Genomic DNA, 137,219 nt, shown 5'->3' with positions numbered 1-137,219 from the left:
TGATAAAATGAATAAGGGGTGGGTGTTTATGGAGAAATGGGTAGAATTAGTAAGATTGGTCGTCGGTCGAAAAATGGGTAAAATTAGTAGTATTGGGTGTCAGCCGAAAAATGGGTAAAACGAGTAAGGGCCAGGGGGTTACCCAAAAAATGGCCGAAAAAGGGTAAAAATAAAAACAGCATTGGATCTTCCAAAAAACGTAATAAAATGAATACGGGGTGGGTTTTCATAGAGAAATGGGTAGAATTAGTAAGATTGGTCGTCGGCCGAAAAATGGGTAAAACAAGTAAGGGCCGGGGGGTCACCCGAAAAATGGGTAAAACGAGTAAGGGCCGGGGGTTACCCGAGAAATGGCCGAAAAAGGGTAAAAATAAAAACAGCACTGGATCTTCCAAAAAACGTGATAAAATGAATACGGGGTGGGTTTTCATAGAGAAATGGGTAGAATTAGTAAGATTGGTTGTCGGCCGAAAAATGAGTAAAACGAGCAAGGGCCGGGGGTTACCGAAAAATGGCAGAAAAATGATTAAAATTAATATGGCGTTGCATCTTCCAAAAAACGTGATAGAATGAATACAGGATGGGTGTTTATGGAGAAATGGGTAGAATTACTAAAATTGGTCGTCGGCCGAAAAATGAGTAAAAAGAGTAAGGGCCTGGGGGTCACTTGAAAAATGGCCGAAAAAGGGTGAAAATAAATACATCATCGGATCTTCCAAAAAACGTGATAAAATGAATAAGGGGTGGGTGTTTATGGAGAAATGGGTAGAATTAGTAAGATTGGTCGTCGGTCGAAAAATGGGTAAAATTAGTTATATTGTGTGTCGGCCGAAGAATGGGTAAAACGAGCAAGGGCCGGGGGTTACCCGAAAAATGGCAAAAAAAAGTGTTTAAAATTAAAATGGCGTCGGATCTTCCCGAAAACGTGATAAAATGAATACAGGGTGGGTTTTCATAGAGAAATGGGTAGAATTAGTAAGATTGGTGGTCGACCGAAAAATGTTTAAAACGAGTAAGGGCCGGGGGTTAACCGAAAAATGGCAGAAAAACGATAAAAATGAAAATGGCGTCGCACATTCCCGAAAACAAGATAGAATGAATACGGGATGGGTGTTTATGGAGAAATGTGTAGAAGTAGTCAGTTTGGTCGTTGGCCGAAAAATGGGTAAAACGAGTAAGGGCCGGGGGTTACCGGAAAAATGGCAGAAAAACAATGAAAACGAAAATGGTATCGGATCTTCAAGTAAACATGATAAAATGAATACGGGGTGGGTATTTATAGAGAAATGGGTAGAATTAGTAAGATTGGTCGTCGGCCGAAAAATGGGTAAAATGAGTAAGGGCCGGGGGGTCACCTGAAAAATGGGTAAAACGAGTAAGGGCCGGGGGTTACCAGAAAAATGGCACAAAAATGTTTAAATTAAAATGGCGTCGGATCTTCCTGAAAATATGATAGAATGAATACAAGATGGGTGTTTATGGAGAAATAGGTAGAATTAATAAGATTGGTCGTCGGTCGAAAAATGGATAAAACGAGTAAGGGCCGGGGGTTACCGGAGAAACGGCAGAAAAATGGTAAAAATTAAAATGGCGTCAGATCTTCCCGAAAACGTGATAGAATGAATATGGGGTGGGTTTTAATAGAGAAATGGGTTGAATTAGCAAGATTGGTCGTCCGCCGAAAAATGGGTAAAATTAGTAATATTGAGTGTTGGCCGAAAAATGGGTAAAACGAGTAAGGGCCGGGGGTTACCCGACAAATGGCCGAAAAAGGGTGAAAATAAAAACAGCATTGGATCGTCCAAAAAACATTATAAAATGAATACGGGGTGTGTTTTCATAGGGAAATGGGTAGAATTAGTAAGATTGGTTGTCGGCTGAAAAATTAGTAAAACGAGTAAGGGCCGGGGGTTACCGAGAAATGGCAGAAAAATGGTTATAATTAAAATAGCGTCGGATCTTCCCGAAAACTTGATAGAATGAATATGGGATGGGTGTTTATGGAGAAATGGGTAGAACTAGTCAGATTGGTTGTCGGCCGAAAAATGAGTAAAACGAGTAAGGGCCAGGGGTTACCCGAAAAATGGCAGAAAAATGTTGAAAATGACAATGGCGTTGGATCTTTCCGAAGACATGATAGAATGAATACGGGATGGGTGCTTACGGAGAAATGGTAGAATTAGTAAGATTGGTTGTCGGCCGAAAAATGGGTAAAACGAGTAAGGGCCAGGGGGGTCACCAGAAAAATGGCCGAAAAAGGGTGAAAATAAAAACATCATCGGATCTTCCACAGAACATGATAAAATGAATAAGGGGTGGGTGTTTATGGAGAAATATGTAGAATTAGTAAGATTGGTCGTGGGCCGAAAAATGGGTAGAACGAATAAGGGCCGGGGGGTCACCCGAAAAAGGGTGAAAATAAAAACAGCATCGGATCTTCCACAGAACATGATAAAATGAATAAGGGGTGGGTGTTTATGGAGAAATATGTAGAATTAGTAAGATTGGTCGTCGGTCGAAAAATGGGTAAAATTAGTAGTATTGGGTGTCGGCCGAAAAATGGGTAAAACGAGTAAGGGCCAGGGGGTTACCTGAAAAATGGCCGAAAAAGGGTGAAAATAAAATCAGCATCGGATGGTCCAAAAAACATGATAAAATGAATACGGGTTGGGTTTTCATAGAGAAATGGGTAGAATTAGTAAGATTGGTGGTCGACCGAAAAATGTTTAAAACGAGTAAGGGCCGGGGGTTACCGGAAAAATGGCAGAAAAATGGTAAAAATTAAAATGGCGTCGGATCTTCCCGAAAACATGATAGAATGAATATGGGATGGGTGTTTATAGAGAAATGGGTAGAATTAGTAAAATTGGTCGTCGGCCGAAAAATGAGTAAAAAGAGTAAGGGCCGGGGGTTACCGGAAAAATGGCAGAAAACAATGAAAACGAAAATGGTATCGGATCTTCAAGTAAACATGATAAAATGAATACGGGGTGGGTATTTATAGAGAAATGGGTAGAATTAGTAAGATTGGTCGTCGGCCGAAAAATGGGTAAAATGAGTAAGGGCCGGGGTGTCACCTGAAAAATGGGTAAAACGAGTAAGGGCCGGGGGTTACCAGAAAAATGGCACAAAAATGTTTAAAATTAAAATGGCGTCGGATCTTCCTGAAAATATGATAGAATGAATACAAGATGGGTGTTTATGGAGAAATAGGTAGAATTAATAAGATTGGTCGTCGGTCGAAAAATGGATAAAACGAGTAAGGGCCGGGGGTTACCGGAGAAACGGCAGAAAAATGGTAAAAATTAAAATGGCGTCAGATCTTCCCGAAAACGTGATAGAATGAATATGGGGTGGGTTTTAATAGAGAAATGGGTTGAATTAGCAAGATTGGTCGTCCGCCGAAAAATGGGTAAAATTAGTAATATTGAGTGTCGGCCGAAAAATGGGTAAAACGAGTAAGGGCCGGGGGTTACCCGACAAATGGCCGAAAAAGGGTGAAAATGAAAATGGCGTCGGATCTTCACGAAAACATGACAGAATGAATACGGGATGGGTGTTTATGGAGAAATGGGTAGAATTAGTAAGATTGGTCGTCGGTCGAAAAATGGGCAAAATTAGTAATATTGGGTGTCGGCCGAAAAATGGGTAAAACGAGTAAGGGCCGGGGGTTACCAGAAAAATGGCAGAAAAACGGTGAAAATGAAAATGGCGTCGGATCTTCACGAAAACATGACAGAATGAATACGGGATGGGTGTTTATGGAGAAACGGGTAGAATTAGTAAGATTGGTCGTCGGCCGAAAAATGGGTAAAACGAGTAAGGGCCAAGGGGTAACCTGAAAAATGGCCGAAAAAGGGTGAAAATAAAAACAGCATCGGATCTTCCAAAAAACGTGATAAAATGAATAAGGGGTGGGTGTTTATGGAGAAATGGGTAGAATTAGTAAGATTGGTCGTGAACGAAAAATGAGTAAAACGCGTAAGGGCCAGGGGTTACCCGAAAAATGGCAGAAAAACGATAAAAATGAAAATGGCGTCGCACCGTCCTGAAAACATGATATAATGAATACAGGATGGGTGTTTACGGAGAAATGGGTAGAATTAGAAAGATTGGTCATCAGCCGCAAAATGGGTAAAATTAGTAGCATTGTGTGTTGGCCGAAAAATGGGTAAAACGAGTAAGGGCCAGGGGGTCACCTGAAAAATGGCAGAAAAATGGTAAAAATTAAAATGGCGTCTGATCTTCTCGAAAACTTGATAGAATGAATACGGGGTGGGTTTTCATAGAGAAATTGGTAGAATTAGTAAAATTGGTCGTCGGCCGAAAAATGGGTAAAATTAGTAATATTGGTCGTCGGCCGAAAACTGTTTAAAACGAGTAAGGGCAGGGGGTTACCCGAAAAATGGCAGAAAAACGATAAAAATGAAAATGGTGTCGTACATTCCTGAAAACCTGATATAATTAATACGGGATGGGTGTTTAAGGAAAAATGGGTAGAATTAGTAAGATTGGTGGTCGGTCGAAAAATGGGCAAAATTAGTAATATTGGGTGTCGGCCGAAAAATGGGTAAAACGAGTAAGGGCCAAGGGGTAACCTGAAAAATGGCCGAAAAAGGGTGAAAATAAAAACAGCATCGGATCTTCCAAAAAACGTGATAAAATGAATAAGGGGTGGGTGTTTATGGAGAAATGGGTAGAATTAGTAAGATTGGTCGTGGGCCGAAAAATGGGTAAAACGAGTAAGGGCCGGGGGGTCATCCGAAAAATGGCCGAAAAAGGGTGAAAATAAAAACAGCATCGGATCTTCCACAGAACATGATAAAATGAATAAGGGGTGGGTGTTTATGGAGAAATATGTAGAATTAGTAAGATTGGTCGTCGGTCGAAAAATGGGTAAAATTAGTTATATTGGCTGTCGGCCAAAAAATGGATAAAGCAAGTAAGGGCCGGGGGTTACCCGAAAAATGGCCGAAAAAGGGTAAAAATAACAACATCATCGGATCTTCCAAAAAACGTGATAAAATGAATACGGGGTGGGTTTTCATAGAGAAATGGGTAGAATTAGTAAGATTGGTTGTCGGCCGAAAAATGAGTAAAACGAGCAAGGGCCGGCGGTTACCGAAAAATGGCAGAAAAACGATAAAAATGAAAATGGCGTCACACCGTCCTGAAAACATGATATAATGAATACAGGATGGGTGTTTACGGAGAAATGGGTAGAATTAGAAAGATTGGTCATCAGCCGCAAAATGGGTAAAATTAGTAGCATTGTGTGTTGGCCGAAAAATGGGTAAAACGAGTAAGGGCCAGGGGGTCACCTGAAAAATGGCAGAAAAATGGTAAAAATTAAAATGGCGTCTGATCTTCTCGAAAACTTGATAGAATGAATACGGGGTGGGTTTTCATAGAGAAATGGATAGAATTAGTAAGATTGGTCGTCGGCCGAAAAATGGGTAAAATTAGTAATATAGGGTGTCGGCCGAAAAATGGGTAAAACGAGTAAGGGCCGGGGGTCACCCGAAAAATGGCCGAAAAGGGTGAAAATAAAACAGCATCGGATCGTCTAAAAAACGTGATAAAATGAATACGGGGTGGGTTTTCATAGAGAAATGGGTAAAATTAGTTATATTGTGTGTCGGCCGAAGAATGGGTAAAACGAGTAAGGGCCGGGGGTTACCCGAAAAATGGCCGAAAAAGGGTAAAAATAAAAACAGCATTGGATCTTCCACAGAACATGACAGAATGAATACGGGATGGGTGTTTATGGAGAAATAGGTAGAATTAGTAAGACTGGTCTTCGGTCGAAAAATGGGTAAAATTAGTAATATTGGGTGTCGGCCGAAAAATGGGTAAAACGAGTAAGGGCCGGGGGTTACCCGAAAAATGGCCGAAAAAGGGTAAAAATAAAAACAGCATTGGATCTTCCACAGAACATGATAGAATGAATACAGGATGGGTGTTTATAGAAAAATGGGTAGAATTAGTAAATTGTTCGTCGGCCGAAAAATGACTAAAAAGAGTGAGGGCCTGGGGTTACCCAAAAAATGGGTAAAACGAAAAAGGGCCGGGGGGTTACCTGAAAAATGGCCGAAAAAGGGTGAAAATAAAAACAGCATGGGATCGTCCAAAAAACGTGATAAAATAAATTTGGGGTGGGTTTTCATAGAGAAATGGGTAGAATTAGTAAGATTGGTTGTCGGCCGAAAAATGAGTAAAACGAGCAAGGGCCGGGGGTTACCGAAAAATGGCAGAAAAATGGTTAAAATTAAAATAGCGTCGGATCTTCCCGAAAACATGATTGAATGAATACTGGATGGGTGTTTATAGAAAAATGGGTAGAATTAGTAAATTGTTCGTCGGCCGAAAAATGATTAAAATGAGTAAGGGCCGGGGGTTACCCGAAAAATGGGTAAAACGAGTAAGGGCCGGGGGTTACCCGAAAAATGGCAGAAAAACGGTGAAAATGAAAATGGCGTCCGATCTTCACGAAAACATGATAGAATGAATACGGGATGGGTGATTATGGAGAAATGGGTAGAACTAGTCAGATTGGTCGTCGGTCGAAAAATGTATAAAACGAGTAATGGCCGGGGGTTACCGGAAAAATGGCAGAAAAATGGTAAAAATTAAAATGGCGTCGGATCTTCACGAAAACATGATAGAATGAATACGGGATGGGTGATTATGGAGAAATGGGTAGAATTAGTAAGACTGGTCGTCGGCCGAAAAATGGGTAGAACGAATAAGGGCCGGGGGGTCACCCGAAATAGGGTGAAAATAAAAACAGCATCGGATCTTCCACAGAACATGATAAAATGAATAAGGGATGGGTGTTTATGGAGAAATATGTAGAATTAGTAAGATTGGTCTTCGGTCGAAAAATGGGTAAAATTAGTTATATTGAGTGTCGGCCGAAAAATGGGTAAAACCAGTAAGGGACGGGGGTTGTCAAAAAAAACGGTGAAAATGAAAATGGCGTCGGATCTTCACGAAAACATGATAGAATGAATACAGGATGGGTGTTTATAGAAAAATGGGTAGAATTAGTAAAATTGTTCGTCGGCCGAAAAATGACTGAAATGAGTAAGGGCCGGGGGATACCCGAAAAATGGGTAAAACGAGTAAGGGCCAGGGGTTACCCGAAAAATGGCAGAAAAACAATGAAAACGAAAATGGCATCAGATCTTCAAGTAAACATGATAAAATGAATACGGGGTGGGTATTTATAGAGAAATGGGTAAAACTAGTAGTATTGGTTGTCGGCCGAAAAATGGGTAAAACTAGTAAGGGCCAGGGGGTCACCCGAAAAATGGGTAAAACGAGTAAGGGCCGGGGGTTACCCGAAAAATGGCAGAAAAATGGTTAAAATTAAAATGGCGTCGGATCTTCCTGAAAACATGATAGAATGAATACGGGATGGGTGTTTATGGAGAAATAGGTAGAATTAGTAAGATTGGTCGTCGGTCGAAAAATGGATAAAACGAGTAAGGGCCGGGGGTTACCGGAAAAATGGCAGAAAAATGGTAAAAATTAAAATGGCGTCTGATCTTCCCGAAAACTTGATAGAATGAATACGGGATGGGTGTTTATGGAGAAATGGGTAGAAATAGTCAGATTGGTTGTCGGTCGAAAAATGGGTAAAATTAGTAATATTGGGTGTCGGCCGAAAAATGGGCAAAACGAGTAAGGGCCAGGGGGTCACCCGAAAAAGGGTGAAAATAAAAACATTATCGGATCTTCCAAAAAACGTGATAAAATGAATAAGGGGTGGGTGTTTATGGAGAAATATGTAGAATTAGTAAGATTGGTCGTCGGTCGAAAAATGGGTAAAATTAGTAATATTGGGTGTCGGCCGAAAAATGGGTAAAATGAGTAAGGGCCGGGAGTTACCCGAAAAATGGCAGAAAAACGATAAAAATGAAAATGGCGTCGCACATTCCTGAAAACCTGATATAATGAATACGGGATGGGTGTTTAAGGAAAAATGGGTAGAATTAGTAAGATTGGTGGTCGGTCGAAAAATGGGTAAAATGAGTAAGGGCCGGGGGATACCGGAAAAATGGCAGAAAAACGATAAAAATGAAAATGGCGTCGCACATTCCTGAAAACCTGATATAATGAATACGGGATGGGTGTTTATGGAGAAATATGTAGAATTAGTAAGATTGGTCGTTGGTCGAAAAATGGGTAAAATTAGTAATATTGGGTGTCGGCCGAAAAATGGGTAAAATGAGTAAGGGCCGGGGGTTACCCGAAAAATGAAAATTTCACGGCGAAGGATCGAAATTCGCCGCCCGACCACACCCCCTCGGCAATGTCGAAAACTCACCGTTTTGATAACTTTTCATCTCCCAGGTCTGTAGATGATACTGACCGAATTTCAAGTTGCTGAGGTCAAATCCCTAGGAGGAGTTCGTTAAAGTACGCGGGCTAAAAACGGCAAAATTGGCCTGAAAATGGCAACTTTGAACCAAAATGGCCGACTTCCTGTTGGATTTAGGGTATGGCTCCAAGAGAGTTTTTGGTGCGTCTGGTCATGATATATAAGCACACCAAATTTCATTGTTCTATGACGATCTGTATCGTGGGGCTTGCTTTTCTTAATTTTCTAGGTGGCGCTGTCGAGCCATTTTTCCCCGCATTTTTTGCCAGACCCATAAAATCTGCGATTTTCACCAGAACTGACGCGCACGCCAATTTTGGTTAGTTTTGGTACACGTTTGTAGAAGTTATTTGAGGTCAAAGAGTTGTAATAATAATTAAAGCTGCAAGCAGCGATGATCGGGCCCTCGCGTCCTTGCGTATGTCGGGGCTCGGCGCTGGTGAAGGGCTTCTGTCACGGGCATATAGATGTCCCCAGACCTGGGGTCCGTTTCACAAAGCAGGTTTAGTGAAAACTCAGGGTCTGTTAACCCTGAAATGAGGGAAACTCTGAGTTTTCCGTTTCAAAAAGGGAGGTAACTCAAACCAGAGAAAGAGGGATAACTCTAGCCTGTTTCACAGAGAGGGGTAACTTAAGCTCTCGGTCAGTTACCGTAGCAACAGACTCTATGAATCTAACCTGGTCGGGACCAGGTTTTTCTCAATGAACCTCGAGTTTCTCTCAGTCTCCGCCCTCTTTCAGAGCCACACACTCCATTTGATTTCCTCATTCATTCAGGCAGCAGGCGAGTTTTGGCGTAGCCTAGTTCTGCCGTCTGTCATTTCAAAAAATCATTAAAAAAAATAAATAAATTTAAAAAAAAAATCAGAGTCAGTATATTAGAAGTCCATTAGGCACAGTAAGTGGCGACTTTTTTTCACTAACATGGCATGTCCTTTTGATAACGATCCCGTGGATGAAGGTGCAGCATTACTGCGCAGAGAATTAAATATTCGTCGAGAGATGGTTATCAGACCACGCATAGATGTTCTAGCATTTCCAGCCATTATCTTTTTGAGCGGTACCATTTCACGTCACAGTCCATCATCTACATACACAACCTAAGCCGTCTTTACATTTGCAACATTACCAATCGTAGTCATGCTCTCACATCCCAGCAGATATTGTGTGTTGCGCTGCGTTTCTTTGCAAACCGAAGTTTTTTGTACAATGTCTGAGCCAGCCACTGGCTTTCCTATGTTCTGGCTTATGGCCAGCTCCTCTGTCCGTTAGAGGTGGCGGTGCTGGACCACCACCCGTTTTACAGGCATCTGCCTTCTTTCTGTTGGCTGAGTAGAAGTCTGTGTTAGTTTAAATAGGATTAATTATTTAACAGAACATGATGTAGATGAGAAGACATTTATGTGTGTGAAACCAGCATTATGTTGGGGATAAAACAACTGCTCAGTCAAACAGCCACTTAATATTTACTTTACAATGTAAAACATGATCAAAATGAGGTTCCCCCATGAGATTATGCCGAGGTCTCACCTGTTTGAACAATGTTTTTATATTTTATCCTAAACTGCTGCCAAGTGCGCTTCTCCCTCGCGGGATTGGACCTAAATGAAATAAATTAATAGGAGACCATTCATGCAGTTTTCCTCTGTAATACTATTGTGATTACAAAGGACTACATTTAAACTTACGCATTAACCGAGCAGCAGCCGTCTCTCTCTCTTTTGCAGCTGCAGCGGTGTTGCACTTCTTTCTGAAAACATGTTCAAACTCGTCGTATGAGCGAATTGAGATGTCTAGTTCTAGGGGGGTGAAAAACGCAGCCCTCCTCTTCCCCGTTGCCATGGTGACTCGTTGAATCGGGGCTCCATTGATGCTGGCTTTTTATAGTTGTGGTGCACGCGCTTAACTCCAGGTGAAACTACTCCGAGTTGATTAAACTGACTCAAATCAGCTGTTCTGGAACCGGAAACTCAGAGTTTTCTATCTCAGAGTAGATCAACTCAGAGTTCAGGATTAGACTCAGAGTTTGTTAAACCTGCTTTGTGAAACGGACCCCTGAGCTGTTTTCAGACAGTGCAAGGGGAAATTAACGTCACATCCTCAATCACCTACTCTGCCTGCTGCAGGGGCTGCTGCATTGAAATGTGGTAGGGGGCGCTATGGAGCCAGTTTTCATCACTGACTGAATATTGGTATTTAGACGTGTTCAGGCTGGGAGTCTTATCAAACATGTAAAGTTTGGTGTAGACTCCAGCATTTACACTAAACTTATAGCAATTTCGCCTGTCATGGCGAAACATCAAAACTCAACGCCACGCCACGGCCACACGCTTCAATGCTAAGTAAATGTTTTGATAACTTTTGATCACACACTAGTGTAGATGACACACACTGATTTTGAAGTCGTTACCATGAATTCTGTAGGAGGAGTTCGTTAAAATACAAGGTATGCGAAATGGTCAAAAAAACGCGAAAAATGACCACTTTTATCAAGATGGCCGACTTCCTGTAGGACTTACAATATGGCTCCAAGAGGCTTTTTTGTGCGTCTTGACATGATACATAAGCCTCCCGAATTTCATTTTCCTACGTTCATCTGGAAGGCGGGGCTACAATTTTGAAATTTTCAAGGGGACGCTGTTGAGCCATATTGTCACGTCTATGCAAATGACCTATCCAGGATTTTAGCTGGTGTCGCTCCAGACATGTGTGCCAAGTTTCGTGACTGTAGACCCATCCCTTATCCCTAAAATACACCATCGTATTTCATGGCGAAGGATGTGTCGCCATGACAACGGCGTTTGGTCATGGGTCATGACCTACCCAATGTAGCATCACCAAGGTCTTACATCTTAGCTGAGTCAATTTCAGATGCATCGGCCAAATTTCCTAGGAGTAATACAACAAAGAACGACGCATGATACTTCCTGTTGCCAGTAGGTGGCGCTATGACTCTCACTAAATATGGGCCTGAAAATGTGTTCAGACCGGGACTCTTAACAAGCATATGAAATTTGGAAAAGATCAGACCATGTGGAGTCAAGTTATAAGGCTTTGAAATTTCATGGCGAGACATCGAAATTCGCCGCGTCGTCATGGCAACACCTTTCCACGAAAAGTCACCAACTTCATAATATACCATCTCCAAGGTCTTTAGGCTATTCTGAGTAAATTTGAGGTGGATCCCATCACCGTGCCACCCACAGAGCGTCAAAGTGTAAAACATGTAACTTCCTGTTGCCAGTAGGTGGCGCTATGACTTACATCCAATATTGACACATGGATGTGTTCAGGACGGGACTCTTTCCAAGCACAAAAGGTTTGGGTCTCTTAGGATCGTGCATGCCGGAGTTATGGCTGTTTGAATTTTCATGACGAAGGATCGAAATTCGCCGCCCGACCACACCCCCTCAACAATGTCGAAAACTCACCGTTTTGATAACTTTTCATCTCCCAGGTCTGTAGATGATACTGACCGAATTTCAAGTTGCTCAGGTCAAATCCCTAGGAGGAGTTCGTTAAAGTACGCGGGCTAAAAACGGCAAAATTGGCCTGAAAATGGCAACTTTGAACCAAAATGGCCGACTTCCTGTTGGATTTAGGGTATGGCTCCAAGAGACTTTTTGGTGCGTCTGGTCATGATATATAAGCACACCAAATTTCATTGTTCTACGACGATCTGTATCGTGGGGCTCGCTTTTCTTAATTTTCTAGGTGGCGCTGTCGAGCCATTTTTCCCCGCATTTTTTGCGAGACGCATAAAATCTGCGATTTTCACCAGAACTGACGCGCACGCCAATTTCGGTGAGTTTTGGTACACGTTTGTAGAAGTTATTTGAGGTCAAAGAGTCGCAATAATAATAATAATAATAAGAATAATAATAATAAGAATAATAATAAGAATAATAATAATAATAATAATAATAATTCCTTTGGAAACAAGAGGGCTTCGCGCTGGTCAGCGCTCGGGCCCTAATAATAATAATAATAATAATAATAATTCCTTTGGAAACAAGAGGGCTTCGCGCTGGTCAGCGCTCGGGCCCTAATAATAATAATAATAATAATAATAATAATAATAATAATAATAATAATAATAATAATAATAATTCCTTTGGAAACAAGAGGGCTTCGCGCTGGTCAGCGCTCGGGCCCTAATAATAGAGAAGAATTCCTTGAATTACAATAGGGCTTCGTACCGGTAGGTGCTCGGGCCCTAATAATAGAGAAGAATTCCTTGAATTACAATAGGGCTTCGCACCGGTAGGTGCTCGGGCCCTAATTAAAGCTGCAAGCAGCAATGATCGGGCCCTCGCGCCCTGTCGTACGTGGGGCAGGGCGCAGTCGAAATGCTCGAGTCACAGTCATGAAGATTTCTCCAGATCCAGGCTATTTTCAGACAGTTTAAGGAGGAGATAAACTTCATTCCTTGTCCACTATTTTACTTGCTGCTGAGGTTCCTTTCCTGAAATATGTCATAGGGGGCGCTATGGAGCCAGTTTGCATCACTGATTGAATATCGTAATGTAGACGTGCTCAGGCCTGGACTATTATCAAACCTGCAAAGTTTCAGGCAGATACGACCATGTACACTAAAGTTACAGCAATTTCCTCTGAAATGGCGAAACATCAAAACTCAACGCCACGCTACGCCCATACGCTTCAATATAAACTAAATCTTTTGATAACTTTTGATCATACACTAGTCTAGATGACACACACTGATTTTGAAGTCCTTACGATGAATTCTGTAGGAGGAGTTCGTTGAAATACAAGGTATGCGAAATGGCCAAAAAAAGGCGAAAATTGACCAGTTTTTCCAAGATGGCCGACTTCCTGTTGGACTTACGATATGGCTCCAAGAGGCTTTTTTGTGCGTCTTGACATGTTTCATATGGCTTGTGAATTTCATTTGGTGGGCGGGGCTTCAATTTTGAAATTTTCAAGGGGGCGCTGTTGAGCCATTTTGCCACACCCATTCAAATGAACTACATAGAATTTTAACTAATGTCACTCCAGACAGGTGTGTCAAGTTTCGTGACTGTAGAAGCATCCCTTGTCCCTGAAAAACAGTATCGTATTTCATGGCGAAGGATTTGTCGCCATGGTAACAGCATTTGGTTTTGGGTCATGACCTGCCACATGTAGCATCACCAAGGTCTTATTTATTAGCTGACTTAATTTAAGGTGCATCAGCCAAATTTCCTATGACTAATTAGACAAAGTACGATGCATATTACTTCCTGATGCCAGTAGGTGGCGATACGACTTTCGCAAAATATGAGACTGCACATATGTTCAGACCCGGACTCCTAACAAGCATATGAAATTTGAAAAAGATCAGAGCACGTGGAGTCAAGTTATAAGGCTTTGAAATTTCATGGCGAGACATCGAAATTCGCCGCGTCGCCACGGCAACACCTTTCTCTGAAAACTCACCAACTTCAGGATATACAAAGTCCAATGTCTTGAGGCTATTCTGAGTAAATTTGAGGTGGATCCGATCACCGTGCTCCCTACAGGGCATCAAAGTGTAAAACATGTTACTTCCTGTTGCCAGTAGGTGGCGCTATGACTCAGATCCAGTATTGACACATGGATGTGTTCAGGGCGTGACTCATATCAAGCACAAAAGGTTTGGCTCTTTTAGGACCATTTATGCCGGAGTTATGGCCGTTTCAATTTTCATGGCGAAGGATCGAAATTCACCCCCCAGCCACGCCCCCTTGGCAATGACGAAAACTCACCGTTTTGATAACTTTTAATCTCTTATGTCTGTAGATTATAAAGACCGAATTTCAAGCAGCTGAGGTCAAATCTCTAGGAGGAGTTCGTTAAAGTATGCGGGCTGGAAATGACCAAATTGGTGTCAAAATCACAACTTTGACACAAAATGGCCGACTTCCTGTTGGCGTTAGGGTATGTGTCCAAGAGACTTTTTGGTGCGTCTGGTCATGATACATATGCGTACCGAATTTCGTTCTCCTACGACAATCTGTATCGAGGGGCTCAATTTTCCTAATTTTCTAGGGGGCGCTATCGAGCCATTTTGCCCCGCCTTTTTGCGAGACGCATAAAATATCAAATTTTTCACCACTTCTGATGTATGTGCAAAGTTTAACAACTTTTCGTGCACGTTTAGGCCCTCAAAAATGCGTTTGTTTCGGAAGAATAATAATAGAGAAGAATTCCTTGAATTACAATAGGGCTTCGCACCGGTAGGTGCTCGGGCCCTAATAATAGAGAAGAATTCCTTGAATTACAATAGGGCTTCGCACCGGTAGGTGCTCGGGCCCTAATAATAGAGAAGAATTCCTTGAATTACAATAGGGCTTCGCACCGGTAGGTGCTCGGGCCCTAATAATTCCTTTGGAAACAAGAGGGCTTCGCGCTGGTCAGCGCCTGGGCCCTAATAACCCCTTTGGATACAAGAGGGCTTCGCGCTGGTCAGCGCTTGGGCCCTAATAATAATAATTAAAGCTGCAAGCAGCGATGATCGGGCCCTCGCGTCCTTGCGTATGTTGGGGCACGACGATGGTTAAGTGTTATGTCATGGGCATGTAGATGTCCCCAGACCTGGGCTGTTTTCAGACATTGCAAGGGGAGATTAACGTCACTTCCTCAATCACCTATTCTGCCTGCTGTTGGGGCTGCTGCATTGAAATGTTGTAGGGGGCGCTATGGAGCCAATTTCCATCACTGACTGAATATCATCATGTAGACGTGTTCAGGCCTGGACCGTTACCAAATGTCAAGTTTCAGGGAGATCTGACCATGTACACTAAAGTTATAGCAATTTCCTCTGTCATGGCGAAACATCAAAACTCAATGCCACACCACGGCCACACCCTTCAACGCTAGCTAAATCTTTTGATAGCTTTTGATCATACACTACTGTAGATGACACACACTGATTTTGAAGTTGTTATGATGGATTCTGTAGGAGGAGTTCGTTAAAATATAAACACATGCGAAATCGCCAAAATTGACAACTAAATTCAAAATGGCCAACTTCCTGTTGGGTTTCAGCAATGGGTCCAAGAGACTTTTTTTGTGTGCCCTGTACCGATTTTCATACATGTAGGTTTAACGTGGCGCAAGGGCTGCTTCATTGAAGTATTATAAGGGGCGCTGTAGAGCCATTCTGCCACACTCATGCCAGCCACCCATACAATATTACAGACGTTAAGACCTGTCATGTGTGTGCAAAGTTTTGTGGCTTTTCAAGCATGTCTAGCCCCTTAAAAACAGCTTTGTACTTTGTGGCAAACAATATGTTGCTATGGCAACAGCTTTTGATGAAAACTCGGAAGCTTTAGGAGTTATCATCAAGGTCTTACACCATGGCTGACCAAATTTTATGTGTTTCTAACCAACTTGCTAGGAGTAGTTAGCAAAAGAGTGGCGCTTAAAACTTCCTGTTGCCAGTAGGTGGCGCTATGACTGTCACTAAATATGGGCCTTTACATGTGTTCAGACCGGGACTCTTAACAAGCATATGAAATTTGGAAAAGACCTTTCAACAAAAAGTCACCAACTTCAGACTATACAAACTCCAAGGTCTTGAGGATATATGAGTAAATTTGAGGTGGATCGAATTCGATCAAATTATGACATGCGGCTATACATGTCATCACTGGTCAGATTAGGCAGCGGTCCACAGAAAATTACGGAGTTTTTACACACCGACTCAACATTAATTTTGGTGACCTCTGATTGGTGTAATCGGGAGTCGTTGCCGCCGACATGGATGAAAAACGTATATTTACGTTTATTCTTAGCCAGCAGTTTTAAATTTGACTCAATGTCGCCCGCTCTGGCCCCAGGAATACATTTAACTATGGCTGCTGGTGTCGCTAACTTCACATTTCTGACTATGGAGCTGCCAATCCGAGTTTGTTTCTCAGCAGGTGTGTCACTGAGTGGGGAGAACCTGTTTGAAACGTGAACTGGCTGGTAGTGAATCGTGGGCTTCTGCTTAGGGCTATGCTTCCTTCGGACAGTCACCCAGCCACCCTGGCTTACCGGCTGCTTGGGAGCTACCGGGGGAGGGGGAGCTACGCTAGGTCGGCCCACATCGGATACTGGGGGCTGGCTAACTACATTAGCTGCTGATTGTTTTTCCATGGTGCGGGGCCGCACTTCCAATTCACTAAGCCTTGCCTCCAGTACTGCAAATAAACTACACTTATTACATGTACCACTATCACTAAAGGAGGCAGAGGAATAACTAAACATTTGACACACCGAGCAAGAGAGAGCAGGAGAATGAGAAGGAGAGAGAGAAGCCATCGCTAAATGCTTAGTTTAAGTTAGCTACTAATGCTAGCTGCAGAGCTAAAGTAACTAACAACTTGTGCGATTGGCGAGAAAAGTCGCTAAAAGAAAAGCGCTGAGTGCTTGTGTAGAACTAGCGAAAGTTTAAATATACAGCAGGTATTAATCCACAGTAATGTGATATATATATGAAAATCAACTGAGTTGAGAGCAGCAACAACGCTATCAGTAGACACAGTCGGCAACTGGAAATGATACAATACGCTTACCGAAGCGTGTCAGCACGTTGCACACCTTTTCTATCTACTACTTAAAGTACTGTACACACTTCAGTTGCTTCAAAATATTTGCATAGACATTTTTTCTTTAAATATCTTTGTGGGGATGAGCATGGTTGGTGTTCAGCTGCAGGAGAGAGAGGTGTGGAGATGGCTCATGAGAGCAGTGCCAGGTGAGTTGATTGGCACACGCTGGTGCTTGTTGGCTAATTATACTCTCCCTTTAAATGCAGTAACATGCAGGACCTAAAATGACTGCTGCACACCACAGACAGACAGCATGTTGGCTGCCAGATATTGTTTGGCAGAAGCCTGTAAGCTTACATTTGCTGACTCATTGCAACATTCATTGGCACATAACCACCACCAACTGTCAATCAGTCAAATGGCATGCATCCTCATATGCATGCACAATACAAACAAAACCAGGACCCACTTGTAAAAACATTGCTCCACAGCACAAGGGTACCTTTTAATTGCTGACAAGAGTCATGTTAAAAAAAAAGAAGCAATATTTGTTAGTGATGCTATACAAATCCAACAGACAAAGAAAACATTTGTTAGCATAAAAGGCAGTACAACTACCACAAGACATAATTAGTCACTCTTTTGTTACTGTGTACACTTTTTACACATTATAAGTGATTCATATTAAAGGCTACATGTACAAGAATAATCGTGTAGATGTCTGTTATGCATTTGTCCCCCCCCACCCAATTGCTGTCTGTTACTGTGAGAAGATGAGTAGATTTTACTGTCACACCACAAATATTTCTGTGCTTGGACAGCCTTATTTCTTGGATAGTTTTGAACAGTTGAACAGTGGCAGGCTGCATGTGCTGCATGGAGGAGACACCTGCCAATAACTCACCATCATGTAGGGATCCTCCACCAGAGGGTAGAAGAAGTCTGTGGTCTGGACCAGTGGGAGCCCTCCATGCCTTAGAGGAATCACACAGCAGTCCATCCCTACACCTGGAAACACACACAAAAGCATCACCAATATAACTTATACAATGTTATGCAATACAATGAAATACAATAGCCTTACAATTATTATAAACTTGAAAGTTATTGTTGAGTGAAAATACTACTTTAGTCTTATGTGCATACTCTGTGGTGGTGGTGTTTATAAATGCAGTGGGCCTACTTTTGCATCACAATGACTGCACAGAACAGGGGTTTCTATTTGTGTGGCCACTCAGTGTAGACAGATTCCTTTGACAATATTTGACAATAAAAGTACACGCAAGACAGCAGTCAATCAGTCTTGACATACAATTAAATTAGAGGATAAAAACACAATAAATCTAACTAGCTAGCTTATTTTCATTGTGGTCCTCTATGAGCAAAAAGGGGTAGGATGGCAGATATACAAGTCAGGCAAGACCGGTTAAAACACATGCAATACAAAACCCACAATCAACAATTAAAACAGGCTTACGACATACAATGCTTTCCACATAGTGCAAGTCAGCTTGATACGCCTCTGAAAGCAGCAAACTAAGAAACGTTAACGTTACAGTGTTTCCACACAAAATTACGAAACGCCTTCACTAGAACAAATGTTGCATGAGCATGAACTCTACACTCAAATATTTTGCTGAATCATACCCTCCGCATAGTAAAGTGACAGTTCACTCAACTTTTGTCTTCTTTATTACAACCTCTTAGCTATTGTTTACAATGTGGTGATAACTTACGACTGTATGATATTGTTAACAAATTAGACAGCCGAGGGCTTGTGAAAATATTTTTATTCGCACATAGCTGTTCATCTGTCAAATGAGCTGCCATACGAATTAAAGCTAGCTAGCATGTGTAGCTCGGCTGCTAAAAACTGTTCTTACCGAGCCGAGGTCCGGGCAACCGCTGGCCAAAGTTTGATGCTTGGTCTCCGACCTTACCTGTCCCGTCGGCCCCGTCCTGCCCCAGCCCCACCAGGAGTTTGAGCAGAGCCTCCTGTGGGACCTTGCAGCCTCATCCCTTCAGGTCCGAGAAGGCTGTGAGACGGATTCCGTGCTCCTCGGGTTTGAAAGACTTGTATCCGGGAGAAAAACAGCCCTCGGTTCCCACAGCCTTTGCTGGGGGAGGCAGGGAGGTTGAGCCTGACATGTTTGTCTGCCTGGAGAGAACTTCAAACACAAACGCCTTTACACCAGTAAATAACAAAACACGGGATGTATGGAGTTGTAAGCCCAGAGAGCGCTCACACTTTAGTGTACATGGTCGGATCTGCCTGAAACTTCAAATGTTTGATAACAGTCCAGGCCTGACCACATCTACATGCCAATATTCAAGCCCTTCGATTGCGCTGCAGCCCAACATGCGCTTGCAGCTTTAATTGTTAACATTATGGCCCGTGCAGCTAGCGGTGCAAAGGCCCTATTATAATTCAAGGAATTATTATCAGGGCCCGAGCGCTGACCAGCGTGAAGCCCCCTTGTATCCAAAGGAATTATCATCATCATCAGGACCTGAGCCCAAAGGGCTCATTCACTAATCACACATCATCAACAGGTGACTGAACAACTACTTAATTAAAAACGGGATCAATTCCACATGAATGAGTGAGTCCAGACATCTCACTGTAACTTCAACAGGCAAACTACCCACAACACATTATATGTATATCCCTGCTGCATTCTTGTTAAGGAGATAAATTCACACAACAGCCACACAGAGAGACATTTAACCATCAGAGATGAAATTAGCAACCAAAGAGAGAGAGAAGCTGTATCTGACTCACGTTATCTGATGTCTTCTTTCTATCATGGAGATGAAGTATTCATGTCATAACATCCATTTGTGGCTGTTGGTCATCTTGTTTGTTAGTTAACACAGCTTTATGGCTGCTGCTTAACCAGTCTGATATCATTAGCAACAATGACAAACAAGCCAACTCTCCTGGTTGTTTCTCCGGTTACTTCTCTCGCCAGCCTCCCTGGCGGTGTGCTGCTGCGCTGCACAGTCCAGATCATTTCTCCCATTAGCTTAACAACAGTCCTTAATAGTCCTTCCATGGATGTATAAAAAGTCGTTCAGGCTGCTACAATAAGACAGCTGTTGCATTGGCTAACGCAAGGAGCCATCTACTGCTGCTACTCTGCTTTACAGTAGAGAGAATTGAAGATGAATTCTGGAAATTATCATTGGACCAACTGAATGTCAATATTGCATTCTGGTTGTTGATTGGTTAGGGAGGCCGTCCTCCCTTGGAACATCATTTTACGTGTCTTTTCCAAAGAAAACACCAAACACCAGCCCCCCCTTCTTCCCTCCTCTCTCTCTCCCTCTCAGTTGGAGAGGAGAATGTTTAAGTACTCTTCTTGTGAAATCTCCTCATAAATCCCATTACTTTGGCCAAATCTTACATTAAAAAAAAAAAAAAAAAAAATTTTCTGGTAGGAAATTTCATTGTGAATCCATTTATACAGGTTTGAAAGTGGTCAGACGTATAGTTTAGATGTCAGAAACCTCTGACACAAGTCATATCTCCCCATTGCTTTACATTGTAAGGGTGATGTGGCAATGCAACTTTTGAGGCTTATAAAATCAGAACCGTTTGAGTTATTACAAAGTTTTTAAGTCGATACCATTAACGCTCTTGGAGGAGATAGCGTTTGTTCCGGGGCCAAAATTGAGGCAAAGTCTTATATTGACAGGCTAATTGCAGACTTCCTGTTGGATTTAGGTCATGGGTGTCAGCATATGATCTGTAGGTCTTGATGAGGCGAATAAGTCGGTTTTGGTTTGATCTCTCTGCCACAATCCTACGTGCCATGGCAGCCATTTTAGTTACATAGGTGGCACTAGAGAGCACATTTTGGCACTTTGGGAGTTAATTTTTCAATTTTTTCAATTTTTTTTTTTTTTTTTTTTAAACCAGACCTGATGTGCATGCCAAATTTGGTGAGTTTTTGAGCTTGTTTAGGGGGTCAAATTTAGGGTTGAAGTGGAGTAATAATAAAAGAATTAAAACTGCAAGCAGCGTTGAACGGGCCCTCGCGCCTTTGCGCACGTCGGGCCACGGCGCAGTCGAAGGGCTTCTGTCACAGGCATGTAGATGTCTTCAGACCCGGGCTGTTTTCAGACAGTGCAAGAAGGAGATAAACATCACTTCCTTTGTCCACTATCTTGCATGCTGCTGGGGCTGCTTTGCTGCAATTTCGTAGGGGGCGCTATTCAGCCAGTTTGATTGCACTTCTATGTGGTGTACATTTAAATGTACATTGTTACGAGTACTTGCTGGACAAAGACGTGTAACTTAGTTTTTCACTGTTATCTAACATTGCATGAAGGAGTTAAATATCATTTCCTGAGTCCACTATATGGTGCTAGAAAACACCCATTAAGTGAACATCGTGTCACTGTATATCAACTGTAGAGCACACCTGAAATTTCGTGTGAATCAGATGATGTTTGTCATATAAGGCTGAGTTGCTCACACCTGTGTCATCAAAACTGCAAGTTTTGAGCCCGGTCACTTGAATTTCAATCAGTAAATTGAAAAGTCTTGATGAGTTTGTGTGTAAAACAAATTCATTGCCTATATTTCATCGTCTATTTTTTAGAAAAGTACACACTTTTAACCCACAATTTCATAGATAATTATGAAATCAAGATATTGTTAACCTTAATCAATAATTCAGGCACCAACTGTTGGATCTGTGAGGAACTCAGTTGATTATTTGCAATAATTATCAAAGATAATTCTAACAATTAATAGAATTATTAATATGAATTAACCAATACGGGGCACCACCCGGACACCAGGACCAATAACCAAACAAGGTAGTCTCATAAATGGGAGTTCACCTAGAACGTTATTATATAACATGCAAGGGTGAACAAAGAAGGGTTGAATTCGAGCCCTGACTCCTTCAATCAGCCACTTTTCACAATATGTTACACACAATAATGACAAAAGAACTTCTCTTTAAAGATATAATAGTGTTTATTAAATTTAGCAAATTTAACAAAGTTAAAAAAATGCTCCATTCAATAAACAACTATTCTAAAATCTAATTCTACCAAACAAAACACAACAGCTTTGTACAGGGTTGGACACATGCGGGGGAATGCGTGTGTGTGTGGGCGACAAGATGGCGACTGGGCCTGACATGATGACATCGTTGGTCTGCAACCCGAAATGGCGGAAGTACAGCAGTGTCTTGGCTAGACAAAAGCAAGATTGCGCCGCCTGGTGGTCGACGTCTTGCGCTCACCCAATTCCGTGAAAAACACACGTGTCTGATGGCGGATAAGGAAAGACAAAGCAAAGCTTTGTCCAATGTTATCTGACCATCAGATGTGCAAAAAGATGTCGGTGTGTGTATCTGCGCACGTGTGCGTGTGTGTGAGAAAGGGAGAAGGAGAAAAAGCGATCGTGAGAGGGAGAGAAGTGGTTCCTTTGTCCACATGTACGGATGGCAGTCTGTGACGCAGATTGTCTGGTTTCTGATTGACAAAGCAATTTACTTTCTCACTCACAGTAGCACAAATACAGCAGTAGTCCTGAGCGGGACAAACCCAAAATAGTCTAGTGTGGTGAACACAACTAACAGGCAGCAAACTTAAAATACTCCTAAGAGTAAACAGAGAAAAATGGACTCAGCGGTCCGTCAACTCACACAAGAACAATAGCAATAAAGCTAAAAAGCTAAATGCTAAACGCTAAACAACAGTGCCTGATGCTGAAAAGAACACACAACTAACACTGCCTCTGCCCAGACTCATGCCTCTTACTTGGTCGCTTCAGAAAGCAGAGAGCAGGGTCACGGCAGCTGGCTCTCAGTGGCGTGGCGGAGAGAACAGCAGAGTCGACTCAGTGAAGACGAGCAGGGCAGAGAAGTTCCACGTCTTCCTGAAGAAACTATATTGCTTCCTTCTCGAGGGAATTTGAGGACGCTAGTTGCGGCAGCGGTCTCTCTCGGATCCAGGAATGTGTTCGGGTGAACACGGGTGAAGTCTCTTCTCGTCCGGCCAGGGGAGTCCTCGATGAGAGGAAAACATGTGCGTGGGGTACCCCCTTTAGTCAAGCTGACTCACAGAGGAACAGAAGTTACCCCTAGCTCAGTGACATGGGAAAGGCGTGTGTTTCAGGGCGGGCGTGCTCACGTTTTAAGGGGGCGGCGATGTCATGGCTGCATCATCAGGACGCTTCGCTGTGCAGGAGCGTCTCCGCCAATGAGGGACTACATGTTGACTGTTCCCTGCTGAGGTGTGAAAATCACAAAGCATCCTTGGAAAACTAAACTAAAAAAAAACAAAAAAAAAAAAAACCTGCTGCTCCACCCTCATTTCTTGATCATTAGTACAATATATGATTACATGTGTAATAGTCTCCTCAGCCAAGTGGGAAAAAATATGTGCATATATGAACATCAGCAATTGGCAAAAATGACAGTCAAAAAGTAATCATGTTAATAATCGTGATCTCAATATTGAACAAAAATAATCGTGATTATGATTTTTGCCATAAGCAAGCACCCCTAAAAACAACATAAATTGTGATTTACATATACACACACACACAAAGAGTTTAAATGTGTATCTGATAAATTGTAAATATGTATGTAATGAATTGTTTTCTTTAAGAAACTGTTACTTGAACATTTTTTAGTGTGCTCCTAAAGTTATGTGTGCTCCTAATTTTTTTCATTTAGGAGCACATGCACTCCTTGGGAAAAAAAAGTAAGGATTAAACACTGCTGTCAGATGTGTAGAAACACTAAGTAACTGGAGTGTGGTGCAGTCCAAGGGCTTCTGTCACCGGCATATAGATGTCTTCAGACCTGGGCTGACAGGTCTTACTTTATGGCGAAGACCTTATTGTATTTCGTGTGTTTGTTTCTTTCTTCCTATTATTCATTCTTTATTATTACGCCACTTCGACCCTAAATTTGACCCCCTAAACATGCTCAAAAACTCACAAATTTGGCACACACATCAGGTCTGGGAAAAAATTTGATAAAATGTAAAAATTATCCCCCAAAGTGCCAAAATGTGCTCGAGAGTGCCACCTATGTATCTAATATGGCCGCCATGGCCCGTAGGAATGTCATAAAGAGATCAAACCAAAACTCATTTATTCGTCTCATCAAGACCTACAAATCATACGCTGACACCCCTGACCTAAATCCAACAGGAAGTCCGCAGTTCACCCATGAAAGTATGACTTTGTGCCAATTTTGGACCTTGAATAAACGTTATCTCCTCCTAGGGCGTTAATGGTATCGGCTTCAAACTTTAATACATGACTTATCACACTGTGCTGAACAAAAGTTATTAAAAACTTTGTAATAACTCGAACGGTTTAGATTTTGTAAGCCCCGAAAATTGGAGTGCCACATTGCACCTTACAATGTAAACCGATGGGGAGGCAATCTCTGGGCATGGACTTTGTGCCAAAGTGGGGTGTCTGACGTCTAAACTATAAGTCAGACCACTTTCAAACCTGTATCAATGGATTTGCAATGAAAATTCCTACAAAAATATGATTTTTAATGTAAGATTTGGCCAAAGTCATGGGATTTATGAGGATATTTCACAAGAAGAGTACTCTGAAATCCTTCTCTCCAGCTGAGAGGGAGCGAGAGAGAGAACGGGAGGTGGGGGATGGGTAAAGTAAGACCTGTCAGCCCAGGTCTGAAGACATCTTTATGCCGGTGACAGAAGCCCTTGGACTATGCCACACTCCAGTTACTTAGTGTTTCTACACATCTGACAGCAGTGTTCAATCCTTACTTTTTTTTTTTCCAAGGAGTACATGCGCTCCTAAATGAAAAAAAATTAGCAGCACACATAACTGAAAAATGTTCAAGTAAACAAACAAGTCAACAATTCATTACATACATATTTACAATTTATCACATACATATTTAAACTCTTTGTGTGTGTGTGTGTGTATGTTGATATTGATTCTGACATGAAATACGCAAAACTACAGTTACTATGAACCATTTTGGCGGAACAGAAAAATACATATGGATTTTTATCCCAAAACCCCTCTTGATACAAGTCATCATGGGAAGGTTGGGGACGCTCCATCACAGTAGCATCTTCAACCAGGAAATTCATTTCAGACAAAAACAAACACTGGAGTTTCATTACGAAAGGTAACCAAACTACTTTGTCAACTTAAGTGATTCTACAGACAGATTTACTATGCAAACAAGGGGTCAGATCTAGTCCCCTGCTGCAACCTTACTTGAAACTGTAGAGGTTTAAAAGGATAGAGAGAGAAAACATAAGATAGTGGGGACACAAAGGGGAGATGAGAGCATGGAGAAATAAACAAAAACAGTAACAACAATGACATTAATGTGTGTTTTTCAATTTTTTTTTAACTGTCCTGTTTGGCAGCTCAGGCATGCAGAATGAATAGTCTGTGCCTTGGGGTGCCAGAACAGATTTGCTAGTAGTTCCTACACAAACAGGAAGAATTCATATTTAAACTACTGAAGTTGAAGTTCATGTAGTACATGCTAATGACAAAAATACAAATGTCTCAAATGCATTAGAGCTCAGTTGTTAAATAAAAATAATTTCCTTTCCTGTTATGTTTATAGCAACATGTAGTTATTGGATTGCTGTATCTTGTCTAAGATACTGATGAGGATGTGAAACACAGAAGGGATACAGACAACATGCAACATGAAGCCTGCCCATTTCCTTTTAAGATACATTTGTTCAATTGACATTGACCTTTTCATATTAAAAATCACTGAAGATTAAAACTGTTGCATATTAAACACATCAGGAATAAAGGTTACATGAATTGAAACATGCAGGGGTATACATTAAAAGTTGTAAAAGAGACCAACACCTATCATGTGGCAAACAGAGACTAACACATCTTCACAAACACCAGTTACAAAGTGCTTCACAGTCAAAGAAATAAGTTAGTAATAAATAAATCTAAAATCTCCATTTCACGACGATTTTCACATAATACACACAATACATAATCCCAAATCTCTCCACAATAATACAAAATCTAAAATTTATACACACAATTGACCAGTTGGAGTGGGACAGACTCCACACTAAATAAGACAACATTCATAATGAAAGCCAGCCTACACACCATGAACAACACACAAGTTAGTGTGTTTCTAAAACCCAACAGATAAGCACAACTACGACATGAACACGATAACACTTGCACTGGGACACTGCGATGTAGCTGATTGACTCAAATTAAACTTAATCCTGCTCCAAATTGAAATCCATATCAAAAATTGCCTCCACATCCTCAAAGTCAAACACAAACAAACTTTCCATGTCCTCTAACTTTCCCTGATCATCTTTAACACCAAAACTACACAGAATACCTTCATGATCACTGAAGTACGTGGGCATCACTGCACATTCATCATACTGTGTTGTTTTAACATTAACATGATCAATCAATGTCCCCTTCTCTGTAGTTTCGTGTGTTACATGCTGCTTAAATCCTTCTTGGCCCATGAATTTACAAATTGATGATTCTTTTAAAATGTTTTCATTAAAATCTCCCATTAGTACAATTGTGTTACTGATTGGATTTAACCAGTCAAGTAACTTCCCCACATTATGTTTAAATAAAGAATTTGGATAAGATGGTGGAGGATAATCTACTGCCATCAATATGTTTAATGTGTTACACAGGCACACCAAACACTTCAGATTTAAGTCGAGTACCTCCAGAATCTGACAGTCCAAATCGTCTAAACAGTACAAACCAACTCCACCATATTGTAGATTTTGTAGTTCTGACAATTTGGGGTTACTGCTGGTGTAACACAAACCTCGAGGACGACTGTGGAAAGTGTAACCACTGATTTGCACACTGTTTAATGAGGTTTGTGCAGTGAGCCACGTTTCTGTGACAGCAATACAGTTAGGCTGCAAATGCTGTGTGCAAGACACCAAATCTGACAGGTGGCGACTTAAACTCTGAACGTTCATTAAATACACGGAGTAACTTTGTGCATTTATTGAAGGCTTTGGCTGTTCAATTAAAAATGGAGGCAGGCTATCCATGGCCTTCTTTATGGTGTCTTTGCAGTAAATGGCCTTCTCTTGAAAATCGATGATGATCGGTCCAGACAAAGCCCTAACACGACTCAGAGCTACATATGCCTGCCCAGGTGCAAACACCTTCTTCAAAGATACAACAGCCTCATCTACAGTTAAGCCTTGAACTTTGTGAACAGTACACACCCACGCTAACCTCAGAGGAAACTGTAAATGCACACAACCACGTTTAGTGGCCTTCTCCTTTTCTGGATCAATAGCAGTAGAATCCCTGCATTCTACTGCTGCGTGTACATATGTCTTCCTCCTCTGTAAGCCAATTTTATCATCATTAAATTTAACATAAATTTTTAGAGGAAATGTTTTATCTTTACCAAAATCCATGTCAGGTTTTGGGAAATTAAAACGACATGTTTTCTTTTTCCTGCATGATTTAGAATCTCGTTTAGAGTGTGTTTGAACTGATGACACAATGTCCAATAATGTATCATCATCTGAGGGTAACTCGCAGGTAAAGTATTTATCAATGAACTCAACCACCTCATCTGTGTTCTTATCAATTTGGGGAGCACCCTCAATCCAAAACAGACAGTGAACATGAGAACCGCGCTGCTGAAATTCTACCCTATAAAAAAAGTGATCAATAATTTTGCCAATTGGTTGGGAAGGAGACAGAACTTCTTTCAAGATACAATGCCATCTATAGTCAAACATCCTCGCAGCTGTGACCGGGTTACGACGCAACAACTCACACCCGTCTGCCCACTCCAAATCCTCTACTGTCTGTGTTCTGCCTTCCTGTTTCAGAAAAGTGGTCAGGAGATTCTGCCAACGCAGATGTGCAGATGAAAATGAATAAAACCACGCTGGGATCTCCAACTGATGTACGCAGGCTAAGATGTCCTTCTGAACCGACTGCCAAAAAGCTTGAGTTCCTCTAATTGGCTTAAGAAACCTAAACCCCTCATCGAACTTTAACAACTGCTTCAAAGACTCCTCAATCAATCAACATTTTTGGACTAATCCTTTGAGACTTCTGTCCTCCTTTGCCCTTACGCAATGCCACAGAAACACTCGACGACACTCGATCCATCTCTGACATGTACTGGGAAAAGAAAATGTATTCTACATTACGCGCAAAACGACCATCAGCATGCATAATCCTGTTAAAGTAATGAGACAATTTTAAGCAATATGAACGGCTGTCATGGAAAGTCTTACTACCAAGAGGAAACAACACAGGGAAACATTTAGCCTCATTGGTGTGGTCAGAAAGCACCCCAACTGGACTATTCCCCTCTGCAGGTGCAATGTTTACAATATCATGAAAATACTGGTCTAATGCTTCCTGACCAATATCAACAGGCATAAGACAAGTGTCCTGAAACATGCAGTGCTGCTGTCTGTCATGTAACAGTTCATCTTGTATTATCTCTGATGTTTCCTCCACACCATCAACTACAGCCTGTTCTGTAACCTCACCACCTGCCTGAGCCGTCATCTCACTGTCTCTAACAACCTATTCATCCTCACATTCTACCTTTTTTACAACAGCTTCATCCTCACTGGCTGACTGATCCTCCTCATTCTACCCATCTTTCTGCCTACAAAACTCATTTACCCACTCTTCATTGAAGTCAATATCCTTGTAATACACATTAGTCCTCTTTAAATACTCTAGCGCCTGTCTTACACATGAAGTATCCACAAACGATACTCGTAATGCCCTTCATACGTCAATTTACGCTTTAACTTCACCTGCAGCAAAGACCCTTCCATGCTAGAACGTGGCAACACATTAGTCGTCTGCACTACGTTGGCATAACACAATTGAAATCTTTTGACCTCTGTCTTCTGCTTCCTACTAAACCCAACACTGGCAATAACTTGCTGCTTAAACTCATGCTCAAACATGAAGTATCATGATACTTTCTTGTCCTCACTTCTCTACTCCTTTCTTTAACCCTCTCTCTATGCTTGAGGCTGTCTCTATATTTCACCATACTCTTTACTTTACTCTTGGCTTTAACACTCTCTATGTGGTATATTTTCATGATAGTTTGCTACACTCCATAATTTCGCCCTTTCCCTAAAACAGCACATTTTCATAATACATCTTTTTAATCTTTAACTGACATTTCTCCCTTATCAACATGTCAAATTTCTCCTGTCTTTTTCTTCTGCCTCAAAAACTTTGACCTCAAAGACTTACTACTTGATTTTACCTCAGTAGCATTCTCCACAACCTCATCACTATCAACACCTTTATCATAATCTACAAATTCTAAGTTACATCCTACTGCTGCCTTGTCACCGTCTACAATATCCTTCATTCTAGACCTAATGCTGTAACCTGTCACTTCACTAACTTTACAGTAACCGTAACAAGTCTGTAGTCCAGGCAACATTCTCAAAATGCTTGTTCATGATGTTCTCTAAATAAATGCACTCTGCTGACAAATGCTCATTGTCACTGCTGTACTTCAAACGTCCACCATAAAAAGTACACACACTAACTCCTAACCAATCTGCTGTGACCTGTATTTCCACCTCTGTGGCCCAAGTGTTAACAGTTCTCATCCTGGATTGCTGAATGTGCTGGGTACAGAGGAATATTCACTCCTCAAAATACTCTGGTATTTACCCTCATTCCTCTCCAACTCTTTACATACTGCCAGTCTAATCTTCCGATGGTGCTTCTGTGAACCACTCACAGCCTGAGAGATGGCTCTGAAGAAGCAGTTACCATCAGCCACGATCTTCTCATTCCTACATGGGACACCTGTCAACCCAACTTCTTTGGACACTGGACCAGTGACCTTCACAAAGTCAACATTTAATTTTGTGCACAAAACCTGACAAACATCTACACCAAGAGGACAGAAGACCAGCTCCTCATTCCTCACAGCACTAATAAATTCTACATCTGAGTTAATTTCACTAACATCAAACCTCTTTGATTTCTTTGACAAAAATGTGAGAAGAAATCTTGCGCTTTCTGCCATAAGTACTTGTTGGTTCTTCTTCTGAACCGCTGCTAACCTCAATGGCTAGTGTCTGAACAGAAATATTAACCACTGATAGACTCGCAGCTACACTAACGACACACTCAGACACTCCTGCAGAAACCTAATTTCTCCTGCGCTCAGTAACACTAGACTCTGGTGCTGGCACTGTACTCATCTCAATGATACAACTCTCCGCAGAACAACCAACGCACGATCCAGATCATGTGTCTTCCATGAGAACACACTGCTCACCATGTGTTTGGCTAAGCTGACCAAAGCTATAGCCATACACTGCAATCCTCCATATATAAACCACTCGTCTCGCTGGTGAAATGACCCCCTAACAACCTTTATACTATCTTAAATCCTCTGCTATTCTTAGCCACCACTGCCACATCAGTGCTGTTGGAATCTAACTGAGCTGCTTTAACATTAGAAACAGAAAAAACAAGAAGAAAAACTAGACTTAGCTTTGCTGATCTTCTTTGGCATTCGTGCATTCTTCGACAATGGACTCCATCAGCATGGCAGGGCAAGCTGCAGCAACCTCCTCCTCCACCAACTCTGGCACCACACCAGCAGACAGTGGCACCACAGACCCCCCCACGGACTCCCGGGCTGCCGCCAACACCTGAGAAATGTAAAGATGAGGTTTTAATAAGAAACAAAATAGGAGTGGAAATGTCGATGGTGTCTTATCAATGACAAGTCACATATTTAAACAAAGACAAACCTGCTACACTGCTGGACTGGGCATGGAGGCAGACTCAGTCACACGAGCAGGTGAAGGTGTTGCCAGCACCTATAAAGAAAAGGAAAGGACAAAAAAGTAAAAAAAAAAACAATACACTCATTAAATTTGCATACGTTACCAAGATATACCAAAAACATCATTATCATTAAAAAAAAAACAAACAAAATACCCAACCTGCCGCTTTCCTCCTCTGTGCCTTGTGGCAACACCTCTCAGCTGACTTCATGTTTAGCTCTTAGCAGTATATACATATAATTTGTGGGAAAGTTACCTGGCCAGCTGCTGGAGCAGCAGTGCAGTCAGAGCCAGAAGGCGGCAAAACCTTCACCATGGCATCCAACATGGCACCCCTGAACCACACAGGGTTGGACTGGATGACAGACTGTCGCACCATAGATGTTCCAGCCTTTAAAATACAAAGAGAAAAAGGAGAATTGATTAGATTTTTCTCAACCAAAAACGGTGAACAAATGTCCAGCCACACAGTGAGTTAGCACAACACATTGCCTTGCACTCCCGTCCAACAATGGTCCATTCCCAGGGGTCACTGTGACGAGGCACGGGGACGTGCCCCGTCACAACCAGCCTGGGGGAAACCTTGGCACGTGGTGATGTCTGGGGAGACACCGGGGGCTCAGGTGGAGGGGGTACCAGCTGGCGGACCGCAGCATCCCACAGCAGCTCCACCATGGCCGGCATGCCATCAGTGTTGCTAAGGTGCACCTGAAAAACAGTCAAACAGCTATCTGTTATTATCTGACATATGAGAATACAAAACTCTTCCATGTTACATGTCACAACAACAAAGTATGCTGTACTTACACCGTCGTGGCACCACAGCTCCAACCGATGCAGAGGGAGGTGCTCTGCCACAGACACATAAGGGAGACCTGACACAGATGTGAAACATGATCACTTCTTCTAATCTTTAAACCTGTATTAACCATTTGTGTTAAATTTTAAAGTACATTGATTACAACTGCAGATGACCAAAACTTTAACACACCCATGCGTGCTGCGACACGGTGGTACTCCTGACGCAGCAGGTCCTGCAGGCCCAGATCAGTGTTGATGCGTGGAGGGAAGTCCAGCAACACCTAAAGAGAAAAAAAAGTAAATTACAACCATGTCTTTAAAATAAGCATGTGCTTAATAGATATGCCACTTTAGGACCAAGCAAATACTGACAGTAACTTTTCACAAAAATAAACACACCTTGGGCAAGAGGCTGCAGACTGTGGTCAGGAGAGCACCGAAGTCCAACGCTGCCTCACCAATGGTCCTGCTGGCGGTGAGGTTGTTGCTCGGGGCACACACACAGACCGTATCCGGGGTCCACGGAAGGGAAGCATGCATCACCTCCGTCCTCAGGTCAGCTGCTGCTCCACCTGGAACAGAAAGAAAAGAAAAAGACAGAGATCCCTGTGTCATACTCACAAATCCATCCACGATGGCCCGCAGGTGAGAGTCTCCAACGACGAACACCGGCTGCAACAGAGACAGTGCGTTAGAACAGAGACACCAACCTCGAGTCCATACACCCATCACTGTCTTCTGAATAAAAAAGACAAATACCTGATGGTCCGGACGCTGTGCTGGAGTGACGAACTTGATGGGACGGTGGGTCAGCTCAGAAGTTCGCCATCTCCGCACATGATGGCGGTAACCAGTACTGCGCCCTGTTAGGATGAAGATCATAGTAAAGAATGTCAACCCATGCCTGACAAATTGATACATTTTTATTGAAACTGCACCATTGAAACATTCAAAAACTATTTAATACATTCGAGCAACAAACTCAGGGACGGGCAACCCAGGGGTCCAGGGCTGCTGCTCCGCAATCCTCCGCTTGGCCGCCTGAGCACATCGGTGGGACTTCACTCGGGGCATCTGCAATGAAAAATTAGTTTTTAATCAAACCTTTACACAGAAAGCATCGCAGCCTGTGCCAATCTTACTCACAAACCAGGCAGAGGTCACCAAACAGAGTTTTACTTCAGAATTCAAACACAAAATTGATTCAACTTACATTGGCATTAGGAGATGGGCAACTTTTATAAAAAACTGTGTGTGTGTGCGCTCGTGTGTCTAAAATCAGTAAGTGTGTGTCGATTGTCAATAGGTTATGTGTGTCTTTATAAATTAAATAACTATATATTTAATTTATATATTTAGTATAGTCGTTGTAGATCAGAGAATCACAGATATAGTGCAGCTGACAAACCAGCAGAGCACCAGATCACACAGGCAAGAGTTAGATATCTGTAAATTAAAGAATACACATTGTTTTATTTGCTGTGATGTAGAAAATTCTTATATTATACAATAATGTGTTAGAAAAAAGAATAAAATATTTAAACATACACAATACACTGATCCACATCTGTGTCTATATAAAATGTTTTGTTTCTCATACCAATAACTACTCTCAAAAACATCAACAAAGTAGTATCCTGATAACACATTTGATCAATCAATACATAGAAATTAGCCAACTCACCATCTCACAACTTATACATGATGGTCAAGACAAAAACACACAACTGAATCTACATCTCTAATTACGATTTACACACACAGAAAATCCTACAGACATGCAATTATATGCAATGCAGTCTGTCAGTCACAACCTAGCACAAAAGCTAGTTCGTAGCAGGCTAACAAAGCAAACCTTTAGCCTTTATAATTCTAGCATAAGATTTATATAACATGCTAATGCCATTTCAATGTGTTCAGTTCACTAATAGTAACTGCAACATTGTGGTCGCCTACAAACACTCTTGATAAGCAATGAGTTGTAAGTAAATATCCATCAATCAGTCTGATTATCAACTTTTTTGGTAAGTACATTTTGTTTAATAGTTTTAGACCTGTTTTTTGCTAGTGAACATTACCATTATCGCTGTTAACCATAGGTTGTAAATGCTCGGATGCAGACAGCGGCCGTTCTCGCACGGTCGGCGAAAATCACGGCAGCTGGCTCTCAGTGGCGTCGCGGAGAGAACATCAGAGTCGACTCGGTGAAGACGAGCAGGGCAGAGAAGTTCCACGTTTTCCTGAAGAGACTTTGTTTCTTCCTTCTCGAGGGAATTTGAGGACGCTGGTTGCAGCAGCGATCTCTCCCGGATCCAGGAATGTGTTCGGGTGAACACGGGCGAAGTCTCGTCTCGTCCGGCCAGGGGAGTCTTCGATGAGGGGAAAACATGTGCGTGGAGTACCCCCTTTAGTCAAGCTGACTCACAGAAGTTAACCCTAGCTTCGGGACATGGGAGAGGCGTGTGTTTCACTGCGTACTCGGTTTTTAAAGGGGCGGTGATGTCATGGCTGCGTCATCAGGACGCTTCGCTGTGCAGGAGCGTCTCCGCCAATGAGGGACTATATGTTGACTGTTCCCTGCTGAGGTGTGAAAATCGCAAAGCATCCTTGGAAATGGAGTTTGCAATGGACTCCCAAACAGTACCAGCATATTAGGTGCATTACTGCCACCCTCCGCTTTGGACTATGAACCATTGATTAAATCCAACACATTAATCCTGTCTGTCTAGTAAACTAAAAAAAAAACTGCTGTTCCACCCTCATGGCAGGTCCCTTAAAGTTTTAATGCTGTGCTCCGGAACTCCAGTCTTCCCGAGTTCTTCCCTCATATAGCCTACAGTCTTTCTTGATCATTAGTACAATATATGATTACATGTGTAATAGTCTCCTCAGCCAAGTGGGAAAAAATATGTGCATATATCAACATCGGCAACTGGCAAAAAGTGATCGTGTTAAATAATCATGATCCAATATTGAACAAGATAATCATGATTCTGATTTTTCACATAATCGAGCACCCCTAAAAACAACATAAATTGTGATTTATACACACACACACACACAAAGAGTTTAAATGCGTATCCGATAAATTGTAAATATGTATGTAATGAATTGTTTTCTTTAAGAAACTGTTACTTAAAGTACTTAAAGTTATGTGTGCTCTTAATTTTTTTCATTTAGGAGCGCATGTACTCCTTGGGAAAAAAAAAGTAAGGATTAAACACTGCTGTCAGATGTGTAGAAACACTAAGTAACTGGAGTGTGGTGCAGTCCAAGGGCTTCTGTCACCGGCATATAGATGTCTTCAGACCTGGGCTGACAGGTCTTACTTTATGGCGAAGACCTTATTGTATTTTGTGTGTTTGTTTCTTTCTTCTTATTATTCTTTCTTTATTATTACGCCACTTCAACCCTAAATTTGACCCCCTAAACATGCTCAAAAACTCACACATTTGGCACACACATCAGGTCTGGGAAAAAATTTGAAAAAAAAAAATTGGACCTTGAATAAACGTTATCTCCTCCTAGGGCGTTAATGGTATCGGCTTCAAACTTTAATACATGACTTATCACACTGTGCTGAACTTCCTGTTGGATTTAGTTCAGGGGTGTCAGCATATGATTTGTAGGTCTTGATGAGACGAATAAATGAGTTTTGGTTTGATCTCTTTATGACATTCCTACGGGCCGTGGCAGCCATTTTAGATACATAGGTGGCGCTCTCGAGCACATTTTGGCACTTTGGGGGTTAATTTTTACATTTTATCAAATTTTTCACCAGACCTGATGTGCGTGCCAAATTTGGTGAGTTTTTGAGCATGTTTAGGGGGTCAAATTTAGGGTTGAAGTGGCGTATTAATAAAGAAAGAAAGAAACACACGAAATACAATTGGGTCTTCGCCCTTTGAGCTCAGGCCCTAATAAAGAAAGAAAGAAACAGAACAGCTACAAGAGGGTCTGAGCCCCAAAGGGTCTTTGCCCCTATGGGGCACCGCTGGGTGCTCGGGTCCTAACAATTCCTTGAGTTCCAATAGGGCCTTCGCACTGTCAGTGCTCCGACCCTAATAAGAATAAGCTTCATAGCTCTCAGACAATTTAGATTTGAAGAACTAATGCTAGTAGTAGCCAAAAACTCCGAAAGGTACTGTTAAGAAAGCTCATTTAGAGCCACAGAAGAGTCTAGTACTCCCCATGATCGGTGAACCAACCTTCATGTGTCTGTGGACTGCCATTTTTGGAAACTTGGACGTAAATTCTACTCTTTGACCCAAGTTACTCTGGAAAGAAGTGAAATTATTGAGCTGCAAACATCCTTTTTTCTAGACTCTGTAGGGAGATTACACCAATGATTTTCCTGGTGTGAAAAAAGGTCTGCCTGGGTAATGACAGTGGTCAGATAAAATTAAATGTATTCTTTAATCATGAACATAACACACCAAACATCATTTCACTTTGAGTTGATGATGGTTTTTATTAATTGTGAAAAGCAGGAAATCTACAAACACAGACAGCTATACACCTCCAGCAAGCAAAGTCCAACCCTGATCCAAAGAGAAACATCCACTCCACCCGCCCCATTGGCTGGGGTTTAAAAGGCAGAGCTTCATAAAATGGGAAGGGGGGAAGGACTCGGTGCTGGGCGGCCAATCAGCTGACAGAGACGGAAACTCTGGACACTGCCCAGTTGGTCCAGAGAAAGCTGCTCAAGCCTTCCTCTGGACTGTGTGGGCAGAGCCCGGTGCCAGGACAGATGAACAATTTAATTTCCACATTATACATTCACCAACATGAGACATCAACATCATCCACTTCTCAGAAAGAGGCCAACAAAACCCTCTGTTCCCCACAGCAAAGCACCCCAAGTCAAATCATTAAAAACACACACCCACTAACACACTTTCATTATTTGCTGAATTTGGCAAGAATGATTTGGAATGTTTTCTCTTCACAAGTGAAACTCATTTTTTCCTCAGAAACCTTTTCTGCATTAAGATAAAATATACAAAGTCAGTTGTCTCTATGGATTAGGAAAGGGAAGAATTAAAGGCAAGGAGTGCAGATCTAAATAAAATAAAAAGATGGGGTGGGGTAGTACAGCTGACTATCCTGAATTTACATTTCATTCTAAAGTGGTGAAAGGCCTTGCTTTAGGTAATTAACTGTATGCAGCAATTCCCTCTCCCACTGGAAAAAGACGACAGTGAATTTGGTCTGTGTGCTCTCAGCCATTTGACTGAAAAGGGAGATGACATGGACATGGACAGCAACATCAACACACACACACACACACACACACACACACACACACACACAGAGCGTCAAAGGGGCGGCAGTGTCTATGACAAATTTGGGCCTGGAGTAGGGCTGGTGGAACTGTTGTCTTGGTTTGCTGCTTGGCTTCCTCGTGGTGGAACCTCGATAATGCGGGGCTTGTCGATGATGCGAGCGCGGCGGTCCCCTTTCTCTACGATGCCAATTATCCACGCCCCACCTGCCGCCCCCTGACCTCCAGCCCCTGAGCTCTGGCTCTTCATCTCAGAGCAAAACTTGGCTGCCTGTTCCCTGGGCAGACAAACTAGCAGCCCACCTGGAGAGACAAGAGCCAGAGGGACATTAGTGTCAACACTAGGGTTATAATGATACTCATTTGCTCATACAGTTCATCGGCATCATCCTTTTCTTAACATACTCCTACTGTGGAGGCAGTGATAGCAGTTTTATCATCACACCAGCCAACCAAATCACAAAAATATCGTACGGTATGGTCAGCATATTCCAACTAATCATTTCACCAAATTATGGCCGTTTTGCACATTGCTTTATCACCCTCCTTGAAGCTCCAAAGTGCCACCAGTTTGAATAACACTTTTAATCCAAAAATTATGACATTACCTTCAATTCAAATCTAACCTCAAATCAACTTCCATGGTTGAAAACCCCCATTACAGCGTGTTTACATATTGTGTTAATTCAAAGATATACGGACAAAGACAAAATGTACTGTGTTAATACCAGATGTTTCAGCTGACATGCCCTGAACCAGGTTGAACACGTTTCCACAGGCTTTACTGATGGCAGTCATCTTGGCAATGATTGGTAGGTTGTGGATGACGAAGGCCACCTCGTTTCGTTGCTGTGCTGCTAGATTGTTGGCGTGCCCCAACAATCCGAAACCTGTCACGTCTGTCGCTGCGTGGGCCTGGAACTTGTGCATTAGGCCTGCCGCTGGAGACAAAAACATCAATGTGACTACTGGAAATTCTCATATAAAAGCTGATAATCAAATAATGGCAGAATCGCAATAATAGCTTTATTAGCACAAACTAATAAAGGCTGGGTAAAAAAAAACATTGAGGGGCATGGAATTACCTGTAGCCTAACTACAACCACTCACATGGTAAATTGAATATAATGTCCATTTCCACAGCATTAATTCCATCAATACAACAGTCATGTTATACTCACCACTCTGCTGCTCAGACACTTTTTGAACAGAAATGTTTTCAGTTAATTAAGTCCAATCCTTTCCACTTTCCTGCACTCCTGCTCGATGAACTCAAGACTTCCTCATATTTTTTAACATTAAAAGATACCTACAAAGGGAAGGCTAGATTTTTTTTAATGTTTCCCTCTAGGTGACTTTAACATCAATCTGTTTAACAGTGAGTTTCATTCACTCACTGCAGACTTTCTGAATACACTGTATGCAAATTACCTATACCCCTTAATCACTAAACCTCCTAGGTTAACTTCTTCATCTGCAACCCTTATTGATAGTATATTTACCAACTTTCTTTAGTAACTCAACTCTGATATACAGTTATGTTCATAATAATAGCAGTATGTTTAAAAAGGTGAGTAAACCTCAAAATGCTTCAAATAAATTGTATTTTAATGAACACAAATGCATTGGGGACATTGCACATTCTATTTCAAAGCGAGAACATTGGAAAAAGTAATTGAATTTGATAATATTTTACAGAAAGTCAAGAAATATAATGTTCAAAAAAATAGTGTTGACATCTTTCTTTACAAACTAAGAAATGCTTGAAGATTCAACTTTCCTGAGAATCATAAACTAATATTTAGTTGCATAACCACGGTTTCTGATAACTGCTTCACATCTGTGGTACATGGAGTCGACCAACTTCTAGCACCGGTCAACCGGTATTGCAGCCCAGGACAATTGTACTACGTTCCACAATTCCTCTGCATTTCTTGGTTTTGCCTCATGAACAGCATTTTTTATGTCAGCCCACAAGTTTTCTATGGGATTAAGGTCTGGGGATTGTGCTGGCCACTCCATTACTTGAATTCTGTTTGTCTGAAACCATGATTTTGCTCACTTGCTGGTGTGTTCGGGGTCATTGTCTTGTTGAAACACCCATTTCAAGGGCATTTCCTCTTCAGCATATGGCAACATGACTTCTTGCAGTATTCTGATGTACTCAAACTGATCCATGATCCCTGGTATGCGATAAATAGGACCAACACCATAGTGCGAGAAACATCCCCATGTCATGATGCTTGCACCACCATGTTTCACCGTCTTCACTGTGTACTGTGGCTTGAGTTCAGTGTTTGCAGGACGTCTGACAAACTGTCTGTGGCCCTTAGACCCAAAAAGAACAATCTTACTCTTGTCACTCCACAAAATATTACGCCATTTCTTTTTAGGCCAGTCAATGTGTTCTTTGGCAAATTGCAACCGCTTCAGCACATGTATTTTTTTTAACAATGGGACTTTGCGGGGGCTTCTTGCTGGTAGCTTGGCTTCACTTAGACGTTGCTATTTTGGTTATTCTCCAATCCATTCGAATAGTCGTTTTTCTTTTTCTTCCTCGCCTGTCTGGTTTTGGCTGCCATTTTAAAGCGTTTGATATCATTTTAGCTGAACAGCCTATCATTTTCTGCACTTCTTTATAGGTTTTCCCCTCTTTTATTAATTTCTTAGTCAAGGAATGCTCTTCTTCTGAACAGTGTCTTGAATGACCCATTTTACTCTGTTTTTCAAGGACAAATGCACAGCCAGCATATGCAGCGTCAGTTGCCTTGATCCTTAAATAAGGGCCACCTGTTTAACACCTGTTTTTTTCACATAATCAATGACCTCACTAATTGAACTCGGCACTGCTATTTTTTTGAACATGCCCCTTTCAGTAAATGATTCAGTTTCACAGAATCAGCAGCATGCACGTCATGCCTGTTGGGTCTGTTGGTTTTCTATACCTTTACTAAACCTTCTAGAAACTTACTTGCAGTGTAGAAGTTGAAATTCTAACAAAAATAGTGATTTATTTTGCTAGTGATGTGGGACTGCTATTATTTTGAACACAACTGTATCTGATCATTCTCCAATATTTCATTTCACTTCAACCACCTCAGTTAAACATCAGGAAATAGAGAAATCTTTAAGGTTTACAGTGTTTAGAGTATTCAGCTGATTGGTGATGTTCCATGGGATAATGTAAATACTCATGATGATGTCATTTGTAGTTTCTTTTAACAGGTGTTTTCCCTTGGTCAATATGCATACAAATAAAGTCAGTACATGCAGAAAACCCTGGTCTACTCCATTATGCTTCACCAACAAGTTTGATGAGGCCTCAAATAACATCAAAACTACATGGGGAGCCATCAATCAGCTCCCAAATAGGATAAAAGGCTTCAGCCACTCTTCTGTCCCAGTTTATTGATGAAAATAGAGTATACACAGACCTGTGTATACTCTGATATTGCATGTGCTTCCAATAATTATTTTGTCAATAATGGTACAGTGCTGTCACAGAGGATAAGTCTTATTGCTGGGTCTCCATCTGAGTTCCTGAAAGGTTGCTATTCTTCTCTCCAGAGCTTTAATCCTCCCACTGAGAAGGAAATCATGGACATCACTGCCAGTATGAGAGCTGGTCATGATGATGTCAGGTCATGTTTGATCATCAAAATTAGTTCCTAAATTATCAAGCCTATATTTACAAAATCTTAAGAAACTGGAATAATACTTAATGACCTTAAAATTGCTAAAATAGTTTCTGTGTTTAAATCTGGAGACTGAAGTTCATTTAACAATTATCTCCCTATTTCTGTCCTTCCATGTTTCTCAAAGATTTTGGAGAAGTTGGTTTACAATAGAATGATGAAACATCTGCAAGAGTGGAATGTCCTGTGTGAACACCAATATGGATTTAGGAAAAATTAAAGCTGCAAGCAGCGTTGAACGGGCCTTCGCACGCTTGCACAAGTCGGGGCGCGGTGCAGTCCAAGGGCTTCTGTCACGGGCATGTAGATGTCTCCAGACCTGGGCTGACAGGTCTGACTTTACAAACATGTGAAGTTTGGTGCAGACTGGAGCATGTACAATAAAGTTATAGTAATGTCCTCTGTCATGGCAAAACATCAAATCTCAACATTGTGAGGATGACAATTTTCTGCAGGGTGAGACATGTCTGTCTTGCTCACCACTGTGTCATCAAAATTTTACCCACTAATTTTCATCAAGTCTATTTTTAGAAAAGGAAAGACTTTTAACCCACATGAACTGGTCAAAGTTTGATTGAAATGTGTACTGTCAGGTGTGGAGAGACAATAAGTAACTGCAGCTGGACACATAAAAATACTCATATATTTGAATGGAGAGTGTGAGCGAACCCACACCTTTTTGAACATTTACTTCTTCCACATAGTTTTAGATACAAACTTCATTTGAACTTTAAATGAGTCACGAGATTTTGAATCTTGAATTTACATGTGTTTTCTATCCTTTACAGGGTGTGGCACAGTCCAAGGGCTTCTATCACAAGCATGTAGATGTCTTCAGACCCAGGCTGTTTTCAGACAGTGCAAGAAGGAGATAAATATCACTTCCTTTGTCCACTATCTTGCCTGCTGCTGGGGTTGCTTTGCTGCAATTTCATAGGGGGCGCTATTCAGCCAGTTTGATTGCACTTCTATGTGGCGTACGTTTAAATGTACATTGTTACGAGTACTTGCTGGACAAAGACGTGTAACTTTAGTTTTTCACTGTTATCTAACATTGCATGAAGGAGTTAAATATTATTTCCTGAGTCCACTATATGGTGCTAAAAAACACCCATTAAGTGAACATCATGTCGCTGTATATCAACTGTAGAGCACACCTTGAAAATTTCACGTGAATCAGATGATGTTTGTCATATAAGGCTTAGTTGCTCACACCTGTGTCATCAAAACTGCAAGTTTTGAGCCCCGTCACTTGAATTTCAATCAGTAAATTGAAAGTCTTGATGAGTTTGCGTGTAAAACAAATTAATTTCCTATATTTCATCGTTTAGAAAAGTAAACACTTTTAACCCACATGATCTGGTCAAAGTTTGACTGAAATGTGTACTGTCACAGTGGGCTCTACAGTGTGAGTATTTCACTCGCATTTGCCCCTTAAAATAGATATGTATGAAGTGTAGAAATAATTTACTCACACACTGTGCGACTACAAATTACAACCATAACACTATATGAAACGCTAGAGGGATTTAAAGTTGAAACAATGGATACAGAAAGTGGTGACGCTCCTAAGGCTAGCGGAGCGTAAGTTGCAGCATGACCGGAAAGAAGCACAACCAGTTAGCCTCCACTAGCCTCTCAGCTAGCCCCGGCTCTCTGTTTGGATCCAACCGGACCACCGAGCCCCGGCTTGTTATTCAGGTTAAAGTGGGAAGAACCAGTGGGTCTGTCGGCCAGCTGAATGAAGTGAAACCTGTAGAAGAAACAGTCCGTAGAGGAGCTGCTGTGTTCAGCTGCACCGGGGCTCAGTGGTCTGGTTGGATCCAAACAGAGAACTGGGTCTAGCTGCGAGGCTAGCGGAAGCTAACTGGTCGTGCTTCTTTCCGGTCATGCTGCGGCCAATGCTCCGCTAGCCTCCCAGCTAAGGTTAGCCCCGGCTCTCCAGGTGGATCCAACCGGAGCACCGAGCCCCGGTTAGTTATTCAGGTTAAAGTGGGAAGAAGCAGCGGGTCTGTCGGGCAGCTGAGTGAAGTGGAGCCTGCGAAGGAAACACCAGGACCGTCGGCATTAAACAGTCCGCAGACAAGCTGCTGTGTTCAGCTGCACAGATAAGGAACAGTTCGCTGCCAGGATATACCACTCTGTTTGGAAAAAAACCCTCTTCTTTTTGGTTTATGCCAGCGGTTGACAACCAGCGTATTAGGTGCATTACCGCCACCCTCTACTCCGGAGTGTAGACCAGAGATTAAATCCTACACATTTATCCTGTCTGTCTCATAAACTCAAAGAAAACTCTACTGCTCCACTCACTTGGCAGGTTCATTAAAGTTTTAATGCTGAGCTACTGAACTCCAGTCTTCCTAAGTTCTTTCTTCATATATTGTCTTTCTTGAACATAGTATAATCTATGCTTGCATGCATAATAGCTTCCCCAGTCAGCTGGTAAAAATATGTGCATATATCGGTATCGACATCGGCAATTGGCCACAATGAGTTGGAAATATCAGCATATTGGATATTGGCAAAAATCCAATGTTGTGCATCCCTAGCTAAAAGTCTTTACTTTCCTAAAAATAGACTTGATGAAAATTAGGAAATGAATTTGTTTTACACACAAACTCATCAAGGGTTTTCAATTTACTAATTGAAATTCAATGGACGCAAAACTTGCATGATTTTGATGACACAGGTGTGAGCAAGGCAGCCATGTCTCACCCTGCAGAAAATTCTCATCCTCACACCGTTGAGATTTAATGTTTCGCCATGACAGAGGAAGTTGCTAGAACTTTATTGTAAATGCTCCAGTCTGCACCAAACCTCACATGTTTGATAAGACTCCCAGCCTGAACACATGTACATGACAATATCCCATCAGTGATGCAAACTGGCTAAATAGCACCCCCTACGAAATTTCAGTAAAGCAGCCCCAACAGCGGGCAAAATAGTGGGCAAAGGAAGTGATGTTTATCTCCTTCTTGAACTGTCTGAAAACAGCCCGGATCTGAAGACATCTACATGGCCGTCACAGAAGCCCTTCGATTGCGCTGCGGCCCGACGTAAGCAGAGGCGCGAGGGCCCGTTCAACGCTGCTTGGAGCTTAAATTATTCTAAAGAAATGGCTGTGCTTCAACTGGTTGACAAAATTCATACTGCTTTGAATAACAATGAATATGCTTTAGAAATATCTCTTGATCTAAAGCTTTTGACACTGTTAATCATGACATCTTACTCCAAAAACTAATACACTATGGTTTTACTGGAATCACTTATAAATGGTTTTACAATTATATTCATAATCGACAGTGATAACAGTTTGTTATCATTAATAGATGGTCATCAGATAGTGCCATTTTAACATGTGGGGTCCCACAGAGATCTTTTCCAGGACCACTCCTATTCCTTGTTTATATTAATGACCTGACTGCAGCATTTTCCTCCTTGTTCCCAGTACTTTTGGCCGACGATACCAATTTATTTCTCTCACATACTAATTTCTCTGTACTCATAGCCAAAGCTAATTCTGATTTAGGAAATATTTCCAAATGGATCAAATTAAATTAATTATTTTGCAATGTCAAAAAATCCAATTTTATCATATTTACATCAAAAAATAAAAAATACTGTAAATCTAACTCTAGTCTCTCCACTGGAAATAACCCAATTACCCAGGTCTCATCCACAAGTTTCCTTGGTGTCCTGATTGATGAAACTCTAAGCTGGAAGAGTCATATTCATTTTGTTTGCAATAAAATTTCCAAATCTATTGGCAATGGCAAGTTTGGTTTATCAGAAGTGTTTATTAACTCTTTTATTATAGCATAATTTATCCGTACCTCATATATTGCAATATCATTTGGGGAGCTACTTATCCTACCCACCTTTGTAAGCTTTTTATTTTGCAAAAAAAGTTTTGCGGAATTGCCACATGTAGCAGTAGGGCTGACCACTCAGCCCCTTTCTCCAATCAGTTCAAGAACCTATTAGTTTTTAACATAAATAAATAAATTAATACCTGTTATGGATATTCCATAACTGACCAGGACAACAGAATGTCAAGCTGTACTCTTCTGTTCTCTCAAACAGAAGATAACACATGTTGTTTAATAAACCAGGAGCCTCACAGGCGAACCAAGGCCAGAATGCAGGTCATCATCAGACGCAACAAGACAAACCAAAGATACAGATTTAGGTCATAGGTTTATGATTCGGAACTGACGAACTAGTTTCTATGATTGGCTTAAAGGCTGGTTTTGGACTGTGAGGGTCAGACGAGTTTGGGGACACCGTACGAACAGGAGGTGTCCCTTGAGTCGCTCTCCCTTGCAAGGTTCTTCATTAAAGTTTTCCCAGAATCATCATACGAAGTTTGGTTTGGTCTTCTCTTCTTCAAACTGACAACTGCCAGTGCATCAGCTCCGAAAATCCACAACAATTTGGCGTCACGAACAGGATTTCAACACAACAAAGACGTGGTAAGTGCATAATTTTATTTTATTGTTGTGCCTTACCATGTCTGCGTTTGACGAAATCACAAAGAAACTGTGCATCACTTTCACTTTAAAGGTGGTCACAAAGTGAACAAAAAAAAAAAAAGCAAAAAGCTGATGGTTAAAGAATCTAAACACATGAAAATGTGTTGAAACTGTGCAGTGATAAGCAGGTGCAAAGCATGTGGTTGTGAAGAGGTAAAAAAAGACAGAGTTGAGTGAGTCTTAACTCCTGCAGTGCCACAAAAGTGGCTGGGATTTCTGGGCTAGCTTCGGGCTACGTCCGGCACAGGGGGACCCACCTGAGGTTTAAACTATAGAAAAGACGTTTTCGGGGTAGGATTTGGCCTATTTCGTTTAAGCCAAGATCGGGGATCATCCACTCTGTGTCCTGTGAGAAATGTTTTCAGACTTGGGATTCTAAGTCCTAGAGTCGGGCGCCGGTAAAAATTTTTTCAAACAATAAACAGTGTACACAAGACGAAGAGTTGCTTCGTCGGTTTGGCTTCAGATCACTGCTATTGCACCAGGAAGAGAGGTGTAAAAAAAAGAACTTCGGTGATGCTGGGAAAGTTTTGATGTGTCTGTTTTGTGTTTGATGTGTTTGTTTGTGTGATGTTTTTAATGTAAATGTGTTAAAATGGGCAACAACACGTCTAAAGCAGTGAGTAGAACACAATCTACTACAAAATTAATTCATTCACCAAAACACAAGAGAAAGAACAAATCTGTTTCAGTAGGAAACAAACGCACCAATTCAGAAGTAAAAGGTCAATCTGCCATTGATAAGCTTCCCGAAGCAAACCCCCACACACTCACAGATGCACAATATAGAGCGATGTTTTCTCCACAATCTCCGGCGGGAGTTGTTGGTAGATTGAAAGGATGGACTTTTGTGTTTCCATTTTCTTCCCTTATGAATCAGTGGACAGATGGCGAATGGCCATACGAAGGAGCGTTTGATAGAGATAAGCTTCAGATTGCTGAGTACAATGTTAACCCAGATTTTGGAAATCCATCTTGGGATAGTGCGTATATGAAAGATTGTGTAAATGTGTGGTTAACTGTTGCTCGTCAGAGGTGTGGAGTGAGTCTGGATGAAAAAAGAGTTGATCGTTTTTCTGATGAGTTCAGAGCAGCAGTGGAGAACTGTGTTAAATGTGTGACAGCATGTCACTTGCCTATGTTGGAAGCAGAGTTGCAAACCAGAGCTACAGAAATGATGAAAATTAAACAGAGGCATGGTGAGAATGTGAAGGCCATTTCCAAAGCTATCATATACGGTTGGGCAAAACGGCAAACTGATGCTCCCTCTCCACAAACTTTGTTGACCATTGTATCCAAAGCTGGAGTGCCTTTGCAAGAGTCACACACAAACAAAACAATGATTTCAATTTTTCCACAACTTTCACCTTCAAACCCCTTTTCAGCTGCTAACATGACTGATCAAACCATTTCACAACAAGCAAAGACTGACGATGAATTTCTCTTACTAGCCGCAGCTGTTGAGGGACAAAGACTACAGACTGAAGTAGAAAATAGAGAAGAGCAGATAGCAGCTAGAGAAAGGGAAAGAGACAGTCAGGCTGCTAGAGAAAGGGAAAGAGTTAAACAGGAAAAGAAAGATAGAGCCGACGAAGAAAAAGCTAGGAAAGCTGCAGAAAAAGAAAAGAAAGCTAATTTGTCATTCAAACAGGTAAAAAGCCAGAAAAGAAAGGAAAAGAAAAGACATTTAGCTGCCGTTGCTGAAGAAACAGAGATAGACACTCAGGACAGCTCAGGAGAAAGTGAGGTAGAACTTGAGTTACAAGGAGCCAGAGGTAAGGGGGAGGAGTCTGACACAGACCATAGTGACGACACAGAACCTGCAGTCAGGCCAAAGATGACACAGAGACGACCCCACACTGCAAGTAGCAAAACTCAGAGACGAGGTACAACTAGAATGACACATTCACATCTGGAAAGACATACAAGATCGAAAACTAACATTTTAGAGCCCCCTCTAAACATTACATCCACCTCAATAAATGCTCCAAAAATCATGGTTGGCAACACAGCTGTCTGCAAACCATGGACTCCTGCTGAGATAGTTGGAATGACACAAAATGCCCCCAATCCGACCACAAACCCAGATGAATACTGGGGATGGTTAAGATATGTATGCTCTGTGTATAACTGTCTGATACCTGATGTTGAACAATTACTTGCTGGCTCATACAGAACGGAGTGGGATTTGTGCAAAGGTGAATTTCTTTTCCCTGCTCGGACAGAGGATGGCCAGTGGCCTCCTCATAGAACCATGATTGACTGGTTAAATGAAGAAGCAAAAACAGCAATAAGAAAATGTGCACGACAGCGCACTGACTTTAATAAAGTAATTCACTGTGTCCAAGATGCATATGAAACTGTACCTGAGTTTGTTAACAGATTTACACGTACTTGGGATAGCAATGCAGGAATAGGACGAGAAGGAAATGAATATTTTGTTGTTACAACCTTTGTGCAAAATCTAAAACCAAATGTTGCAGCTGCATACAAATTGTCTGTCACCGATTGGCAAACCAAAGACTGGAAAGCAACGGTAAACAAAATGATGGCGCTAGATAGGTGTGAAGTTTTTGCTGAAGACAAATCTGCCTCCTTCCCAAAACAAATGTTACAGCATGCGCGACAGGGGGGTGGACAACAGCATTTCAAAAACAATAACAAGCGAAAACCGGGAAATTGTCACAAATGTGGGAAAGCGGGACATTGGGCTAATGAGTGTAGAAGTGGTCGTCGTCAGAACAAGCAAAATTACCCATTCCAGGATCACCAAACAAGGAATTTCCAACAAACAGCCCCCCTTGCTTTACCACAACAACAACAACAACCACTACCACCTCCTCCACATGTTGATAATGTGAATCATGGACAATATTACAATCAAGCATAGGGAGGCCATAGAGGGGCAGGATCAGAAAAAACATTTCCCATTCAAGCAGCTGTAATGCGACTTTCAAAAGATCCTTCAGAAGATCCAATAATGCCTGTTGAAGTAAATGGTAGTAGAGTTGACATTATGGTAGATAGTGGGGCCACAATTTCCACTGTTAAAGCTGATGAGCATGTATGTACACCAACACCTAATTTTGTCACCACCGTGGGTGTTTCCGGCGTTCCTGTTGTTGAGCCACTATCACAGAGAGCTAAAATAACTGTTGAAGGTTCAGATGTGCAACATTCTTTCCTGATTTCTGAGAAAAGTCCAATTAATCTCATGGGACGAGATTTACTTTGCAAGCTACATGCCACCATTCAATGCACACCTGATGGATTGTTTTTAAGCCTACCTGATGTGAAGGCTGCTCATGCATTTCAGTTTTTGAAAACTATTGCTGATTGTTTGTATTGTTGGTCATTGACTGATTTTAACATGGCTTCCAGTTTCACAGTATCTAGCATTCAAAAAATTGCTCAAATTTCACCAGCATGTGCAACACAGATGTCTGCCATGAGGCCTGTACTACAGTGTCACTGTACAGCAGCATTTAACCCCCCAGAGGTGTACAAACAATTAGCTGATGTGTTTTTGAATACACAAGAGGGGTTGGAGTGTGAACAATGTTTGTTTGTTGGTCCACAGGGATGTGCAATTCCAATTCGGTTATCTGACGCACAGCGCAAATTGGTTAATGATAAAGATTCATTTCCATACATCACTGTAGCTGTCTCTCCTGGCTGTGACCCACAACAGCTTGAAAGCATGGTGGCACAGTGCCAGGCATTGAGAGGAGCTGCGCAGACTCCTCAAACTCAAACAATAACACACTTGGGCCTTGAGCTGTACATGTTATCTTTAACTGAGCACATCCAGCTACCTCAGAGTAGGTTTGTTTTGCAACAACCACCCCTCCCCACACAGTATGGGCCTCCATCAGAGCTTTCAGAGGTTCCATCTATTTTATGGGCTAAACATAAAAACCATGTGGGTTTTGTGAATTCGGCTCCACCTCACGAAGTCACACTCAAACCTGGTGCTAAACTACCAATGGTCAGGCAATACAATTTGCCACACAAGTCAATTGCTGGTATTGAAGGTGTAATTCAGTCTTTACTGGATCAAGGTGTGTTGGTTCAAACAACAAGCCCATGTAACACACCCATTTTACCCATTCCAAAAGCAAACCGCCCAGATGAATGGCGTTTTGTACAAGATTTGCAAGCTATTAATAGCATTGTAGTGCCAACAGCTCCAATTGTGCCAGACACAAATTCGATTTTAGCTTCACTACCATCCAACTCAACACACTACACAGTCATTGATTTGAGTTCAGCTTTTTTCTCAATCCCGTTGCATCCAGATAGCCAGTATCTGTTTGCATTCACATTCAAAGGAAAACAGTACACCTGGCAGCGTTTGCCTCAGGGTTTTGTCGAGAGTGCTACAGTTTACGCAGCAGCAGTGAAACGGGACTTGGATGACCTCCACTTTCCAGGGGGCTCCACTCTCCTACAGTATGCAGATGACCTCCTGATAGCTTCACCATCACAGGAAGCTTGTCGAACGGACTCCATCTTGCTCCTACAGAGACTAGCTGAGTGTGGTCATAGAGCATCACTTGCCAAACTGCAATTTTGTCGGTCTGAGGTGACATACTTGGGTCATGTTTTGAAAAATGGACAGCGCCTGTTGTCACCGGAGAGGTTGAAACTGCTGGTTAACATGCCTCCTCCCACAACCAAGAAACAAATGCTCTCGTTCTTGGGGATGGCGAATTATTGCAGACATTGGATCTTTGAGTATGCTGCTATGGACTCTGTTTTGCGAAACGCCACACTGCAATCAGCTCCTCCCAAGGTGCAGTGGACTGAGGACATGAACAAAGCTTTTCAGGACCTGAAACATGCTCTCACCTTGGCTCCGGCATTGGGGCTGCCGGACTATCATCAGCCGTTCCATCTGCATGTACATGAACGAGATGGCTTTGCTACAGGCATTCTCGTGCAAAAACATGGGTCTCATTACCGTCCAGTTGCGTACTACTCCTCTCGACTAACCCCTGTGGTTCTTGGCATGCCAGGTTGCTTAAGAGCGGTGGCCGCCGTTGCCATCATGATTGAGAAATCTTCTCCAATTGTACTGGCTCATGACTGTGTTGTGCACGTTCCACATGCAGTACTTCACATCTTGAACACATCTGCTACCCAACACATGACAGCTGCACGTCGTTCAGGCTATGAAGCAATCATTCTTCATAGTCCACACATCACTTTAAAACGCTCACCTCCATTGAATCCAGCTACTCTCCTTCCATTGATTGACACAGATGATGAGCATGATTGCATCACAACTATTGACCTGTGTACATCCCCAAGGCCAGACTTGTTGCAGACACCAATACCCAATTCTGATTTGATTTTTTACACTGATGGTTCAGCTAGCAGACCATCTGATAGCACACATCTAGCTGGCTATGCAGTAGTTAACGATTGGGGGGTAGTAGAGGCAAAAGCACTGCCTCCAGGTACCTCTGCTCAAGCAGCAGAACTGTATGCTCTAACTAGAGCGTGTATTCTTGCTTCTGGTAAGGTGGCTACTATTTACACTGACTCAAGATATGCATTTGGCGCTGCTCATGATTTTGGCCAGTTATGGAAGATGAGAGGTTTTGTGTCATCTTCTGGAAAACCACTACAGCATCACACTTTGGTTAATGACCTGTTAGATGCTATTTTGCGCCCATCTCAGCTTGCAATCATCAAATGTGCTGCTCACACGAATGGAACTGATCCTGTTTCACGAGGAAATGCAATGGCTGACACTGCAGCCAAACAAGCGGCACTTTCCTCTCCCTCTTTGGTACTTCAATGTGCCTCCACACAACCTACCAATCCAATTCCAGTTCTTTCCGCTAATGATGTCGTGACAATGCAAAATCACGCTGATGACAGGGAGCGAAGTCTTTGGTTGCGTAAAGGTTGTAAAGTTGACGCGGAGTCTGGCTTGTGGCTCCACCCTGATGGTCGACCGGTTTGCCCTCGAGCTCTCCTTCATGTACTGGCACGTGTGACGCATGGTCCAGCGCATGTTGGAAGAGGGGTGATGAATGATGTTATTCGCTCACAGTGGTTTGCTCCAGGCATTACTCAAGTTTCACAAACACTTGTGGATAGTTGTATGATATGTCAACAGACCAGAAAAAAGAATAGCACAGTGAAACATGACCACTTAGAACCCCCATCAGGTCCTTTTGTAAATATGCAAATAGATTTTGTACATATGCCAAGCTCACAAGGCTTCAAATACTTGCTAGTCATAACCGACAGGTTCTCGAAGTGGGTAGAAGCTTTTGCAACGAAAAAAGAAGATGCAAGAACAGTTGTAAAGTGTCTGCTAAAAGAGGTAATCCCTAGGTACGGAGTGCCGCAGGGAATAGATAGCGACAGAGGTCCAGCTTTTGTGTCAAAAATCACTCAGGGACTGTCAGAAATCTTAGGATTTAAGTGGCAGTTACATGTTCCTTATCATCCACAGAGTTCAGGTCAAGTTGAGAGAATGAATGCAACTATCAAAGACAGATTGACCAAAACAGTCCTAGCCACAGGCCTGAAATGGCCTGATGCACTGCCGATTGTGCTGTACTCCATTCGGAGTGCACCAAGTGCAACTACAGGACTGAGTCCTCACGAGGTGCTGATGGGAAGACCAATGTCCACAGGGACAAGTCCCCCACTGACACCACACAAAGCTACTCTGCTTTGGACGGATGAGTTCATGACTGAGTATGTGAAAAGACTAACAGAGATTTTGAGAAAGTATCATTTACAGGTGGCTGACAGACTCCCCAAACCATCGGAAGAACCAATTCATTCCTTTCGAGAAGGTGACCTGGTATTAATCAAATCTCTGGAAAAAGTGTCTTTGTCTCCTAGGTGGAAAGGTCCATACCAGGTGCTGCTGACTACTAGGACGGCCCTGAAGGTCGAAGGCAGAGCAGAATGGATCCACGCCACAAGTAGGTTCGGGCAGGGGACAGGTCAAGTCGGTCCAAATGAGAGAGAGACAGGAGTCTCTCTGATTCCAGGCGAAGGAGAGCGGAAAGGCTTTCCTTCTCATGACACAGTCGGTGCCATGAACCCAGTGCCCCATGGACAGGGGCGCCCTTTGCAGAATGATCCAGAAAATGCAGACCAAGAGCCAGATCTTGGACATACGGACAAATCAATGAGCCCATTGGGACTCTACAACACTTTACTTTTTCTCGAGGTAGATGGCGGTGGTCTACATATGATAAAACACTGTTTGAGACGAAGCAGAGTTCATCCACGTCGACGAAGAGGATCACTCCAGGAGGATGGATTCCACATCACCATGCATCGTATGTGCTAGTAACCTCTCCATGGTGATGGCCCTCTACTGTACGCAAAGTGCATGGGTTGAAGACTTCACTTTGTGATTAATTTGTTTTATTGTTATGATGTAATCAAATGTTTGTATGACTCCCCTTTAAGTTGCTAGGATTTCATCTAGTAAGAGGCAGGAAGTGTCTTGTCTTAGGTTGTTTGCGCATGTGACTGGTGACCTCTGTCAATGACCTCCTTTAACGCTTTGGTGTTCTAGGAGATCTTCTTTGAGGATTTGCCTCACTACTGCCCCTGGTGGTTGGAAGACAGAACTCATGGGTCACATGACAGTTGTTTTAAAGGGGTACATAAGAGGGGTTTTTTATCTAATTTACTGATTGTTTGCTTTTATTGTTATTGCATTATGTGTTTAAATGATTATGTGTTTTGATGATTTTACTTTTGATTTTGTTCAATGCAATTGTTGATTCTTGTATTACTTTTGTGTGAGAATTGTTATCTGTTGTGCGGATGTTGTTTCTACTCTGTTTGTGCCCTTACAGTCCACCAGTCCAGTCATAAATTGGTAATTTGTATTGATCTTTTGATCAATAAGAGGGGATTGTTATGGATATTCCATAACTGACCAGGACAACAGAATGTCAAGCTGTACTCTTCTGTTCTCTCAAACAGAAGATAACACATGTTGTTTAATAAACCAGGAGCCTCACAGGCGAACCAAGGCCAGAATGCAGGTCATCATCAGACGCAACAAGACAAACCAAAGATACAGATTTAGGTCATAGGTTTATGATTCGGAACTGAGGAACTAGTTTCTATGATTGGCTTAAAGGCTGGTTTTGGACTGTGAGGGTCAGACGAGTTTGGGGACACCGTACGAACAGGAGGTGTCCCTTGAGTCGCTCTCCCTTGCAAGGTTCTTCATTAAAGTTTTCCCAGAATCATCATACGAAGTTTGGTTTGGTCTTCTCTTCTTCAAACTGACAACTGCCAGTGCATCAGCTCCGAAAATCCACAACAATACCAAACTTATGTTTTTATTTTCAAAATTTAGCATCAGCCTTCTTCGCTTCCCTTGCTTTGTAAAGCATTTTCAAAGCACCGTTAGGTGTGTACGTCACTGTTAGGTGACGTACACAACTACAATACGAGACATGCCAAATGGTTTCACCTCCCAATGTTCCATACTAAAAGACAACGTCACCTTGGGCTATGAGAAGTAGTTTGTCAACATTTTTCACCATTTTATGAACCAAACAATCAATTAATCAACAGATTAATCAATAATGAAAATAATCGTTAGTTGCAGCCCTATTTAAGTGTGGGTTAACTTGGGAATAGGGGAATTTAGAAATAAAGGCCTGGTTCTCTGCCACTGATTAATAAAAGCCTGGCTACTAGAATTTACGGCAAGTCAGACGGACTATCTTAAAGTCTGTAAGGCTGAGAGTAAATTCACATCAAGTTTGTGGAACCACATAGAACAAGCTACTGTAGAATTTATCTGCTATAAATGGACAGTCAATGAATTTCCTTGACCAGTGATGTCATCAGAGCCTCAGGGCACAATTACCAAAGTGTAGTGTACCTGTGCGATTTAGCGTTGCCATGGAGAACATGGCTTCCTGATAGGCCTCTTTAACTTCCTCTTTGGTGACAACAAGCTTGATCTTGTTCCACCTTTCAGGCTGGTGAGACAGAGACATAAAAACAGGGACAGGAAGGTGAACAGAACAGGGGAGGGTGAGCAAACATAAATAGATCAATATATAGCATAACACTCCAAATAACGTTGATGTGAGTGGAGTTCCAGTGGCTAACCTGATCAAGCCATTGGTGAGCGTTGACAGCCACCTGTGTCCCCAGAGGTTTAGTTAGAACCAAGACGTCACCTGGAACAGCACCGTCTGGCCTGGAAAACACACACACACACACCATTGCTGTCTAATGAAAACCATGTACCTCCAAATTTGGTGATTTTGAATCCTTTACAGCAGAGGCAGTTACTGGTTTGTCTACTAAGAGTAGCCACAGTAGACCTTCCTCTCAACAGACATTTTGACTGAGGGACCATTCTCTATTTCTCTTTTTAGCCTCTTCATGTTAGGCTAACCCATTGTTGCTAAATTTGGAGCTAACCCCCTTTACCTTTCCAGCACTTGGGGAAATAAAAGACGTGACTTTTCTTGGTCATGAGAAGCTGCAGCATTTATTAATTGTTACACTGTAGCCTGTACTGTACATTTACTGCCAGACTTACTGCTATCCTTTTCCTCTGCTCTGCTCGCATTCACTATCACTTTTCTGCTGCTCGCTCTCGCATAACCACTCAGTCATCTGCTGCGAACAAATATTACGCAATGGGTTCTCGTTGTTATAAGTATAGGAGAAATACTGATTCAGTAAACATTCAGCACAATTAGATCTAGCAGTCTCCATTAGATTGGGCAAGTTCAAAGTTGTGAAAACAACGGGGGTGTTTTGAATACATTTGCATAAAATTCTCCTTATGAAAGTAACAGCGATTATTCAACCAATGAGAATTTGGTCAGACGAGAGCATATCGACAAACTAATTCACCAGTCGACCAGGAGACTACAGCCCTAAGAATCACCCATATTTATTTATAGATCAATGCAGACCGATTTACAGACATTCCTGCTTTGACCGCATTAAATCATCTTTTGATGCCAATTTAAAAGCATCTACTGGTTGGAAAGTGTTTAATTAAAATAGTTTATTTTCATTTTAAGCTTTATTCTGTTGCAATTGGTTAAAAGCATTTAGTTTGTTCATGTTGATAGAAGTGGAGTGACTTTCTGCTGGTTGTTGCGCTGCCATGAAAATAGCTTGTTAGCAGGCTGACATTAACAAATCAGGCTTGTTAATGTGGCTGGTTGGCTGACATTAACATGGTCAAGTTCATTAATGAAATGTCAGAAATCTCTCACTGAAGCTGAACTACGTGAGGCAAGATGAGGTAAAGTGGGTACAAGAAAAATATTAACATCTTATCACAAATCAAAGATTTATGATACATAATCCTGTATCTAAGGAAAGAAGTTCTTTTTTAATAATATTGTTTAATCCAAATTGAAAAATAGAAATGAACGAAGATGCAGAATCATAGCAACCATTTGAAATGACTTACATAATGAACTCATTAGGCTGGCAGACAACTGACGCTACTCCTCCTACGATTATCCAGGGGTTGATTACCGTCTGGCCACCTGTCACAGAAGTCCCTCCCTCCTCTGCTGCATCACGAAATCCTTGAATAATCAGTGGCATCACACGCTCACGGTCCTGTGTCATACATACACATATAGACAATACTGAACCATGGCAGGATTAAAGAAATCAATATACACATGTAAAAACCCACAAGTCAAAACTCTGGTGCTCAAAAGATACACTGCACTCATTGCAATGCACACACACATGTCTTAACACATTACCCAGCCACATTCACACACAATGTTACCTTGTCATTCATCTTCTGGCTGATGCTCAGCAGCATCAGCATGTTGTCGCACTCTGTGATGCCCATGGCGTAAAGATCACTGAGGACATTAGCACACGCTATCCTGCCCTGAGAGACACACAGATAGAGAGAGAGAGAGAGCGAACTTAAAATTTATGGCACTGTTTTCATGTCTTGAAAATGTTTTTTTAACATACTGTAGAAGATACAGGTTGTAACTAAGTTTTTATCTTCTTAAGAGTCTCTAAATAACTTTCAGCTTCAAAATGGCTGTTGATCCCCTCTCAACTGTCGTTTTTAAAAAATTTAATATGTTTATAACTTTTTAAATCTAACATACAAAGAACCCCCCCCCCACACACACACACACACACACATACACATATAAGGAGGTGTATGTTCCACTGTCAGTCCTCAGTTGGATATAGCCACATACACAGGTGCAGTTCACAAGAATTTAGGGATAGCAAACAAAATAAAGAAAAATATTACATAGAGCTTCTTTGGTTTAATGATAATCATATTTCCTACAGTATTTTACACCTTTATATTTCTGTAGTTGGAGAGTAGGTTTTGTTTTTTCCATTAAGAGTCGATCATTACTATAGCTTATGAAAATGTTACAATATTGAGGGTTAACAAATCATAAAATATACACGCCTTAAAGTAAAGTACTGTACACACTTCAGTTGCTTCAAAATATTTGCATAGACATTTTTTCTTTAAATATATTTGTGGGGATGAGCATGGTTGGTGTTCAGCTGCAGAGAGAGGTGTGGAGATGGCTCATGAGAGCAGTGCCAGGTGGGTTGATTGGCACACGCTGGTGCTTGTTGGCTAATTATACTCTCCCTTTAAATGCAGTAACGTGCCGGACCTAAGATGACTGCTGCACACCACAGACAGACAGTACGTTGGCTGCCAGATATTGTTTGGCAGAAGCCTGTAAGCTTACATTTGCTGACTCATTGCTACATTCATTGGCACATAACCACTACCAACTGTCAATCGGTCAAATAGCATGCATCCTCATATGCATGCACAATACAAACAAAACCAGGACCCACTTGTAAAAACATTGCTCCACAGCACAAGGGTACCTTTTAATTGCTCTGACAAGAGTCATGTAAAAAAAAAAAAAAAAAGCAATATTTGTTAGTGATGCTATACATATCCAACAGACAAAGAAACATTTGTTAGCATAAAAGGCAGTACAACTACCACAAGACATAATTAGTCACTCTTTTGTTACTGTGTACACTTTTTACACATTATAAGTGATTCATATTAAAGGCTACATGTACAAGTATAATCGTGTGGATGTCTGTTATGCATTTGTCCCCCCCCCCCCCCCCGTCCCCCCCAACAGTGGCAGGCTGCATGGAGGAGACACCTGCCAATAACTCACCATCATGTAGGGATCCTCCACCAGAGGGTAGAAGAAGTCTGTGGTCTGGACCAGTGAGAGACCTCCATGCCTTAGAGGAATCACACAGCAGTCCATCCCTACACCTGGAAACACACACAAAAGCATCACCAATATAACTTATACAATGTTATGCAATATAATGAAATACAATAGCCTTACAATTATTATGAACTTGAAAGTTATTGTTGAGTGAAAATACTACTTTAGTCTTATGTGCGTACTCTGTGGTGGTGGTGGTGGTGGTGTTTATAAATGCAGTGGGGCTACTTTTGCATCACAATGACTGTACAGAACAGGGGTTTCTATGTGTGTGGCCACTCAGTGTAGACAGGTTCCTTTGACAATATTTAACAATAAAAGTACACGCAAGACAGCAGACAATCAGTCATGTTATACAATTTAATTATCGAGGATAAAAACACAATAAATCTAACTAGCTAGCTTATTTTCACTGTGGTCCTCTATGAGCAAAAAGGGGTAGGATGGCAGATATACAAGTCAGGCAAGACCGGTTAAAACACATGCAATAACAAAACCCACAATCAACAATTAAAACAGAGCAAAACAAACTTATGATTGGCTTACGACATACAATGCTTTCCACATAGTGCAAGTCAGCTTGATACGCCTCTGAAAACAGCAAACTAAGAAACGTTAACGTTACAGTGTTTCCACACAAAATTACGAAACGCCTTCACTAGAACAAATGTTGCATGAGCATGAACTCTACACTCAAATATTTTGCTGAATCATACCCTCCGCATAGTAAAGTGACAGTTCACTCAACTTTTGTCTTCTTTATTACAACCTCTTAGCTATTGTTTACAATGTGGTGATAACTTACGACTGTATGATATTGTTAACAAATTAGACAGCCGAGGGCTTGTGAAAATATTTTTATTCGCACATAGCTGTTCATCTGTCAAATGAGCTGCCATACGAATTAAAGCTAGCTAGCATGTGTAGCTCGGCTGCTAAAAACTGTCCTTACCGAGCCGAGGTCCGGGCAACTGCTGGCCAAAGTTTGATGCTTGGTCTCCGGCCTTGCCTGTCCCGTCGGCCCGGTCCTGCCCCAGTCCCGCCAGGAGTTTGAGCAGAGCCTCCTGCGGGACCTTGCAGCCTCATCCCTTCAGGTCCGAGAAGGCTGTGAGACGGAATCCACGCTCCAGGCCGTGCTCCTCGGGTTTGAAAGGCTTGTATCCGGGGGGAAAACAGCCCTCGGTTCCCACAGCCTCTGCCGGGGGAGGCGGGGAGGTTGAGCCCGACATGCCTGTCTGCCTGGAGAGTATTTCAAACACAGAAACGCGTTTACACCGGTAAATAACTGACACTGGGATGTATGGAGTTGTAAGCCCAGTGAGCGCTGGCTTCAGACTGCAAGGGACTTATGTGAAGTTCACCACAAGACAATGAACACGACTTCCTGTTTAAAACTTTCACTATAAATTCATAGCAAGTTTCACGGATCTTACAGAAAACACTCAACCGCCCCCCCCCTCCCCCAGACACCTGAAACACTGGATATAAAATACCCTACTTTGAATAATAATTTGGGTATGATATGGTATTTACACAAAAAAGTTCAATTATATTGTTAAAATGGCATTTCATCTTCCTTCATTAAAAATCCCAGAATCTATAAATATGCAAATATTTCATTTCAGAAGTTTCACTGCTGGACACAAGATTTCTCCCACTTCACTGTAAAGTCCATTCTCAGTGTAGGAAGAAGTGTAGGAACAAGAAGAAAAGCACATTTTTGAGTGGAGGGGCCTTTAAACCAAACTATTTGTACATGTTGCTACTACGCTGGAAACAGTTAATTTTAGTGCATAGCTGTAGCACAGTCTTGGTGTCATAGATGTATGAGCAAACATTTTATTTTGAAGGCTATATTGATGATTTCCGGTCCCTCTTAGTGTTCAACGACGATTGTAAAGCGTCACCATCTGCTCTCAATGTCAGGTGTACCATATATGTATTTTAAGTGGATCCATCTATCTCTTCTTGGATTATTACTTGAAAAATTAAAGCATACTATAATAATTACACTGTAACTACATTAAATATTGCCAGCCTTATAAAGGAAATCAAAGGGAAATAATTATTAATTATTCCACCTGAATCGTCATAAATAGTTTCTTTCCAGTTGTACACATGGCTGTACTTATTCACTCCAGGTACATACATAAAGCACACACACACACACACACACACAACATTTTAGAGTTAATGAATAACTATTTATTTATTTTGTAAATTGTTGACAGTGTGAAACAATATTCTTTGCTCCAAATTATCTATAATTACAGACAATATTCACACAAACTGTGACAGAATCTCAATGTGCTTACATTCAGATAGATAAATAGCTAGGAGCTACAGGTAAAGATAAAACAGTAAAAGGAGCACACAAAGTGTGTTGGGTTAAGGGTCAGGTCTATCATCAGAGATAAAGCAGTGGTGCAGTCAAAGGTGTACACAGGCACAGGACACAGAGAATGGCTACTTTTTTCAATAAGAGTAAACCCATCTCTAATACATAATAACACATGTTTTGAGGTAATGTAGACTAGCAACATTTATGACCAAAACATATTTGAATATACTTTGTTATTTAAAGCTCACTAGGTTATTCACACTCATGTGTTGTCTCCTTTGTGGGAAAGGTACCCCTCTGAATTGTCACTTTTTTTGACATGTCATCACCTTAGGCCCAATGATTACTAGTGTATGTAACAATGGATGATGCAGTCAAAGTATACACACTTACTCCACAGTGAGTACAGTAGTTATCTACCTCAGTTGCTACTACGCTGTGGAGTCAAGAGGGACAAGAAATGAGACTGAGGAAAGGGACAGGGATCATGTACAAATAATGATGAACATGTGTATCAGTGTGCCATCTCAGAGGCAAGGAAGGGGGAGAGGGGAAATAAAATAAAACAGGTGCTGGGAGAAAAAAGGATGGAAAAGCTACAGCAGAAACTGAATCCATGGAGCAGTTCTAGAGAAATACCATGCTGATTAAATTGCTGTTCTTTTATTTCACTGGTTCATACTGTCATCTGATTGCCGCTTGTCTTGATTCCACCGCATTCAATATAATTCATGTAGGATCCACAGTGTGTATATATGATTGTGTAAGTGTGTTTGCATGGCAGAGGGTGCAGAAGGTGCAACTAACACCTTGACCCCCTGTATGTATGTGTGTGTTGTGATGTCATGATGTCCTTAACTATGCTGGTGTTACTGTATACAGTCCATGACATGTATCTGCAGCGTGTCCATATCTGGAGCCTGGTACTGGCACTTAGGACAACATAAATCTGGCAGCTCTTCAGCTCCAGCTGCGCCTTGATCCCCACCTGATACCAAACCCTGATTGCGGAACAAGGAGGGAGGGGGCGCCGTGTTGAAAGCTCCACCGGGGAACACACCTAAAGCAGGAGCAGAGACATGGAGGAAAAGAAAATGGTAACAGTCATCGTGGTCACTATAGTTGACCTCTACTCAGCCATTTCTTGTATATGCCTGGGTTTTCATTAGTAAAGCTGCACAACAGCCACTACAGTGAACACTACTTCACAACAACATTGGTTGCAACTTTAGGAGCCATTAAAACCATGATAATCAAAAGGGCCAATAAGGGATAAAATTATTATTCCACTAGTATCACAGTCATTTGTCAAAATGCCATTATGCCATCAAATTAAGCAATAAGACACAAGAGGCCGTGGTTTACAGTGATTTTGGGGTGGCTGTGGCTCAAGAGGTAGAGCGGGACGTCCACTAATCGGAAGATTGGCAGTTCGATTCCCGGCTCCTCCAGTCCGCATGTCGATGTATCCTTGGGCAAGATACTTAACCCCAAATTGCTCCTGATGGCTGTGCCATCAATGTGTGAATGTGTGTGAATGATTAGATTTCCTCTGATGGGTAGGTTGCACGGTAGCCCCTGTACCCATTCAGCGTATGAATGTGTGTGGATGGGTGAATGGGATTCGTAGTGTAAAAGAGCTTTGATGGTCGGAAGACTAAAAAGGCGCAATACAAGTACAGTCCATTTACCATTTACCATTTTAGAACAGCTAAGGGGCACTGTTAGGCTGAATGACGAGCAGAGTGCCTAGAACCCCTTTAGCTGTTCTAAAAATCACTGTAAACCACACCCTCGTGGCTTATTACTTTTATAAAACACCTGGCAAGGTTTCAAAAAATTAACACACAGCAACAAGAAATGCAATAATTTATTGATAACAAATAATGACTCTTCTGCCAAGCAATGTAGTTCTTCAGCAACATTTTGCTGAATGGTTGCCAGCAAAGCAACACACAGATGAAAAAGCTAATCAGGCTAGTCAAGCATGCTTAAGGATAGTGGTGATTATTAACATTTATTTATTTTTATTTAATGGCGATATTAACATTTATCACCATTAATTGTGCAATGTTGAAGTAGTGTTCAATTATGTTAGCTCTCATCTTTGCTGGTACAGGAGTGTTTGACTATGGACATCAGGCCTGAAAACAGCAAACGGACCACATAGTCTACTTAACGGTCCCTGCTTTGTTTCTTGACTTTTCCCGCTCTTCAATTTCTCCCATTAATTTCAGCGCATCTCCTTTCTTTTTAATCTTCCTCCTCTATCCTGTCCATCTCTTTCCACCACTCATCCACGCTTGACACACCCAGTAAATCAAAATTCACAACAAAATCTGACATTTTATAACAATTTTGTGTAGGCAACTAATTGGTGCAGTAATTTGTAATGCGGTCACAGGTGTGTGTTTATAGAGTATTTTACAATGACTTCAAACACGGCTCAGCCAATCATTATCAAGGACTGGCACTATCCATTTTATACCTAAAAATATAATGCATTTATATACTTACATAACAAAATGTTAATCTTGCTATTCTGTCAATATTCATTTTTTTCAGTTTTCACATAACTGACTGTTCTATTTATCAGTCTATTAGTGAAAATGCATGCTGTCAATAACAGGAAAAACGTATCATAATTCATGGATGAAAGTTGTTAGACAATTAGTCTAACAACATATCTTCATATCTGTGTGCATTTGTGTGTGTGTGTGTCGTTGTGATGTACCTTGTGGAGGAGGAATGTGTGAGGGCCGTGTTGAAAAGTCCTCCAGGTGTCTGAGCTTCATTTGCTCCATACGTGCACTGAAAGAGAGGTGAACATGGACAACTTTCATGGCCCGGCTTTAAGAAATGTCTAGAAATATCAGTGTTAACTGTAAAAATATGCAAAGAACAAATGTAGATGCAGCTCTGACTCCAAACATGAGGTGGCAGTGTTGACGACAGTTTTGCTTCTGATGACATCTGCAGTAAAGCTAATCTAAAAATGCTGATGCAGCATCTGAGAGAGAAATTCAGCACGCAAGGATAAAGTCCTTGCGTGCTGAATTTCTCTGTCTGCCTTCAATTTCAATACCTCTAATAACTCTGAATGAGGACAGATCTGAACTCAAAGTTCAAATAACTCATTCAAGCACACTGCTATCAACTTTCTTCCACAAGTCCACATTCAGGGCACAAATTGGCACTCCATTGTGCCAATTGTTATTGGCATCCTTTATGTAAATTTTCCTTTTCAGGGATAATGTTTCTTTGATATAGATAGTGCACTGTGGACAGGACTTACCGTGATGTGGCTTCCTGTTTGAGCCTGTCAATCTCAGCCAGGGCCTGAGTCAGCTGATCCTGCAGCTCCTCCTTCTTCTGGTTCAGCTTTTCTCTCGCTTCTCGCTCTGCTAGGAAATCTGCCTTGTAGATCTCAGCCTGAGCAAACATGACGACAGTGGGAAGGGGAGAGAGATATAACTTGATTCCCCTACAGCTGTTTTGTTTCATAATGTACTTGTATTGTAGGAGCCATGAATGGATTAATTGTCAAGTTTGAATGACTTGAAAAATAGTAATTTTGCTTGCTTTATATTTTGGATTATTTTGGTTTATTTATTATTGCACGGTATCACAGTGATTGATAATCAGGTCACTTGGATATGGGCGGTGATATCCTATAGTTAATATAAGCACCTGTTCACCTGCATGCCGGCTGGTAAGAAAGAGAGAGAGGGTGAGTGGGTCACCATATTTTTTGTTGACCGCTATTTTACACCTGATCGCTGTGATTATTTTGAGTATATTTTGTGCATGTTATAATAAGTTGATCTTTTTCATTAATAAAAGTTATTAAACTTATTTTTTATCTCAGCGAATCTTTTTTGGTAGTGCGTCAGACAAACAGCAAACAAGGCCCAACTTCAGCCTCTCAGCAACTTTTACTTTGTTTCCAGTAGTCACAACATGTATAACTATTAAAATGTGGGTGTAGGTGATATAGACTGATCAGAACAGAACCGACAAGTGACTCAGAGGCTGTGATTTCCATTCACTGCCAACAGAGAGGGCTCCGGCAAAACACTGCTATCATCGCAACAAAATGGAATAGTTGCTGCTGTGATAAATTTCCAGTTATAAAATCCTGTCTCTGAATTAAAGGTCATTAGGTATATATGTGAAAGAAAATCAATGCCTCAAACTGCACCACTTCTTTCACCACTAAGTTCCTGTAGTGGAAAATGTCTAAATCATCAGCTCAGCTGTGATATACAAGTGTGATACTTAATGGTTAAAATATTACTAAAACACTGCAAAAGCCACAGAAACAATCACAGTATAATAACTTGTAGCAGATGGTTGGCTGTTGAGCTATTACCCTTATGAACAGTGCTTAAATGAGTTAAATAAGTTTCTATCTTGACACAATATAACACTTCAAACCAGCAACAGACTAAACCTACTGTTAAAGAGACCACAGTCAGAAGCATAGCCATAACTGGACAGAGTTATGAGTGGTGATCACTTGCTAGCGTGTGTAGTGATGTGTATTTGATAAGTGATGCAAGCAATGCTTAGCTTAGATTTTTTTTTTTTTTAACAAACTACAAAATCTGCGACTATGAAACTTTGAGATGAATGAACGCAACAATTTGAGATTTGTAATTTCCATGTCTGCACCGTCCCTGTCAAATGAGCCCCTTCCAAGCCATGTCTGCAGAAATGCCCAGCAGCATGTGACTGTACCTGTGCGGTGAGGACAGGAACAGTCTCCAGTGAGCCTTTCTGTTGCTCTACCTCCTCCTTCAGTTTATCAATCAGATCCTGCTTCAGGGCCAGTGCTCTCTCCGCCTCCTCTAGTCGGCTGCACAGATCTCCTCCCTGGGATTAATGTTAAAACATGAATCCATAAGCTACATAGCAAAACTAAAGAGGATTAATAGATGTTTAAATGTGTTTTTACCTCACTCTTCAGTTTAGAATCATAGTCTCTAAAGAGACATGTATAGGCATGCTGCAGTTGTGTCAGTTTTTTCCTGAGAGAACAAAAAAGGAAACATAATTTTACTATTCAGTACAATATACTGTACTGATTTTCAGGTATGGTGTTGTTAACGGAATTTAAAGAGTCCCGATTTTTTTTCTTTAATATTGTACACATGAGATGCAACAATAAAATAAAATAGTTAAAATCTTTTGTAAAATAAAAAAATTAAAAAATTAAAAAATTATATATTATCTTGTGCACACAAGAGATTTGTTTTCCTGTTCACTGAATATTTCATATGATAAGACAGAGTTACCACGGTGGCACAAATGCAAATCAATTATTTCCCATGATTTAGAGCAACAAAGTCAGAGTTTTTACATGACTTGATATTAAATAGTTTGTTAACATTTTTTCTGATATCTCTTGTTTAGAGAAAATCCACTGAACATCATTTATTGCTTGTGTATAGAAATCTTTCTTATGGTAGTGGAGAATCTTAATAACCAGTTGGGACACTATTATCTGTGTGTGTGTGTGTGTGTGTGTGGGTGTGTGTGGGTGTGTGTTGGTGAACCCACTTCTCCTCTGTGACGACATGTCTCTCTGTTTTCAGGGCTTGCTCCAGGCTCTGGGTCTGCAGCAGCAGCTTGTCCATGGCCACATGATGCTGCTTCTTCTGCTCCTCCAGGTCCCGTTCTGCCACCTGCAGGGCCTTCACCTTACTACATAGCCTGCACACAAATACAGAGAATGAGCAACACATCAGCTCACACATGCACACCCACAGGCAAGCACACAGAAGTCTCATTTGGTCAGCACTACCTATGTGTTTGTGCTGAAGTGACAACTTACTTTTCCTCCGATATTTTGCGTTCATGCTCGCTTTTGTCCAGGCAGCTCTGTCTCTCATTCAGTTCTCCTAACAGAGATGTCGCTTGAGCTTTCAGAGCTTCACAGTCTTTGTCCTTCTGTTTGAGCATAGCTTCAGTTCTGTCCCGCTGAGCTGAACTCTTCTGCAGGTAGTCAAGCTTCTCCTCCAGCTCCCGATACCTACAAAAGTAAAAGATTCATAAAGAACCTCGGATATTACAAAAGTACACTAACAAGTTTTAATCAAAATTCTAATATATGCATATGTATGCATTATTACTACAATAAAGGAGAGCTGAGCAATTGATTACTTTTTTATCCAAATTACAATTTTCAATTTTCAATTTGCAAGAGCGAGTGGGGGCTGAGCAAAAGTCGGGAGACTCAGCAGCCACATATTTCTCTGTTCTCTATTTTTCTGTTTAGCATCTTCATGTTAGGTTAACTCACGATTCGGAACAGTGCTGCACAGAGGCTCCCAAACGCTATTGATTTCTGAATTAATGGATATTTGGCGTTACTTTTGGCATTAAAAAATATTTTTTTGGCCTGGTGGGGGTTCTTGTTCTCGTTCTGTACAATTATAGGGGAAACACTGATTATAACTTACATGTCTGAGCCTGTAGCAAGTGACAGTTTTAGTTGGCAACTGTTCCTGGCAAATTTACTCACCTGTAGCTAATTAACAGTTATTCTGTATGGTCATGGAAGAAGTCTTCAGATCGTAAGTAAAAGTAATATGACACTAAAAATACTCCATTACAAGTATGAGTCGTGAATTCAAAATGTTTTCTGCGTAAAGATACAGTAATATTAGCAACAAAAATAGGAGTATTTTAGTAAAAGTAAAAGTACTCTTTATACAGAATGGCCACTGTCAGTGTTTTATTATTATATGATTGGATCATTTTTCTTATTTATTTAATCTATATCAATAAACCATATTTTATAAAAGGATCACATGTTTGTGATTTAAAATCTTAATGTGAAAAGTATAACTGAAATAAATGCAGGTGAGTAGAAGTATAGAGTAACATAAAAACTAAGTGTCTCAAAACTGTACTCAAGAACAGTACTGCAGTATATACAAAGCCAATACAAATTACATTCTACCACTGGCTGCATAGGCACCACAAATATATAATATAATATAATACAATATAAACGAGTTTATTCTATGAGTTCATCACGCAACAAACAACAATAACAAAAATATTCGGTTCTGTTAAATATGCTCTCTGTGTTCCGGTGTCTGTAAATTTACGCTTGGCCAAAGATTGTTTTATTGCTGTTCATAAAAGACCAACAGAGTGGCAAGCTGTCCCGTGTCAATTTCAGACATGTGTGTAGCTAGTAGGTAGTTCTGCAGCTGTCTAGCAATAGTAGAAAGACAACCAATGAACAGAGTTGTCGTAATTTCAAAATTAAACTTTTAAGCACATCACATAATTGTTTTAAGTTTTGTAACATAAAAGACTCAGAATTGAGATGTCAGCCAGTCAGTCTGTGGCACTAATGTTAACATTAGCCTAAGCTGCTACAGTAGTGTTAGGTGTAAGATTCTATTTGAACACTGAGCAAAGTATGCCACTAATATAATATGTTAACGTGAACTATATTATTCAGTCTAGTCAGGATTACTTAGAAGTTGACTTTTATCCCCCCAAAAATTGCATCAATTCATCTGATTCTATTCACGTACAAACAAGATAAGTGTGTGGTTATGCTTGGTGCAATCATGCCTTGTAGAGCTGCAATGATTAGTCAATTAATCAATTAGTTGCCAACTATTAAATTAATCGCCAACTATTTTGATAACCGATTAATCATTTTGAGTCATTTTTTAAGAAGAAATTTTTCAAATTCTCTGCTTCCAGGTTCTCAAATGTGAATATTTTCTGGATTCTGCAGTCCTCAAAGACAGTAAACTGAATATCATTGGGTTGTGAACTGTTGGTTGGGACATTGTCCATTTGAGTTTGCCAGTATGATATTAAAAGCTAAATGCAAAAAAAGAACAAACGCAAAAGAAAGTTCAAAAACATGACAGGCAGGCACTGCCAGTAACAGCTACACAGTGGTGAAGAGACAGACTTGTAGAAAGCAGACATGCACACAGTGAGAAAGAGAAAGCCACACAGAGCTGTGGGCTCACCTGCCCTGTGTGGCCTGAAGCTGCTCTGTGAGTTTAGCCAGGCTAGAGCTGGAAAAGGGAACAGAAAGAGAGGGAGGAGGAGGAGGAGGAGGAGGAGGAGGAAGAAGACATCTCAAAAGTGAGTGTTTTATTAAGATAAGAAAGGCAGAAATAAAAAAAAAACATTCTAGTGTCTTTATTCCATAGAAGAGAATTGTCTTCAGATATCTGTATAGTACAGAGCCTAGAAGGGACCATGTAGAAAAAATAAATAAATAAATTAGAGCTCTTGATTTAGTAATTTGAGCTCTTGATTTAGTAATTTGTGCTCTCAATTTGATGGAATTCACCTTCATGCCAGTCTCTTGTCCGGTGTACACCCTCACTATGGATCGCTTGGATTTAATAAGGTTTTATTTTGATCTTGAACTAAGATATCTGTATATATACTTTAAAAACAACACTGTGTTATCTCTGATATCCCTAATAATATAAGGGATAACAGAATTTTTTTACTGTAAACACTTTCGTGCTAAATCTCAGAACAAATTACTAAATCAAGAGCAAGAACTATTAAATTGAGAGCACAAATTATTGAATCAAAAGCACAAATTATTAAATCGAAAACACAAATTAGTTTTTTTTTCTCCATTGCCTGTATTGCCCCTCTGTAGTATAGTTAAGATTCATTAAACAGCATTCAGTACCAAAGCTGCTAATGACACACAGAAAGTCAGTTTAGTGCCAACAACGATGTGTTGAAGTTTTGCATGTTGTAGATGTTAGAGGGGAAAATATGTCATACCAGTCAGAGGAGTGCTGTGCCTCAGAGCGATGTGGAACAACCTCCTCAGTAACACTGCTTGCCTGTCAAAAACAAAGCATTGACAAACCAAAACACAAGAACAACATTTTAGGGAATGGATTGTCTGCTCGAACTGAACGTTAGCATGCCTGGCTAACTAGCTTACTACCTACAGCAGTAACATGCCAAGGAGCATTTTATAATACATTATTTGTCAGTTTCAGGTTATGTTAAAAAAATGCAGTTGTTTTCACAATAGCGAATCCCCTATGTGGAAGCTGGTCCTGGACACTACTATATTAGAGTTTTTTTCACATGTCATTGCTTTATCTGTTTTATTACTCAACTCAAACAACCACTGTATATGTTCCCTTATGTCTGTCCTGCTCATGTGTTGTACTTCATTACTCCACATTAATCTGTGTACTAATTAGCTAATGTTACCTGTGCCTGAGCCAGTTTGGCCAGTAGCTGGTCAATGCAGCGACGCATTCGCTCTCTCTCTTTCTCTCCGTCGTCCCTCTCCCTCTCCAGCTCTTCGTTCTTCTTCCTCAGCTCTCTCATCCCTTCCTCCAGTTTTTCTTTATGGCTCTTCAGCAGCTGCAGGAAGTCATTTGCACCCTCCACAGGCTGCGGAGAAAGACGTGAAAAAGTGAAAGAACCTGGGATGAATGGAGGCAGGGAGAAATGATGATAGGAGGAAGGAAAATGGACAGAGACAGACCACATGACAGACTCCAAGCAAAAAGTAGAAATACACCAAGATGTGAGAGTGCACAAACTAAGGTTTATATAAAGGAGAGAGAGAGGGATAAACTGGTGGTGCTAACAGCTGTGTGTTAATGCTGTGCTCCGTACAAAGTCAGAAGCAGAGACTTCAGTGGCATCCAACCTCCATTCAATCCAGAATTCCTGCTCGGAAGGCCAAAGAAAAAGCACGGATGACCTAAAGATTACTGAACTGAACTGAATGTAAAACACAGTTACCGATAAAAAGATTACTGGTGCCATGTTATTGTTAAATTGTTTTAAAAATGCAGTGAGGCATTTAGTATTTACAACTCCGTATGATAGGCCATTCCGTATTTTTTTCTCAGTAGGAAGTCAGGATTTCTGTCCTCTGCCTGAATGCACTGACAGGTGGGGTGAAGAATTGACCTAGAAGTGGGAGGGACACAGAGTAAGTGCCAGTAATCGGATGTGCAATGGGGATGGAGTGAGCTGCCTCACCTGGCCATTTTCCCTGCCCATTACCTCCCCCCTTACCTCTGAAAGTGAGGTGGGGGTAGTGGGGGGGGTGCTACTCAAGGAGCTATGCACACTTTCATCACCCTAGACACACAGACATACCCATTAGATGAAAGATAATCAAGTGCATCAAACTGGAAACCAAAAAAACAACAGGAGATGCCAGCAGGATCAACAGCGTCCCCAAACACACATCTTACCAGGCTGCGAGGGGGAGTGGTCTGTGTGTGTTGATCTGTCTCTTCAACTCTCTTCTTCTCCTGCTGATCCAGCTTCTGGCAGACACAACAGAAATAAGACTGAATATCATGCTAGGTAAAAACACATTTTGCCATTGCACTGGCATGTCCACATTTCAGAATGAGTGTCTAGTCTTCAGCTGCCACATTTCTATTATTTGACATTTTGCATGTTTAACAAACATATTGAATACATGCTCAACACACATTGTTTAGATGTAGTACTGCTTTGTGGCTGTACTCTCACAGAACAACCGCAAACTTTCTCTGTGATCTCAAATTTCTATTGTCAATATAGCCCAATATAGCAGGAATGACTGCTGGTTAACAGGTAGTACTTGTGAGTCGTGATCAAATCCCTATTGAATATTTGTAAATGTATATGTATAATATATAAAAATGTATAAATAATATGTAAATGAGAACAGCTAAATTGTGAATTTAGCTGCATTGAATCACAGTATAAGTGATCGCAGAGAGCAGGTGGAGAGTGAATTGAGGCTATCTATGTAGCCTCAGTGTTAGGGTTTTATGTTAATGTTAATGTTTGTTGCTTCTGACCGTGCTTCTGACCTGCTGATCTGTTGTTTACCTGCATTTTTGTTTGTTCGGTCAGATGTCATAATCCTTAATAATAATTTGATCAGTAACACAGAGTTGCAACTTGGGAAAATAGGTACTGCCAAAAAAATAGGAGAAAATAGGAGCTGCCGTCAAATCAATATTTTATACTTAAAGAAACATAAAAATATGCAAATAGAAACAAGTAAATTGTGAGTTTGGCTGTATCAAAACAAAGTATAGTATATCACAGAGAGCAGGAGAGGACTGAACAGAGCTTTAAAGGACTGAAACTTGGGCTGAGATTCAGGCCATTGTTGTTTACCAACTGAAGAGAGTATGAATAAGACCAGATTTAGTCACAGGACAGGAAAACTCTCTCTGCCACCCCCTTCTTTCATTCTTTCCTTCTCAGTAGCAATGGGACTCTCCATGGAAACGGAAATACAGTACGAGCACAAAACTACAGTACAATATATACAGAAAAAAGAACCAATTAGAAAGAAGTGAAATAATACATATAATCTCTCTATACATATACCATTGTAGGATTGTGTATTATAACAGTAGTAGCTATGAAATGGTGTAACTAATATGTTAATATGTAAAAAGACTTGCCAATGTGTGAATATGAAGTAGGAGATGTGTAAATCTCGACTATCTAACCTGTGGAGCATCCAGGGGTCCATTCCTCGCTGGGCGGCTATGCAGGTCTTCAGTCTGGCTGGAGCTACAGCAGTGGCTAGAGGAAGAGGCTGGTCCATTCACCAGGCTCTGTAAAGAGTGGTTCTCCTGGGCCAGCCTCTCCACCAGGGCCCTGGCCTCCTGGAAACGACAGCTGAGAAACTCTCTTTCCTCCCTTGTCCTCCTCTGCCACCCCTCCATCTCCTCACAGCGCTGACGCAAAGCTAGGTTGCTGCGCCGCAAGGCTTCTGAAGGACAGAAGGATGAAGGGAAACTCCAGTTCAAAACCCAGTGTGGGGACCTCCTTCGTAAGGCAGTTTATTCATAAACACTTATTGTAAGACTTTCATTTTCTAAAATTAAAAGCATAATAAAAACAAAAACAGGATTTTTAAGCCTCTTTCCACTTTTATTCGAATACAAATACAAATACAAATAATTTTGCTGCCTAAACAAATACAGATACAAATACAAATACTGGGCTCTCTGCACATCCCTAGTGTGTACACAGTCATTTTGTGCAAAAATGTATTTAAAACTTTATCTGAAGCTTATATGAGGCTCCAGCATTCTGATTTAGTCATATCAAGTGGATATCTGCCACATTTAAAGTCTTTTTAGCATCAAATTCTCTCTTTGTGTTTCCTCAGACAGTGTTTCTCTGTTCTCTGAACTGTGATGGAAGTTTAGTAACAAAAAGGGGGACTTTGGCACTAAAAAGACAGTAACATTGAATGATATCTACTTGATTTGACTCATTTGAATGGCTGAAGCTTTATGTTAGCTTCAGATAAACTTTTGAATACATTTCTGCACAGAAGGAGGACTGTGGATTTTGTTGCCCATCACTTACATTGCAAGTGCATTATGAAAGGATCTTCTAATGGTTAGTATGAACAAGAGGAATGATTATGGCAGGAAAACATGTTTCAATGTTCATTTGGAAACCTGACCTGTTAAGATAGACTAGAAAAATTGTGAGCCAACCCTTCACAGGGAAACTAATTTTTGAAAGAATGAATAATACATTCCTCATAAAAAGAAAATGTTGAATTAAGTGATAAAACACACTCTTTCTAAATTCAATACACTCAAGGGTTTACTGCTACAGTGTAACTTGGTCTGGTACAATCAGCAGCTTTTGCTGGCTAAAGTTAGATAGGTATTGCTGTGGAAGTGACATTACTGAGTCAGTTTGTGCTACTCCACTACGTTTTAGCATTTATGATCTCCCATAATAACCACTAGTGGCCACAGTGGCTGTTGTTCAGAAAAAGGCTTTCTTTAAAAGCTATTTTACTTTTAGAAAACACAAGTTCACAAACTTGTATTGCCCACATCTGCACATTATTAGAAATGCTTTAACTGTTTAAATGAAATCACTACCTTATCATTATCATGAGAAGGCCATGAGATAAAATGTAGAGTCAGCAGTTACAGAGCTGAGTAGCTGTGAGCAGACTTTTTAATTTGGTTTTAAACATACTGATGGAACCGCAGCCGTCAGGTCGGGCATTCCACTGAGTTGTGATTTTTACAGAGAATGCTGACTGCCCAAATGCAGTGTGATAAAATGGTATGGTACAATCTCGTTTAGAGGATATTCTGGAAGACCTAATAGAACTTACTGAGTGAGTGTACACAAAGTCACATAGTGGAGGAGGGGCCAAATCATTTAAAAATTTTATAAACAAGGCACAAATTTGAAAATAATCTAAAATTCTCAAAGCTCAAGAAATTGTATTTCTCCAGTATTCTACAGTGATAGAAATGCATGGGTTTTTTGTCTAGAGTTTTTTTTTTTTTTTTTTTTTTTTTTGTATACGCACTCAAGAGGTCTTATGGCTGTTTCTCCAGACTGCCCCAAACATGTAATGTAATTAGACTAGGGGTGCAACGGATCACAAAACTCACGGTTCGGATCGTATCATGGATTTGAGTCCCAGATCGGATCATTTTTGGGATCAGCAAAAAAAGAAAAAAAAGGGGGGAGACAAATAAAACTTTGCTTTCCATACATTCTGTAAAACACTTACAGCAAGGAACTTTTGCCCATGGTCTTAAATGAAAACAACATTTAAGATGTCCAAGGTTTGAATATATCTTAAAATATATAAAATAGAAGAAGAAGATACCTTCCTCTTTTAGACATGGTAGGGAATGACACAACAGCCTGTGCTCACATCATCAAAACTTGATGATAATTTACAAACATGAACACACGTCTTGTCCTGCAGCTTAGTTTGTTGAACGAGCCACCAAACAAACATTCACCGGAGAAAAGTGCACCACTAAGGTCAGTTAGCAGCTAGATAGCTAATTAGCTGCTCAGCTGCAGCACATTAAACTGCGTGTAAATATACCTGCAGATGTCATTTCGGACCCGTTAGATTCTAACGGGTCCGAAACAACCAAACCAGCATCTAACCGTTAGATGCTGGTTTGGTCGTTGCTCTTCAAAATCCCTGTTAGCGACGCGATGTCTGTCCATGACTTGTACTTACAGCAGTTTGTTTACTTTGTCTTAAATGAGACATTAAATTTTGCAATGAAGCCGCGGTTCACATGCGTGCCGAACCGTTGGGGGCGATCCGTACGGATCATACATCAACTACGTTCCGTTACACCAAGACATATGGGAAAGAATCATAGCATGCATAAATAGCATGGCTGCGTCCAAAGAGAGACAGTTTCTAATATGTCTAAAATTTGCTAAGTTGTACTTTATGGTTTTAATTGTTTTTTATGGTACCTCTGAGCTGCTGGTTGTCACCCAGCAACCTGGTCACCACTTCATTGGCAGCCAGCTCTGGTGGGACCCTGAGGGCCCCACCACTTTCCTCTCCCGACATGTCCCACTGCATGGGGCCATCAGGTTGGGGCTGCACCATCCCTAGAAAACACATGTACATTATCATCCACATTATCACACATTATCATCCTCCCCTGGAGACAGGCGCGCGCGCACAAACACACACACACACACACACACACACACACACACACACACACACACACACACACACCTCATTTAACCATTATCAATGTGTAACATCACTGCGGTAATAACACCCGCATTCATCCTCACATGCGGACACATCGCGTAGCATTACGCGGTCTGAGGTGCATGTAGTTGCTTTCACTTTCAGTTTAATCTCTTGTCAAAATCCTGGTCCGTCTGAGGAAGCTATTTGGCTTGCTGGCGGACATTGGCCTAATGACTCACTGTTGAAATGCCAATACTCGTCTTTGTGCCACATAACTAACCTGCACACAAGTGTTGGTGAACGGGAGGAAAACATTACGTCATCCCCAATACCATGAGGCAAAGAGCGCGATTCAGACACATACCTTGTTTTATACATTTATTTACAGTATACGCATAGTAAAAAAATACAAGTCGTCAATTTCAGCTTGTAATATGATTTCAAAACACAAGACCAACTCATATTTATTATAGCTAAAACCATGTTATTTTCTGAGAGGATATAATATGTTTTCAGAACAAATTTTTAGATCACAACAGCTACATCAAAGCTATAAAACTTTTCTTACCTTCTGTTCCTTTTCACTATTGTTGTCCGGAATAACTCATTCACAAAGGATATTTATCCTGGCTAATGGCAGACACCTAGCGATTTAGCTTATGCGCTAGCGAACAAAGCAGCAGCTGGGTAATCGGAGGCACTCGTTGACTGACATAAAATCTGATCCACATCAACAAACTGTATATCTTCCGAAAGGCATTTTGCCCTGTTTTGTAAGGTTATCCTTATATACTGAGCGCTTTAAGATGAGTTAAATGTTATCTGTCAAAGCCGAACCGAGTGTTGTTAGCTCAGGAAACGATTGGTGTTATTTTCCCCCGAGTTTAGCCTCCCTGGTAGTACTTCCTCTCAGGCAAATCCCGCCCCCTGTGCTTAACTATACACGTCTATTGTCAAATTAATACTATAGGTACCCAACGTGACCACCTGTCCACTGTATGTTATATATATTTATACAGTGGTGGAGGAAGTGCCTTCTTCAGTAAAAGTACCAATACAGCAATGTAAAAATACTCCATTACAAGTAATAGTCCTGCATGAAAAACCTATTTAAGTAAAGCAATAAAATGTAATTAAAGTATCAAAGCAAAAGTAGTGGTTTGATACCTCTGACTAATATGTTATTATATATAATTTATTATATATCATATCATCATTGGCCCTGAACACTCCTCAAAACAAATACAGAAACTCCTTGGCCCCCTCACTGCCAACATAAAGTCAGCTACAAAAAATCTGGGTGGTTTGGGTGGGTGTAAAACTGGAGCAATATCCTCCTGCCTTAATTATTGTAAATACCTTGTTTACTTGCCTGAACAATCGAGCTATGGAGTGGCTCCAAGTTGTTCAAAATTCAGCAGCTAGACTATAGACCAAAATAAAGTGATTCTCACACATCACACAAGTCCTGGCTTCATTGTACTGGCTTCCAGTGTCTTTTAGAATCCATTTTAAAGTGCCTTTGATTTCATACAAGGCTCTGAATGATCTGGTGCCAGAGTATGTAACTGTGCACCTTGCACCTTACTGTCCAAACAGGCCCCTCAGGTCTGCCAGTCTAGGTCTTCTATCTATTCCAGAGTCCAGGTTAAAACAAACGGTGATACAGCCTTTTGCAGTACTGGCTCCTTGGCTCTGGAACAGCCTTCCACTGAGCATCAGGTCAGCTGGCACTGTTGCTGCTTTTAAATCTCATCTTAAAACTTACTTTTACAGAATGGCTTTTCCTGATAGCTGATAGTCTACACTTCTGTCATTGAGAGTTTTCATTTTTATCTTTATCTTATTTCATTGAGAGTTTTTATCTTTTATGTGTGTATGTATATGCATATATGTATATATGTATGTGTATGCATATTTGTATGTATTTGCATGTTTCATTATTTACCTCTCGCAATTGTCCCTAATGTTGATAATGTTTTGAATTTCCTCACCTTTGGATGGCAATTTGTGCTTATTGCTTGAAAAGTGCTCTATAAATAGAATTATTATTATATTATAGATGACATCATTAGATTATTAATACTGAAGCATCAATGTGTAAGCAGCATGTTACTGTTGTAACTGCTAGAGGTGGAGCTAGTTTGAACTACTTTATATAGAGTTAGCTAGTTTAGTCCAGTGGTTCCTTACCTTTTTCATCTTAACTCTTACTATTTTCTTTATGTTGTGTGTTGTATGTGTTTAACACTGGTGCACTTTGAGATTCACTGCGAATAAAAAGTGCAGTACGAATTAAATCTGTTATTATTATTAGGCTATTATAAAATTGTAAGGTCTTAGAACATATAATGCTGTCAAACACATGCCCCTCACTTCTTTATTTAATTGATCAATGCTTGTCTCTTCCTTGAGTCGGTGTGCGGAAGGAACCCAGCCTGGTGAGTGCTGCCTGAGAGTCTGCGCTCAGGGCAAGTTAAGGAAGGTTACTCCATCCGGAAATCCCCCTCCTCCTCCCGCAGTGGGGTTGACGTGATGACGCCAGCGCTTCCTGTGCTGATGTGCGCAAAGTGAAAGAGGCTACATAATGCTACCTGTCCCTGCGGCTGGAGTTGTTTTCATATTAGCTTGGATTTATCCAAGTTACGCACTCTACTTCCACATAGGAGAGACGGAGAAGAAGTGTTTCATTGAGGAAATTCCAGACGAGACCATGGTTATCGGTAAGTTGTCGGGCCGTCAGCGTGACAGAGCTAGTTAGCAATGCAGGCTAATATAGCTAAGTTACCAGCTGGCTTCAGTAAGGATGCTGCAGCGACTGTGAGAGACAGCAGTAAGAAAGACAAAACAACTTGACGGTTTGAAGAAACGTCTCACTTTTCTGACAAGGTATAAACCACCACTGAGTATTTTTTCTGCGGATTCAGTCAGTGGGCGGTAGCATTACATCTGAGTTTATGTTTTACATTAAGAAGAATAGGTCTCCTCTATGTAACAAGGCATTTTTATCTTGTATTTAAAGGGGTATTGTTCAAAAGTGGAATTAAACAATTCGTTTAATTGTTAACTGTCTTTCACGGCCACCGTTTTTATGGTGGCAATGTAGTTATCTTGGTATATAAAATAAGATTCATAACACATTGTGAAAAGTCTTTATTTTCCATTTGAAATTATAGGTAACGTAAATGGCATTTGTAAAATACACTATTTATGACAATAATACTGTGGTGACTATCGTTTTTTTAATAGCGAGCTCACAATTACTCACTCATCACTCATTTGAATCTGCACGGCTCACAATGCACATCGTGTTTGTCTGTGACACATAACCTGCACATTACAGTACATCCGGTTCTTACATACAGCACCAGTCAAAAGTTTGGACAAATCTTCAGGTGTGTCACCTCCGCAGGGTTGTGTGGAGGTGCAGTTGTGGACATGTCTATTTGTAACCGCCGTGAAACAATCAGAAAATAACGTTTTCTTTCTCTCATTCACCGGCTTTCTCACTAATTTGAAATGGTAAATGCCCACATCATCAAAACTTGATAATTACAAACACGAACACACGTCTTGTCCTGCAGCTTAGTTTGTTGAACGAGCAACCTAACAAACATTCACTGGGGTAATGTGCACTGCCAACATCAGTTAGCAGCCAGATAGCTAATTAGCTGCTCATCTGCAGCACATTAAACAGTGTGTAAATATATATAAATACACAGTAAAGTCATTACAGTGTGCGGTGGTATATTCTGATTTTCACCTTATGTGTTCCTGCGACCGACCAACACCTGTCTGAAAATACTGGCTGTGCATGGGGAGTTCTTCCTTATACATGAAAGCATGTAGAATCTCTGAGAAGCAGAAAATGAGATGTGAATTTTGATATTTTTACCATTAGAACTGCATTTAACCCTTTCATGCATAGTGGTCACTACAGTGGACAGCTATTCAAAAGCCGTTTTCTTATATATGCATGGGTTTTAATGGTATAGTTGCACATCAGCCAACACAGTGGACTCTAGTGTGTCATCCCATACACTACCATCCATTGGCCAGCCTTTGTAAGTGCAACACAAATTTCTCAAAACCATAGACTGTAAAAGCTCAAAACCAAGATGGCCGCCTGTCGGCCGGAAATGCTCCGCAGCTCAGGAACATCTTGCCAATCCTTCTATAGTAATAGACCCTTGCAGGTACATAAAATTTTGTAACATCAAGTAACAACTAAGGAGTAATGGAATTGTTAAAATTTCCAAGTATTGATTTTATGTTGGGAGAAAATGACAATTAATCATCTGTCCACTAAGTTGGACAAACTCCTTGAAAAATGCGTGTTAAAACAAAAATGAGGTTCAATTTTTTTTTTCACGCCTAAAGAGGAATAAAAACACTTAGGAAAAAAATCCTGACTGAGACTATCATAATTCATGCATGAAAGGGTTAATATTCCCACATTGCATGTATTTTCAGTCATATTTCTTCATCTGCATTCACTTGCACTTGCTTTTCATGCTTTTCTGTTTTATGTTTTTAATGTTTCAGTTACATTATGTTTAACATCCCAATTTTCTATATCAATATTACAAATTCAATTGTCATTGTAACTTTAATTCTGTTGCTATGTTACTGCAGCAGTCTCGCTAAGTTGATTGCATGTGTTTCATTTTGCCTGTTTGAAAGGAAAGTACAGGACTCAGCTGTGGGACAAACAGACCAGTTCCTTCCTTCCATCCACCCCTGGCCTTGGGATGCATGTGGAGATCAAGGATCCAGATACAAAGGTAATGTAAATAGGAGGTAGTAAACACACCTACATATATATGAGGAGAATCTAAAGATTTTTCTTGTACAACTCTTCCAGATTATCCTTTCTCGTCAATATGGGTCGGATGGACGGTTCACCTTTACCTCCCACACTCCTGGAGAACATCAGATCTGTCTGCACTCCAACTCCACCAAAATGGCTCTGTTTGCCGGAGGAAAACTGGTATGGACTTAGTCAACATTATTTTCCTTTAATATGACTGTTGTATTAAAGAGATTTAAATAAGTCAGACTTAAGTTACCATGGAAACTTTCCAGGCTGTGGTACAAGCCTGACTCGGTATCTCTCAAATCAATTTGTAGTACTTACTACATTTTCACATGGGCTGTACTGGACTGAAAAATAATTGAAATGAGATTTTAAGTTTTGGCACATATTTGTTAACATGTGCACTGTCGAAAATGAAATGTTTTCTTTGCTGTTTGTTATTATTAATTTTTTGCTGTTTTCAAAGCCATATTGCCCTTTAATGGGGTAATAATAGTGCAAAAAATCTAATAATTTAGCTGACTTTATGAAACTGCTTAATCCTCATTCAAACAGACTTCAAAATAAACCTTTTTCTGAGCTTTTTTTTATGAAACGCCCCTCTGGACTATCAGACTATTATCACACAGGCACATAGACTTAAAACTATCTGTTTCACAACATTGCAGAGAGTGCATCTGGATATTCAGGTTGGAGAACATACCAACAACTATCCTGAAATTGCAGCTAAGGACAAACTCACTGAGCTGCAGCTGCGAGTCCGACAGCTTCTAGACCAAGTTGAACAGGTCCAGAAGGAGCAAAACTACCAGAGGGTTAGTAACAACATACACCAAGTCATGCCAGAGATGACAGGTTTATTCCTAAGTTAATGAGGTACAGTTGCTGTAGTGAGGTCACTGTGTTATGTCTCCTACAGTATCGCGAGGAGCGGTTTCGCATAACGAGTGAGAGCACCAACCAACGTGTCCTCTGGTGGTCCATTGCTCAGACGCTCATCCTCATCGTCACAGGCATTTGGCAGATGAAGCACCTCAAAAGCTTTTTTGAGGCCAAGAAGCTGGTGTAATGTCAGTCTGAGCAACACCAGCATAAGGAAACAACAGACAAATCAAAAGACAGACTTGACTTACCTGAATGGAGAGATGCCCACCCACAGTGCAGAAAACTCCAAAATGAGACATGCGATCTTAATATCAGCCTTTAAATGGTATGAGCAGATTCACAGAGGAAGTTATAAATCCTGGGCAATGTTTTTTTCATTCTAAATTTTTTAAGCTATTGTTATTTTTTCCCTTAGCATCAATACCGCAGCACAACATTCCACTTGCCTTTCTCGTTTTGGTTGTTGTGTTTTCCTGATAACACTTGACATCTTTCTATCTTCACATGCAGGAGTAAGCAGAGAAGACAACATTAGTGAACTGAGATTGTTTTTTTGTGTCATGCATGAATGGATGGCCACTGCAATAAATAATGTGAGAATGAGAATGTTAAAGCTGTCACAAGTAATAATCAAGTTGGTTATTGATACCTGGTTTTACGTTGGTCATTTTTTGTCATTGTGTTGCACACAGTTTATTTCCAGGTTTTATCATTTCTAACTATAGGCTTTCAGCAGTGCTGTATACAGTAAGTGGTCACACTTATGCAAATATTATACTGGCCTTGATTTCTTAGATGTCCGAAACACTTTATTTTAACCCCCTATTTCACATTTATGAACCATGTATAAACGCCTAATAAATTGTTTATAACACACTGTGAGTGGGTATAAAGACATTTTAAGTGTTAATCTATTAGTCAACAATTAAAACTTCTATATAGCATACTTAATGATTAATAATATGGTATGACCGCTCTTATAATTATGGATATATACATACATGAAAACATCCTGAGTGTTATAAAACATATTAACTGTTAATGCACATGTACAATGTTATCTTGAAAAGCAAATGATAATTATTGTAAAATGTATTATTAGAAAGTCATGGTATGATGAAAACTCGAGGACATGTTAATTCTTGACCTCAGAAATAGTAGTTTGACAAAAAAAATCTTAACTCGGGTTCCACTTACTGGATTTCTCTCGGAGATTTCAGCCTCATTAAATATAATAGATAAATCTATTATGTGTGTTGTTTTTAAGTAGTTTATATGATTGCAAATGTTATATTGTCAATCATTCATCAGATGTTACAGATAGTTTACATCTAAACCATGTATTAAGTGTTTATACATGGTTTATAAATGTGAAATAGGGGGTTAAAATAAAATGTTGCCACCCATCCTTCTACCAGACTGTATAGTTTCTAGCTGTCCAATTTTCTGTACATTGTATTAGATAGGTCTGTAGATACAGTTTGTGATACTCTTTCTGGCAAATAACTGGTATCGCTGATCAACTATCCTGTTCATTTTCTAATGCCTTGTACAATTTGCATGATATACAGGTATTTAAGTTTATTTGTTTTTTTAAATTGTGCCACCAGGTTGTTTTGCTTCATCACAGCTTATTTATTGAGCAGTCATAGCCTGTGTTTTATTGCTGAGCTAAAGCCAGATTTACTGTAATTTCATAAACTATTCTGGATTCCATTCATCCATGCTGGGCAGCATTTTAATACATCTGTAAATTCTGTTAATTCACATTCATAATGATGAAGAACTTAACATTGTGAGTCAGTGGGTTTCCAATTTTGAAAAGGTTTTCATATTATACAGTTTATATTTGAGTCCAGTTCTTCAGATGCAATATAATTGGGCATTCAGTTCTATTTAAAAAAGATCATCACTCCAAAATGTTCCTGTTTCTAACTGTGGTCTTGATGTCACCTCCATGTGCTTAATAAAGACACTTTGGCTAAACTTTGCCTCTGATCTTACTTTTGTGCCAGTTTGCCCAAAAAAAAACCCCACAGCAAATGGCAGATATTTTCAACAGTAAAATTTATTGCTTGGCTTTGGCTTCCCTCAGAGTCGGATTCCGAACCAAACAACACTGAAACGCCTAGTTTAAGACAGCAACCACATGTCTAACCACAAGTTAATTTTTCATCACTGACAATGAAAGCACTTTTCATGGAGACAGAAAAACACACTGACCTTGTGACATCTTTGAAAATACCACTGTGACACCAGCATATAGCTGCAGTGTAAAAACGCATTCCAAAACCAAAAAGAAGTTGAAACAAGATCTCTACTTTGCATAGGTTAACTCTCTTCCATCTCCGTAAATGCACCACACCATAGCACTGACAAGACTCTTGGACACAAACAAAACACTTCTCTTCAAAGTTACTCTTGGGTTTGCTTATATCAAGAATAGAGATTTGACTGCACACCATACGAAACAATATCAAACGCACAATACTATGTCGTTATAAAGGGATAAATGATTTATTAAATCAAGTCTTTGTTTTATCTGTACAACAAAACCGGTACATTGTACTGTGTGGAGTTCCTGATCTCTGGGACACTGTACACAGTCAAGCATGTTTCAGCACTATCACATGTTGAGTTTGAAAGGTAGAAAATATCACATCAGTTGAACAAATTCCAAACAAATCCTCACTGTTCACTCAGTATGAAATAATTCTCCATAAGTCACCATGTTTTCAGTAGTTGTACATTTGTCTTGTATCCAGTAATCTTGTAGTAGAGATTTCCATGAAGAGGAAGTCAAAGCACTATAGGTTAGTAACAACTGTTTGACACTACTTTTAAAAAAGGTAAAATTAGTTCTGTATTGAATGCCACTTTTTAGTGCTTAAAAGAGCAAGAAAGGCGCACAAAAAATTGAGGAGGATTAGGCAAATACATTTTAAAATTATGCAAGAATTCGACATGACCTAATTCATCCTAATTCCACATGACCCTGTGGAATCAGCTTCACTGCTCTGTTCAGTTTGCACATGAAGACTGTTATTTATTATTTTATAATAATAAATATTAATATGATTTTCTAAATTATTTTCTCAAAGGTATTTCAGAGGAGAAGCTTTTCTTAGTGTTAAGACACGGTGAGGTGCGTCATCTTCTTGGCGGCCTCTTCTGACACCTGCTTGGATGTTTTCTCTGGGCTGGGAGCTGGACTAGGATTTGGAGTGTTCGCTGCACTGTTGGGGTACTCCCTGTTGCCAAATATAATACTACCCACTCGCACGTTGGTGGCGCCCACCTCAATCTAGAGCACATTGGAACATGCACATGTTGCACAGAAAAAAAAAAATCAGTAAAGGAATGGGACAGCAAGGGAGTCTTAAAACTACACAGCAGCATGTGTAATAAATGGTATGACATACTGACTTTATCCCATAAGCCCTGCAAACAGTGTCTATAAAAGCTAATACGGAGTGATACTCACCGCATGTTCAAAATCTGTGGACATGCCCATACTGAGCTCTACCTCCTCCGGAGGCAGCTTCAAACTATCACACAACTCCTGCCTCCGACTCAGCAGCATCTACAAGCAAGCAAACTTTATTTATACAGCACTTTACAAAACACAAATTACAAAGTTTTTATAGGAAGAAAGAAAGGAAGATAAAAGACAAAGAAGACAGTATAAGAAACATGGAGAAATACATGTGCAACACATAAGTAGGAGTTATAAAATAATGAAAAGGCCAAAGGAAAAAGAGGGTTTTAAGATGCTTTTTAAAGATGTGCACAAATTCAGTCTCTCTGACTTTGCGGGAGGTTGTTCCAGACTCAAGGAGTATGACATCATAAGCCTTGACCTTAACCTGGCCAGACGTTCCTGCTCTGAAGACCTGAGGCTCCTCCCAGTAGTCAGAGGGCACAACAACTCCTTTTCATATATAAGGCTCTGACCATGTAATACTCTCTATGTCAGGAGTAAAAACTCAAAAATCTGTCCTAAAACTGGTGGTGTAATGTGTGATTAATTTTTGTTGAACAAGATGTTAACAACAGTTGTGGCTAGATTTCTAAAATCAAGGATGACTTTTTCCTACTCTTTAGGCTAAAGTAGGGCTCTGAGTTTTGCAAAGATCCTTTATTGCAAGTTAGCAAGACAGAGAATTCATATGGAGCTCAAAATTTAAGATGATGTCAAAAATAATGCAAACAAGTCATAATAATACTAAGATTTTTTTAAACTGGATTTAACATTCTAAGCAAGCGGGCCAATGAAATTTGAGTTACTGTGCAAAACAGTATCTGGCCGACAAATAGAATTTCTGTTGTGCTGTTAAGTTAAAGAAAAATTTGAGACGTCCATTCCTTTATTACACAAGGCAGTTTTGTTGTTTTAATTAGCTTTGTTGATGTAACATATAACCAACTACTGAAATCACAGATAAACGCAATGCAATTCAAACACTTTCCTCTCATAACAATTCAATTTTCATAAGAATCGTCTGTACCTGAAAGTCTGGATTTGGGCCCAGGGTGAGGTCGTAGCCGTAGCGCCCAATGGTCATGAGTCCTGAGAAGAGCAGGGCAGAGCACTCGGATACTATGTGTTTCACTGTGTCCACTGTTTCCTCTGGTGGCAGGCCATGTTTGCCTACATTTGCATACAGTAGTACACGTAAACAACCGACTCTACATATGCATTTGTGATCAGCACACAAAAGGAGAGCATAAAAAAAGTGATGGAATCAACACTAACTTTGTTCTCCGCTGGTGTTGATCTGCACCATGACCTTTAACCTCTGTGTGCTGGCTCCTCTGATGCGCTGCCATGAGCTGTTGACCTTGTCAGCCAGTTTTGCAGAGTCAACTGTCTCCACAAGGAACAGGTTTGGCACGCCTGAGAACAGAAAGACATGACTTAGCGCAAGGTTTTTTAACATGCAGCTTCAGCAGGAGAGGGCAGGACGAGCTGACAACCACTCACCCAAAAGTTTGTTGACATTATTTTTCTGTAGATGGCCGATAAAATGCCATTTGATTTCTGGACATGATTCTAAAATCTGAATAGGGGAGAAGGAAACCAAATTTAGAAATGTTTAAAATCTGTCACAGCTGGGGTGTATGAAACAATCAATTCTTCCTTATGAAACATGTAAACCCACCAATGGATGTGAAGCTTTGTCCACAAGCTCATTAACCTAGTGTGGAGACACAAGGACACAGTGAATCTCTACATTATGTCACTTTATTTCTACTTCTTAGTGTTTCATTTTCATTTGACAGTTTGGAACAGAGGGATGCACAGCATTATACTCACATAATTTTCTCCAAAGTTACGCTGCCCTTGTCTGTAGGCCTCCACAATCATCTCTGGGGGTTTTGTCTTGCTGACAGCGACAAGGCGGGGTGGCACAGCTGGTAGTGTCTGAGGGAGGACAAAGCAGTCTTGTTTTTCATCTGTAGCAGTGAATGTATCAGTAGAAAAGCTCAGTTTGTGAAGCACCGTGTTAGCTGAGGTCTTTTGGCTCTTGCAGAACAGTGAATAAGCCTTGTCAGGATCCTGCAAAACAGTGACAAAACTGATTGTTTCTGGCAGCTGCTATGTTTAGATGCTGCAGTGCATCATGCAGCCAGCTCTACTAATGAGTCAGATTATCAGTAACAAGCCACTGAGGGACACATGAATGAAAGAAAGGATGCTGTCAGGGTACAAAATTAGTACCAGCCAAATACTGGTAAAATATATAAGTGGCTGGTAAATTTGCTTCACTCACCAGCCAAAAAATAATGGTAGTCTATTGAGTGGCTGGTACAATTTGAACATTCACTAGCCATTTGGACGGTGGACAAAAAAGTTAATTTAGCACCCTGGAAGCTGCGCATTCCTATATACTTTGACCTAGATATCACTCAGTGCTATTTTTATGGGGGGGGGGGGGGCACTTGATGAAAACGATATCTTTGCTCCTGGACATTTTTCAGAGCTGTGGTGGGAGGAGAGGAGGTCTAAACGTGGTCGTGTAGCTTACAATCACACCAAATGTCAATCGAAAAATCAAGCCAAAATTAGCTTCCGGGCATTATATTTCTATGCAGCAGCGTGCATGCAGATACACTACATAAGCATGCCTTCATCATCCTGCTCCCGCGCATAACATGCTGCCACTAATTCACCATGCCTGTTGTTATGAAAGTGCTGCCACAAGCCTGGTTGTCTCCCATCCAAAGGTTGAGGTATTTTGGCAACCTTACATAACGAGTCGTGCTGCGGCAGCACGACTTTTTCGGACCACGGGAGTGGAGCGACGGCAGCGGTGCTGCTGAGCGGAGCCTCCTGGACTGCTGTTTACCTTGGGCCGCCGGGCCGCCGCCTGGTTCACCCGCTCCACTACCGACTGTAGCGCTTTCCCAACCTCCTCCGACATTGCTACTTTCCACATACCGTCAAACGGCTACGACATAAAACGTAACGAAACGTGTCCGATGACGACATTCAGCTTCCAAAATTAAAGTCAGACTGAAGAGGAAGTAGGAAGTTTAGATATATCGCCCTCTATTGTTCCGGCTGCAGCATTTCAGTCTTATGCAAGCGGCTAACTCCCGGATGCGAGATCTCCCCCTCAGGATGGCAAAGTCATCAGCGTATGTTTTCATATCCTAAGCCAAATTTTTATGAGATTAGGAGGCATCAACCTCCTTCTTGGATGCGACTATGACCTAAAAAAGCTCCCTGTTAAATTATAAATATATTATATTATTGGAAAATTATCAAACAATCATAATTTTAGTCCCCAAAACCCCCCACTGTGGAATTGCAGGTATGTAGTATTTAGGAATAAATCCTTATTTTACAAAAATTGTCTAGAGAAAGGAATATGGTCTGCAATGCACTTTCTGGAAAATACTGAAAACATTATACCATGAGATTTTTTGCTCAAATTTTAATTTAAATGACTGAAAAAAGTATGATTATGTTATCAAAGCAATCCCACAAGCTGTAATTATGATGCCTCACAATTTATATCAAAGTAATGAAAATCCACATCTTTCCAAACTTTTGGTGAATGGACATGCTCTTACTAATCTAAAATTGCCCAGCACCATAGTCCGGGAAAGCCTTTGTCAAGGAATTATATCCCTTTTCATCAAACAGAAGCTCAATTTTACGATATTTCTCCAAGGATAAAGCTGAGAAATTATGAATAAGTTTCTGATTGCACCAAAAGCGAATGTAGTCCATTTTAAAATGATTAATGGAATAATAATTCAGTCGGCTTTAACAGCTGTAGAAACTTCTGATGGAGTTTTTGTCTGCACACATGGCACTGTGATAATACAAATAAAGGAGCACAGTTATCACCAGTTATCACTGCCAGCAGCTGTTTCCTCTCTGCAGCCTGTTACCTGTTTAACAAACACCTAAATAATTAAAGCCGCAAGCAGCGATGAACGGGCCCTCGCGCCTCCACGCACGTCGGGCCATGACGCAATCAAAGGTCTTCTGTCACGGGCATGTAGATGTCTTCAGACCCGGGCTGTTTTCAGACAATGCAAAAGGAGATAAACATCACTTTCTCTGTCCACTGTTTTGCCTGCTGCTGGGGCTGCTTCGCTGAAATTTCGTAGGGGGCGCTATTCAGCCAGTGTGCATCACTGATGGAATATTGTCATGTAGACGTGTTCAGGTCGGGACTCTTATCAACCATGTAAAGTCTGGAGCAGACTGGAGCATGTACAATAAAGTTATAGCAACTTCCTCTGTCATGGCGAAGCATCAAATCTCAATGGTGCAAGGATGAGAATTTTCTGCAGGGTGAGACATGTCTGTCTTGCTCACACCTGTGTCATCAAAATCATGCAAGTTTTGGGCACATTCACTTGAATTTCAATTAGTAAACAGAAAACTCTTGATGAGTTTGTGTGTAAAACAAATTAATTTCCTAATTTTCATCAAGTTTATTTTTAGAAAAGTAAAGACTTTTAACCCACATGACCTGGTCAAAGTTTGATTGAAACGTGTCAGGTGTGGAGAGACAATAAGTAACTGCAGCTGGACACAGAAAAATACTCATATATTTGAATGGAGAGTGTGAGCAAACCCACACTTTTTTGATCATTTACTGCTTCCACATAGTTTTGGAGAGGTTGACCTACAAATCTTGAATTTATATGTGTTTTCTATCTTTCACTGTTTTGGAGATATTAGAGTGTGAGTTTTAAAGTCTTTTCTTGCTCCTCCTGTGATTTGATAATGAGTGTGTATTGCATCATGTGTCACAGCACTAAGGAAGTGACATCATCAAGAGCAGTTGGAGAGCAGGATTTCAGAGTACTCTTCTTGTGAAATATCCTCATAAATCCCATGATTTTGGCCAAATGTTACATTAAAAAACATAGTTTTTTGTCACAGGCATGTAGACGTCTCCAGGCCCGGGCTTTTTTCAGACAGTGCAAGAGGGAGATAAACATTACTTCCTTTGTCCACTATTTTGCCTGCTGCCAGGGCTGCTTCGCTGAAATTTCAGTCAGTTTGCATCACTGATGGAATATTGTCATGTAAACGTGTTCAGGCCGGAACTTGAGATGTAGGCTACCCTTTATTTGCTTAGGAAGGTTCCTAACTGAGTGAAATAACCCGGAAGTATCTAAGTGGCAGTCATAATAAGAGCTGGTCAAATTCTCTAAGGGTACGTCTCAAGTGTCTTATTTTATGCCTCCTCGCTCCTCGCCTGAACCGGAAGTTGTTCCTGATGCGCCATTTTAATGAGCGTCCCAAGTCTCTTATTTTGCCCGGAGGAGCGAGGAAACATGAGAGCAGCCTTCACGGAAGTCTTTTACCAGCCGACACGCCCCTTTATTGGATATCAGTTATTGATTAGATGCTGCAGTTGATCTGACAGATCTGATACATCACTGCAGTTTCATACCGAAGTGGAAACAGATTACAGATTAAATTTAAGTCTATCACTCCCAAGTTTTATGCCTTACTTGTTTTCTGATTAATCATATAGTTAAAAATCTGTTAATTGTCGGTCTGATCAACAAAAGAACCATATACAACTTTCTTCATGTATTAGAACGATTTTTCTTTTCATGATCTGATATTTCCTCCATTAAACTGTTTCCTGCTGACAGACAGACTCTTCCTGAATTTAATTTTATCCATAATAACAGTTAAACACATTTATATTTACATTTATCGTCATTTCCATTCAGTGACATGTGAGGCTGAAAATTCCTGAGCGTCGGGTTTGATATGAGTTACATAATTTCCATTTTCCCTGAAACATTTAGCCAAATACATATTTTCCAGTGTTCAGAAGAAATGATCATATTCTGGGTAATTAAATAATGAATTCACTATCAGGACTATCAAAAAATACAGATGCAAATAATCAATAAATAGTATAAACGCATTCTGCAAGTAGAAATGATTCCTGTGCCTCTGAGCAGGACACAGTATAAATACAGAATGCAAGTTTTCATCTAGGCGTTTCTTAGACAGGTAACAGGCTGCAGAGAGAAAACAGCTGCTTTAGCGGTGATAACGGTGGACCTTTATTAGTGTCAGCACAGTGCACATGTGTACAGACACAAACTCCATCAGGAGTCTCTACAGCTCTTAAAGCCGACTAACAGCTGATCCAGCTGTGATCAGCTGTCGCCGTCATCAGAAACGGATGTCGCTTCACATGACGCTTCAGAGGAGAGGACATCTCTTTTTTCTTTTCTTTCTTTTTTTTTTTTTTTTTCAAATGTAATTGAAAGTGCTTGCATTAACAGACATAAAACGAACAGGGGTGAGGGGGTTACATACGAAAATAAAATAATCCCAATTAAAAGTTACATGAAATCATAGAGTGCAGGAGAGGAAAACAAAATATTTCTGGTGGGCCAACACAAAATCATTTCAAAAACATGGAAACAAAGAAAATAATTCTAGAGTCTTTATGGCTTTCTTGTTTTCAGATTGAGTAATTGTGTTAATGTATTGTTTGATTTCCTTTTCGAGACGGTAAGTACATGGTATTTGATTAGTGAATTTCCGGTTATGGATATGAGCTTTGTCTAAAAATAATATTAATTATGTAATATTGGTCTACTTGGAGGGATGGGACTAAAAAGAAACCAAACAATACATTTTGGTAGTCCAAAGCAAAATTTTTGTCAATATGTTGATGGATAAAAGTAATGACACTTTTCCAAAGAATCTGCAGGTGGGGACATGACCAGAAGAGGTGGTGAAGATCTTCTGGAGCCTGTTTACAGAGGGAGCAGAATTCGCTGATGTCTTTTTTTAAAATATCTTTACATAAATAGATTGGAGGGATAGATTCAGTGGATGAGTTTGAGGGACACTTCTTTAGTTTTATTTGTGATGAAATATTTGCAAGGGAGGGACCATATGTTTTTCCAAATCAGGTTTGTGAATGTATTGTTCCAGTATGATACAGCATTGGGGGTACTGATGATTTCTTTTTGGTATAGTGCACGTACAGTACGGTTATTGTTCTTTTTCACTGAGAAGCAGATTCGGCCGACTTCTGTGTGCACAGGCCCCAGAGGTAATGGGTGAATTTCAGGTAATGTGCCATTTTTGAACAACATAACTACACCAGAGGGTATGTGCCGTTTGGTCTGAAAAGCTGAGTGACTGAAGTTATGCCAAGGCTGAACCAGCTCTCTATAAAAAGTGATCTGTGTTTGTATAGTATGTCCCTGTTGTTCCAAATGTAATATCTATGTGGGGTGAAGTTAGGTTTATAAACTAAAGACCAGGAAAGAAGTATCTGTTTATGAAAGTTGACTAGTTTTGTGGGAAGTTTTTCAATATTGTAGGAGCAGAGTAACAAGAAATTAAGGCCACCGACTTTGGAAAATATGTAGTTGGGAATGAAGTTCCAAATTGATGTTGGGTTTCTAATGAATTGTCTGATCCAGTTGATTTTGAATGTGCTATTCAGGGTGGAAAAATCAAGAAATAAAACCTCCATTTTCATGGGAATTCATTAGAACTGATTTTTTGACAATGAATTTTGTTTTTTAAAAATTAGTAATTTTGTCAATAGCTGCAGTGGTCTAGTTCCCAGTTTTTTGGAAACATTTATCATTCAAAGCCCTCTGCCAGTAACATTTTATTAGAAAGTGAATCTTTTCTGTAACAACTTTGTTTTAAGACCAAGTTATTGAGTTTCCAATATGAATTCCGGTGGGTACTGGCATTAGGTCTCAAGTTAATTTGAAGATTTATAGTTTTGATCTGTGAGCGGGGTAGTCAAAGTGTTAACATGGATATTATTTTCATCTAGACTATTTGAGATTAACCAGTAGTCGATTCGTGACCTGCAAGTACCAGTTTTGTTAGCCCATGTATAGGATTTAGTATTTGGATTCCTTTTTCTTCAGATATCTACTAATTGAAATTTCTGCATAAATAAAATGACATTGGAGAGAGAATTTGCTTCATTTGTTGGGGGTCAACTATCTACAGAGTCGTCTACCGTAACATTGAAATCACCACCAGCAAGGAGAGGACATCTCATGTCTCTTAAAACAAATTTCCTCGTTTCCTCCTTCCTCTTCTTTACGTCAATGCATCCACGGTGGGAGGGACTAAGACGCAAGGAAAAGACGCAAGTGAGGGAAACGTGGATGCCATTTAAGAGACTTGGGATGCACCCAGAAGTTTCACCACGGCAGACCGATGTCAATAACATCCGCCGTCGCTTAAGGCCGTATTCAAACCAAATTCATTTGAATGGCGGTAGTGAATTTCGTCTGCGGGCGTAAGCCCAGTGCAGTCAGATTGTTTTTTCCTAAATCCTTATGGATTCTCCGTCACATCTTTCCTTGACCTTGTGACGTTTTCCATCGAAATCAAGCAAAAATGTTACATATCGTAACCCCAGATTAAAATAGGTGTAGCTGTCACTATTATAGATTTCTTCTTTCAAAACTATCCAACTAGGAGTGTTATTGGAGAACAAACATATTGCATTTCTAGTTAATGTCATCATCATAACAAAAGATACACAAATATCGCTTTGCCAAATCCCTAATTGTGTAATGCATTAAAAAAAGGATGTTCGCTATTAAACAAATGTATAAAAAAGGTCAAAAGCGCTGATACCAGGAGACTTTATACATTTGTCTGACTATAATTTATGCTAGTCATTTACTCAGTTCCTCTTTTTTATTCAATCATTGTTTTAATGGCTCAAATTCCTCTACTTGTATATTCCTTGTGATGTGGAGTGAACCTACAGGGATGTTTAAGATCCAGATATTTTGTAAGGTATATAAAATACTGTGTGTGTTTGTGTTTTATAGGGCTTTTTCACAAAAGTCCAATTACCTCATTAAAATTACACATTCTCCTCCTCTCATTGAAAAATCCAGAAACAATGAATATGTAAATGTTGTAATTTCAAATGATTAACTGTTGGACTCAAGATACTTCATTGTAAACTCTATTCTCAGTGTATGTGCACTGGAGGCTTCAAGTTTTCACTTCACCCTTGTGTAAATTGAATATTGGTCCAGGATTAGCTTCCAAACTAGTTATATCACAAATCATGCTCATAGGCCCACCCCTTAAAATTACATTTTCAATGAGCACAGAGAAACTTTCCACTTTGAGCGGATGAATGCAAAAACAGTCTTCTAGTTTCAAACTCTGCGCATAACTTATCCTGCACAATAAAGCTCAAACATCCTATTGAGGTAACAATAACAAAAACACATTTGAGTTGAGGGGAACTTTAAGTTCCTAACAAGCCCAACTGATCAAATGTTTAATCAAATTCTCATAGTTAGCACAGGGTCTATATGGTCATCCATCTCCCTGTTACAAAACCAAAACCATGGCCTACAGTAGCATATTGAACAGAACACAATATTTTGAGTAATTCGTCAATAATTTCAGGCAATAAACTGTGGCATAATGATAATTCACTGTACATTGTAAATTGAACAAAAAAAGTACAAAGAAAAAATGATTTATTCACAAGATTACACAGGTCAAAATGCTTACAAACAAAACATGCCTGTCCATGTAAATTTAGATAGACATCTTACAATTCAAAGACATGCAGTTGCAATGCCTCTATCAACAACTAACAAAGAACGTAAAAAAAAGGATTAAAGAGTGTAAAAAGGTGTATCCGCAGCCACCACCTCTCTCCTCATACTCTCTCCAAGGCCTCCAACATGATGATGCTGTTTCCCCTGATGACCTATGGGGAATAACACCACAGAGTTACACAGTGCATTTAAGACAGATTTCCCAGAGGAATACAAGGTTTCACAGTAAAATTGAGGTGAAATTTCAATTTCAGCAGAACAAAGCTCTACAATATCTCCAATATCCCATTACTAAAAATTCTGAATAGTGTAGTATTCCTAAATCTGCCTGGTATAACTTTACATGGCAGTTCTGACAGTTTCATACTTGTTTTCATGCTGACTTATTGATCAGGTCACTTTTGACAAACATTAAATTCAGTCAGTCTAGTGTAACAGAATACACCTTTTTCAAGACTTGGACTTGTCAAAGTAGAAAAGCACAGGTGCAACTAATAAGCTTAATTACTTATGGCTGCATTCAATTTAGGTGTGCGGGACCTGGGCTCTGATACTGATGGAATTAATGGACCAGAGCAATTGTGGTTGTCATCAGTTGGGGGGGGGATTCTCAGAAATCAAACAATGAAAGCTGTGATTAAAGAAAAAATTCTGGTGATGGTATATTTTTAGTATCAACAAATCCCATGAAAAGTCCAAAACCAACAATGAATTGATCTACTAACACGTATTGTGAGTGTATCCAAATCCTGATATATCTTATTCCTTTGCGTCATAGAGTTCCATTGTTGCCAAAAAATTATTACAGGATATTATCAAAATTCTGGAGGAGTGGTTGCACTGGGAGTGAGCTCCTGATTACATCTCAAACTTGGACTGGACTGTGTTTCATGGAGTGCTTTTTGGACTACTGTTGGTACTCACTGCTGTATTACCTTAATGTGTCTGTCTGGCCAGAGCAATCAACATTGCTCAGGACAAACGCTGGCTCATGGCCAGTTGAAACTCCTACAGTGAGTTTCCATCACAATTTACTGGGATATTTTGCAATCTATTCCTCTGTCCTGTAGCACAGATGAGCCCAGGTACTAGAGTGAATCACCGATCCAGTGGACTGGTCATTTGCCACCCTGTTTCGGAGAATAGCATGCTCTCTTCATGCTGCTCCTGCTCTCCGGAGATGTTCAGCTAAATCCTGGACTAATGACCCCTGGAGTGCTGCAGAACTTCGGTGCTGATTTGCGTCTGAGTGTGTCTAGGACTCCTCCAGTGCCGGTGATGAGTGAGCATCAACTTTCTGAGCCAGGCTTCCCCCTTAACAGACTCAACTGTTAACACCAGGAATGATGTCTCATTATACAATAGGTAGTTCCGACCAAGCAATCTGATTGGTCAACTAGACATTTCGAATGTGATCAAATCAGCATGACAGCACACCCAGCCATGTTCAAATGAAAAAAGCCTCATCACTAAAAATATGACTCCGCCATTAGAACTATAGACCATGATGTCGCGCTAACAACAACAGTCATTTCTGGGTAGCCGACTGGTGGTTGATTTAAATTGCAGATATGTGAACTTGGCAAACTTGTTTTTTTCTGCTGTAATTTTCAGCCATAACTGTAACGTTTGAAGATATATAGTTAAACACGGTGGTCCGACTTACTGACATTTCTGCTGAGTTTATTTTGTGTACTGTGTTGCTTTGGTAGTGTCTTTGGTTTGTTTTGTTTTTGTTTTATGGAGGGATCTGTGGTGAAAACCCGGAGGAGTTTTGAGTATATCTCAGCTACCACTCTGACATCCTCCATCAGCTGTGCTGGTGAATCAGTGACATGGGCACTACTAGCTTAAAAATGTATGTGAAGTTTGTAGACATAGTAGCTAAATCTGTTCATGGAAAAATTATTTTTTTTTCAGTGGATATCTTAGCAATCAACAAGATTGAGCTAGCAAAGCAGTTTTGTGTTTATATTTGTGGTATTTATTCAGTTTGGGAAATCCCATGATCTCTAGAAAGTATTAGCTCAAGTTGGCTGGCTGACTCAGCAGGGACTAGAAATCGTCTCTGTTGCTAGGTCGTTACTAAGGATCGGCCTACTTGCTGGAGTAGTAAACTAACTTACTGTCATTGTTGGCACGACAGTGATGCGGTCAGGAACGAGGTGCTTGCGCCGAGTTCTGTAAGCATCACAGCCTTGAGTATAATATTGCTTAAATGAATAACTTTTCGCTACTGGACTGTGGAGACCTTGATAGGTCCAGTGTCTCTCTCACAAAATCTGCTGCTAACACTATTGTTTATCAAAACCCTGCAGTGAGGAGGCAGAGTTTATTCAAAACCTTCCAAATTGCCAATCATGCAAAAGTCTTATGGGACCTGAAGCTGAAACCGAGGGGGCTATTTGATGGACATTTTAACATCAGAAGCATTACTGCAAAGAGCAATCAGCTAACTCCTGTCTGACTCAAATCTGGACTTTCTCTGTCTAACTGAAACATGGTCGAAACAAAAAACTCCTGCAAGTGTGTTCACGGTGCGCTGATACCAGTGTTTCAGAAGAGATAGACCTGATGGAAGAGGAGGAGGAGCTTTTTTATGTGAGAGACAATATAAAATGTGAACGTGTGGTTTATAATGCCGGTAACACGTTAGAATATGTTGGGATAAAAATGTTATCCCAGCAAATGTCTTAACATCATAGTTATCTATAGGCCCCCTTCTGCAGATGACACTTTCTATGATCAACTCACAGAAGTCTTGAAAGAGTGCAATCTCAACAAAGAGTTATTACTTATGGGTGATCTTAATGTGAACTGGGAGGACAAAACTAAGAGGAAAAAAATAAAAATGATCACAGAAAAATTCCAACTAGAACAACTAGTAAAAGGCCCAATTAGGATTGCAAAATGCTCCACTACACAAACTGATCTGATATTTACTAACAACCCAGAAAGAATAACTAAATGTTATAATTTAATCACTGGCTTATCAGATCATAACCTAAACGCATGTGTGAGAAAACTGAGCAAGCAAGAAGAATTTATCAATGAAATTAACAGCTTGAACTGGGATGATACTGTCCTTTGATGATCTGAAGTATGGCTATGATACTTTTACTCACAGAATCAACTGTGAGGGAAACATTTAATGTGAGGATACAGATAAAATCTAAAAATAAAAACAATTTACCGTGGTTTAATGAAAATTTGTGGAAACTAATGAAATCTAGAGATACTGCACTAAGGAAGGCAATTAAAATTAGAAGAGACACTGACATGCTGATTTATAAAGGTTTAAGGAACAAAGTTATCCAAGAGCTAAGAGAGGCTAAATCTCGTTTTTATCTCAATATATTGAATGAGGCAAAAGGCAACAGTAATTTGATCTGGAAAAACATCAATACTCTCACAAGGAGGGTTCCAAAATTTTAAGGAGCTTTTAAACTCCAAGTACAGGGAAAATTAATTGAAGATCATCTTACTGTCGCCTCTGTCTTTAATATTTTTTTTCTTGAGTGTGTATATGAGTTAGGAAAAAAATTTACAAAAAGGAAACTGGATATTGTTCCTATAGATGCTACAGGCCAGGTTTTCAAGCTGGTAGAAACTAATGAGTTACAAGTAAACAAAATCAGCTTCTTAAAAGCTCCAAAAGTAGAGATGCTTTCCAATTTGTCATCATGTTTGTCAAATCACAAAAAGATATTTTAACTTCCCCTACTGCTCATTTAATTAACTTGTCTTTTAAACAAAGCTCCTTTCCTGATGACTGGAAATGTGCCATTGTCATGCCTATTTTTAAATCTGGAGATCGCCTTGAAGCCAGTAACTACAGACCAATAAGTATACTGCCAGTACTCTCAAAAGGTTGCTGAGAAAGTTGTCATTAAACAACTGACAACATTTCTTAATACAAGCAATTTTGATCTACATAGTATGCAATTTGGCTTTAGAGCAAATCATTCCATCGAAACTGCTACCTTGCACTTAATAGAGCAAATTCAATCAAGACTTGACAAAGGAATAGTAGTTGGTGCTGTATTTTTAGATCTGTGTAAAGCATTCAACACAGGCAATCATGATATTTTAATATAAAAACTCTCTAAATTTAACTTCTCATCTAGAGCACTGGCATGGATGTCTTCATATCTATCCAATAGGATACAATGTGTTAAGTTTGGTTAAGTTAAGTAAGGTTTGTGATGCACTGTCCAGTAACATGAAGTGCACAATGGGTGTTCTACAAGGGTCAGTGTTAGGTCCCCTATTATTTAGCCTATATATTAATGACCTCCCTCAATAGTGCCATGATATAGAACTGCAAATGCATGCAGATGACACTGTTGTGCGTACATATGCACATACACATTGTATTTTGTATTATGTGTCCTGTGTGTTTTTGCTTTGTACTGTTTATTATTGTTCTGTTATATGTTTTAATTGTGACCTGCCAAAGGGACTGCGGATGAAAATTAGCTGTAAGCTAGCTCTGGTACAGTACATCAAATGGTAACATTTATGGTTAACACTATACATGGTCCCAATAAATATTATAAATGTATTTTTTGAAGATTTAATTTTTAAACAATATTCCCTGTAGGTAGTTCATTTATTTATTTTATATTGTACAGTTTTTGTGCTCTCTCTCTCTCTCTATATGCTTTATATCTGCACTCAGTGTACAGAAGGATGCCACTCCCTTTTCTTTGTAACATGTATTTGAGAGATTTCATAATTACCTATGGATTTGCTTTGTTCTTGTTTTACTCTCTCAATTCAAAAACTGATTAATTAAACTGTGCTCCCCATCTCTCTCTACCCCAAGGTCATTTAAACTCTTACTGTAATCTCAGTAATGAAGGCATAAAAACCCAACTATAAACTATTTTTAAAGATGTATGTCTTCACTAACAAGCAGTGAGCTTGAGGCTGAGAGCCACAGACAGAGCATGGTCTTTAAGTATTGAGACGGACTAACGCATTGTTAGTTTTGTCTTGTGATGGGATTTGTTGACAATTAGAAAAATATCAAATACTGTCTGTCTTATCCTTTAAGAATGAAGATGGGCAACAGGACAAGATGCTGGAAGGATACTGACCACCATGCCAATAGAGTTCTGTTGTCCACCTGGACCCATCTCCAGACAGTCATCCACCACCAAGTTCATAAAGGGGTCAAACCCTCGCAGGATGCCCTGCACGTGTCTGCCTCCATTCAACTTCACTAAAGGACAAAAAAAGAAATCACTGTGATGAATCTGGCATGTTAGGACTGATCACTCTTCTTAGTTTAATGCTTTGACATTTCACTCTTTTGTTGCTTAGTGTTATGTTAGTATTCATATAAAATGCCCACACTTCAGGTAAAGTGCATCATTTAAAAATAGATAAAACAGCTGGTAAGCTTCTCTAAACAGATTTCACTACATCCACTGCACTAGTCATCATTACCTCCACTTCTACAGTGACATTTTTAAATGAATGATTTTAAGCATATCTGCAAGCCCCTGCAATCAAGGACTAGGAAATATAACCTACCAGATTACATGTCATTTATAAGCTGCATTCAGCAGGTCTACTAAGTTTATCAATATTGCAAGCACAAGTCTTTCACCAAAGAGTACATTATCCATTCAGGGGCTAACATGTTTATAGCTCAGACAATTAGTCATTGAATCTATTAGTTGATCGACTGAAAATGGACAACTATTATGATTAATAATTTCAAGACATCTTTCAATCAAAAAAGGATAACATTTGCAGGCTCTCAAATGTGAGGATTCATTCTTTGTATACATCATACACAATATTAAAACTGAATATCTGACCTTTGAATGGCTGATCAGACAAAACAAGCATTTTGAAAATGGCACCCTGTAAAAGGCATTTTTTCACAATTCTCTGCACTCCAAGTATATTCCTGTTAGCACTATCTGTCATGACTGCACACCAGTAAAAAAAAATGATCGATTCTGCCATATATTTCCGCCTTCCTCCCACATAGAATTGAAGGCTGTAAGGACCACTGATTTGATACTGTATAAGCATAAAACCAGTCTTTACCATGCTGACTGTTCTGAGCCACTACCACATTGTCATAAATGTTATTTATGATTTCACATCTGTGCGGGGATCAAAAAAGGGCAGATTTTATACAGAGTTAATGGATGTTTCACATTCAAATGGTCTTTATGAAATTGCATTTTCTGCGTTTTTTATTTGTGTTCTTCAGGGGAGAAAATCAACAGAGATGTTGGTGACGTTTTCGGCTAAGCGACGACCAAGAAATCAAGCTAGTCAACATTCAAAGCTAATGTAGACAATTTCAGGTAAAATTTATAAGAGATGTGGGTTGTCATTTGTACTCGAAATGGATTTGACTATATCTGCTTTTAGGTATACTCACACGAAAGCTTCTTGTCCATGAACCTGAAAGAAAAAGAATAACATTAGCTTGCAGAGGGTACTGATTAGCCAGTGAGTCTGGCTGGTTACCGTTAGCTTGTCTCGCTTACAAACAATACAGTCGATTGTTCTATGGCTACAGCTTCAGTCAATAAAAATAAGAAGTATATTCAAGTTAAAGAGTGCAGTCCTCATTAAACAAGCTCCACATCTTACTTCTTCAGCTCGGGTGGATGTGCTTTGCTCATCTTGTCTTTTTTTTCTAAAAGGCCGACACACTTCCCCGTACGATTTTTTGCTTCTCAAGCCCGCGGAAGGACAACGTGCGCTGAGCGACCGGAAGCTGACCGGCATCATGGACGTCATGATATGTCACTACGCCGCCATGAGGCCAGGAGGACATCCAGTCAGTGCATTTTTAAGGTTGTTTTGTAAAACGCAGCTTACATGTGTCAAGTATTTTCTGAGTACAAAAATGAGGAGAAAAAACGAAAAGATACAAAAACGTACACTTGGATAAATATCAAATTACAATATCATATTCATAGCCAACTTGTGCCTCACTTTTCCTAAATAACCAGGAATTTTCAAGAAAATCCGATACTGGTATCTGAAGTGTATTATTTTCTGTAAATATTTTCACAGGCAGAAAGACAATACATTCTGCTACAAAACAAGCAAAAAGTTTGGTTAGAGTCATTCACAGCTTATGAATATGAAAACTGCTTGATGCAAACCTTTGCCGTTGTTGATCATGAGAAAACAAAAATTTTTACAACAGTGGGACTTAATTTTATGTCATATTTTCTGTATATCCACCCAAAACAGCTCAACTTTGTCTTTTAATTTATTGTGAAATACCTTTACATATGAGTTTTTGTTTTTGTAATACCACTACTAGTTTTGCACTAGTCAGTCATTGTCATTCAGCTGTGTATATCTATTGTATCACTCAATCAATCAATTTTTATTTATATAGCGCCAAATCACAACAAAAGTCATCTCAAGGCACTTTTCACATAGAGCAGGTCAAGACCGTACTCTTAATTTACAGAGACCCAACACCCCAATTCCCCCATGAGCAAGCACTTGGCGACAGCAGTAAGGAAAAACTCCTCTTTAACTGGTAGAAACCTCAAGCAGAACCCAGCTCTTGGTGGGCGGCCATCTGCTTTGACTGGTTGGGTTGAGAGAGAGAAAGAAAGAGGGAAGAGTAGAGTCTGTGGACAGTTTTAAACATGTAAGCAAATGTAGCAGGGCTGATAGTATACTTTGCAGAGGAAGCAAATTAACATAGAGTAATCAAGAGCTAATTAACTAGCCAATTTACCCATATGAAAAACCTGACTGCATACACAAAATAACACAACAAACAATACATTTCATGAAAACTGTTAAGTTTTAATTATGTTATCTATAAAGAACCATAAACTAATTTACAAAACACTTTGAAAGAGTGGAAGCTTCAAAAACCTATTAAATCATTTTCTACATTTCACAGTAGCATTTTGAAAACAGTGGCTGAAAATCACAAAAAAAAAAACAAACTCACAGTGCTACTAGTTCATTCACCAAAGCGCACTTATCAAGCATCACAGACATACTGAAGGGCTGCCATCAGTCTATCTGTTTGCATAGCTAGGTAATATCACCGGCGCTCATGCCATCTAAAAAGACAGGCCATAATAAAAGGCAATTTATTAAGTATAACTATACTTGACAGCCATAAAAAAAATGTTCACTCTATAGATTATGGCAATAACTACCACATATTGGAACCTCAAAAACAGCACATGAAAAAAAAACAAAAAACGCCCAATACCTGTTAACAGCTCACCCTTTGTGATTTCATTCGCACCTTGGCAAAGCACTTGCAAATACTTTGCAGTAGAGTTGCAAAGATTAATCATTTAGTTGCCAACTATTTTAATAATTGATTAATTTTTTTAGTCATTTTTAAGAAAAATATGTCAAAATTCTCTTATAACAGCTTCTCAAATGTGAATGTTTCTGGTTTCTTTAGTCTTCTATGCAAGTTGGGTTGATGACTGTTGTGGACAAAACAAGACATTTTAAGATGTCACCTTGGGCTTTGGGAAACAGTGATCAACATTTTTCACCATTTTCTGACATTTTATGGACCTTTGAAGTGATTAATCAGTTAATCCAGAAAATAATCGACAGATTAATTGATAATGAAAATAATTGTTAGTTGCAGCCCTACTTTGCGACCAAATGAACCAAATTTCCATCTGGTGATCTTAGCAAATTCAGTGCAGATGCAAATACCAAAGGCCAACACATAATAGTGACAATCCAGCAAGTGACACACCCTATCTATGACTAATTATTGCCAAAATTGTATGAAACAGACATACCTTCCTTGACTTGCTAAAGTGGTGTAAAAATAAATTCTAGCAAACAAGATATCTACCAGTGCTTTGGCTAGAACATACCATGGTTGTGCAGAACAAAGCTCAACTGTATGAAATATTGGCTAGTCAGTGATAGAAAATAGAATGGACATGCCAAATTCTAATAAAGAGGCATACTGGTGTTTTTGCATGTTTTTGTTTTTTTTTTTCTTTTTCAACTTTTCCGGCTGCCAAAGGTTTCAATGTATTTCATTAAGGTATGAAAATCTACTTGCAGACTGGCCAAATAGGTAATCCCACACAGTGAACGTTTCAGCTTTATGTTTGTCAAAGTTGTGTTATCTTAATATAGTAATAAAGTTAAAACAGATTATTAATTTGAAAAGTGTTCCTTATTAGTGTACACAACCTTTTCTTTTCTTAACAAGCTACCACACACACACATTATTTTTGCAATGCCAACATTTGTTTCTTGGCTTGTTTGATTTTACAACATAGCTTGTGAATGCAATCCTGCTTTGTCAATGACTCGAATCTGAAATGGTGGAGCTTCCCATAAGGACATGAACACACACACAAAGTGGATAACCTTTGAAAAATATTCAGAGTTTTCATATGCATCAACATGCAGTGATATCCTCCGCAAGAAATAAAAGTAGTTGTAGTTGAGTGAGTAAATGTCCACTGTGATAGATCTCACACACCGTGACTGTGCTGAGACAGAAACAAATAGCTGCCTAGATTGTATAAAACATTTGAAAATCTAAATGGAGCTATGGTATGCTTTGGAAAATGGTTGACAGTCAAACATGTGTGACTTATAGTAAATGCAAAAACCCCAGTATAGTCCTTAAACACACCATTATCTTGTCAACACCTGTTTTGTTGGTATGAATATGCTCAAGCAATGAACTGGGGAATGAACAAGAATTTCTGCCCTCTAACCCTTCAAGGAAAAAGGGCAATCGCTTATGACATTCAAACTGCATCTCAGGCTTTGCTGGCCTGAGCTGCGTAGACCTCTGTGATGCTGTCCTCCTCCACTCGGACTCGCAGGTGCTCCTGACAGTGTTCTAGGAAAGAGTCAAGAGCTGAGAACCCCTGCTGGCAGGGCACACAGTGGTACAGCCTCTGCCTCTTTGAGCCTGGCCATTTGAAGGTGTCCATCTCGTTTGTGCACACACTGCACTGTCTCCTCTTCACAGATGACTGGTGGAGCTCTACGTGCTCCCTCAGCTGTGACTGCAGAGAGAAAACCTCCACACAGGAGGGGCATGGGAACTCCTTTTCCACCTCCTCTTCCTCCATTTTAGGCACTTCTCTGCATTTCCCTGGATCACTGACCTTGCTCTCTACTCTGACAACTTTCCTGGGCCTCCCTGGACCAGCCCTAACAGTCTTGTTATCTTCCAGGCTGGTTTTTGCTTTATTTAGTCTATTTTCTAATAACTTAGAGTCTTTGGTGATACTTCTAACAGACTGACTTTTGTTTTTGATTGTGGTGAAACTTGAGGCTGTGTGCTGTCTGTAGTGTGCCCTAAGTGACAAATGATGGAAGAATAATTTGCCACAGACTTGGCATGGATACGTGTCTCCTCTCCTGCCTTTGCTGATGACCGGCCGTGATTCTCTCCTAATAATTTTCTCTCTGCGGTGCTTCTCTTTTCTGTGTACGTACAGCTTTGATGTGCTCCTGAAAACCATGTCGCAAGAGCGACAGCTCAAAAGCTTCTTTTTGGATTTTGGCCTTTTATTTGGATCTCCATTGACCTTAGTATTCCCTCCTTTCTTTGCCTCTCCACAACTACCTTCTTCTTTGGTCTTTTGTCTCTGTGGTGCCCTCAGCTGCTCCTCTGCATGGTTCGTCTGCTTATGCCGCTGCAGCCCAGCTTCTGTGCGGAAGGTTCTCAAACAGAATTGGCACACGTTACCAGCTCTGCAGCTGGGCCCTGGGATGTCTGAAGAATCAGAGCGGGCTGAGTCTCCTTCAGAAACTGGCGGAGAATCATCTGGAGGGCTACTGGCATCAACTGTATCTGATCGCGATGGTGGTTCACTACAACCAGCTTGCTGATGGTGCAGCAAGGCCTGCTTCTGGCTAAAACCTCTCCCACATGGTGCACATGTGTAAGGGCTCCTGTCTAGGAGGTGAGGTGACTTGTCCTGTGGCCTGTCAGGATTCAAGTTGTGAATTGTACATGCAGGGCATGGAGAACCAAGCTGTGGTTCTCCATGACAAAGCTCGCACAGGGAGGAACCATGATCACACTTGTGTAGCTGTAAGGACGACCTCAGGGAGAACTCCTGTCCACAAGAGGAACACCGGTGAGGCTTGGGTAATGCATGTTTTAGTTCCTGGTGGTGCAACAGTTCTGTCGCATATGGGAAACCCTTACCACATTCTTGACAAACATATGTGGGCAGGTGGGATGGTTGCTGTCTCTGGCTTCGTGTGTGCTGTTTGGTGTCAGCCCGTGCTATGAAGCTGGCGAGCCTGGAGAGAGTGTCTGCAGCCGTCCTGGAGCGGCTGAACGACTCCTGGGCCCTGGTGGTGCTCCAGCTGACTCCATCCATCCTCCTTCCCCAGCTTCTCTCCTGCTTCGGTGGAAACCGTATTTACAGAGTTTAAGACATTAGCTTGGACATCACTTAATAAAGAGCAAAAACAAAAGGCGTAAGCACTCAGGAGTGTTCTGATAAACAGGTATTCAAGCTTAATGGCACCAAGTTGCTTCTGTCTGTAAGTCAAGTGCTGTTATTAGCTAGCTGTGAAGTTTAGGATACGGAAGGGGGAAGAGAACCTACTTATTATCTTGTTTCTCTTTCTTCCTAATGTTACCTACTGATAACGTTTCATGCTACGGCATCGCAGAAATTAAGTAAATGTCCGTTTAGTAAGAAGTCTGTGGCATTTTATCAGCAAGCCTGCTAATGCGAGACAAGCGACCACAGACTGGTTTCATGTTTGCGAACATTAGCTCGTTGCTAACATTAGCTGTGCTACCATGTTGGAAATGCAGTTTTCCGATCACAAACATCTTACCTTCACACTCAGACGACAGAGACACGGCAGGTTTACTGCCAGCTGATCGACTTCAAACGGTGTGTCGCGTAAACATATGCTTTCGCTACCACATACAACACTGGCATGGCTGCATGAGTGAGAGTGAAGTTTGCGTGGGTTAGGTGACTAAGCTGTCAACATCACTTCCGTCACGTGACCTTGCCCTTCAAAAAAGTTCAAATTTTATTATATCAAAATTATAGTTCATTTGTTTCTGTACTGTTATCTGGGTATTGTGGCTATTTCCTTACATATATGAGGTCAATGAAAATACCACATCAAGATAAATACCCCCCCCAAACACACACACACACACACACGAGGAATAACAATCGTTTAATATAAACAAAAAGTTAATATACAGAAGGTACTGTAATATTTTTTCCTAAGGTTGAAGCCAGAACTGTCTACTGAAGTATTCTACACAGATTGTATTGGCCCAGTAAAGATTTGGCATGTATTGTTTAAACAGCATGAACACTTCTGAAACAAATGAGCAAGTTTTCATTTTGTTAGCTAATAATTAACATCATTTCTTGAGCACATATGACCTTTACATTAAAACAGCATAGAGCGAACAACACTATCATGGTAGGCATGAGTGAAAATATTACAACCTGTAGTGAAACAATCAGTTGGCGTACCTGAAAGAAGAGGAGCATAAAACCTACTTAAGGCTAAAAGTATACTGTAACACACAAAAACATTAAAAATGCTTCCAATGAGTAAAACAAGGTTGATAAACACAAGATCATAAATGGTATGACCAAGCAAAAATAGACAACAAATAAACCACAGATTGATACACAAAAGTATTTCAGACAATTTTTTTGTAAAATGTTTCTATTGAAGTGCCATGGCTTTTTCAGTAGCACTTAGGTTTATATAATGCCGTTAAGTAACTCAAATCTTTAGGCCATGAGTGAAGTGACATTTCAGAAGGTTCCTGAACATTAACACTTATTCAAACCAAGAAAATGTTTCTCCATGTAAGTTGTTGTACAATGACCAGCATATGAGCCAGCCATCTACTGCACAGCAGATCTGATTTATAAACTTTGCTAGAGCCTAACAAAGTAATTGCGTCAATTCCATTTTCAAATGTGAAGCAAATCAAGGCAAAACCTTAAATCTACATCTTACAACAGGGAAATGAATGTACTGAAGGCTAATGATTGTCATATCTTTTAAACAAACATTGTGTTATAATTATCACTGTTACTGAAGGTAGATGAGTAGTAACACATACACATATTCGCATTCCCCCAGAAAAAGCAGGTATAAAAACTATTTCCTGGATCTTGTCACAGATACAAGAGCAACCTAACCTGAACCTGAAACAAATATATAAAACAAGCATTAATGATGACAGAGCATGTACACTTGAAAAGACAGGAATACATAACAAATGCTCATAATCAAAGGCATCATCATATATTCTGAGCTGCACTGTGTCCACAGGACTGTCTCAAGTACAGTAGGATGGCGTGACTAAATGTCTAATGACTAATCAATGTCCTTCAGTACCAACAAGCATCAACATTTGAGTCTTTATCCCCACAAGCAATTATTAAAATGATTAAAACTCAGGAGTGTTATAATGAAATTGAACATTTTAACTACTGGTTATGAAAATATAGTTCTTACAGTGACCACAAGTATCTAATAAGATACTTTATAGATCATTTATAGGACTGATACTCTTGTTCTGCATAAAGTTTGGTAAAATCAAAACCATCGGTCCAAAACAAACCAGTAGCTACCAATCTCATTTAGTACCAGTTCTAGGAGTGTGCCACAATCTGTAACTAAAGTTGTATGCACAACTGCCTAAAATATAATAAAATTTAGATTCATCTCAGTCAGTTCCAACATTAAATAAGTAGGGATGCACAATATTGGATTTTATGCTGATATCTGATATGCCGATATTTCCAACTCACTGTGGCCGATTGCCGATACCGATATATGCATATTTTTTTCCAGATGGCTGAGGAGACTATTATGCATGCAAGCATAGATTGCACTAAGTATGATCAAGAAAGACAATATATGAAGGAAGAATTTAGGAAGCCTTAAAACTTTTATGAACCTGCCAAGTGGGTGGAGCAGTACAGTTTTCATTGAGTTCATTAGACAGACAGGATAAATGTGTAGGATTTAATCTCTGGTCCACACTCCGGAACAGAAGGTGGTGGTAATGCACCTAATACGCTGGTTGCCAACTGCCGTTATAAACCAAAAAGATTCCCCCCCCCCCCCCCCCCCCCCAAACAGAGTGGTACATCCTGTCAGCGGAGGTGTTTCCTATCTATGCAGCGGAACTTAGCTCCTTGACGGACTGTCTCTCCCTGACGGGCCCGGTGCTTCCTCCGCAGGCTCCACTTCACTCAAGCTACCCGTCTGACCCGCTGCTTCTTCCCACTTTAACCTTAATAACAAACCGGGGCTCAGTGCTCTGGTTGGAACCACATGGAGAGCTGGGGCTAACGTTAGCTGAGAGGCCAGCTAGCCTCTGCTAGCGTTAGCCCCGGTTCTGCATGTGGCCCCTCATAATCGGCAGAAATGGCTGATGCTGGTATTTCATTTTGGAGCCTTTATAGGCCGATACCGATGACATGCCGATAATATCGTGCATCCCTAGAAATAAGACCCATATAAACTGACGTGAATGTGAAATCCCAAAGCTACAATAACTAGAAGGTCGCCATTTCTCCTGGTCTATCAACATTTTCAAAGTCAGCTAATTCATACTGAAACCAAAGTGATACAAAATCAGTTCTACAATCTGAAATTCAACATAGTACCTACTATTTTCTCCTCTTTGGTCTTACACCTAAAAAAAACTCAATATGAACTTGCGTACATCTTTTTTTCCTCAAAAATTCTAATTTTAAGATCAAGCAAGCACTTTATTAAGACCTCATACACTTTTTCTGAATTGGAGAGAACTTTTGATTAGTTGATTGTACAGTGCAGATTTGGTAACCCTAAACCTAAACAGAGATCTTCTGACAAATAACCTCTGGGGGGGGGGGGGGGGGGGGTCAATCTTATTTATAACAGCTTTCCAGTGTCAGACTAAATTAAAATATTAGACTTCAAGTTTTATATTGTAGTTGCCTGGTTTGCAGCTAATATTTCTCCCCTTGTAAAACAACTACCAAAACAAATCTGCAAAAAATATAATCTGTAGATACTATAACTGACTAAAAGGATGATCTCACAAACATTCATCATCCCTTTATGTTACAGCATGTTATTCTAAAGTACATCTAACTAGAAAGACAATCAGTGCTGCATGAGTAAAAACAAGATGGTATAGCTGTGACTGTTTACACTAACAGTCCATTGATACAGTGTAGTACATGGACTGAAAAATAGTCCCATATTCACTGAGCTCGGTGGGTGCACCATTAACCCAACCCCAAAGGGATATTCACTTAATTTCCACAGGATCATGTTTGTGGGATTGTCAGGAGGCTCAGGTATAACTTCCTGCAGGTCTTTTGGAACTGCACACATGTCAGTCTCTTCCATGTGACCTCAGGGACAACACTTGATGTCTGGAGTATATACTGTGGGTCCATCCAGTCACAGTCTAGTCTGAGTTAAAAATTTAAAAGTACTATGTCTGCTGTGATTTTGGAAGAATGGATGGAGGCCTATCTCTTGTAGTGGCTGGGTGCATCTGCGAACATGTACTTCAGTCTATAAGCTTCAGCCAGCAGGAGGCCCACTTCCTCATTACCCCAGTGGATTGTAGGAAGGTTCTGCAGTAGCATGAGCAGGCCCTGAAGAGCAACAGAAAATGATTTTGAAACACTGACATTATTTTGAAAGGTGGAATTTAAGGGTGGAATATGTATAGAATTTCACAAATATATACAGTATGTGGATTATTTCATAAAAGGTAACTGTCAATCAGTGGATTCAAGTATTCATGCATAATGGTGACATTTAATTTCTACTGAATACTTAAAGGAAATTTTGAATTTGCAAAACTTGAGATTATTGTCTGGACATTTCAAAGAGAAGAATTCAAACCACATAAATTCAGATTTGTATATGGTTTTCGAAGTTACATGTTTCAATGTTATCCATACTATAGTTAAAGTGTGGGTAACTACAAAGACAAGGGTACCTGAAAGTCAATCATGGAGAGAATTTCTTTGCGCCACTCAATAAGGAAAGCAGCACAGACATACAGGTGGAAGTGGGAGAAACCCTCTGCTTCAGACTGTGGAAAACAAAACCCAATATTGCAGCCAATTACATCTCAGCTTTGACCAATAACCAAAACTTACAAGCAAAGACACCTGAACTCAGGCAACTTAGCAAATGCTGTATAACAACAATAACAACAATAATAAATATTTGCAGTAGTGTTGGTTCTTTAGAAGTTTTTCAGGCTGCTGTTGTACTGGATTGAATGATACTGTAAATGTTGGATAATGGTGCCCACTCTGCTCTACCTGGTAGGTGTCCCAGAGACGGATAGTGCAACGAAGCGGTAGCTCCCTCATCAGCAGATTGTTCATCCACCGAAAAGCAAACTGCAGGTACTCCACCTCATACTTCTTAAAATGATTGTGAATATCCTCTGGATACAGACGTGCGCACGCACACACACGCACACGCGCGCGCACACACACACACACACACACACACACACACACACACACACACACACACACACACACACACAGATGTTAAGTTAAAATTGTGGGTTTCCTGCTTATAGCTCCTATCTGGAATCAGCTACACATCCTCTTATCACTTTCTACATGTATGGGCTCATAGTACCCACAAATTAAGGAGGAAAGAGCAGATAACATGTCAATTCAAAGTAAAGGCAACTTAAAACCTAATGTGACACACTATTTCTTATACTTGAGCACCATAGACATTTCATAATGAAGATGAAGCAATGACTGAGAAGGGACCTGCTTACCATCTATCCTGCTGACGAGTTCCTCCAAAGCTTTCACCTTGTTCTGGATTCCAGGCTGAGCAAAAGTGTAGTTGTCCTGAAAGGATATCAATTTCAACAAACTTGCAGTTTTAACATTTGTTTGTGTTCATTGATGTGTGTGAGCATACCTGTATTCCATCCAGCAGCTTGCTCATACACCAGAAGCTGTCAGCTTCGATGTTTCTTTGGGTGTCCAGAGGTAGTGCTACCACCTCGAAGTTCTCCACATCCTCTGCTGGAAGAACAAATGACACTGAATGAAACAGAAATGGCCTGACTCATACAGTTAACAATGTCAGATTTCAGAATGGTGCTCTCTATTGAGATTGGTTCAAAAATGTTTATGAATGTAGATGTGGTAACAACATTGCAAAATATAGGTACACAAAGCACCAGCATCAACATCAAGCAAGAAAACGTAACTGTGCAAACCAGGAGAAGAAAGACACAAGTAACAAGAAACTTACTGACAAACTCAGACAGGAAGACAACAAAGAAGGGTGTGACCAGATCATTGATTCCCTGGACATAACCGCTGGCCGGATGACGGATAGCCCAGATAAAGAGGATACGCTCAAACACCTGAGGAAAGAAAGACAATGACACACTGGACCTCATTCAAGAACATTGTCATATTTTTCTCCTAAAACTATTGACTTTTTTGTGTGAGATTTGCTTGTAAAAGTGTTTAAAGTTGGATTTGAAAAACTCCCTTAAATGCACAGACTTGTCATAAATTGCTCATTTGAGTCTGATCAATGCCACCTGAGCCGTCACAAAGATAAGTGGAGAGAATATTATAGCCTACAGTAGGTGATGTTACACTGTCAGCTGCAACAGAAGATGATACTGGACAGAGACCTGCAGAAAGACCCTGAGGCAACTGTTTAAAACAACAATTGAAATGTAGTGGTGAACAGAACATTCATTTTTGGTTGTTACATATATATATATATATATATATATATATATATATATATATATATATATATATATATATATATATATATATATATATATACACACACACTTTTGACAAAAGTGTCAAAATGTCCAGTAATTCTGGAAACAGATCTTTGGTGTTTTGAAAACCCACCAAAAAAAGAAAAATTCACCATTTCAAAGATGATACTGTCATGCTTCAGTGCACAACAGATAAAGGCAATAAGGTTTTTCTGGTTTAAGGGGAGACATGTTAACATCTGACACCCAGCAGTTACTAATAACTAAATCATGGCTGAACGGATCGTATTCATTTATTTGATATTCATGAAATTACAGCAAATACCAACCTTAAACATTTGCTCTCCTGTCAAAATCTCTAATGTCACTCATCACCATTTGACACAAGTTAAAGCCAAGTCATGTGGTGTTTGAAAATGAGTCTAGGGGCCTGTATCGGTTCATGAAGCAAGTTCAACTGTGTCTTCGTTAGGTTGCCTGGCTTCACATCACTGAGCCTTACAGTACAGTACAGCTTACAGTCCATCAGTTATCCTGGAGCCCATTTCACAAAAAACATTTAGGAGCATGGTTTACATGCAGATTGTGTGAACTTGAAACTCCAAAAGGAAAGGGTGATATTCAGTGAGGTGAAATATGTCTGACATAATCACACATCTAGAATAGATTGAGAAGCTATAGAAACTGTGGGAATAGTATCCAAATATTAAAAATCGCTAAAGTTATAAATGAGTGTGTGAATTATTATATAGGCCATTTAAAATATAACTAGCATTTTCAACAACTTCAGTAGTCTAGAGTGAGTAGCTGCTGTTTTGAATCTAAACGAACTATTTTGAAAAAATATGATACACCTAAAAACAGTTGAAAGTGAAGTAAGGCTCTTCCTGCTGCCAAAACATAGAGGAAACTGATAATTTACAATTAACTAATTAAAAGTGTGTGCATCTGTGTGTGTTTGTGTACGTGCATGCATGCATTTTAAAAGGGAGCTTACTTCTTCATAACTAAAAACCAGAAGATAGCTGGCTAACTCACTAATCTTTCTTTGTGACACGGACTCTTGTGAACCAAAACAAACTCAACACAAAAATGCACAAAGTTCAGCTTTTCACTGTGGGTTCAAGACCCCATACTCTCTACACAAGCAAATACCTCTCTTGTAGGAAAATCTTCAAGTCATGACTGACAAAAGACCCACATGCAATTCAGCTGTTCAGTAATTCTGATCTTACCTCTTGTACTACAGGCTGCTGGAACAAAGGAATCAGAGGGTTGGTCCTTGGAATGTCGATGTGGATCTAACAGGAAGAGATAATAAATGTTTTTGCATGTTTCCTTTAATATCAGAACATGGTGTTTATTGGTTTTTTGACAGATGAGTAGTAGCAGTTTAAGTTCATCTCTATTCACTAATTGTAACTGTAGTATTACCTGTCGGTATGTGTCTTTATAGTGCTCATCTGTTCTGGAGTGGTAATACTGCTCTATGAAGCCAAAGTATTCTTCTCGCTTCCTTTTTAGCACCAGCTCTCTGCGCTCTTTGTTGGCTGGCAGGTAGCCCTGTCCAAGACCAGGGAAAGAAGAGAAAATACCAAAGCAAAAGTGCCAGTGAGGAGAAACAGTTTTTAATTATGTGTTTTAGTGAAAAAGAACAAAACCAGCCATAAGATAAGGCTTTTGACATTATGTGAGCAGTTTTAAAAAGGAATGCAACTGGCTTCACAGAAACTAAAAATCTACTACTACTGAGACAGAATGCCGCCCAGATGAAGTGCAGCACATGTGATATTATAAAACTGCAGGTCATGAGACTTACAGAGAGAAGTCTCCATGTGATTGGCCGGACCTCTCTCGGTATGCCCGACCAGCTGTGCTTCCGGAGTTCCTCTATAACAGTGCAAAGATATAAACACACATTGTCAACACTGTATAGAACACTACAGCAGAGATCAACAAACAAAGACAGGCAAGTCTGGCTCTGACTTTGTTGTTCTCTTACCTAGGTCAGTGTTGGGACCAGCCAGCAGCTGCTTGAATCTGTCCAGCCTGCTCTTCTCCCGCACTGTCATGGGTGGTGCCCCTGATGCATTTTGGTCTGAGATGCGAGCCACCAGTGGGATGAAGGGACGAACTGGGAGAGACTGCTGCTTCTGCAGTGTGGAGCGAACTGGAGGAGACACACAAGCAAAGTGAGAAAAGCTAATGATACAGAGATAAATACAACAGTAATAGACATGGAATGGAATAAACAAGTTAAATAAGAAGGCCCTACAATAATAAATTCATAGCAAAATTCTAAAAACTCTTCTAGATCAGTTCTTGGTCTTTATTTTGTAAAAAAAGCACATGAAATGGATGAAATGGTATCTTTACATTTTTAAGAGGTGATTTAAAAGATATTAGAGATTATGAGTGCCTTAGGCTGTTGCCTTGGGGCCCTGATGGCACAAGCTCAGTGGGTGACTTGTGAATAGCCTGAATATTTAGAAGCCAGGTGACTTCTGAATAGAGGTGCAGGTGACCGGTGAATACCCTCACAATTTACAAGTCAGCTGGACAATTTAAAAGTCAGCTGGACTTGTGAATAGCCAGAAGCCCTGTCTGAGTGTTTAAGGCAACACACCGACTCATAGGGGCATGGGCCAACCTAATCCAGGACTACTGACACCTGTTGACATTTTGACATTATAAAAGATTTTCAAACGTTCTCTTTTAGCAGCATCCTGCCTCACAAACACATAGTTTCATACAGCTGCAGCTAGGTAAAAAACACACTCCACTGAAGCTGCTGGGGGTTAAGAGCACACAGTATTATTAGAGTGGAGGTAAGCTTTAATTAGTCTTTTTTCATAAAGACAACTTAAGATACACTATTACTACATAGTCCTATTGTGTTGATGTTGTTGGGACTGGTAGGAGTGCGTTTGGTTATTAGAACTAATTCATAATTATCATAGATAATTATGAATTATGATATCAATATTATTAATATTAATTAATAATACGAGGCACCAACTGTTAAAGAGCCTCACAGGGGGACACAAGTGTCAGATCTGTGAGGAGCACGGTTGGTTATTAGCAATAATTAATAATCAGATAATTGTTAATGATAAAAAATAATAAAATTATTAATATGGATTAATAATAACGGGGCACCACCTAGAAACCGGGACCAATAACCAAACAATAAGGTCTCATAAAAGAGTTCACCTAGAATGTTAATATCTGACTGATATCAATATTCACAGGTGAACAAAGAAGGTATGAATTTGAGCTCTGACCACCTCAATCAGCCACTTTTCAAAATATATAAAACAATAATGACAAAATACTTCTCTTTAAAGGTATAGCAGTATTTATTGAACTTAGCAAAATTAACAAAGTTAACAAATGCTCTGATCAATAAACCACTGTTCTAAAATCTAATCCTACCTAAGCAAACATACATCATCAAAGCTGTACATGGTTGAACACATGCAGGTGACTGCATGTGTGTGTGTGTGTGAGTATGGGAGTGTAAGTGGGTATGTGTGTGTCTCGGGCTGCAGTCGAATAGTCTTTTTTGCTTAGGAAGGTTCCTAACTGAGTGAAATGACCCGGAAGTATATAAGTGGCAGCCATGATAAGAGCTAGTCTAATTCTCTAAATGCTAAGGAAAGGTGCTTCAATGCTTCCTTTTTCATCTCCTTCAGCATAGGGTACACTTGACCATCCTTTACGAAAGGAAAGGAGATAATCTCGTCCCACAAATCCTTGCGCACCATTCACAAAACTCAAAGAATTAAACCCACATTACACATCCACAGCGGTCCGTGTATCCCCCTTCCAAAGCTGTGTTCAGCTTGTTTAATAACAGGATAAACAAATATACAATGCATTATATAGTTTTTCGTGTGAATTAAAAAACAGAAGTTCACATGCTTTTCCTGTTTTTGTCTTCAAATCGGCAATTGGAATAGAAATTAAACCAAAACCAGAAAACAACTTGTTTTTCACTTTTATAGCTATATGTATAGTATCTGCCCTACTGCATCTTTACAAACACACTGTCATTGACTATGCTTGCTACAGCATAGATAGATAGATAGATAGATAGATAGATAGATAGATAGATAATCAATGAAGTTATGCTTCTGTGCCTCGTGCGTAAATGCACACAGCGTATCTTAATGGGGAAACGCACTTATCATTTCTGCTGCAGCAGGTGGGGGGTGGGGTTGATTGCTGCAGGTATTTAATAATCCTTCCACTGCAGCTCAACCAGGAAACACCTTCAATAAACAATTAATATTAGATCCCAACCGGTCCTGTCGGCGTGTCTGGAGATTTAAATAATCAGTGAAATTACACTGCTTTCTCCTTTTTTCTTTCCCTGTGCAGTGTTTCCCTGTTGAGCTGCAGTGGATGGATCATAACAAAATGATGGAATTTGGCACTAAAAAGGCTGTAATGTTGCTTGAGTTTATTATATACTTGCAGGGATCACCCACATTAAGAGAGACACTCGGTGCATTTACGCACCAGGCACAGCAGCGTAACTTCATTATTTAAATCACCAGACGCTGTTTCTTCACAACGGAAACAAAATAATTAATTGTATATTTGTTTATCCTGTTATCAAACAAGTTGAACAGAGATTTGGACGAAGGGGAAACAGACCCACAGCCTGTATCAACCATAACAACTTTAAAGCACAAACAAGTCAACATTTCAAGGTGTTTGAGTTGTATGTGGTGGTTCTTAGGCTATTATATGCATTATAAGCTAATAACAGATCATAATCGGCATATTAACCACAACACAGAAGTCTGTCTTTCAAGAGAAAGGGATATGAGATATTTTTAGTCAGATGATGTTTTTAATTCATCATGTTTGAAACTTGAGAATGATGATATGTACAGTAGTAACATGTTTTGTCTATCTTTCATACCTAGCCTATATTCCTTTTTTTTTAATTCAATTCCGACCTTGGCAATGAAGTGATATTTTTCACTGTGTTGTCCACGTTTATATAGCCTGCATGAAAGGGTGAGAACGACCGGGACGAAGCATCTAAGATGCACTTTTTGTAGTCCATCTTCAGAACATTGTTAAGTCCTTATGAATTCTCCTTCATATCTGTCCTTGACCTCGTGAAGTTTTCCATCGAGGTCAAGAAAAAGTGGTTAGGATAGGAGGGACTTTTCAACCGCAGGTTGGCCGCAAGATGGTGGGTTGACATTTGTTGGAGCTCATCAAATCTTGTCCCAAAGTTAAGTCTAAAGTTGGTGACTCTCCACTCAAAGTTGTCAAGATGAACATGTTACAGGCCTCAGGCATGAATTACCTGTATGCAGAAGACATGTCCTGTTTTATACAGGGAATCAGAGACAGGAGACGTTAGTTGTGTTCGTTCAGCAGGCTGTTCTGTTTTTTATGAAACAAATTTCATCTTCTCTCTTTCTTTTAGACTTGAACCATAAGTCTCTTGTTCACAATAATCCTCACATAAGAAATTTAACAATTCATCCATTAACAACACAACAATGATGAACTGTCACCGGTTCATGCTATAGTAGCAATGTATAACTTCTACACACCAATCTGTTGTTATTACCAGTAATAATTAAGTTACCAAATATTGCTGTAAAATCTGTGTACTAAAACTTACACACTTTTACTGCTGCTGTAACCAGCTTCCCAAAATATACTTTAGCAGTAACTTCACTGTTTTAAGCTTTTGTTTAGCCTTCTCTGCTCCACTGCATACATGAACACTCCTACATAATACAAACAATAATATATACATTATATAAACAACACTGGTCATTCAAAAATACCAACATATCACATTTAACCATTTTACAACAATAACATAGTGTATCGACCAGAATGAGCAACCAGTATAAAATATAAAATAACTTTATATTAACCATGATGCTCCTGAAAACCTACAGCTACCTTAGCTAAGCAGCTGTGGTAAGGCAGATGTACAGGAACCACAGTTCAAATAAGTAAAAAGTCCACATAGGAAGCGTGTCTGCTGCGGCGCTTCTGCCGCTGGCGGCCCTATCTTTCTATCATGTTCCCTGTCTATTTCTGCTGAGAACTGCATGCGTCATGCGGAGAGAATAGGCGAGACCTCGTATCTCTAGATGATGTGACGCAGCAGCAGCGGGCTGTGTGGCTGCTCTAACCTGTTAACATGGGTGCCGAAATGAAAAGCAAGAGGTTCCGTGACGCACACGTGCTGCTCACGCATCCAGTGTGTCCCAGGCGTTACCCCTGGGACACACTTCGCTTCCTGTGTGGACGCTGCAAGCATGAGAGTCGCGGCAGTTCAGCGACGTACACGCACTGCTGAGGTTTACACATCCACCCAGGCGTTACGCGTACAACTAGCGCATCTTGTGGCGGAACAGTAAAGCATACTTCACAAAACAAAGTGTAAACGTAAGTAAGACATATTTAAATCTGTCCTTTTTCACAGAAAAAATACATAAAATAGTGATCCAAACACACAAAAGCTGATTCAACCTGCAAAACTGAAAATGGACCTAAAACAACAGGAAAAGCCGCCTAATGTGGAAAGAAAAGAAGGTGGTCGAGAAGCGGAGCATGACTATGCAATGGATGTAACTATGCTAAGCAAGAGGGAGCATGGAGACGCCGCTGCACTACTGACAACACCAAGTAAGAAGCTATTGGAGAAGAAACCCAAGCCAACAGATGATGGTGAGAATCTAGAAGTCTCTAACAAAACCATATTAGAGGCGATATTAAGCCTTGAAAAGACAGTGGATGAGCAGCTGGCCGACTTAAGCATGCAAACAAAACAAAGTAGTGCTATGATTGCTAGCTTAGCAAAGGCAGTTCAGTTTAACACTGAAGAGATGAAAGAATGTAAAAAGAAAGTCAATGACCTGAAGAAAAAAGACGACCAACTATGTAAAGAGAACAACAAACTCAAGGAGAGAGTCAGAGAACAAGAAAGATACAGGATGAGGTGGTGCCTCTGGATCCGGGCTTGGAAGAGAAAAAAGAGGAAGATATCAGAACACAAGTCATCCAAATCCTTGGTAAAGTTGTCCCAGAAATGAAAAAAAGAAGCAGTTGATGTCGCACCAGAGTCGGGAGAAAGATGGACAATAACAACAGACATGTCATCGTTCTGTTTACACAAAGACGAGTGCAGGAAGAAATCTGGCGTCGGAGCAAAAACTCTCTCATCTGCAAGGATAAAGGCATTTGTTTTGCTGAAGTGTTACCAAGGGAGGATTGGGAGGAGAGGAGAAAGCTGTGGCCCCAAATTGAAGAAGCCAGGAGGGCTGGAAAACTGGCCTTTTTTCGTGGCTCACATGGATACATTGAAGAATAACGAATTAAGGTTGGCAGGTGAAATCATACGCTGATGAATGTGATAGAGTGGAGAAATCATTAATGGGATGATCAAGCCCTATAAAAGTTAGTGTTCATCCAGTGGGCTGAGTGAACGATTGCTACACTTGAAGTTAATTTTTGTTCACTTTTGTTCTAGTTTCAATTGTAAATGTTTAAATTTCATTTGGTTCATTAAATGTTAAGGGCTTGAAAGACACTGCAAAGAGAAAAGCACTGTTTTTATTTTGTAAAGGGCAAAAATCTCATTGTTTGCTTTTACAAGAGACTCATTCCTCTGATGTGGACACAACTTTTTGGACTAATCAACGGGGAGACAGGATCTTATTCAGTCATGGCTCTAACCGGTCAGGAGGTGTGGCAATTTGCTTTAACAAATGCCCTGGAAAAATAATGACTCACAGAGCTGATGGAGATGGTCACTGGGTGTCAGTGGTATTGAAAATTGAAAGTCTGTTTCTTATAATAACTAATGTATATGGTTATAACAATGTTGGGTTAAACAAAACACTAATGGAAAATATAACAACTGTGATTTCAGATCTTAAAATGCTGTACCCTACTGATGTTATTTTAGTAGGAGGAGACTGGAACATGACGCCAGATGAATGGGAAGATAGATGGCCTCCTAGATTAGCTAAACCACAACGTAACGACATTGTTGAAGGATTTATGACAGATAACAACTTTACTGATATATGGAGAATAAATCCAGGGGTAAAATGTTATTCATGGTTTAAGCCTACCGGTGGGAGCAAATCTAGAATTAACTATTGGTTAGTGAGTGATAACATCCTGAGACATGCTTCACAAACTAAATTCTCCAAGGCAACTCTGTCGGATCATTGTTTTATAGAACTAGTTTTAGAACCCATAGTGAGAGAAACCAGAAATAAAGGGTATTGGAAATTTAACGCTAGATTATTATAAAATGAAGAATATTGCAATAAGATTAGGAAATAATAAAGGACATTGAAGATAATGAATCAATTGACGGAAATATTGGTAAATGGGAAATTACTAAATTTTAAATTAGAGAATATACTGTGAATTTTTGCAAAGAATTAACAGGAAAATTAGATAATATGAAAGTAATTTGCTCAGTGCTATATTAAATCTGAACTGAACAGTCAGGAAAAAAACAGATTGATGGAGCTGCAAGTCAAGTTAGATGATCTTCATCTTGAAAGGGCTCAGGGTGCCTTTATAAGATCACGAGCGAAATGGATTGAGGTAGGGGAAAAGAACTCCTCCTATTTCAGTAACTTAGAAAAAAGTAGACAACAGAGGAATTTAATTATGAGTCTAATGATAAATGGGGTAGAGTGCAAAGATTCCAGGTGTATAGAAAAAGAAGTTTTTACATTTTACTCTTAATTGTATTCCTCAGATTATTCTTTAGTAGAGGCTAATACTCTCTTTGAAAAGAGAGAGAGAGTATTAATAAAGAATGTTATCCCATGTATTGAGGATTCTTTCAAGGATTTATGTGAGTCAGATCTTAAAATTGAGGAATTAGATTCAATTATCTTGAAAATGATTTCAAACAAATCACCAGGGATGGATGGGCTCACAGCCAACTTCTGCCAGTTGAAGAAATTTGTTATTTAAAGCTTTAATCAATCAATCAATCAATCCATTTTTATTTATATAGCGCCAAATCACAACAAAAGTCATCTCAGGGCACTTTTCATATAGTGCAGGTCTAAGCTGTACAAAGGCCCAAAAATTCCCCCATGAGCAAGCACTTGGCGACAGCGGTAAGGAAAAACTCCCCTTTAACGGGGAGAAACCTCAAGCAGAAGCCGGCTCTTGGTATGCGGCCATCTGCCTTGACTGGTTGGGTTGAGAGAGAGAAAGAAAGAGGGGGGAGGGAGAGGGGGAGGGGGGAACAGAATAATAACAATCATAACAATAACAATAAGGAATGTATGAAGAGAGAGAAAGAAAGAAGTGACGTCAAGCATGAAACAAGGTTTAATCACCCTGATCCCTAAATCTGGTGAAGATAAAAGAGTATTAGATAATTTGAGACCTGTCATGTTGCTTAATACTGATTATAAAATACTCTCTGTGGTTATTGCTGCTAGGCTGAAAAAAGGTATTTCCACCATAATTAGTAAGACACAGTCAGGATTTTTGAAAGGAAAATCAATTCATAATAACATAAAACTAAGACATGAGACATATTAGATTTACTTGATTATAATGATACACTTCAGATAAAAGGGTTTGTTTTATTCATAGATTCTATAAAGCATTTGATTCTGTTGAACATCCTTTAATACAGGATACTCTATATTATTTTGGATTTGGAGAGAAATTTATTAATTTGATTAAAATGCTATACAATGGTATCAATAGCTTGGTAGCTCTAGGACACGGCACCTGCTCGAGATTTGATATTAAGAGGGGAATTTGTCAAGGACGTGGCAGCTCACCGTTACTGTTTATAATGGTTGCAGGAATGCTATCTAATCTGATTAAGAACGATAATATTGAAGGATTAAATGTGCTGGGAAGACAAATAATAAGTCAACTGGCTGATGACAGCTTTATTTCTAAAAAATGAAAACCAAATCCCATTAGCTTTACAGTCTATTAAACAATTTTCAAAAACTTAAGCGGGCCTAAAATTAAATTTAGACAAATGTGAAATGTTAACCTTACATGAACATCCCCTGCAATCATTATGCAACATACAGGTTAAGACAGAGGTTAAATATTTGAAGATTGTCTGTGATTGGAGATTTGGAGATTTCTAAGGATAAAACTATCTCTGACAAGATGAATATTTGGAATACTATAGACAAATTCAAGGAGATCCTAAATAGATGGTTGAAGTGAGATATTACAATCTTTGGGAGAGTTTTATTATCCAAAATGGACAGTTTATCCAGACTCATCTACCCGGCCTTTTCCCTACAAGAAAGAATGACAAAAATCAATAAATAGTGTCAATTTCAAATTCATATGAAGAAATAAGTGTCAGTACATAAGGAAAAATGATATGGTTAAAAACTATGAAGATGGGGGTGCGACTTTGATATCATGAATGGTGTTTTGAAATTGAAATGGCTAAAATCTTTTATTAAGAACACTCCTTTTGGTTTATTATCCCCAATATAATCTTTCAGAAAATGGGTGGAATAGACTTTTTCCTACGTTGTGACTGTAGCTCATTACTGGTTAAACTTTCTAATTTCCATCAGCAAACCCTCCTCTACTGGAAATTACTTTATGAACATAACTTTATACCACACAACACACGAGTGTGGAACAACAGATACATACTGCTCGGTAGAAAATCCGTATATTTAGAGGAATGGAGGTCCAAAGGGATTTGGGTTGTTGTTCATGTTATGGATGATAATGGAAATCTGTTTCAACATGATGAGTTCTGTGAGAAATTCCAACTCCACTGTACTGTGAAGATCTATAATGGAATGATAAAAGCCATACCAGTCTCTCTGAGGTCAATGGTTAAAGAAGACATTCTGTACATAAAGATCTCTCTGGGGTTGAGGCAGCTTTGCATTCAAGGAATAGATTTTTGTGACAATAAATGCACTAGTAGAGTTATTAGATATTTGCAATTGAAAGAATGCTATCCAAACCCAGTTAAAAGAAAATATACTTAAGGAATTTGGAGCTGAAGAGGTTAAGAAATAAGAAATCGATACTTCTCATTTCCACTCCCTCCTAAAGTAAAAGAGGTTAATTTTAAAATTTTAAATGAGATTTACCAAACAAATGATTTCCTAAGAATGAAGTTTAACTTAGATATGAATAATTGTGTGTTTGTTTTTCCATTGTGAATCAGTGCAGTCTTTCTGGAGTGATATGCAGGGCTGGCTACAGTCCAAGGAGATAGAATTGTCACCCCTGAAAGTGAAGACAATCAAGTTTGGTGTATTTGTTGAAAACAGGAACTTTGATTTTGTCCTCAATATTCTGTTATTACTGGGAAAGTTCTTCATACATAAATGTAGGTACTTCAAAGCTAAACTAATTTAAAGCTAATTTAAACCATTGGAAGAATGAGTTAAAACTTTTGAGTAAGTCTCTAAAACTTGTTAATGACAAGAAAGTCCTTAAACTTTTTCATTATTAGAAAGATTTAAATTGATCTGAAATAGCCCTGCTTTTTGTATACTTTATTTATTTTTTGCTCTTGTTCCATGTCATTTTTTTCATCTACACCTATCTTTATTCTGTTTTGTTACTGTTGGTTTCCTTTTACTTTACTCAACCTGAGGCAGAAGGACTAAATTGAATATGACATTAAAAAGGTGCCTTGTTTGTTTCAGATTGTCAATAAAAAAAAAAAACTTTTCGACCGCAGCCACACGACTGTGTGTGGGCAAGATGGTGACCGTGATCTTGTGAGATGAGGTCGCACAAGATTTAAGATGACTGGCATGGTCTTGTTAGACGACATCACGCGATTTTAAGGATAGCAGATGTGAAGTCACGCGAGAACCAAATAGCAGAAGTGAACACTGTGTCTTGGTCATGGATATATAATAAGAGCTGGATAGGGCGCCGCCACTCATCCTTGCAGCCAATTTTTCCCAGTGGCCACTCGCAGTATTGCAATCCCTCTGCAGCCCAAAAAGTATTTTCCCCATAAACCACCATTGTAAAAGAGATGTCTGTAAAGCTGTTGACAGGACACCTCAAACTGCAAACAATGTCAATTATGACTCTTTCTATTATGAACCTTTGATCCATGGAGGTTTTATATTTGTAAAACTTTCCTCAAGCCAAGAAAAGAGATTTAAAAATCTGTGATGTCATCACAATGTTAAGTCTATGGGCCGAGCAGGAACTTGCAGTCGGGGCCAGTGGGGGAAAGACTACTGCGCATATTCAGTGTGCTGCACAACGCGGAAGCAAACCTGGAAGCTAGAAACTTTATTTGGGGTATGTGCCAGCCAAGCAAATCCTATAGGACTGAATGGGCACCATTTTTAGTCCAGTATCCAGATCTTATAATACATCCATGGTCTTGGTTAGACAATAGCAAGATGGCGCCGCCTGGTGGTTGGCCTCTTGCTCTTACCCAATTCCGTTTAAAACACACGTGTCTGATGGTGGATAACGAGGGGCTGTGTCCCACATTATCTGACCATCAGATGTGTAAGACGATGTGTGTGTATATGTGCGTGTGCACGCGTGTGTGGGTTAGTCACAAGAGAGGGAAGAAAGAGAAGGGAAAGTGACCATGAGGGGGAGAGAAGCAATTCCTTTGTCCACAGAGAGCGCGTGTACGGATGGCTACGGATGTCTGTGACGCACATTGTCTGGTTTTTGATCAACAAAGCAACTTACTTTCTCACTAACGGTGGCACAAACACAGCAGTAGTCCCGAGTGGGATAAACACAAAACAGTCTAGCATAGTGAACACAGGCAGCAAACTTCAAATACTCCTCAGAGTAAAGAAGAACAAAGGGACTTGGCGGTCCATCAATTCACACAAAAAGCTTAAAAAGCTAAAAGCTAACACAACAGCACTGATGGTGAAAATAAAACACAATCTAACACTGTCTCTGCCCAGACTTAAACCTCTTACTTGGTCGCGTCAGAAAGCGAGCAGAGTGTGTGTTTGAGTCTGTCTTTGGTCCGGCTTGGTTCCTCGGCTCGGATGCTGACGGGGCTGTCCTCGCGCTCTGTCGGTGGGTTTCACGGTAAGCTGATCCTTGGCAGCGTCGCAGAGGACACAGCAGAGTCGACTTGGTTGAAGAGTGGGGCAGAGAAGTTATCCGTGTCTTCCTGTAGAAATCCGTTTCTTCCTTCTGCAGGCCGTGAGAGTGCTGGGTTGCAGCAGCAGCAGTCTCCCTCGGATCTGGTAATTGTGTTCAGTTGAACATGGGTCGAAGTTTCAACTCGTCCAGCGAGGGGAAAAACTTCCAGTCAGAAGGGGAAAAGCACTTGCACGGGGTTACCTCCTTCAGTAAACCAGTTCACGGAGGGACAGAACTTCACTCCAGCTCAGTTACCATGGAGTGCGAATTTTTCTGGGTGCATTAAGTTTTTAAAGGGACGGTGACATCACGGCTGTGTTGCTGTGACTTCCTGTTTTGAAGTGTCTCTACCAATGAGAGACAACAGTTTCCAGTTTAACACCTAGGTGTGAACTGAGCAGTGCATGTTGGGATATGGAGTCCAAAACGGACTCCCTTTGTTCTACTGGGCGCCCTTTTTTGTTATCAGGCTTTGTGAGTTGCATGCAGGCCTGCCTTTGTCTCATGCACATGTAGTATGAGGCCCAACAATTTTATTAAACCCATTGGTAGTTTGACCAGAAGCATTTGTCTGTATCACTGAAATCACATATTTATTAGTGCACATGGAGCTAATCATTTCATTTTTATTTTATATTAGACTAGACAGCCTGATGCAATCCCACCAGCCCTAACTGCACTGTGAAGTCCCTCCTGACAAAGTCTGTAATTAGCTCCACTAAGAATCAGCTGATAAGCTGCTCAGTGGTTATTAATGCCCAATGAACTGTTGCTGCATATTACCCACATACCTGAGGACGTGTTGAGTTGGGCCTCACTTTTAGACTTGACAACCTTGCCACTGACATGCTCGCACTCAGTGTCTTCCTCCTGCACGTTCTGCAGGGTATGACTGTCTGTCCTGGGAGGTGCCAGCCTGTGTGACACCCCATCTTCTGTATCACCGACCTGATTCTGCTGCTGCAGAGTGGACAAAGGAAACACATCAGATTATCTCCACAGTGTCCACATCTTACCATAAATAATCACTTTGTGATAAAAAGACTGTAGTTGAGATCACTTCATCACATTAAAATAGGGTGGTTTTTCAAATGAATACCATTATCAGCCCAGATACAAATAGTATAAACAGTAGTAACAGTGGAAAAAGCCCCCTCTCAATGTTTTATGCCCATTTAATGTCAAAACTTGTCTATAAACCCAAGCATGATGTGTGGCAGCTACCTGCATAGATATAGAGTGAAGGCCTGATGGCAGGGATGAAGTGGGGGCAGGGGTCCTGAGGAAATCCTCATCCTCCTCATCATCGATGTCCCAAGCATCGTTGGTGCTGCAGGCGAACTCGTGGAAGCTAGAGGCCTTTTTAGACTTGAGATTGTTGAATTTAGGCTTTGTGTCTTTGGGATACCTGCAGAGGGACAAATTGAGAGATCAAACAGACAGAAAAAGAAAAAGAAGACAGAAAAGTCGAGAGCAGCATTGGTAATTAATATACAGGGAACTTTATGAGATAATATTGCCAAAAGAAAAATAAACAAAAACAAAACAAACACAAAAATAAAAGTGCAAAAAGGGGCAATAAAACACTGAAAATCTCTCAAGTAGCTGAACAACATAAATGTCAACACTGTTACATTGGTACTCATGTTCAAACTCGAAGCATGAAATAATCAGCTGCAAACCAAACCAAACTGAAAATGGGAGTGACACAAACAAAATCCATCCATGTGGATGACACAACACCATGCAGTCCAGTTGTGTTGAGCACTTACGTTCGTCGTAGTCGTGGGTCGAGAGGTGGATGCTGTGCTCCATATACAGGTTGTACGCTGTAGAAGATGACATGTTATATGCTGTCACCTCTGTGCAGAAAGACACATGCAGATTCACAGCCTTTGTCCTAACTTGTGCCAACAGTCAAAGACTTGACTTCTCAGCAGATCAGTTATTCAGAGGAAAGTTGGCTGACACCTGGCCTGTCCTTATCTGTGTTGCTCCTTCTATCATACTTTCCCTAGTTGAGTAGATGCACTGCAGTAAGTCACTCAATCTAGGACTGCAAATAAAAAATAATTTCATTATTGATTAATCTGCATATGGTCAATAAAATGTCAGATGAAAAATGTCTTGAAGTCCAAGGTAACATCTTCCAATTGCGTGTTTTGTCTGACCAACAGTCCAAAACCCCAAATACATTCGGTTTACTATCATAAAAAACTATTCATCAGTTATCACAATAGGTGCAGATACATTTTCTGTTGATCAACTATCAGAATAATCTCTTCACCTCTAGCTCAATCCCTTAAAATCTGTTCACTAATTAAAAAACAGACAACAACGGATCATAGGAAAGAGAGCACCATAGCCGAAAATGACAATGTTCATGCACTGTGTTGGGGATACAGCTGCAGTACACATTGTGTCCACTGCCATTACATTCAGTCAACACAGCTTCACATTCTTCCTTTAACCAATAGATGACAGCCAAGTTCCTCCCTCCTATTAAATACACTATACCTTCCTCTAGGGCTGGGCGATGTGACCAAAATCTCATATCCCAATATAGGTCATTTCATATCCCAATAAAGATACCTATCCTGATATAGCACATTTTAATTCAATTAATTCCTCTGTGTGAAGCACACACGGAGGACACAGCCCTCCATGTGTGTGACGCGCAGCAGAGGAGAGACAGACAGTGGTGGACAGTTGGAGGGTTACTTTAAGTGTGATAAAAGCTTTGCAAGTAAAAAGCTAAGAAGAATAATTTATTAATGTAATCTGTGCAAAACATGGACAAACACCAAATGATGAAAAATATTTCCATAAAGAGTGTGATATGCGTCACAATGAAATAAACGATAGAGCATAATATGAACCGAATAGACGTTTGTGATTGTTGCGCGATATATATTGTCATATTGCACAGCCCTACATCCCTCTCTTGTGTAGATTGTGCTGTTCTTATTGTGTATTAAACAGACCTAGGGGACAGCTTGTAGAGCTCCAGCATTCTTCACCACCCTTTGGTGTGCATTATGTTCAGCGGATGCAGGAATGTCTCCCTCCTTCCCACTCTGTGATGACCCAAAGCAGACACAGTCAAGACTCGTACTGTAGGATGGCACCTGGGCCAGCAACACACTGCACTGACACTGAGGGCACAGTGCCAATAACGCTCCCTTATCTCTTTTCCTTTATAGACAGCCAAGAGCAGCAGCCGCCTCCACTGACTTTATATCTCCATTCAAACTTTTATCTAAAAATTCTATATTGGATCTAGTAATGCATGCTCAACAATCAAACGCCAGTTAAAATTGTGGTTACACAGTATTATAATTGGAGCAAGGATGCATGTCCTTGCCTGTGTAACAGCACAAATCAGTTATTAGTTACAGTCTTGTAAAACAGGAATTTTCCTATAAACCTGTTTTACTTTTGAGACAAAGAGACAGAGAGACTGAATGATACCTGTGGCCTTTGAGAAGAATTCTGTTTACAGATTTGGAACAAAGGAATTTTCTAGGTCTTCAACTAACGATTATTTTCATTATTGATTAATCTGTTGATTATTTTCTCGTTTAAACGTTTAAAATTAGTTGTTTGGTCTATAAAATGTCAGAAAATTGTGGAAAATGTCTATCACTGTTTCACAAAGCCCAAGGTGACATCCTCAAATGTCTTCTTTTGTCCCGAGCAACAGTCCACAACCCATAGATATTCAGTTTACTATCATAGAAACCATAAAATATTCACATTTGAGTAGCTGGAACCAGAACAGTTTTTTCTTAAAGAACAACTCCAAATGTTTAATTGATTATCAAAATAGTTGGCAATTGATTTAATAGCTGGCAACTGATTCATCAACTAATTGTTGCATCTCTCAAATATTCTAATGATTATTCTTTCCTTTTGCCATGGTAATGGTCAAAATCTAGATCTAATATCACCATTTATTCAAAATGTCCATTAGTGCGACAAAAATTTCAGTTGTGATAAGCGCTTCATTCAAAGTAGCTGAGAGGCTTGTGTGGATATCACAAAGCAACAAATATCACTTCTAGTATGTGGATTTTGTTAAACTGTGTCCTCTCACGCTCGAGGCTAAAAGGCATCAACCTCATTCATATCCTTTGCATGAATAAACTGACAGTAAGCCTGGTGGCTGAGAACTGAGCCTGCTGGTTATCTGGCAGTGCCAGAGACTCTTGTTTACAAGCCTCAGACTTGTTTTATCAGGAGCTGCTCATGGACAGGCAGCAAGACTAGCTGCTGGCTTTCCTGTTCCAACATATGTTTGTGTTTGGGTTTCCAGGCTTTCCACCCACCACAGTTTGAGAGAGATCAGTGTGTGACATGGACAACAACGCCCTCTCCTTAGAGATCCTCTCTTCTCAGATTTGCCAAACAAGTTGGCCTCCCTTTCTCTGCTCCACCCTCTCTGTCAAGTAGTTGCATAGAGCTTGGGCAGGACACCAACTCAGAGTCCTGACAGAAATAGAAACACAAAGGCTAATATAGGAATAAACACATAACACAGGAATAAACACATAAACACACAGCATCGTATCATTGAAGCCTGATGAGTTTTCATTTTCCACTAACCAACACACGTGTACAGGCTAAGGAGAGTAAAAGTAAAGATAGTGTGAGAATACCTGCAGCCCCTCAGTGCCCATTATAATGATACCAGTTGAACAAACTTTACAGGCTGGGACTAGACTAATTCTCAGGCTGTAATTAAGGAAGTAATGTAATTAAAGAATCATGGTCCACATGCTTCCTCACTCTTCACGAACAAAATACTTTTTTTTGCCATAAAACATCACATAGTCTCTACTTTGTAATAAGCCTGTTATGTGTGGCAATTTATGATTATTTTCCTTATCGGTTAATCTGCTGATTAATTCCTGTATACATTCATTAATCATATTATTTAGAAAATATCAGAAAAAAACCTGATAAAACCTGCTCATTTTATTTTCCCACAGCCCAAGGTGATGTTTTCAAATAGCTTGTTTTATTCTACAAACAGTCCAAAACCCAAATATATTCAGTTTACTATCAGATATGACAAAGAAAAACATGAAATCCTCACACTGAAGATGCAACCAAGGAAATATTTGGCAAACTAAATTATCAGAGATGAAAATAGATGCCAACTAACTTTCTATTGATCAACTTATCGGTGCAGCTCTAGTGACAATCAAGTGTAAATCAAGCATTAACTATGGCCTGGTCAAATGTGTCTTGTGGGTGAGCTGTCAAAAGATCTTAGTCATCAATAAAACTGCCACAAAAGAGGATGTTCCTCAGTGAACTCTTATGATTCATCTAATAGAAACCCCATAAACAACATAAGGAGATCTGAGATTACTGCAGGGATCCTCATCAGGGCAGTGCAGCTTTTCTTAATTGTCCTCTCTCTCAGCAGCCAGCCTATTATGTGACACAGCCTCTCAGCACAGCACAGGCTGAAAGCATACAGCGGGCGGTGCTCGGACTTTGACAGCTGACACCTCCACTACACAGAAGCCGGTCTGTCTCTCACAGCTGGAGGCTAGCATACAGACACACACTGAAACAAGACGGTACACAGAACAGAAAAGTCCCCAAGTGAATTAATTAAAATCCACAACTACAGTATGGCCAACTAATGATTATTCTTGAGGCACGTACAGTGACAGTTTATACGTTAAAGTCGGCTTAAGAGCTGGGCTTTAAGCTAACTGTTCCTGTGCTTCATTATGAGTTGATCAGCTAATGTTACATTAGGATATTACTAATATGTCCCTGAACACAAAGTAGGTGGTAATTTCTAGGATATTTAGACGGTATCCGCGTGAAACGTGAAAATGAATGCAGTCCTCGTTAATTAAGACAGACAGAGTGAAAACGCACCTTCCGGGAACCTTTGCGTTTCTCCTCCAGAAATGGACCCTGTTCTCGGTGGCCATAGTCGGATAACACAACCTCCTTCAGGCCGACACCGACACCAGCTCCTCGGACGAACAAACCATGGAGAAACGTCTCACTAGAGGCAGCTCAGCGCCGCTCGGCTTGCTTTGCTCTGCCTCCTGGTGCGTGTAAACGGCTGGGGGATAAAGCTATGCTGCTCTCAAACACGATGATGTGTGATACGGAGCACTTGAAACCGCCATCTTCGAGCACACCGAACGACACGGGTGATTGGCGGGAGGGTCGAACAGGTGCGGTGAAAGTGACCAATAGGAGAGGCTGGGGGATTGACGTCAGGGATGCTAAATAATAAACACACAACGATAGGAAGGAGACGTTTGAAATCTCATGCTGATAGGTGAAAGTTTCTTGTTGTTCTCAGGGGATGTTCAAAGGCTAAGCTATTGTTTTTGTTTTCCCCTCATCTCTTTATTTATAGAAACCGTCACTTACAGCATGTGTGACATTAAGACAATAACAGAAAATAGGCATCATAATGAAATAAAGATAACACAACAGGCATTCACTTTCAATTGGTTGATACATTCAACATGGTAACAGGACATAGGGTAAAAGTAATAAATAAAAAACAATAACGTAAAAAAATAACAGAAGAGGTAGGCAATAAAATCAGATTTCTTTAAAAAAATTCTTGGAGCATACCAACTGTGTTTCTTATTGTTTATAAGTTGGATAGACTCAAAATACTTTCTAAATTCAATATGGAAAAGTTCAAACAATGGGCAAAGGCTAAGCTGTTATTGGGACTTGACCAGTCATGTAGTGAAATCATAAGTGGAGAGGGCTTCCTTCAACTGGAGGAGCAATTGTTGACCCCTCCAAGAAACAGGTGTTACAAGCAAAGTCTGTGACCCATGTGATTCTGTGACTTGACTTGATTAGGGATTGCAGCTTTATTGTCAAAAGTTCTTGTCATTCTGTATTTTAGAAGTGAACTGAAATTTTAAGGAAAAAAATGGTACGCGTTCTTAGTTGTGAGTATTTACTGCTTTTCTTTGTTTTATACAGTGGTGGAAGAAGTACTCAGATCCTTTGCTTAAGTAAAGTACCAATACAACAATGTAAAAATACTCCATTACAGGAAAAGTCTGCCTGAGAAATCCTACATAAGTAAAAGTACATAAGTATTAGAAGCAAAATGTACTAAAAGTATTAAAGTAAAAGTACTGTTGTGGCTGCTGGAGGTGGAGCTAGTTTGAGCTTCTTTAAGTTAACAGTTAACTAGTTTAGTCCAGTGGTTCCCAACCTAGGGGTCGGGCCCCTCCAAAGGGTCACTGGATAAAAAGCAGTTGTGAGATGATTAATGGGAGAGGAAAGAAGAGAAAACAAAGAACAAAAAACAATACCCAAATCTGTTTTCAGTTTTTGGACTTTTTCTCTAATCTTTGATTTTTCATGAAATATTGGATCATTTGAACATTGAAATGAAACCATGTGAGAAGTTAAAAGGGAAAAATCACCATTTGGTGGAGCTATTAACAACTCATAGACATCTGAAATGTACCATGACTACATACTGCTTTTTGTAAGACATCAAAAGCCAAAAAGGTTTAATTTAACAACAATGTGTGGTATTTTAAAAGCTTGTTTTATTATCCATTGTGTCAAATATTCATCTAAAAAGTAACTAAAGCTGTCATATAAATGTAGTGGAGTAGAAAGTACAATATTTTCCTCTGAAATGTAGTGGAGTGGAAGTATAAAGTAGCATCAAATGGAAATAATCTAGTAAAGTACAAGTACCTCAAAACTGTACTTAAATACAGTACTCAAGTTAAATGTACTCCTACCACTGGTTTCATATGATAGTAAACTAAATATATCTTTGAGTTTAGGTCAGACAAAATAAGTAATTGGAAGACTTCTCTTTCAACTCTGTGTGGTGGTGATATTTTATAGACAAATGAAAAGTAAAGATTAATTGACAATTAAAAGAGATAGTTGCAGTATTTTGATAGCTGTTACCAAAACTTGTGACCCGATAACATTCAAGTTGAGTCACATACTCGAATGGGAAAGTGTGTCAAAACTTTTGACTGATACTGTATTTGGATAACTGTCAAGAAAAAGTTTCGACCCAATAGGTGTTGAGAGGATTACAACATTTGACAGCTGTGAATACAGCTGCAACTGATAATTATTTTTATTATTGATTCTTTTGGTGATAATGAAAAATCACATAATTGTTTCATCTACAAAATGTCAGAAAATAAGGAAAATGCCAGTCATAGTTTCCTAGAACTAGAGGTTATCATAATAGTTGCATCAATTTTCTGTGGATTGAATAGTTGATTGATTAACCAGTCGTTTCAGCTGTAGCTGTGATAGCAAAAACTAGTCTATAGGTCTGTCTGTAAAGCAGTAACACCTCACTAGTCAGTATTTGATCGACACTTTGGTCTTTTTCATATAGTTGATCTTCATAGAATTGGACAGGTTACAGATTTTGGTTTAACACCTGACCAGTGCTGTTGCATAACTGACCACTGACCTCCCTGGAGGGTGCATGTGAAAAGAGCATTTAGAGGTGAAAGAAAACAGGAAAAAGTCTAGATCTACACCAGGGATCAGGCCAAACATTTTTAAGAAAGAAAAGACAGGAAAATGAAGAAGTCTTATATAGTACTTCAGCCTGTCCATGTTCTCTAACAACACTTATTAAATGCTATACAAACCATAAATCAAAATCCTTCCTCTGCATTTTGACCCTTTCTTCCTGATTTGATGCTTAGTAATACTTCTCTTTTTTCCCAGATGCTGCATGTGGAGCCTCTGTCCACATGAGGGCAGGCATTTTCTGCTGCCGGTTCAGATGACGATAAAGTGAAACCAGTTGAACCACCTCCTATTTACCGTAAATGGTTGAAAAGTGCTCATTGCCATTCATGCTGCTCAGTACATATCAACAACAGATAGCTGACAGCACAGAAATTGAAACAACTGCATCATCATTTGTTGATGAAATAAGGCATTGTATTAGCTTCAGTGAAAGTTATTATACATCATAATTAATTGATCTTAGGACCCCACAATTTACTGGGAGCAACATTTGGAAGTCCTTGTGTCTTATTCAAATGGAGGTAGGCAAATTGAGGTTTTGGGGACATGACTTAATTTTGTTTTACATGCCAGTCTGTATTTGAATTGCAGGTGCCCTCCTGTGTCTGTTTGTTTAGGGAAATCACTGCAGCTCCCCACCTGTTTTCACCTCCTCCAGCATCCAACAAACTTCAACTGACAGAATCCAGGTGAGAGTTTATATTTGGGTTACTTGCTGTTCTAATGGGTCTTTTGATCTGTAGTATTTTCACAGGTTAGGAACACATGCACGTTGTGAATCTAATGTCATTATGAGTGGCGAATAGCTCCATTCACACATTTTCTTGGATTATCCATTTGTAATGATTTTTTTGAGAGAGAGAGATTTTCAAACCCTGCCTCAGGCAGATCTTGTGACTTTTTGCCTCTGCGTTGATTTTGGTGTGGCCAGATCACTGAGGAAAACAGTGGTGTGAAAGGAGTAGGCTGAGAAGAGATACACTGATACAGTCACAAGGCAGGACAATGGGGAACTGTGTGTGGGACTACTGAAGTTGCCTGGGGCACAACAGTTTGCTAAAAGACACTCTACATTTACTTTTAACTTTTTCCTGCCAGACAACCATGGCTATTTTTTGAATTTCTTTGAGATGGGAGACATCTCTACATCTCTGTGGATGTAATTGTGACGTTTAACTTTCAACCTTAAAAAAGATAATTTTTAATGCTATGTCTGCCCCTGTAGAGTACACTGAAGTGAGCTGGTTTTTCAAAATAAATGTATAATGTGCTTTTCTATGGCACATGCTCAGTGGATTTTAAGCCCTTAGCTATATTTTGGTTTGTGTGAACCCCTTGTTTTGCTCTTCCGCTCACCCCTGAAAGGATAGCATTGTGACTTCTCTTCGTGAATGCTTAAGCGGCAACAAAACCACTCCAACAGCATTCTTGAAGAAAAGAGGAGCTTTTTTCCTTTGTTGTCCTGTCATTGTGGCGGGTAGTCAGTTCTATAGTTACTCAAAAATTTTAGAAAACAAAACGGGAGTTAGAGCTATTATATATAAGTATCTGAGGAAAAGTTGCACAGAACTTATTGAGAAGTTAGTGGAGTCAGATTTTAACTTTGAGGTTGGAATTTATGTAAAGCTTTTGTCAGAAGAGGTAAGTTTTTTTTTCTTCATGTCACTTATGTAAACTTTATACAAGATAATTCTTTGTAAGTCATGTACATTTTTACATTTCTTTTGCATTTAAAATTTGTTCAGCTACATTAGTCACATGAGAACATTGTTTTGTTGGTATGAATCAAACAACAAAACCCAACAAAACTTTTTTTGAGAAGCAGAAAATGGCTACACTGTGCCAGTCAATAAAAGAAACCCTAATTTTTTTTTTAGAGTTTTCTCTTCAGGCACATGGTGATGTATAGCAGAATTCTTCACCTCAAGGTCAATGGGTCATCAATAGCTGTGCTCACATGCTCTGACTGTGACTGTGCCATGAAGAATTGTAAATTCTTTGAGAAAGGTAAGAAGACAGATGTCACTGTGAGGAAGTGCATGTGTGTTTGAGGGGTGTGTTTGTGCACTTTACAAATGTGAATTACATGTGATTATACAAGGTTTATTCTTTCCTCCTCTTACCTTTTGACCTTTACATAACACTATATTGCTATAGAACTACAAAGTACAGATTAGTCTACATAACTGATTCCTACATGTGTCATGTAGCAGAAGTCCACCATTATGAAGCTGTCATGGATAGACATAATTTATACTGCAGCTGTGGGCATTACCACATTTTTCACTAGTGCTGAAGTGTAACCAATCAGCTTAATGGTAACAGAAACCTGCATTTAAATATACTTATTTGCCAGAATGAAGCAGAAATTCACTCTTATATGTGTTGGGTGTTTAGAGTTCCATAAAAGCTGAGTTTGTACAGTATATGAGCTCACATAGTCTCAACATTTGCTGAACTCATGTGGTTCAGGATCATCCTGTAAGCTGCCATGCGATGGAGACAAACTGGTCTCAGTAGTAGTGACAAATGCATGTGTCATGAGTGACAAATAAAAACAAGACCAAAAATGACATTTTGTGAATAAATAAATGTCAGTACTACATATGTACAGTATGTCTGATCAGATGCTCATGAGCTACAGTATGTTTTAGAGAGAAAACTTATGTGCACTGGAAACATTTCAAAAGCAAATTTTATTAAATTAATGAATTTAGAAATGTATTCAAGTTAAAGGCACCCTGTGGAGTAAAGTAAACAAAGTTTTCGTTTACATTCAGTGTTATTCACCAAAATGCATTATGTGTGTCCTTGAGGCTTAACAAATGTGTTGAATGCATTTCCTTTCTCATAAAATATATGCATAACCAATTTTTCTTAAACATTTGAAACCTTCATTCTTTTTCCCTGTTTTTGTGGCGCATCACTGCTTTTCTTGGCATGTTACCGCCACCTGTGAACCAGTGGAATAGTGTGAAATGTTGGCAGGAATGTGTACTGCGTCACATGCATGCTTGTACACGTAAATGAAAACAAACAATATGAGGACATACTCATAAAAACATAGTGTACATAGTGCTACTGGTGGTCTGGTTAGCCTACAGGGTACCTTTTAATTGTATTTATTTGTAAAATTGTTTTCCATTTATTAAAGTTAGGTGGTACTTGTATGTAGAGAGGAAGACATGTTTGTGGACACCATAATTTATTCACTAATGGTCATATACATCTTAAAATTTTGATTTTGTTTGTGGATGATGAAACACTCATTTGTCACTACTATTGACACTGATTTGTCTCCTTACTGTGCTGCTGCACTGACTCGGCCCAGGTGTTGCTGCAATCTCCCACATGGCTGATGACCTTATGAGTGTCTAGCAGCTGACCCCAGATCAGATTGAGGTTAGCGGCATTTTACACCTCAGTGCCTGCCTACGGTACATTAATCCGCTGATAGCACTCTCTAACGTGGTGTATAAAACTGTTGAGGGGAAGGCTGACCCACACTCTCCTTCAACAGCAGGGGGTACTCAGTCCTCAGTGTCAGTGTAGGTCACTGAAAAAAAGAAGAAAACATTTTTTTGTACTTGATCTCATCCTTTAATGTTGCCTTTGTATAAACTATTAGATATTAAGTAATTCATTAATTCTGTATCCAGCAAAGGCATACATTTTTGTGGACTGTTGAAAATGTGATGCTGAATAGGTGTGGTTTTTGGGTGGAAATTACTTGATATGGATTCTACTTAGATACTATTTTTCAGCATCTCTCCAATACTATGATGTTTCCATAGATTAAATATGTGCATTATATATTCAATTACATCTTATGCAGAGGATAGAAGTTGTTTGACAGGAGAAATCATATTATTCCTCTGAAGAAATGTAGTGGAAAATTTTGTATGAAAGGAAAAACCAAGCGTTTCTGCATATGTAATTTATCCATACAATGAATTTGCATGGATCTACATATTATTTTGTATATTTTGTGTATTTGTGCCATAGTGAGAGAGAGAAGAAGAAAGGATGTGCACTTATCATAAAACAACCATTAGACAAAGTGTGAGTGTTTACTGCTGCTATGCTTTTACCAAATATCCATCTTTACCTCTATGTCGTTATCACCCTACTTATTATGGATTCACAAACACACACATACACACACACAAGTAAGGGAAACTGCACCCCTATACTTATTCCAGCTGACATACTCGGTTTAGCTTTGCAAGAGATTTTGTGTGTTTGTATGTACATCTGTGAGTGTGTGTGTGCTTGTGCCCTTGTGTGTGTTAGCATGTGTGACAGTGTGTGAGTGAATGGTATTTGACCATGTGCATTGTGTTTTATGAGATGAGTGGGCTTTAATGACTCTGTCACCAGTAAATGGCCTCTGATTTGTAGCACAGCTGTCGCTCCACACTCTGATCAACTCGGGCCGTCTGGACACACACAAACACACACACACACACAAACATACACACACACAGATTTAGCAAATATTCAGTGCATACCCAACGCCTAAACATTCATATTAAACCATACATGCTATGCTCACAGTGCAGGTCATGTAAATTGGGATTCTGGCACAAACAGTCTCATTAATGTGTGTTGTCGATACAGAAAGTAATTTCAATCTGAAGTCTAATCGGAGAGAAATTACAGCTGTTCAGATGCAGGCCACAGTCAAACATTAGATCTCATATCTAATCAATGCACCTATTCCTCAGAGATACCCCTGATCTATACGTGGTATTGGTAATGTGGCTCTGGTACAATTCTTTATGATACGGTGCAGATGGAGTTATGTTATTTATTAACACACTG

The 137,219-nt window shown here is 40.1% G+C and overlaps 8 protein-coding genes across 22 annotated transcripts; 1 reads left to right on the top strand and 7 right to left on the bottom strand.

Moving 5' to 3' along the window:
- Nucleotides 1-28,206: 28,206 nt before the first annotated feature.
- Nucleotides 28,207-32,763, bottom strand: LOC122982254. The gene is made up of 10 exons (XM_044351439.1): nt 32,756-32,763; nt 32,510-32,601; nt 32,302-32,405; nt 31,942-32,214; nt 31,733-31,823; nt 31,549-31,616; nt 31,234-31,449; nt 30,998-31,132; nt 30,706-30,774; nt 28,207-30,603 (listed from the first exon to the last, which is right to left on the bottom strand). The coding sequence occupies exons 1-9, from the start codon at nt 32,761-32,763 to the stop codon at nt 30,709-30,711; spliced, it is 1,053 nt and encodes a 350-aa protein (XP_044207374.1). The 3' UTR covers nt 28,207-30,603; nt 30,706-30,708.
- A 3,230-nt stretch (nt 32,764-35,993) lies between these two features.
- sephs3 (selenophosphate synthetase 3) lies at nt 35,994-58,671 on the bottom strand. The gene is made up of 8 exons (XM_044350974.1): nt 58,260-58,671; nt 57,248-57,351; nt 55,840-55,947; nt 55,507-55,661; nt 54,177-54,267; nt 53,944-54,043; nt 37,555-37,767; nt 35,994-37,129 (listed from the first exon to the last, which is right to left on the bottom strand). Exons 1-8 carry the CDS (start codon nt 58,534-58,536, stop codon nt 36,879-36,881), a joined length of 1,299 nt encoding a protein of 432 aa, XP_044206909.1. The 5' UTR covers nt 58,537-58,671; the 3' UTR covers nt 35,994-36,878.
- Nucleotides 58,672-59,489: 818 nt separating this feature from the next.
- ikbkg (inhibitor of nuclear factor kappa B kinase regulatory subunit gamma) lies at nt 59,490-75,050 on the bottom strand. 5 transcript variants are annotated; one of them, XM_044352176.1, is made up of 15 exons: nt 74,729-75,050; nt 73,926-74,066; nt 71,156-71,421; nt 69,890-69,964; nt 69,672-69,773; nt 68,886-69,071; nt 68,442-68,503; nt 67,658-67,705; nt 65,485-65,682; nt 65,211-65,363; nt 64,606-64,678; nt 64,389-64,523; nt 62,944-63,080; nt 62,383-62,459; nt 59,490-60,708 (listed from the first exon to the last, which is right to left on the bottom strand). In XM_044352176.1, the coding sequence occupies exons 2-15, from the start codon at nt 74,062-74,064 to the stop codon at nt 60,518-60,520; spliced, it is 1,842 nt and encodes a 613-aa protein (XP_044208111.1). In that variant the 5' UTR covers nt 74,065-74,066; nt 74,729-75,050; the 3' UTR covers nt 59,490-60,517. The 5 variants fall into 5 exon arrangements, with proteins under 5 accessions (XP_044208111.1, XP_044208112.1, XP_044208113.1 ...); XM_044352177.1 differs by having other exon boundaries at nt 69,708-69,773; XM_044352178.1 differs by lacking the exon at nt 67,658-67,705 and having other exon boundaries at nt 74,729-75,049.
- A 1,624-nt stretch (nt 75,051-76,674) lies between these two features.
- tmed4 (transmembrane p24 trafficking protein 4) lies at nt 76,675-81,847 on the top strand. The gene is made up of 5 exons (XM_044352937.1): nt 76,675-76,883; nt 78,844-78,944; nt 79,025-79,150; nt 79,645-79,791; nt 79,896-81,847. Exons 1-5 carry the CDS (start codon nt 76,748-76,750, stop codon nt 80,043-80,045), a joined length of 660 nt encoding a protein of 219 aa, XP_044208872.1. The 5' UTR covers nt 76,675-76,747; the 3' UTR covers nt 80,046-81,847.
- Nucleotides 81,848-82,356: 509 nt separating this feature from the next.
- LOC122983146 (pyridoxal phosphate binding protein) lies at nt 82,357-86,406 on the bottom strand. 3 transcript variants are annotated; one of them, XM_044352933.1, is made up of 8 exons: nt 86,212-86,406; nt 85,179-85,286; nt 85,024-85,059; nt 84,846-84,921; nt 84,618-84,758; nt 84,370-84,512; nt 83,346-83,444; nt 82,357-83,165 (listed from the first exon to the last, which is right to left on the bottom strand). In XM_044352933.1, exons 1-8 carry the CDS (start codon nt 86,299-86,301, stop codon nt 82,992-82,994), a joined length of 867 nt encoding a protein of 288 aa, XP_044208868.1. In that variant the 5' UTR covers nt 86,302-86,406; the 3' UTR covers nt 82,357-82,991. The 3 variants fall into 3 exon arrangements, with proteins under 3 accessions (XP_044208868.1, XP_044208870.1, XP_044208871.1); XM_044352935.1 differs by lacking the exon at nt 86,212-86,406 and adding an exon at nt 86,114-86,188; XM_044352936.1 differs by lacking the exon at nt 86,212-86,406 and adding an exon at nt 86,041-86,064.
- Nucleotides 86,407-92,843: 6,437 nt separating this feature from the next.
- On the bottom strand, nt 92,844-99,696 carry snrpg (small nuclear ribonucleoprotein polypeptide G). Its single transcript, XM_044352932.1, has 4 exons — nt 99,569-99,696; nt 99,354-99,376; nt 98,047-98,171; nt 92,844-93,096 (listed from the first exon to the last, which is right to left on the bottom strand). The coding sequence occupies exons 1-4, from the start codon at nt 99,598-99,600 to the stop codon at nt 93,046-93,048; spliced, it is 231 nt and encodes a 76-aa protein (XP_044208867.1). The 5' UTR covers nt 99,601-99,696; the 3' UTR covers nt 92,844-93,045.
- Nucleotides 99,697-101,503: 1,807 nt separating this feature from the next.
- On the bottom strand, nt 101,504-104,941 carry si:ch211-148l7.4 (uncharacterized protein LOC563603 homolog). 2 transcript variants are annotated; one of them, XM_044352930.1, is made up of 2 exons: nt 104,771-104,941; nt 101,504-104,325 (listed from the first exon to the last, which is right to left on the bottom strand). In XM_044352930.1, exon 2 carries the CDS (start codon nt 104,299-104,301, stop codon nt 102,718-102,720), a length of 1,584 nt encoding a protein of 527 aa, XP_044208865.1. In that variant the 5' UTR covers nt 104,302-104,325; nt 104,771-104,941; the 3' UTR covers nt 101,504-102,717. The 2 variants fall into 2 exon arrangements, with proteins under 2 accessions (XP_044208865.1, XP_044208866.1); XM_044352931.1 differs by having other exon boundaries at nt 101,504-104,322.
- A 2,112-nt stretch (nt 104,942-107,053) lies between these two features.
- Nucleotides 107,054-130,058, bottom strand: tbc1d22b (TBC1 domain family, member 22B). Of its 8 annotated transcripts, XM_044352332.1 has the most exons (17): nt 129,759-130,057; nt 129,235-129,435; nt 128,186-128,345; nt 126,842-126,934; nt 125,630-125,686; nt 125,082-125,265; nt 124,649-124,817; nt 112,732-112,899; nt 112,549-112,619; nt 112,164-112,292; nt 111,965-112,030; nt 110,234-110,348; nt 109,895-110,001; nt 109,746-109,821; nt 109,267-109,394; nt 108,936-109,031; nt 107,054-108,585 (listed from the first exon to the last, which is right to left on the bottom strand). In XM_044352332.1, exons 4-17 carry the CDS (start codon nt 126,868-126,870, stop codon nt 108,457-108,459), a joined length of 1,524 nt encoding a protein of 507 aa, XP_044208267.1. In that variant the 5' UTR covers nt 126,871-126,934; nt 128,186-128,345; nt 129,235-129,435; nt 129,759-130,057; the 3' UTR covers nt 107,054-108,456. The 8 variants fall into 8 exon arrangements, with proteins under 8 accessions (XP_044208267.1, XP_044208266.1, XP_044208268.1 ...); XM_044352331.1 differs by having other exon boundaries at nt 128,186-129,435; XM_044352333.1 differs by lacking the exon at nt 129,235-129,435.
- Between the last annotated feature and the right edge of the window lie 7,161 nt (nt 130,059-137,219).

Source organism: Thunnus albacares, chromosome 5, assembly GCF_914725855.1.
Source record: "Thunnus albacares chromosome 5, fThuAlb1.1, whole genome shotgun sequence".
Lineage (NCBI taxonomy): Eukaryota > Metazoa > Chordata > Actinopteri > Scombriformes > Scombridae > Thunnus > Thunnus albacares.
This window is presented reverse-complemented; position numbering and strand designations above follow the sequence as displayed.

Coding starts and splice junctions, on each gene's coding strand:
- si:ch211-148l7.4 (XM_044352930.1), bottom strand. CDS start 104,301: ATGGATGGAGTCAGCTGGAGCACCACCAGGGCCCAGGAGTCGTTCAGC.
- tbc1d22b (XM_044352329.1), bottom strand. CDS start 129,814: ATGGCCACCGAGAACAGGGTCCATTTCTGGAGGAGAAACGCAAAGGTT. Junction 112,293..112,548: donor TCACATGGAGACTTCTCTCT/GTAAGTCTCATG, acceptor GGTCTTGGACAG/GGCTACCTGCCAGCCAACAA. Junction 109,395..109,745: donor ACTCGTCAGCAGGATAGATG/GTAAGCAGGTCC, acceptor GTCTGTATCCAG/AGGATATTCACAATCATTTT.
- LOC122983146 (XM_044352933.1), bottom strand. CDS start 86,301: ATGTGGAAAGTAGCAATGTCGGAGGAGGTTGGGAAAGCGCTACAGTCG. Junction 84,759..84,845: donor TAATGTCAACAAACTTTTGG/GTGAGTGGTTGT, acceptor TTCTGTTCTCAG/GCGTGCCAAACCTGTTCCTT. Junction 83,445..84,369: donor GCCCAAATCCAGACTTTCAG/GTACAGACGATT, acceptor GCTTGCTTGTAG/ATGCTGCTGAGTCGGAGGCA.
- snrpg (XM_044352932.1), bottom strand. CDS start 99,600: ATGAGCAAAGCACATCCACCCGAGCTGAAGAA. Junction 99,377..99,568: donor CATCCACCCGAGCTGAAGAA/GTAAGATGTGGA, acceptor TTTTTCTTTCAG/GTTCATGGACAAGAAGCTTT. Junction 93,097..98,046: donor AGAACTCTATTGGCATGGTG/GTCAGTATCCTT, acceptor TATTCCCCATAG/GTCATCAGGGGAAACAGCAT.
- ikbkg (XM_044352176.1), bottom strand. CDS start 74,064: ATGGTGCAGCCCCAACCTGATGGCCCCATGCAGTGGGACATGTCGGGA. Junction 69,774..69,889: donor CCACTCCCCCTCGCAGCCTG/GTAAGATGTGTG, acceptor CTGTGTGTCTAG/GGTGATGAAAGTGTGCATAG. Junction 65,683..67,657: donor CTTCAGGCCACACAGGGCAG/GTGAGCCCACAG, acceptor TTACTTTTGTAG/GTATCGGGAGCTGGAGGAGA.
- tmed4 (XM_044352937.1), top strand. CDS start 76,748: ATGCTACCTGTCCCTGCGGCTGGAGTTGTTTTCATATTAGCTTGGATT. Junction 79,151..79,644: donor TGTTTGCCGGAGGAAAACTG/GTATGGACTTAG, acceptor ACAACATTGCAG/AGAGTGCATCTGGATATTCA. Junction 79,792..79,895: donor AGGAGCAAAACTACCAGAGG/GTTAGTAACAAC, acceptor TGTCTCCTACAG/TATCGCGAGGAGCGGTTTCG.
- LOC122982254 (XM_044351439.1), bottom strand. Junction 32,406..32,509: donor CCTGAGTTTGTTGCTCGAAT/GTATTAAATAGT, acceptor TCATCCTAACAG/GGCGCAGTACTGGTTACCGC. Junction 32,215..32,301: donor CACAGCGTCCGGACCATCAG/GTATTTGTCTTT, acceptor TCTCTGTTGCAG/CCGGTGTTCGTCGTTGGAGA.